Raw genomic sequence first — 144,179 nt, forward strand, 5'->3', positions numbered from 1 at the left:
CAAGATATTCCCAGCCCCACAGCTGGATCATTGACATACGGCGGATAGAATCTACGGAATTCTATAAGCGTAAGCGGAGTGGGCAGAGCCGGCATACGCCATTCAGGGGCACAACTAGAGCCAAATTTCAGGGGAGGCTGATACAAATTTTTTTGGGGGGGGTGCTAATTCTTCCACTCATAGGCAGAGTGGAGATGCAGGGGCTCTAAGAAGAGGTGAAATCACCACAATTAAAGACCTGTGAATTACTTGGGTGCCGCGCCGCCCTTCCCTTGTCCCCTTCTGGCCCCGTGGACCCCATCCCCCGGGGCCTGGCCTCTTCGTTGGGGACCACGGGGGGGCCCTAATGCCCCCATGGTCCCAGCTGGCCCCCGCCTCCTGTGGGAGCCGTCATTGCTTTTGGGCAAGAGGAGCTGCTAACATACAGCTCCCCTTGCCCAAAAGCAATCGCGCAATATAATTATAGGATTGCACCTGGAACATAGCCCACCCGGGGGCTCATTTAAATGAAGTGGGGGAGCCCCCGCCTCATTTAAAAAAAAAAAGTCTGGATTCGCGCACCTAGCGCGAATGCTGACGTTTAAAAAAATATATATTGTGCCTGGGGGTCATTCTGGGACCCCCTGAGCAGGCCTAGGGGGTCAGGGTATATCTACCCTGCCCCCTTTTCTTCTTTTTTAATCTTTTTTCAACTGTTTTCTTGTGACTCGGAGTCACAAGATGGCTGCCAACACTTCCTGGTTTGGAGTGTTGGCAGCCAATCACAGTGAAGCTCGTGGTCATGGCAGCCAATCACAGTGAAGCACGTGGTCGGTAGGGTGCGCGAACCCACCGCTGCCCCAGATAACTAAACTTTTATTTTTGGAATTTCTCAGCAACTACTAAACGGATTTACACCATTTTTAAAAAAAAAGTCTCTCTCTGAATCAAGCTCTACCTTTTTGCCAAATTTGGTGAAATTCTGTTCAGCAGTTCGGGCTGTAACCTTGGCTAAAGTTTCCTATGGGAAATTGATTTTTTACTTTTATTTTTTGAATTTTTCAGCAACTACCGAACAGATTTACACCATTTAAAAAAAGGTCGCTTTCTGAACCAAGCTCTACCTTTTTGCCAAATTTGGTGTAATTCCGTTCAGCAGTTCAGGCTGTAGCCCTTTTTTCTCAGCCCCCACTTGACGAATCATCCCCAAACTTTCAGAATAGGAGCTGACTTGGATCGACCTTTTTTGGGAGAATTTCGCAAACATTCGTCAAACGACGCCAAAGTTATTAGCAAATCAAAAAACTAGGTTCTTACTCTAACTACTATAATAGATATATATATAAATATATATATAAATATATATATATATATATATATATATATATATATATATATATATATATATATATATATATATATATATATATATATTACCTACTGGCGGTCGCCAGTAGGTAGTTATAGTTAGGACCACGTTTCCATAGGAAATCCGCAACATTCTATTTTGAATAACTTTGGCACCGGTCGACGAATCCTCGCGAATTTTTCAAAATAGGTGGTGCGCTACGCTCCGCTCCTACCCTGAAAGTCTCGGGGGGATTCGTCAAGCGGGGGCTGAGATAAAAGGGGGGTCCCAAAACGCGTTTTTCCCATGCATTTTTCCATAGGACCTTTAGACACAGCTACAGCCCGAACGGCTGAACAGAATTACTAGAAATTTGGCAGAGAGGTAGTCCTCAGGTCAAGGAAGTGCCTTTTGTAGGTTTGGTGTAAATCTGTTCAGTAGATTCTGAGAAAATAGCCTTTAAATCAATATATATATCTGAGCCAGCTTACGGTGCGCTTACGGTACGCTTACCGTACGCGTACGGTGGCGTGCGCGAGCGCGATTCTGATTGGCTCTTAGATCTTAGTAAACATTCGAATCGGCCGAAACCAGGAAGCGGCGGCCGCCATTTTCTCTCTCGCACTGAGAGTGTGGATTAAAATACAAAGCACAAAAACATGTAAAGGGGCTGTTTGGACAGCTCCAAAACACCTAGCCATGTTGAGGGAGTCCCCAAAGATCCCCCAAGGCCAAAAACGGAATTTTAATTTTTTCGCTAATTTCGCCGATTACGCTTACCGTACGCGTACGGTAAAAAAATATTTAAAAAAAAAAATTATCCACACTCTCCCCACCCCGTGTGCAAATGGTGCCCGAAGGACACCATTTGTGCATTGCTGATAACAGGTGTGAAAAATTAAAATATTACCTTTCAAAACGAAGTGCATCATATGTCCTCCATGTGCGCACGGTGCGCGAAGCGCATCGTGCGTACATGGCCCATCTAGCGTAACGTGGGCACGCGGTGCGCGTAGCGCACCGCGTGCCCACCGTGCGTGCACGGCACTAACTGCGTAAAGTGGGCGCGCGGTGCGCGAAGCGCACCGCGTGCTCACTGTGTGCGCACGGTGCGCGAAGCGCACCATGCGCGCACGGAACGAACTGCGTTAAGTGGGCGCGCACGACACGAATGGCGTAAAGTAACTTAGCATTTAAAAAACCGTACAAATTCACTGAAAAAACCATAGGTTTCACACACGTTATAGTTAGGAATTAGCATTTAAAAAACCTTGCAAATTCACTGAAAAAACCATAGGTTTCACACATGTTATAGTTAGCGGAAATTTTACTGATAAAAAACCAATGAAATTCCCCCGTTATAGTTAGTGCAGGCAACTATAACTCACGCGACCGCAATCTTCTGCTGATGACATATGTGTCTTTATGAAAAAAAAATATTTGTAATATATGTATAGCTAAAAATTTATGGAAGAAGACATGGGCAAATAAGTGTCTAAATACAGTATTAGCATCAGCAGAGGATTGCGGTCCCGTGAGTTATAGTTGCCTGCACTAACTATAACGGGGGAATTTCATTGGTTTTTTATCAGTAAAATTTCCGCTAACTATAACATGTGTGAAACCTATGGTTTTTTCAGTGAATATATATATAGGTAGATATATAGATATAGATGTAGATATAGATACACACATACATATATATATATACTTTTTTCACTGAAAAAACCATAGGTTTAAGGGACTGTTAGACCTGGCATTTCTTGGCGTGATTACCCCAGACTTTTTGCCTCTACCTCCTCTATTTTTGGTGCTGTGATAGATTTTGTTTTGCCAACTTAGATGCTTTGGACACTTTGCCACTGCTACACAGTGTCAAAGTGTAAGTGCTCCCTGTATAAAGTGTAATGGTAATTGGTTGTCCATGTTTGGTATGTTTGCTTTGCTAGTAAAGTCCCTAGTAAAGTGCACTATGTGTGCCAGGGCTGGTAATGCAAATGCTACTAGTGGGCCTGCAGCACTCATTGGGCCACCCACATGAGTAGCCTTATTAAGGGAACTCAGGCCTGCCACTGCCGTGCCTGCTCGCAGTTTGTTAAACTGCCATGTCATTCTGACAAGTGCACTCACTTGCCAGACCTTATCCTTCCCTTTCTATGCACATCAGACACCCCTATGGTAGGTCTAGGGTACCCCCTGGGAAGGGTGCAGTGCATGTGAAAGGTAGTACATGTACTAATATGTGTGCCATGTCCTGAAAGTGAAATAATCTCAATTAAGTTTTTTACTGTTGAAAGGCCATCTTGCCCATAGGACAGAATGGGAAGGCTGTGTAATATGTTTTTATTTCTTTTTGCATATTTATATAGCGCGAACTCGACCCGAAGGTATTGGAGCGCTTTACATGAGCACTGTATTTACATTACACATTCAGGCATGGGGAGATTAAGTGATTTGCCCAGAACCACAGGATGTGGACGTGACCTCGAGGCTCGAACCCTGGTTTTCCTGCACCAAAGTCGGCAGTTTAAGCCGACGGACCACATCCTCTCTTCCAGCCTATCTTCCCAAAGTCTTAAGATGGAAAGGTGAAGTTTAGTATGCCTGGACTCACATTGTAATAACACATCTTTTTATGAAGGTGGTTTTTGCATTGTGTGTTTAGAAGCCACTCTTTTAGAAGTGGCTGAGTTTTTGTGCTCTAACATTTCTGTGTGTCTCTGCCTGGCTGTGGATTGACTGTCTGGATTTGAAATTGATAGGATCTGGGGAATGTCTTGACCCAGGGGAGGAGGTGAGACAGCAACAGGCTGACCTGCATCTGTAGTGTAGGGGGAGGAGTAGCCCCTAGAGGTGAAGAGGCCTGGGATGCTGCTATAAAACAATTGTCCCATCTCCTGCTGAGTAATTGAGAATCCAGACCCCCACTAATCAAAGGAAGAAGGTGTCACTGGCAGGGAGGCACCCAGATCTGGTTTGAACAGGTGTCAGTGCCCCCTGAACACAAAGGCTTCAAAGCCATTGAGGGGAATATCTATGGGAGCAGAAGCCCCTGAACTTTGGAGAATGGTTTGATCAAGTGTGAACAAGACTGGAGCTACTTCGTGGTCAAGAGGACCTTTGCCAAGGAAGAAACAACTGAAGAGACTGAAGGATAGGACTGACCCTTGCTGTGTGTTCTGGGGCTGGCCTGCAGTTTGCTGTTTTAATCAAGGAAAGGCTAAAGGGACTTTGCTGAGTGCTGTGTCCCCCTGCTTGAAGGGACTTTGCTGTGTGCTGTGTCCTGAAGTAACTTATCCCCAATGGCCCCAGGTGAGCTGGCTCCCTGTTGCAGAAACACAGGAACACAAAAGTTTCCAGGAGAGTCTCATCGGCACTGTGTGTGCGTGCTTGTTGCAGCCTGAGACCCTCGTAAGGTGTGCCCTGTTATCATGGGCACCTGGAGTCCAAGCGAGGATCAGCGACGCTGTGTGCGTGTGCTTTGTGCAGCCTGAACCTTTTGTGAGGATTGTCCAGTTATCATGTGCACCAGAATCCAAGTAAGTATCATCGACTCTGTGTGCATGTGCATTGTGCACCGTGAGACCTTTGTGAGGATTTGCCTTGTTATCGTGTGCACTGTAATCCAAGTGAGTCTCATCAACGCTGTGTGAGTGTGCATTGTGTACCGTGAGACCTTCGTGAGGATTTGCCGTGTTATTGTGTGCACCAGAATACAAGTGAGTCTCATCTACGCTGTGTGTGGGTGCATTGTGCACCCTGAGACCTTGTGAGGATTTGCCTTGTTATTGTGTGCACCGAAGTTAAAGTGACTCTTGTGCAGCCTGAGACCTTCGTGTGGAGTGCCCAGTGATCATGCACATAAGCTCAAGGAAGTCTCAACGACGCTGTGTGCCGTGTGGCAGTCTGAGATCTTCTTAACGAATATATGACGTTACATCGCGGTGTTTACACTGCGATGCCTTTACAACGAAGGCATTACAACGCAAGTCGTTACAACGACTTGCGCTGGAGGGTGCTGGACTTAGGAATAGTATGATTTACCATTCCAACTCCAGTCTAAGTACAGTAGGGAAGGTGTTGGAATAGTAAATCATACTATTCCTTAGGTTAGAGCTCCATCCAGCGCAAGTCATTGTAATGACTTGCATTGTAATACCCGGGTTGTAAAGGTATTGTGGAGGAAACACCGTGATGTAAATGATGTTTCCCCTTCGTAACTGTAGCGGCCCGGACCGGCAGCCACGGAGGAGCTGAGCCTCCGGCCCGAGCCTGCCGTTGCCAATTCACAATGATTGCATTGGAGGCCCAGTCGCTGGACGAGGGGAGGAGAGTGAGTTTGCGCCCCCAAGGTAATGTGTGTCTACTCCTGGGCCCAGGTGCAGGCTTGGAGGGAGACGCTCTCAATCTCCCCCTCGTTCCGGCAGCGCGAGCCTCTGCTTCGGCTCATATCACGGCCTGTATTGCCAAGGGAGTGGCAGTACAGGGGCTGGAGTGCGGAGCTGCACTTTTTGATTACACTGTACCCGTGTTGGGGGCAACTGTTGAGAGGCTGACTGCAAGTCAGAAGGAGGGGCGGAGAGACCACCTAAGACACAGTGATCAGGGCCTGCTTGTATTACGTATTATTCCATTTCTGCATAACGGAGTACCTGACTGTCGTATTTCCCATTGCATCATTTCTGCATAACGGGGTACCTGATTAGAGTATTACGCATTGCATTATTCCTGCATAACAAACTACCTGATTAGCGTATTGTGCATTGCATTATTCCTGCATAACGAATTACCTGATTAGTGTATTATGCATTGCCTTATTTCTTCATAAGGATGTACCTGGTGGTTGTATTACGCATTGCATTATTTTTACCTTGCAAAGTGCCTGATTGTTGCTATACGCATTGCATTCTTTTTAAATTGCAGAGTGTCTGATTTCTGCGTTACGCCTTACTCTATTTTTACTTTGCAAAAGTGCCTAATTCTAGCATTACAAACTGTATAACATGATATTAGGATAACAGGAGAATGTTTAGAGGTGGTCATTAATACCGTCAGAACTTACAAGGGCTGGCTGGCCTAACAACCGGCCAGGAGAAATATTACACAAACTCATATGTTGGATTTATATTGTGTGGTCTTATCGTATATCACACTCATCCATGGAGCCACTCTCACAATCACTGACTCTCACGTATAGTCATTTATATACTCTAACTCTCACATACATTGCCTTTTACATATGTAGTAACTTGGACATGTACCACTGAGACATCCATTCACTCACCAACACACCCAAACACACACTCACCCACCCATACAGCTGTTTCCACACGCACTCTTGAACCCATATACCCAGTGAGTCAACCACTCAAACATCTATGCACAGACTCACACACTTTCCACTCACCCAAACATACACTCAGACACTCATACAAATTCTCAGGCAATAAATCCATAACCCATATAGACACTCATGAAGCTACTCACCAACCCATGCAGCAGCTTACACAACAACAGACAGACTGATACAGACATTCACACAGTTTAGTCACTAACCCTTGCATTCAGTAAGACACATTTAATCACTCACTTATACAGTCAGTCACACACCTACTAAATTCTCCATCCAGACACTTATACACCCACTCCTTCTTCAATACACCTTGGCATATATATATAAAACACATTTAAACTTTATAGAAACACATAGTCACTGGTGTCATCAGTGATGTCATTTGATTTGTCATCAGTGATGTCATCAGTGATGTCACTGACCATGTCATGAATGATGTAATATGTGACGTCATCAGCAGCGCATTGCGGGGGCGGGAGTTATAGTTAGCTGAACTAACTATAACGGTGGAATTTCTCTGGTTTTGTATGAGTGAAACATCCAACTAACTATAACGTCCCTGAAACCCATGTTTTTTTCAGTGAATTTCTAAGGTTTTTTAAATGCTAATTTCTAACTATAACGTGCCTGAAACCTATGGTCTTTTCAGTGAATTTCAAAGGTTTTTTAAAATGCTAATTTCTAACTATAACGTCCCTGGAACCTATGTTTTTTTCAGTGAATTTCAAAGGTTTTTTAAATGCTAATTTCTAACTCTAACATAGCAGTTGCGTTTTCAGAGTGGTGGAGAAAGGTGAGCGTGGCCTCCAAACACCTTTTAGCAATCCCACTGTGTGGGATTTACTGGAGGTAACAGGAGGGGTAGTTAGCCCCCAACATCATCCTTGGGTGCCAACTACCTCTTTTATTATCTCCAGTAAGTCCCACAAAGCAGGATTGCTAACTTGTTATATCAGGCCCGCCCCCTCCCTGCACCACTGTGCAAACGCGCCCTCTGGCTCGTTGTAAGAGCCAGGCTTAAGTCCCCTTGAATCCTGAGGGTCCCTGGGGCCACCCCCAGGCCCAGGAGAGGCAGAAGGCCCTGTTAGGGCCCCCTTAGTTGCCTCTCTGACACACTTTTTATGGTGGGCTCACTGACATGAAAGGGGCGGTGGACAGGCAACTCTTAATATGGCAGCGGGGCAACAGCGGCACGTCAGAATATTGCTGTCCCATTCTGTTGCGTGACCACTGCGGGATCCTGGATCCCAGGTGGCTGCAGCAGTCCTGTGGTGGTCCGGCCGCTACATTCTGAATACTGCGGGTGGACCTGAAGTGGTGGCGGTGGTCCTCTTGAACGTCGTACATGTAATAAAGCACAAGGCATCCTACTGGACTCAAGCAGTCACCTCAGATCTACATTTGGGGACTACATTAGCAGCAAAGCTTTTTAGTTATTTTGAGATCCAGAATGAAAAAATTACAATACACCAACGCACAAGGGCTAGTCCATGACAGATTTCATACAATTCACATTCAAATTCATACAATATCATATTTGTTTCTTTGGTATTTAAAACATTCTATGTATTATACTTCAAAAATGCACTACTTTATTAATATGAAGCATAACAAACGACCTACTTACCCTCATCTTAGCCAGGTGTTTCCACCATAAATTGACCACAGAATTTTTGAATCTTACAATCCCTCCACATCGAGAACCATACAATAACTCTTTTGGTCTTACCTGTTTCATCTTCCCCACCCATTCACTAAAGGAGGGAATTAACTTTGTTTTTCATCTTTGAAGCAGCAAGGATCTGGCCACCAACATCGAGATATTGAGCAACTTTTGATATCTAGAAATTGTTGTCAAGGCAGAGTCATGACCTAACAACATCAACCAGGCACTACGTACCAAATCTGTCGTCCACACTAGCTCCAGCTACTGAAATATCCCTTTCCATAAATCTTGAAGAGCTGCACACTTCTAAATAAGGTGGGACCAATTAGCAACTATATTGGATTCACATCTAAAACAGCAACCAGGACAGTGGTGGATTAATCTCACCAAGAAATTGCGGGGTTTTATAAAGAAGCAATTTCCCATAAAAGTGCATTCTGTGCCAACTGGCACCTCTCAACACCGTAAAGTTGAACTTATTCATTTTACCACACATTTCCCTTGTCAATAAAAGTACTTCATATTTCTTCCACATACTAATAGCTTACTGACATGTATCAATCCCCTAACACAATGCAAGGTGTTTTTTTCCATACACCTGGTTGCTTTAGTTCTATGGTCTCAATCAGGTCCCTGACCAAATTTTGACTGCTGAATATTCGACTAATATCAATGGTCTTGAATTGCTTTGTGCAAACAGTGGATTAACTTTGGATAGGAATGGGACAAAATTAGGGCTCCCGGTTTTATGGTATTTATTTCCAAATGTATTTATCCATATTTCTTTTTTGCAAATTTTATCTGTATTTATCCATATTTATTTTGGGTTTTGTGGAAAAATTAAGCTGAAATTAGTATATTTCCACATTTATTTAACCAATAAATATGCACTCATACTTGAATGTCTTCCAGGTTTCAGTTCTATGAACACCCACAGAAGATAAATTAGTGCACTTATTTGAAAATATGCACATTTCAATATCAACCTTGTGCATATCTACTGATGTTAAAACCTCTTTACTAAAATTCCTTTCTTTTTTAACCGCCTTATCTATCAATCCACACATCTATTGGCCTGACAGTCATGGTAGACAGTATTTAGAATTACTCATAAAGCAATCCAATTTCCATATTTATCCACATTTAAAAATAAATACAGATAAGAAAATGAATGTTTTCTGTCTGTATTTATATGTAAAAATCAGTAAAAACGGAAAAAAGGGAGCCTTAGACATAATTAAGCTCAAACAGGTCTTCTATTTTCAATGTATATCTACTACCCAGGAACCACTTCGGTTTCTCATTCACAAAAGTTGCAATATCTGGGAGCAAGATTTCGGACACGCAATTATATAAGATAACTTCAGTTTTGATATTATTAAATCTATACCTCCAAAATTCCTGGTACATAGAAAAAATCTCAAATACTACTTCTTGCATACTCTTCCTGGCGTCAAGTAGTAACATTATGTCATCTGCATAAATAAAGCTTTATTTTATCCATCCGTGGTATCGGAGGGCAGATTTCCTCATCTTTCTGTATTGCATTCACCAATGGCTCAATAAAAAAACATAATTTTCTTTTTATTTCGGCCTCTGCTGCACTAATAATAATCTTTGCCTCTGCTCCTTCATACATCTTATAGATCACACTCGTGATCTGGGGAGGTATATTAAATTTCTTCAGAATACCAAAAATAGTCTCCCAGACCACGAGGTCTTCTCAGCATTCAACAGAAGGATTGCAGCCGGAATTTGATTAATTGAAAGATAATCCAGCCGCCCCCTAAATAATGCGGTTGGGTTCTTGGCGATAATGCCATTCTGATGATGACGTATAAGTTTAACAGCTATCCCATTAAATTTGTTTGCCAGGAATTTCATAATTATCTGATAGTCTGAATTCAGTGATGTTATCAGGCGATATTAGTTTGAATCTTCCCCATCTTTTCCATTTTTCAAAAAGTTGACCACATTCCCTGAACTAAGAGATGATGGGATGGCATAGAGTTAGCAATCAACAGCAGATACTCCATTAAAACATTCCAAAATTCTTTATAAAATTCTGATGGAAAACCATTGGGTCACAGGCCTTGCAATTCAGCAAACTGCTTTCTACTTTAGTCATCTCCTCTATCGAAAAAGGGCGGAACACTTTTTGCCTATCTTCCTCTGAAAGTGTGGGCATATCTAGCCCCTCCAAGATTGTCTCCAATACCCCCTTGTCAACTACCTGAGTATGGCTGTAAGTTTGCTTATAGTGCTCAAGAAAAAGTTCATTCATCTTTTCTAAGCCTGGGCAAAGCACTACGCTACGCTCGCATCGTTTGCGAAGTATGCGCTACTTCGCACTACGCGAATTGCACGTAGCACAGTGCAAACAATCGTGGCGTAGCGTTGTGCAGCGGTCATTTTTTGCTGGCTCGCAGTCAACGTCAAGTTGGCGACCGCGAGCAAGCAAAATGACATCCCGGCGAGACTTTTTCCTCGTTCGCGATCAGCAACATCAAGTTGCCGATCGCGAGCGTGGAAAATAAACCTCCCGGTGAGATTCTCAACGCGGGGAGGTCAGGTTTCTCATTGCGAGTGGTCGCGTATGCTCGCGACCGCTCGCGATGAGAAACTACCAGTCCGCTTTGAGAAAGCTGCCGCTCGAGTAAAAATCTACTCGAGCGGCAGAAAACTACAGCTCGCACTGTGCAAGATGCCATTTTCAATGATTGCACAGTGCGGGATGCTTGTCCGCACTGTGCAAGCATTGAAAACGGCATCTTGCACAGTGAGAACAGGGTACTACGCAGTTCGCGAAGTGCTACGCGTAGCTCGCGTAGTGCAAAGTGCACTTTGCGTAGCTATGCGTAGCGCTACTTCGCGTACTACGCCCAGGGTTAATCTTTTCCTGTTCCTTACTGCACACCCCCATTGCTGGGCACTTCATCCATGAATAGTATTTTTGGCTACTTGCTTGTGAATCTGCCAAGCCAAGAACCTCTCAGCTTAATTTCTATCCTCATAAACCTTCTGCCTATAAGCCATATTGGATGCATACCACTTGGCATAATATTAATCACTCCGCGCCCGTTTAGCCTTCTTGAACTCCCAAATCTGCAAAAGACAATACCATATCCTCAAATCTTCTGCAGACATTAAAGTGCATAAGCATCAGCTGTACCTAGGGCCAGCTTTAGTGCTGGTGGCGCCCAGTGCGACAATGTTTGTTGGCGCCCCAATGAACACCACTGATTCCCCCAATACCACCCTTTCACAGTGCCCCTCAAGTCGCCATAACCACTCTCAATCAGATGCATTTCATTAATTTTATAGCACCACTCATACCAGAGTGGGATGTCAGAGCACTTTACATCACACACACATTACACAGAAACAATCAATCATACGTGTGTAAATCAGTGTACAGGAAATATGACATAAGACAGAGAACTACAATGTTTCGCAGTCACATGTCATCCATACTGGTAGGCAACATAGTTAAAGAGTGCCTTGTCTGGAGAAGCACAAAGTCAGAATTTAAAACATAACACTATGGTTGGGGGGTTCTCTTTAATAAGAATTGATTTATATCCAAATGAACCCTTTTTGCAACATTAGGATAATGAAAGACTGAGGAAAAAATCATAACCGCTAATCTATACCTTGCAGTTTGCATGCAGCTCTTTTAGGACAGTTAACAGCTCACTGCTCTATTATATGATTTTAACTTATAAACTGCAAGTAACAAAAGGATCTCTCTGACAAAAGCAGAATCCCACTGACCTATCAACATTATATGCACTTTGTGATCAGCATTGTATACGTTCTTTGCAGCAAACATATTAACTCTCTGAGCTACCTTACGACGAGTCAAAAATTCCACTAGACAAAACTCAGATCTCTCTCCTGGAAGAACAGTAATCACTGGAGTTATCTAGATATTTTTATTGTTGCCTGAAAATTGATGGAGACAAGAAACGTGGCAGCAAGTGATTTTAAAACCTTAATATACTTGAAAACAGGTGCCCCACCTGAAGTCAGCGCCCGGTGCAGTGGCACTGGTCATGCTGCCCTAGAGCCGGCCCTGGCTGTACCATCCCATCCTAGGTGGCCTCCCGGGTACAGACCTATCTTGCCATTTTCCTGCCCAATGATGTATCATCTCTGATTTAAGTATGCTGTATCTCATTTTATACGGATCCCCAGCACCCCCTCAGCACCCTTCCCCATCTCCTTCCCTCTATGCCCTGGTTGGAGCCCCACACACTCCCTCACTACTTGCATCCTCCTCACCCTCAAGGATATTGGAACCATGTCAGAGTGCCATACTCCCTTGATTTTTCCCTTTGGCCCCTCCACTTATCCATGATTCCTCAATCTAAGTTTTTCTCACTAACTCATTGTTTTCAGAAACATAGCAGCTTCTCTGTCAGTGCAAACTATTTTAAATGTGCCTTCGAACAATAATTTGAGTTTACAGAGTAGTATTATCAAGGCCTGCTCCCAGCTGCTTGCAACCTTGGAATCATACTCTTAAATTCTTTAAGCCTCTGAGCTGATTCTAATGTCATATCTGTGAAAACTCGAAACACAAAGTTGTCTGCTGTCTTAAATAGATTCTCCTTAATCGCCTTGGCCAGTACCCTTTCCTTAATTCTGTAGACCGCAAAGTTCACCAGCACAGTCCTGGGATACTTGGCCGACAACCTGAGCTAGGAATCTGAGTCTTCATGATTGTTAAGCCCTGATTATGATCTGGAATCACAAGAGTCTTAATCAGACTTTCCACCAAAGGTATACATCATCCAGCGTCGTTCTCTCTGTGTTCTGGAATTCCCGTTATCCGTAAGTTATACCTCCTAGCATGATTCTCAATTTGCTCCTGTTTCTTCTTGAGTCATGATCCCTCCTTTTCCAGATGTTCATTGTCTTCTTCAAGGAAGTAGATTATATCCTCACACTCAGGCACTGTTTGCTCCATCTTGTGTAGCCTAGTAGAGAGGTTGCCCAATTGTACACACACTGAGTCTAGCTGTTCTTTTAATTCATCTGCCATCTTTGCTTGTGTAGTCTTGTCCACTTTAACCTCTCTTAATACCTCCTCTATAAACCAGAGGCATCAACTTCTGCCCCCAGTAGTCTAGCGAAAGTGGCTCCCCTACATCTTGTGGGCCCCAGCTGCTCTTCTTGCATTGCAATTGTCAAGCCCTGAGTGTCAGGAACATCATCAGGGGCATCATACGTTCGGGCATTTCTCTTCTTCAAACGTTCAGTTTTCAGCCCTAGGCCTTGAAGAGCTTCACTCTGGCTTCTCCCCATGGTGTTAACTCTGCTCTTGGCGCTGCTCTTGCTGGCCCAAAATAAGGGACACATGCCTCCTCCAACAGTGTTGTCAATAAATAAGCCCCCCTCTTGCCTGCTTTCCTAAGAGACATTACGCAAGATTTCTTGAACTACCTCTGCTCCCTCAGAAGCCTGCTTCCGTGGCGCTTGCCGCTTTGTTTGTGCTTGTGGTGTCTGTATTTCTTCCACTACACAGGGAGGATGATGCTACCGCCTGAGAGCATCCTCTAATCCCTGCCTTCTGGATCCGTCCCTTATCCTGTGATTTCCGAATGCGGCAGCTAGAGATGGCAGCCATGAGTCATTGCCCAGCCTGATATTACAGCTTTCATTGCGGTTTAACAGCAGTACCTTCTGCATCTGTTGGCAGTTGCAGCACCTTCCTTGTGGCTTCCTAGCAGCTCGGACGACTCAACAGCCCCCATTAGGCTTTGGAATGAGCAATGCAGGGCCGGCCGGCATGGCTGGCGGGTGGGCAGGCAGTCGTGGGGGGGGGACTTGGGCTGCTTAAAAAAAGAAAAACGTACCCTGCCGCCGCCGGGTCCCACATCTTCACTCCTGCTCGCCTGTGTCTGACTCCAGGTAGGAACAGGAAGCAGGCAGCCAGGCTCTCACCCCAAAGCCAATCATAACGCTGCAATACAGCGTTGCGATTGGTCTTAGCGCTGTAACACGGCACTCAGCCAGGGGCTGTAGGGGTTGGCGTGTTATCCATGCAGGCTGTAATGCAGCATGCATGGAGAACAGGGGAGTGCGCATGACTGTTTTGGGTGGTCTGAGAGGGCCGACCGAACAGCCAATATGCACAGGAATGTTCTACCACTCCTCTCCTGCAGCTCCCCCCATGCACTGCCACAGCAGGAGGAAAAAATAACATGATAACAACATTCCGTTATTATCATTTTATTTTTTCCTTTCTTTGCTCCTCTGCCTTAGCGGAGGGGCCACCACTGGAACAATGACTGATGTAGAAGGTTTTACCCAGAGGGCATGCTGAAACTTAGGAAGCCGGGTGCGATGTACGGAGTCATTTCTTGAGTGGATTGAGGGAGCGAAGACCCTTGGGGCACTCTACAGCTCCTCACAGTGATGCCAGGTAGAGTGCTGGTTTTCTCCCCCACCACAGAAGTTTTGGAATGCTGTTCAATTATTTACTGTTCCCTGTTGCCTGCAGTATACTCTCTCTCGCCTTGAACTTCTGCTCCTGGCTTTTGCACTGTGCCTTCCTTGGTGACTTTTACTGAATTGTTTCGATCTAGAGAATAGAGGGTCACTTTCCTGCTCCCTCTAAGTGGCTAGTTTACCCATGACATTAGTGAATAAGAGGCCTCTAGATAGTGACAACCAAATTAGCTAAATCACTGAAGACATTAAAGCACTCTAACAAGAAGAAGAAAACATCTCTGAGCGAACTAATGAGTGCACAGAAAAACACTGTGGGTTACACTGAGGCTATAGCCACTGCATGTGCAGCCCATATTGCGATGGAAGAAGATAAGGAAATACTATGTTAAGTGATACATCTGCTTTGGGTAAAGAGGCTGTGGGGGCCCACGACAATAGAGAATGAGTTGGAGGCAGGGTCCAAGATAACTGGAGACACCCAAGGTATATTAGCAGGAAATCTTTTTTGATAAGAGAGACGATTTGGCTGGCAAAGAATGGGGGTTTTAGGGACACTGGAGCAGTTCAGCGACTGCCATTTTGTGTATTGGGCTATGTTAGCCCAAAATAGCCCATGCTTATATTGGCGAGGTAATAGGGCTCCAGGTCACCTGTACTTAAAATGGTGGCAGGGAGATTTTTGATGTTTTTCTGGTATTTAGATTGATGGACATTTGCATAGTTATGAGTCATACCACTTCTTGCGATAAAGGATGCAGTAAGAAAGGTCACGCTGTGGAAAAAGGGGTAGTGCCCGGGCCGCTCTGTGTCTCAGAGAGCTGCCCTTTGTGGGGCTGGGAAGAAAGGGGAGTTGTCAGTGCTGTGAAGCTGCCCGAATTGAGGTGGGTGGAGCCTGCGGGGGAGGGGCCAGCAGTGAGTACAGCTTACGGGATTACCCGAGCGTCTTTACCTCTGAGGGTTTGTGTGGGGCAACCTGGCTCGGCGGACTGGCAGAAGAGGCTGGGTAGCTTCCAGGAGCTCATGGATGACCTTGGGTACCACTGGGACCAGAGAAAACAGTGGGCCTGTGTGCGGTCTTATCCTTTTTCAGAAGTGAAATGGAATCACAGAGAAGAAGGGGAGATGGCGGCAGGACAACAAAGAGACAATACATACATTGTGGGATGGCATGCTGGCAAGGGACAAGGTGAAGGCTTAGGATTTTCAGGTGTTGTTGGGACACTTACATTTTGCCTGCATGGTGGGATAGACAGTTTGTAGGAAATTGAATTTTGAGCTTTTACGTCTCTCACTGCACTATCAGCCAGTGAGGCTGTTTGAGGAATTAACAAAGAACTTCAGATGTGGTGTTTTCTTTCTGGGCTCCTTCAATGTTTTTCCATTAGCACAGCAAGAAGACATCGATTGGCAGGCTGGAATATTCTGCGAAGCAGCGGGGGGATGGGTATAGCCTATACTAGTAAGGGTGGTGGTGTGCAGAGAAATTGTCAGCACAATGGAAGGTCAGAGATAGGAACATTGTTTTCTTAGAGTTGTTCCCATTGGTGGTGGTCACCAAGCTGTGGGGAGTAGAGTTGGCTCATAGAAAGGTGTGTGTGAAAGTCAACAATATATTGGTAGTATAGGTGGTGAATGAGTAGTCGTCTAGAGACACACAGGTATTGAAGTATGTTGGGTTGCTTGAAGCACAACCTCTTTTGGAGCGGAGCACGTCCTGGGTGTGGACAGTGACATTGTGGATGCCCTGTCTCAACCATAGTGAGGGAGAATCCGTGGGCTGGACGAGGACGCAGAGTGATATAAGATGCCTATGCCAGAGGGGAGAGGACCGGGGGAGAGTGCTGGGGAGGAGGTCACATGAAGGGAGGACAGGTTAGAGGTCTGGTTGAGCAGCTCTAAGTCGGATCAACACTTGCAGGGCAGAAGCGTGTAAATGCATCCTTTACACTTGCTGGGGAATTTGCCTGGTGACATGGGGGTGACCTTTGGGCAGCATGCTGCTGCTTGCTTAGCGCAAGGTTTTCAGGCCACAGGCATGCAAGAGGGTTGGTGCATTTCAGTTATTACCTTTTTGTTGCAGGGCACTCTGGTGGCAGGAGTTCCTTCAGTAGAGTATGTCACGTATTCTTTCCGCATTGGTGTTGCATTGGAAGTGAGAAACAGGGGCCAGGTGCTCGTATATTTTATGTGTTTGCGGTGCTGATCCTGAGGTTGCTACGGTCAATATGTTCGAGCCAGCTGAAATGAGGGTATCACGAAAAGTAATGTGATGTGAACTTTTACTGCTGTTTTTGTCTGTAGAAGGTTCAGTAGCAGGCCCGGTGGCACAGGAAGTGGCATTTTGGGAGGTTGGCCACCCATTCGTCAAGTGGGCAAAGAGACACGCAGGTCAGAGGGACTACGGGACTGCCCAGGGTTTTACTGGCGCAGGTCCCCCATTACAGGGAAGGGAAATAGGGTCATGTGTGGGAAGGAATTGAAGTAGCTTCATTTTATAAGCCACTAGGCACCTGGACGTGTTGGAATACCACTTGGGTGACAATAATTTAGTGAAGGAATAAGATGTGGGGCTGTTGAGGGAAATGAAGCATGATTTTCTGCAGATTAAGACCCATTGGGCTTGGGTGCTTCATCTCTCTGGCGGCTTTCCTGCTCTAGGAGGATTTGGAGGGGGTCCAGCACTCCATCAGCTATAGACGGGGCACATAGATAACTCATCAGGGAAATGTCTCGAGAGCATGGAGTTTTCGAGGTTGATGGCGTCTTCTTGTACCGTATCGAGATGGAGTTGCATTTGATGAAATTGAGGGAAGTGTTGTTCAGGATGTTGAGCATCAGGAGATGAAGTAGACAGAGGTTAGGAGCAGAGGGGTGAGGGGCCAGAAAACGTTAATTGGCTACCTTTTTTGTGGTGGCGGAGGCCTGTAAAGTTTGGCATGAGTTTACGGAAGTTTGGTTGGCATTGCCAGTTGGTGAACAATGTGGAAAGGTAGGGTAGGCAGGAAGTTCAAGGTTAAGTATAGAAGGTTTGGTTGCTTAGAAGTTGATACATGCGGTCATAGGCTGCAAGGGAAAGTTAAAGTTAAAAAATGTTGAAATGCACTATAATGTAAATGAGATCATTGCAGGGTGAGGTTTGTGGGGGACAGTAGGTGTGGGGATAGGAGATTGGATAGTTCATTTGATGTATAGCGAGGCTTTAGTTTTGTAAGGCAGATTGCCCATGTAAAGTCTGTGATGTGCACGTGTTTCAATAAAGCGCCCTTTTTCACACAACACAAGTGTGCTTCTCCCCTCTCTCCCAAACTGAATTTGTTCCTGATGGCTTCAACAGTTATTGTATTTTGCATATTTGCTTGCCATTGGAAGACGATAGGGTGCTGTTGGTCAATTTACCTTCAGAAGGGATAGCAGGCAATCTACACCTGCCTCTGCCTAGAATACCGAATTAATTCCTCATTTAGACTTTCTGTGCTTTTATCATCGCTACTGTAGAAAATGTTTCAAACATAACAGCTGTCCAAATTATGATTCAAGTTTGAGACATTTTCTAAAAAAGAAAAATCACATTTCTGATGTCAAATATGTATTCTTCAGCTGCCTCACTTCTGATTTTCATTGTATTTCTTACAACACCAGGTGGCATATGGCGCGAACACAGGCTGTTGAGTTGGAAAGAAAAGAAACAGCAAAAACATGCTTTTAATGTCACTTATCTAAGAGCAGACCGCACAGAAATAAAGAATTGGATTATGCCACCCACTGGCTAGAGTAACACGCCAGAGTTGTCACAATCACCTGAAGAAATATTACATTTTGCTTAGAAGAATTTTGGCATTTCCACTTACTGCCTAGGTATGGGTGCCTACTCAGCACTATAATCTTTGCCACATTAGGCTGATCTTTGCCACATTCGAGCTCCCCACCAATCTGTGAGATCTCAGTTTCACTCATTTTGATTTGGCATTCTAGTACTCGAAAAAGGATGGATGAGGAAAGGCTGATTTTGCACGTTTGCCCCCTTATGTACATGTATGCAGCCGATTTAAAATATGAAACTGGGGAAAGGTAAAACAGGCAGGGAACGACAGGCCTAGAGTTATGAAGCTGCTCCAATTCCTACCACAGATCTCTTACTGGTAAAATACCCAACAGAACTAATGTTTAGGAAAATCGAATTTCTAAGGCATATAGTACTCACATTTGGAGTGGGCAGGTAGCAATGTATGTGTTTAGTTCTTTTACATGGCACACTATCATCATTGAGAATTTAGTTGTTTTACATTTACCCAGAACATATATAGAGCAATAGCATTGGCTGTTGGGTGTTCAGATAAGGATACTTATGCACTTTTGGGGGTTAAACCTGGTGTGTTCGATGTGTAGTTTGTGCCATGTGTCAGTGTTTGTGTTTTGTGTATGTAAGTGTGTTTCTCCATGTGTTGCTTATTGATGTCACAAGAGATATAAGATTTGTATTAATTTTTACACATTTCACAGTTGGATATATGTTGGGTGCACATCTTATCAATTTTTTGTGTATTAGTGTGTGCAGTGTTTTTTCCCTCAATTGTTTTCATTTGTTTTTCTGGTGGTATTTCTATCTATAATGGTTTCTGTTTGGTTCCATTGTAGTACTTGAGAGTGGTTTTATGTGGTGTGTGACTCACTTCAAAGATGATCTTGAGTACATTTTAGTCTGGTTGACCAGTTTAACTATTTGTGTAGATGAGTGCATTAATTTTATGATTTGTGCCTAGCATACACTTTTTTAGATTTGTTTTGTTGTTTTCATGGCCCTCCCTCTGCTTCTCTTTGAATTTTGCGTTTCCCCTGCTATTCTTGAGGAGTTATTCCTCAATTATTAGCCACTCCCCCTTGCCACTCACGCATTAAGTCCTCACTTGCAGGTTTAGCTATGCAGAGCAATTTGCACTTAGTTAGGCAAAAAAGTGATAAGGGATATGCGTCTTCAAAGTTTAGATTTCTGTACATACCATAGAGAAATCCCATTTAGCAGTGCATATAGTAAGATTTCTCATGCCCATGAAGGGTTTTGTGAAAAGGGCACTTAATTATCACATTCTGCACATGTATCAGTGTAAACTAGTATTGTGTGGATGGTACCTTCAATACTAGTTAATTTATTGAAGGACCCAGGCATTTACCTTGATGGAAACTTAACTCTAAACCTGTTTATGAAACAGTGTTCATTGCACATGTTAAGATTTACGTAAGTGGTCAGAATATATGCTATTCTTTTGTGCATATTACCATCTTCACACTCACCCTGAGAAATGTATGTATAAAGAACATCAAAGGGGGTCGGAGCTTGCTCGCGACCAAGATGGCCGCTTGTGCTGAGAGCTCCGTAACACCATCGCACAATCCATCAACTATCCGGCAACTACGCTACTTGAGAGACACTGGAAGGCGGCTCCCAGTTTCCAGAGGTCTTCAATTCTGACTTGGTCCGATTCTGACCTCCGTGCTGCCTGTATACGGATGGAGATAAGAGATCCCGTCATTTATGTGCTGGACAGGCCTCAATCCCCAGACTAAAGTTAGGACGGGGGGAGGTTCACTGCCGTGAGGGGGCCGGAGGCGCACACGTTGTGCCGCAACAACAAGACTGAGACTACCCCTGGGCTCGCCAGGCCATGTGGAGCCTCACACCGATGAGCCCCTGAAGATCTGCCCTTTCTCTGGCTGCTGCGTTGCTCTGTAGGGGACTTTGCTGCTCGAGCCGGCCCCGACTCGGAGGTCTGTGGCTGATGGGGGGTGCAGCTCGCAGACTCGTGTCCTCAGGACTGCGCTGCCCCTTCTGGCTTCTTGGGCAACCGCTGGCGCTGCCGGGCACGTGCCTGCTGCGGCGCCTTTATTAACGACATGCTGTAAGGTGATGGGAAGCTCTGGAAGACCGGGCCGATTGGAGCTGCCATTTTGGGACCTGCGTAGCACCGATGCTCCTCGCTGTAACCTGGGAGGTAGGAGGCCTCCTTCGATGATGATCGTCAAGCCCTTGAGGACTGCTCTGCCGGGGGCGTGTGGAGTGTTGGGAGTGGTGCCTGCTGGCCGGACGCCGTGGGCCTGGCGCTGGTTCATATTACTCACTCGTGACTGCCCTTAGACGAAACAGCTCCCTAACGGGAGTCCTGCCTATGGGGAGATAGGTGGTATTGACAGGCTCCTTCTGCTGGGGTTGCCTTGTTGCACAATCCGCGACCTGCTGCCAGCCCTTGAACCCCCTTTTGGTGCCTGATAGGGAGCGAGATCCACTGAACGCGAAGACACGATCCCTGTCCACGGGGCGAATTAATTGGCCTGGCTGGGTGCACGAGGCCACTTCTACCCGAGGTCAATACCACAGAGGTGTCCGCCAAGACGGGTGGTATAGGCGACATCGCGCTGATCTGTGGTCCTGACAGCCAGTGCTGGGGGCCTGTATCTGCACTGGCGAGAGAGTGAACTGTGTGGTTCTGGTCGTGGCTGCCCCCGGCCTGGAGGGGTGCATGTGTCACTCCTTCAAGACAACCCTTGTACTTACCGGGCTGACACGGCAATTGTTGTGCTGACCTTCCTGGGCGGTGGAGTTTTGACCGTCTGCAATCTGAGAGCCACTGGAGGCCAGGATGGGCAGAATGGATAGAGTGCAACTGAAGCTATAGTTTGAACAGAAGAGGTCCCGAGATGCTTCCACCGAAGACGCTGCCAGAATGCAGGAGCAGCCTGTCGAGGAGTCGCACCAGGATAACCGAGGTATGCTGGTGGCAATGGAAAAGAGCCTACAGAGTGGTATCTTGGCCCTCGGCACCAAGATGGACGCACTATCCTATAGAATGGACCGTATGGCCGAGAGACTTGACAAACACGCTGAGAGGCTGGACATGTCTGAGTGCAAGCTGACGAAAGCGGAGGAAGCGCAGACCACCTTGGACACTGAACATAAACAGCTTGGCAAGGTTCTGAGGGTTTTGCAGGAAAAAACTGAGGACTTAGAAGCGCGCTCTCGGCGCTGTAACCTCAGGATTACGGGACTGCCGGAGACTAGCCATACTGGCAATATGGAGCACTTCACAGAGAAGCTTCTGAAAAATCTGCTAGGCGAAGACTCATTCTCCGCTACGTTTGTGGTGGAAAGGGCGCACCGCTCTCTGGGGCCACGACCGCCGCCGGGAGCGGCTCCTCGACAGATCATTGCAAAATTACTTAACTATCAGGACCGTGATGTTGCGTTGAAGCTGGCTAGGGAGAAACAGCCTTTGAGATTTTGAGCAGCAACTGCTTGACGAGGCGACGGGAGGGCAGTTGAAGGAACAGGACTGATCATTGGCTGGTGCCTCTGTGTGATAATTATGACCTGGGGACTATGGTATGGGTGGGAGTGCTAGCCGGTGGGGTCCTTGGGGGTGGGTTATGGTAACTCAGACATTCTTCTTGCATCTCACAATGGATGGGGCCCCACCCCAGTTATCTCTACTACACCAGCGTGATAAAGTGGAAATCATGCAGGGAAGGTGCAGCCGGGGGGAGAAGCGGAGTTTGCGCTCAGTACCAGAATAGTGATTTCATCTTGTGGGGTCTGATCCCGGACTCGTGTGACTTGCCTGGTAGAGTTTCTGAAACAGCATGTCCCGGAAATGTGGCCACACTTACCGAACTGAGTTTTGTGTTGCTGAGGGGGTTTGGGGATTCAACAAGATTTGTAGTTGCATTTTATGACTACGATGGTGCCAGGAGTGCGGCCTCACTTAGGTCTGATAATTCTCCTTGTCTGACGAGCAACATCCGCCCATGCGTGAATTACACTTGGAAGTGTTCCTTGTTTCTGTGGGGGGTAGTTCTAGCAGTTTATGGGGAAGCACCACGACCAAGTTGGGGAAGGTCTGACGTGGGTAGGGGGTTGGCAGGTTTTGAGAAACTCATTGTTGTTTTTTAAGGTTGATGCTTTTTGCCAGTCTCCACATGATGTGAGAGACAAATATTTGCTGCACAGGTCAAATTATAGGTTCAGGTATGACACGTACAATGGTGGGACCTAGCTACACCAGAGAGAACACGACTGTTGATGCTCTCCGTGCGCTTACGTGGAACGTTAGGGGACTTAATTATCATAGGAAACTCCGCAAAGTATTAAATTACCTGCTAAACCATGATATTGACGTTGCCTTATTACAGAAGATGCACCTTCCACTTAATAGCCACTACTACACAGCAGAGGTCTTCAGGATAACATACACGCCTCAGGTTTTACCACACATGGCAGAGTGGTGATTACATGGGTTAACCCCAAATATCCCTATTCTTTAGTACCACTTGACACGGACAGAGACGGCAGATATGTGATATCTAGGTGCCAGGGGAAGGGCATAGACCTAGCAATAGTGAACATTTATGGCCCAAATTACGATTGCCCTGAATTCTTTGACGCATTAGCGTTAGCTGGCAACAAATACAGGGAGGGACAACTCCTTTGGGGTGGTGATCTAAATTTGGTCAGAAGTCCGAACGCAGATCGTTCGGGGAGCCCTCAGAGATGTCCCTCAGCTGCAGCCAGGGTGTTGGAGAGTGTTATAATTCGACTGGACCTGTGCGATGTATGGCGCACGCGATATCTGCACACAGGGGGCTACACACACTACTTAGCTTATTATAACTTACATACCAGGATTGACTATTGGTTAACGTCCCTGCCTCTTTACGATAACGTCAGAGAGTGTAAGGTTCTCCCACGTACTTTGTCTGATCATCCCCTCCTTCTGCTAGTGTTAGCCACCCCTAGGAAGATTATACCACCATTCACTTGGAGATTCCCTCCCTATTCGCTGCTAGACTCGGCCTTCAAGGCCGAACTGGCGGAAGCAATTGAGACTTTCTTCGCCACTAATGTGGGATCCGTTGATAGTTTTCAAGTGATCAGGGAGACTTTCAAGGTTTACATTTGTGGTATCGCTATGTCTAAGCATTTGGGGGTCCTTCGAGCTATTCAACAACGTCTGGTGGACTTAGAAAAGAAACTGGGAGTCTTAGAACAGCAACAGCTAGTGCACGCGGACGAAGCAATATCATTGGAAATGAGGGCACTAATGGAGGAATATCAAGAAGCGGCGGATGCCGAACTTAAACACTTAGGTAAATATGCTACTGCGCGGGTATATGGTGAAGGAGAACGACCGGGTGCTGTTTTAGCTCAGCTACTTAAGAGAATGCGCAGTAAAACACAGGTCACTGAACTCAAAATGGCAGAAGGCGAGGTGCTGACTGAGGAGGCAGATATAGCGGAACGTTTTAAAAAATATTATGCAGAATTATATTCTACACGCTCTACCGGAACGGACGACGAAATATTAGACCACCTCTCCTATATCAAACTCCCCTTCCTCACAAATACGCATCGTGAGTTCTTGATGAGGCCCATAGAAAAAGACTCTGACTCTGACGGGTATGAAGTCAGGTAGTGCCCCTGAAGTGGACGGCCTCACGGTGGCTTTTTATAGGGCGTTTCTCGATATCTTAATGCCGCATCTGTCTGCGCTCTTCGACGACATGTGCGAAACAAGCTCTATGCCGCCTACGATGAGAGAGGCTGTCATAGTCGCTATACTCAAACCGGATAAGCCATCTGAGGAGTGCGGATCATACCGCCCACTTTCCTTGCTCAACGTTGACACCAAAATATTTGATAAAATCCTTGCTAATCAGTTTGTTCCTCTCGCTCAGACACTTGTAGCCCCTGAACAAGCTGGGTTCATCCCGGACAGGAACCTCACCTACAATTTACGCACAGTTTTCGGGGCCTTACAGCACATCCGGCAAGACTCAAAGGCATTGAGAAGGCCTTTGATTCTGTTGAGTGGCCCTTCATGCACCACGTCTTGAGTAGGATGGGTCTAGGACTGGTTTTTCTCCAGTTGATTGGAGTGCTTTACAACCATCCCTCCGCCAGAGTCAAAATAGGCAATCTGGTGACAGATCCCATCGCCATTACTAGAGGAATGAGACAGGGATGCCCACTGTCTCCCATATTATATGCTTTAGTGGCTGAACCACTGGCCTGTGCATTACGAGAATACCACAGTCACAAGGTTATTAGATTCCCGAAGTACGAGATAATAGTGTCTACCTACGCTGACGACACATTATAATACGTCCACGAAACGGAAAGTAACCTCTCTTCAGTCTTACGAGAGGTAGTGCACTTCGGCGCCCTCTCGGGACTGCGGGTTAATTGGTCCAAGTCAATAGTCGTTCCACTCACGCCCAACACGCCACCTTTTGAACCAGACTATCCACTACAGTGGTCCATGGACGCGATCAGGTACCTGGGTATACAGGTACACCCTGATTCGGAGGTGGTTGTTAGGGAAAACTATGGCACTGCTGTCAGTAGATTGGAAGACGACGTAGATAACTGGATTAGGCTGCCTCTGTCCCAGCTAGGCAGAATTTCAATTATGAAAATGGTGGTGTTACCACGGTTTCTGTTCCTATTCACGAATATCTCTATGCTATTGCCCAGCTCCTTTTTCAGTCAGATCACAGCATTAATGATAAAATTAGCCTGGGCGGGCAAACAAGCAAGGGTTAAATGGAAGACGCTAACCTTGCCGTATCATATGGGGGGGCCGAGTGCCCCGGATTTAAACTTATATTATAGAGCAGCGCAGTGGGTGCACGCATATAATTGGATTCATAGCCCGCCAGACGCCCCGCACCTTCGCATAGAGACGATCAATGCGGACCCGCTGCCACTCCCAGCCTTGATATTTGACGACACAGACCAAAGAACAGGCATACTTGATTCCATCAACGCGACACGCCACGCCTGGCATTATCTACTACAGCTTCTGGCTGGAGTTATACTGCACTCCCCAGTCATGCCACTTGATTGGGCCCGTTGGCTGCCCCCATGCAGAGACAGAGGTGTGACACGTCCATGGGCTTGCTGAACATTCTGACTGCCGGCGATCTTTTTCTTAATGGCGTAGTAAAAAAGTGGTAGGAGTTAGAAAACCAAGATACCTCTCGTACCCTGCTGCAACAGTTCCAATTCCACAGGACGTGACATGCATTACACAACATATTAGTGGAGGACATTCAGGCACCCCCAGAGTTCATGGAATTGACTTATACCATTAAAGCTAAGCCACCCTGCAAGATAGTTTCCAATATTTACAAGCTGTCCATGTCCCACAGGGCAAACCAGTACTCCAAAGCCAGGCTGGACTGGCAGCGGGACTTGCAGCAGCTGCAAGATGACTCTATGTGGACTTATTGTTGCACTAGTAAACGTCGTATCTCCCTAAACGGCAGGCACAGGCTGATCCATTTAAAATATTTAAACAGAGTATATTACACACCGGAGAGGCTACACAGATACGGGTTGAGGGATAATCCAGCCTGTGAAAGATGTAACGAACAGACTGCAGACTTTTTACATTTAGCCTGGTCCTGCCCGAGGGTTCACAAATTTTGGGAATCGGTTTTCAGCGAACTGGGGAAAATAACTGATTTTACACTTCTCCCTGACCCTGCATTAGCCCTGCTGGGATATTCCAAATGGATCCCTAGAGGAGGGTGTAGGCTCGTAGACATGGGACTTCTCCTAGCGAAGCGTAGAGTGGTGATTAATTGGCTCTGCGGCCCCACACCCACTATGGCGCAGTGGTCGCACAACATGCTATTTCTCAGCACGCAGACTGAAAACCTCAGCGACCTCCTCCCTCCCCGGAGTCGCCCGAAGAACTTTTGGGGGCTTTATACCACATACCTGTCCACCAGAGAGACTGACTCGAATGAGACAGATCATGACACGTGGGAACGCACTACTCCTACACCAGCTAATTAGTTCCCCTGGTGATACTACTATGCAGTGGCACAGATCGTTGTGTCGAGCCATGCCTGAGCCTACATTTCTAATGTGACGCTCTGGCGTATCCGGGAGGGAATGCATCACAGTCACCAGTATGGAATATGGTGTTTGATAACAGTGACATGTTAATTTACATCTGATCTGTATATATTATATTTCCATGTAATCAGCTGATCACCATGTGCACAATCTACTGCTATCAGGATGTAGCATCTTGCTTCTGGATTGTTATGTATAAGTTTAATAAATAAACAAATAAAAAAATGTTTTAAAAAAAGAACATCAAAACCACGTGAAGGACCCTGAGGTGGTGGAAAAGACGGATGCCACTATTGTGCCTGTGCTGTGACAGGAACCCCGGTGATGACTCAAAGCCCCGCTCTGACTTACGGGCTCCCCTGGACGGGGTGCTTGGACTTCCACGGTCGGTGGCAGCAGGAGGTTGTTGATTTTCTGCCTGCGATGTGTGTGTCATCTCTGGTCGGCCTCTCCGCTTGGGGCCAGGCAGTTGCCTTCTCTGGTCCTGCTGCCTTAGCATGGCTGTCCTATCGGTCCATCTTTCTGGGCTAGCGATGGCAGGGGTTTGAGAGGATTCGCAGGAATCACTCGGGGCATTTGTAAACACAACATGCAGGGCTCTGCCTGAAACTGTTAAATTTAATCCAGATTTTCAATTATTTTCTTGAGCACATTCATTCATGGAATAATTACATACAATTTATGTTCTTAAATCAAATTGAAGATGGCGCTTAAACTTCCTGTTGGAAACTTCCTGTTTGTGCCTCCTGTCTAGCCCTTTATGAAGAGGATTTTGCAGCTCCTCTCTGTTTCACAATTTGATTCCCACCCCCCACCCCCTGTTCGCTATTTATGCCCAATTTGTTTTTCTCCTGGATTTAGTCTGAATCCTTCTTCTAGCTGCTCCCGAGCTCTGTGCTGTCAGCTAGGCCTCACATCTTTTCTGATGGTGTCTATCATACGACATCCTCTTCAGCCGTCGGATTTGATTGCCCGCAAGGTTTTTTTATGCTGTACCGCTCTTTCCACATGGTCAGTGACTGGCTACCGCCCTCCCCCTATGTCCACACCACCCCCGGACACAGCACCCTGGACGTGGTATCTTTGGAAGGCGGGAGGTCGAGAGACCCCCCGGCCGTATTTATTAAGTACAAAAACAATAAATTTTAAATTTGCATGATAAACAATTATACAAAAATTCAGCAGGACATTAGATACATTATTGTCAACAGGTGTGAGTGACTATCCTTAACAAAGACTCTAATACAGATTGTTTCCTAACCGAGTCTAACATCCTCCTCTGCATTTTTGTATACTAACATTTCTGGGCCATATGGCAAGGTCGCTAACCGGTGTCAGGTCCTACTAGCTGCGCCTCCCCTACAGGTGTGCGCATGCGCAGCCGGGCCCGGTAATTACCCGGTCCACGCCGTGAACTCCATTTACCCACTGAAGGAGGGCCCTTACTCTGCGCCATCCGGTGACGTCATGAGTATGCGCGCGGGGTGGCTACCAGCCTAAGGAAAGCGTGACTCCCCAACCCGCGCCCCTTTGAAGCACCAGTTACCTTGCCCCTGAAGTTCTAGGAGGAGCCAATGGCCCCTCCCCCTGGGCGGGCACCTCCGTAGGATGATGCCCGCCCCCTCAGACCTTCAAATAGTTGCTCACCGGTCATGACCTTACCGCATGCCCCCATACCTAATAAATACGACGACCTATGGGAGAAAATTCTAAAGGACAACTACACTGACTAAAATCACACGTCATGTATAACACCATAAAGCTACAAGGGAAAGAAAAGGCCTAAACACGACTGCATCAGTTACACATAATACAGTATCATTCACTACCTTGGGAGAACAAGGCCTACAAGAAAGCATAGTCAAAACATAACTGCACAATACCATATTGATCACTACAATGGGAGAAAAAGTCCTAAAAGAAAACCTCATCAGAAACTAACATCTCATAACAGTTTCACGCGCCCAATGCCCGCTAGTTGGACTAGCAACGCATCAACCACGTACTCCAGGGATGGTGGGTGGGGAAAATTTACCGCCCTGCGCGCCAGGGCACGTCCGATGTGGGGGAGCGTCCAGGGAACAAGGGGGTCACCTGGGCGCTCCCCGCCGCTTTAACCCCCCAGAGGCCCCCCCCCCCTCCCCTCCGACCCGGATGTCGATTAACGTCATCCGGGTCACGTAGGTAGCCAATCGGTGGTAGGGCGCGCCCCCAGTGAACACGCCCCACCACCGAGAAGTCCGGGGGAGGTCGCCGCACTGCCATGCAGGCGGAGGGGCCAAGGGCCCCCCCTTTCCACATGGTCAGTGACTGGCTACCGCCCTCCCCCTATGTCCACACCACCCCCGGACACAGCACCCTGGACGTGGTATCTTTGGAAGGCGGGAGGTCGAGAGACCCCCCGGCCGTATTTATTAAGTACAAAAACAATAAATTTTAAATTTGCATGATAAACAATTATACAAAAATTCAGCAGGACATTAGATACATTATTGTCAACAGGTGTGAGTGACTATCCTTAACAAAGACTCTAATACAGATTGTTTCCTAACCGAGTCTAACATCCTCCTCTGCATTTTTGTATACTAACATTTCTGGGCCATATGGCAAGGTCGCTAACCGGTGTCAGGTCCTACTAGCTGCGCCTCCCCTACAGGTGTGCGCATGCGCAGCCGGGCCCGGTAATTACCCGGTCCACGCCGTGAACTCCATTTACCCACTGAAGGAGGGCCCTTACTCTGCGCCATCCGGTGACGTCATGAGTATGCGCGCGCGGGGTGGCTACCAGCCTAAGGAAAGCGTGACTCCCCAACCCGCGCCCCTTTGAAGCACCAGTTACCTTGCCCCTGAAGTTCTAGGAGGAGCCAATGGCCCCTCCCCCTGGGCGGGCACCTCCGTAGGATGATGCCCGCCCCCTCAGACCTTCAAATAGTTGCTCACCAGTCATGACCTTACCGCCACAGGCCAGTATTGTTAACCGACGATCTGGCCTCCCCCCAATCCTACAACTCAGAAAGGTCATGCCCCTGCCTCAATTCCCTGACCACACCTATGAAATTTCTCAACACTATGTCATCACCCACCCTAGTCGAGTGAACCACGACTTCTATAAAGCACAATTCGCCCTGACACCCCCTGTGACCAGACTATGCTGCAGCCCTGTTACCCCTGTGCTAACCGGCCAACCTCGAAGATTACCTCCTCCCGCAAGACCCTTCTGCCTAGTGGTAACAAGCCATTCCTCTACTAACTCTAGGAACTATTGCGGCGAAGGACTGTATCTCCTCAGAATATCAGTCCTAAAGAAAACCCCGAAACTGACTGAGGCCAAGGACCTATACTTGAAAAAACCACCCTGTTCTCAGCTCTGTCTGCCTAGTCTGCCGGTGTAAAAACGCTAGCCAGCCTCCTCCCTACTGGAATCGCTGCACTCCATGCCGAAGTGTACCTCGGCATAGTCATGTCGCATTCCCAACCCCATGCGAAGTATTCCCCCCGTTCTACCCAGTGGGTAGAGTACGCAACCCCCCACCCAGTGTGGGGCAACACAAAAAATCCCAGAGCTGACTGAATCTGACAAACACGACATACCGTCAAGGAGCCTCAAAAATGGTCTTGATTGACGCATCGTGATGTACCACGTTGGAACCCAAACCCCTAGTATTATTAGCACCCTGCTCAAAACCTACACAGTTGACCAGCCACTCACATAACCCGGTACTCATTCCCAATGTAATTGTACAATTTGTGATACAACCCAGAATAGTGCCCCCAGGGTCCCAGATAATTCCCATGAGCATCCCCCAGGGCCTCATGTACTGCTGAAACTGAACCAATATGCTCTAAGCTATGTTCTGTGTTGGCTGCTGCCCCTACTCCGGAGCCTCCCAAGCCACCCAGTGACTAATGTAATTACAAGGTGCGTTGAGGAATAATTCCACACCCGGGCACTCCCATTAGCAGGACAATAATGCTACGGTGCTGGATTCATCATAGGGAGTGAACCTCCCATTTAGGACCCCCTAAACCGTGAACTATCTGCATCCAAGCCCAAGGTTCTGGGATAGGCCCCGTGCCTGCCTATCCCCCTACACGGAGCATCCAGACTCTACTCCATGTCCGCATCGATAGGCGCCCGCGTGCGTGCGCCGTAATGGCAGTTAACCGTTCCATGACACAGGAGTTGTGTCACCTCTGCCCCTGATACTCGTGTTTTTTTTACCATTGGTAAAGGTATATACTTACAGAGCGGCGCCCTGCCGTCAGAACTCGTGTGGCAAGATTAAATGGTGACAACCATACCCTCTCACTAGAATGCATCAGCAGATCTGCAGGTATAACCTGCCAGGCAGACGTACTGCCGACTTACCACTGATGGTAACCACAAACGCATGACAGCTATACAGTCCATTATGAAGCACCATCCAGGCTGGCACCACTTGACCACTGGGTTGATCACCCATCCAACTTGACGGCGCCGCTTGCCCCTCACATTCCGGATCCACCAGTCCCCTTGATTGTCCACTTTTGCAGTCATAGCGGCAAAGGTGTGTGTGTGTGAAAGTCAACAATATATTGGTAGTATAGGTGGTGAATGAGTAGTCGTCTAGAGACACACAGGTATTGAAGTATGTTGGGTTGCTTGAAGCACAACCTCTTTTGGAGCGGAGCACGTCCTGGGTGTGGACAGTGACATTGTGGATGCCCTGTCTCAACCATAGTGAGGGAGAATCCGTGGGCTGGACGAGGACGCAGAGTGATATAAGATGCCTATGCCAGAGGGGAGAGGACCGGGGGAGAGTGCTGGGGAGGAGGTCACATGAAGGGAGGACAGGTTAGAGGTCTGGTTGAGCAGCTCTAAGTCGGATCAACACTTGCAGGGCAGAAGCGTGTAAATGCATCCTTTACACTTGCTGGGGAATTTGCCTGGTGACATGGGGGTGACCTTTGGGCAGCATGCTGCTGCTTGCTTAGCGCAAGGTTTTCAGGCCACAGGCATGCAAGAGGGTTGGTGCATTTCAGTTATTACCTTTTTGTTGCAGGGCACTCTGGTGGCAGGAGTTCCTTCAGTAGAGTATGTCACGTATTCTTTCCGCATTGGTGTTGCATTGGAAGTGAGAAACAGGGGCCAGGTGCTCGTATATTTTATGTGTTTGCGGTGCTGATCCTGAGGTTGCTACGGTCAATATGTTCGAGCCAGCTGAAATGAGGGTATCACGAAAAGTAATGTGATGTGAACTTTTACTGCTGTTTTTGTCTGTAGAAGGTTCAGTAGCAGGCCCGGTGGCACAGGAAGTGGCATTTTGGGAGGTTGGCCACCCATTCGTCAAGTGGGCAAAGAGACACGCAGTTCAGAGGGACTACGGGACTGCCCAGGGTTTTACTGGCGCAGGTCCCCCATTACAGGGAAGGGAAATAGGGTCATGTGTGGGAAGGAATTGAAGTAGCTTCATTTTATAAGCCACTAGGCACCTGGACGTGTTGGAATACCACTTGGGTGACAATAATTTAGTGAAGGAATAAGATGTGGGGCTGTTGAGGGAAATGAAGCATGATTTTCTGCAGATTAAGACCCATTGGGCTTGGGTGCTTCATCTCTCTGGCGGATTTCCTGCTCTAGGAGGATTTGGAGGGGGTCCAGCACTCCATCAGTTATAGACGGGGCACATAGATAACTCATCAGGGAAATGTCTCGAGAGCATGGAGTTTTCGAGGTTGATGGCGTCTTCTTGTACCGTATCGAGATGGAGTTGCATTTGATGAAATTGAGGGAAGTGTTGTTCAGGATGTTGAGCATCAGGAGATGAAGTAGACAGAGGTTAGGAGCAGAGGGGTGAGGGGCCAGAAAACGTTAATTGGCTACCTTTTTTGTGGTGGCGGAGGCCTGTAAAGTTTGGCATGAGTTTACGGAAGTTTGGTTGGCATTGCCAGTTGGTGAACAATGTGGAAAGGTAGGGTAGGCAGGAAGTTCAAGGTTAAGTATAGAAGGTTTGGTTGCTTAGAAGTTGATACATGCGGTCATAGGCTGCAAGGGAAAGTTAAAGTTAAAAAATGTTGAAATGCACTATAATGTAAATGAGATCATTGCAGGGTGAGGTTTGTGGGGGACAGTAGGTGTGGGGATAGGAGATTGGATAGTTCATTTGATGTATAGCGAGGCTTTAGTTTTGTAAGGCAGATTGCCCATGTAAAGTCTGTGATGTGCACGTGTTTCAATAAAGCGCCCTTTTTCACACAACACAAGTGTGCTTCTCCCCTCTCTCCCAAACTGAATTTGTTCCTAATGGCTTCAAAAGTTATTGTATTTTGCATATTTGCTTGCCATTGGAAGACAATAGGGTGCTGTTGGTCAATTTACCTTCAGAAGGGATAGCAGGCAATCTACACCTGCCTCTGCCTAGAATACCGAATAAATTCCTCATTTAGACTTTCTGTGCTTTTATCATCGCTACTGTAGAAAATGTTTCAAACATAACAGCTGTCCAAATTATGATTCAAGTTTGAGACATTTTCTGAAAAAAGAAAAATCGCATTTCTGATGTCAAATATATATTCTTCAGCTGCCTCACTTCTGATTTTCATTGTATTTCTTACAACACCAGGTGGCATATGGCGCGAACACAGGCTGTTGAGTTGGAAAGAAAAGAAACAGCAAAAACGTGCTTTTAATGTCACTTATCTAAGAGCAGACCTCACAGAAATAAAGAATTGGATTATGCCACCCACTGGCTAGAGTAACACGCCAGAGTTGTCACAATCTCCTGAAGAAATATTACATTTTGCTTAGAAGAATTTTGGCATTTCCACTTACTGCCTAGGTATGGGTGCCTACTCAGCACTATAATCTTTGCCACATTAGGCTGATCTTTGCCACATTCGAGCTCCCCACCAATCTGTGAGATCTCAGTTTCACTCATTTTGATTTGGCATTCTAGTACTCGAAAAAGGATGGATGAGGAAAGGCTGATTTTGCACGTTTGCCCCCTTATGTACATGTATGCAGCTGATTTAAAATATGAAACTGGGGAAAGGTAAAACAGGCAGGGAACGACAGGCCTAGAGTTATGAAGCTGCTCCAATTCCTACCACAGATCTCTTACTGGTAAAATAACCCAACAGAACTAATGTTTAGGAAAATTGAATTTCTAAGGCATATAGTACTCACATTTGTAGTGGGCAGATAGCAATGTATGTGTTTAGTTCTTTTACATGGCACACTATCATCATTGAGAATTTAGTTGTTTTACATTTACCCAGAACATATATAGAGCAATAGCATTGGCTGTTGGGTGTTCAGATAAGGATACTTATGCACTTTTGGGGGTTAAACCTGGTGTGTTCGATGTGTAGTTTGTGCCATGTGTCAGTGTTTGTGTTTTGTGTATGTAAGTGTGTTTCTCCATGTGTTGCTGATTGATGTCACAAGAGATATATGATTTGTATTAATTTTTACACTTTTCACAGTTGGATATATGTTGGGTGCACATCTTATCAATTTGTTGTGTATTAGTGTGTGCAGTGTTTTTTCCTCAATTGTTTTCATTTGTTTTTCTGGTGGTATTTCTATCTATAATGGTTTCTGTTTGGTTCCATTGTAGTACTTGAGAGTGGTTTTATGTGGTGTGTGACTCACTTCAAAGATGGTCTTGAGTACATTTTAGTCTGGTTGACCAGTTGAACTATTTGTGTAGATGAGTGCATTAATTTTATGATTTGTGCCTAGCATACACTTTTTTAGATTTGTTTTGTTGTTTTCATGGCCCTCCCTCTGCTTCTCTTTGAATTTTGTGTTTCCCCTGCTATTCTTGAGGAGTTATTCCTCAATTATTAGCCACTCCCCCTTGCCACTCACGCATTAAGTCCTCACTTGCAGGTTTAGCTCTGCAGAGCAATTTGCACTTAGTTAGGCAAAAAAGTGATAAGGGATATGCGTCTTCAAAGTTTAGATTTCTGTACACACCATAGAGAAATCCCATTTATTAGTGCATATAGTAAGATTTCTCATGCCCATGAAGGGTTTTGTGAAAAGGGCACTTAATTATCACATTCTGCACATGTATCAGTGTAAACAAGTATTGTGTGGATGGTACCTTCAATACTAGTTAATTTATTGAAGGACCTAGGCATTTACCTTGATGGAAACTTAACTCTAAACCTGTTTATGACACAGTGTTCATTGCACATGTTAAGATTTACGTAAGTGGTCAGAATATATGCTATTCTTTTGTGCATATTACCATCTTCACACTCACCCTGAGAAATGTATGTATAAAGAACATCAAAGGGGGTCGGAGCTTGCTCGCGACCAAGATGGCCGCTTGTGCTGAGAGCTCCGTAACACCATCGCACAATCCATCAACTATCAACACTGGAAGGCGGCTCCCAGTCTCCAGAGGTCTTCAATTCTGACTTGGTCCGATTCCGACCTCCGTGCTGCCTGTACGGATGGAGATAAGAGATCCCGTCATTTATGTGCTGGACAGGCCTCAATCCCCAGACTAAAGTTAGGACGGGGGGAGGTTCACTGCCGTGAGGGGGCCGGAGGCGCACACGTTGTGCCGCAACAACAAGACTGAGACTACCCCTGGGCTCGCCAGGCCATGTGGAGCCTCACACCGATGAGCCCCTGAAGATCTGCCCTTTCTCTGGCTGCTGCGTTGCTCTGCAGGGGACTTTGCTGCTCGAGCCGGCCCGACTCGGAGGTCTGTGGCTGATGGGGGGTGCAGCTCACAGACTGGTGTCCTCAGGACTGCGCTGCCCCTTCTGGCTTCTTGAGCAACCGCTGGCGCTGCCGGGCACGTGCCTGCTGTGGCACCTTTATTAACGACATGCTGTAAGGTCCCAGGGAGCTCTGGAAGACCGGGCCGATTGGAGCTGCCATTTTGGGACCTGCGTGGCACCGATGCTCCTCGCTGTAACCTGGGAGGTAGGAGGCCTCCTTCGATGACGATTGTCGCGCCATTAAGGACTGCTCTACCGGGGGCGTGTGGAGTGTTGGGAGTGGTGCCTGCTGGCTGGACGCCGTGGGCCTGGCGCTGGTTCATATTACTCACCCGTGACTGCCCTTAGACAAAACAGCTCCCTAACGGGATTCCTGCCTATGGGGAGATAGGTGGTATTGACAGGCTCCTTCTACTGGGGTTGCCTTGTTGCACGATCCGCGACCTGCTGCCAGCCCTTGAACCCCCTTTTGGTGCCTGATAGGGAGCGAGATCCACTGAACGCGAAGACACGATCCCTGTCCACGGGGCGAATTAATTGGCCTGGCTGGGCGGACGAGGCCACTTCTACCCGAGGTCAATACCACAGAGGTGTCCGCCTAGACGGGTGGTATAGGCGACATCGCGCTGATCTGTGGTCCTGACGGCCAGTGCCGGGGGCATGTATCTGCACTGGCGAGAGAGTGAACTGTGTGGTTCTGGTCGTGGCTGCCCCCGGCCTGGAGGGGTGCATGTGTCACTACTTCAAGACAACCCTTGTACTTACCGGGCTGACACAGCAATTGTTGTGCTGACCTCCCTGGGCGGTGGAGTTTTCACTGTCTGCAATCTGAGAGCCACTGGAGGCCAGGATGGGCAGAATGGATAGAGTGCAACTGAAGCTATAGTTTGAACAGAAGAGGTCCCGAGATGCTTCCACCGAAGACGCTGCCAGAATGCAGGAGCAGCCTGTTGAGGAGTCGCACCAGGATAACCGAGGTGTGCTGGTGGCAATGGAAAAGAGCCTACAGAGTGGTATCTTGGCCCTCGGCACCAAGATGGATGCACTACCCTATAGAATGGACCGTATGGCCGAGAGACTTGACAAACACGCTGAGAGGCTGGACATGTCTGAGTGCAGGCTGACAAAAGCGGAGGAAGCGCAGACCACCTTGGACACTGAACATAAACAGCTTGGCAAGGTTCTGAGGGTTTTGCAGGAAAAAACTGAGGACTTAGAAGCGCGCTCTCGGCGCTGTAACCTCAGGATTACGGGACTGCCGGAGACTACCCATACTGGCAATATGGAGCACTTCACAGAGAAGCTTCTGAAAACTCTGCTAGGCGAAGACTCATCCTCCGCTATGTTTGTGGTGGAAAGGGCGCACCGCTCTCTGGGGCCACGACCGCTGCCAGGAGCGGCTCCTCGACCGATCATTGCAAAATTACTTAACTATCAGGACCGTGATGTTGTGTTGAAGCTGGCTAGGGAGAAACAGCCTTTGAGATTTGAAGGATCCACAATCTCTCTGTTCCCGGACTTTACGATCCGAGTTCAAGAAGCACGCCGACAGTTCGCTCCAACGAAAAAGCAGCTCCACGATCTTGGTGTGGATTATGCCATGTTATATCCAGCGAAACTGCGTGCTAACAGACAAGGTCGATCCCACATCTTTACCGACCCGAAGGCCCTACAGAAGGCACTGAAAGACTGGTCGAAAGAACAGCGTCACAGTCCGGAGCAGCAACTGCTTGATGAGGCGACGGGAGGGCAGTTGAAGGAACAGGACTGATCATTGGCTGGTGCCTCTGTGTGATAATTATGACCTGGGGACTGTGGTATGGGTGGGAGTGCTAGCAGGTGGGGTCCTTGGGGGTGGGTTATGGTAACTCAGACATTCTTCTTGCATCTCACAATGGATGGGGCCCCACCCCAGTTATCTCTACTACCCCAGCGTGATAAAGTGGGAATCATGCAGGGAAGGTGCAGCCGGTGGGAGAAGCGGAGTTTGTGCTCAGTACCAGAATAGTGATTTCATCTTGTGGGGTCTGATCCCGGACTCGTGTGACTTGCCTGGTAGAGTTTCTGAAACAGCATGTCCCGGAAATGTGGCCACACTTACCGAACTGAGTTTTGTGTTGCTGAGGGGGTTTGGGGATTCAACAAGATTTGTAGTTGAATTTTATGACTACGATGGTGCCAGGAGTGCGGCCTCACTTAGGTCTGATAATTCTCCTTGTCTGACGAGCAACATCCGCCCATGCGTGAATTACACTTGGGAGTGTTCCTTGTTTCTGTGGGGGGTAGTTCTAGTAGTTTATGGGGAAGCACCACGACCAAGTTGGGGAAGGTCTGACGTGGGTAGGGGGTTGGCAGGTTTTGAGAAACTCATTGTTGTTTTTTAAGGTTGATGCTTTTTGCCAGTCTCCACATGATGTGAGAGACAAATATTTGCTGCACAGGTCAAATTATAGGTTCAGGTCTGACACGTACAATGGTGGGACCTAGCTACACCAGAGAGAACACGACTGTTGATGCTCTCCGTGCGCTTACGTGGAACGTTAGGGGACTTAATGATCATAGGAAACTCCGCAAAGTATTAAATTACCTGCTAAACCATGATATTGATGTTGCCTTATTACAGGAGATGCACCTTCCACTTAATAGCCACTACTACACAGCAGAGGTCTTCAGGATAACATACACGCCTCAGGTTTTACCACACATGCCAGAGTGGTATTACATGGGTTAACCCCAAATATCCCTATTCTATAGTACCACTTGATACGGACAGAGACGGCAGATATGTGATATCTAGGTGCCAGGGGAAGGGCATAGACCTAGCAATAGTGAACATTTATGGCCCAAATTACAATTGCCCTGAATTCTTTGACGCATTAGCGTTAGCTGGCAACAAATACAGGGAGGGACAACTCCTTTGGGGTGGTGATCTAAATTTGGTCAGAAGTCCGAACGCAGATCGGTCGGGGAGCCCTCAGAGATGCCCCTCAGCTGCAGCCCGGGTGTTGGAGAGTGTTATAATTCGACTGGACCTGTGCGATGTATGGCGCACTCGATATCCGCACACAGGGGGCTACACACACTACTTAGCTTATTATAACTTACATACCAGGATTGACTATTGGTTAACGTCCCTGCCTCTTTACGATAACGTCAGAGAGTGTAAGGTTCTCCCACGTACTTTGTCTGATCATCCCCTCCTTCAGCTAGTCTTAGCCACCCCTAGGAAGATTATACCACCATTCACTTGGAGATTCCCTCCCTCTTCGCTGCTAGACTCGGCCTGCAAGGCCGAACTGGCGGAAGCAATTGAGACTTTCTTCGCCACTAACGTGGGATCCGTTGATAGTTTTCAAGTGATCTGGGAGACTTTCAAGGTTTGAATACAGAGGATTCTCACAAAGTGTGAAAGTGGGGGAGGGTCCGAGGGACAGTTTAAAGACCAGCTACAGTATAAATCCCCTAATCCATATATACTTTACAACAAATACTGAGGGTCTAATGTACCGTATACACACAACTCTAACAGACTAGACAAATGAGACCTCCAAAACAATTACAGTGAATGAGATAACAAAAGTATAATTCCCATCACCCACCAAAGGTGGCTTATCATCATCTGGGAATTTTGGGCTGAGCTGAAAGGACCAACCACTCTGATGGTAATGGTGGTCATTCAGTTATCCCAGTAGTGAGAAAAACGGTAGGGTGATGGTTGCAGTGCAAAAATTAAACAAAAGAGTGCTATTAAAAATGGCTATCCAGATGCTATAAGTTTTATTCTGGCGCTATCGTGATGCCATTGATAAAACCTGTGCGTAAACAGCTTAACAGATAACTGTTGGATCGATGGTCGACATGTTTCGGCTACTGGACTTTAAGTCCAAGCTCTCATCAGGACCCAAATACGCTACTGCAAAAAGTGATAAAAAACAAGAAAATAAAGATTTCCACCAGTAAGATATACCATACAACCTGGTCTGCTCTGTATGTCCCAATGGAACTGTTACAGGCAGGAAACCTAAATGTGAATCAAATGGAAGGAGGTTCAGCTAAGTGTTAGTGGCAATACAGAACATATGTATAAAAACACAGTGTGTATTTTTCATTTGTCATAATCATAGTGTATACATGACTTGAAGTAAAGTAATACTTAAATCGTGCACTTACCCAGAAAATTATGGGCATGCACCTCACCTCGCCTGGCATCTGCTCAGGATATTGAGGCACCGCTCTACAAAAGGGAATTTAAGGTAGACTCATTAAGGATAAACCCCAGTGGACATGATATATTCAGAACACCAGAACTACCAGAAATAGTCTTTGGAGCGTTTAAGCTAGACAAGTGTAAAAACAAGGCAGAGTGTTGGTCTTAAAAACAGAGCGAGTGGAGCACCTCTCTGTCCGATCTTCCGTGAAGAACAATAATCGCATCTTAATGACAGAAACAGCAGTATACATCCGTGTGTATATGATAAGACACTGCTGTACATCTTAGAGAAAGGGGAACTGTCTTACATCATGCAAAGCCAAACATACAATTGCCGTTTATAAAGCTACGTTAAGCTTAGATGTAACAAAGCTTCCTCCAATCTTATGACACCTGGATTGAGTGATGGAGTGAATACTTAGCGCAAAGTGTTACAAAAACATCTACTGATATTGACACGCTGAAGCGCGAACATTCTGATGTAGATTTTCTGTTTGTCAAGCTTCGTGAGGCATAGATCTAACAGAGCCTCCTCCGATCTTCTGACAACTCAAATAAAGATACCGGAGTAAATATTAAGTACAAGCAGTTACCAAAACATGCTGGTAATGACACGTGCAACGTTCCGATGTTTTAATTGCTCAAAAATTTAAATTGGAGGAATACAACACTCACCTGTCCGTCGGTACCCCGCTCTGTCATCTGAGCTTGAAGGGGAGGTACTCGACGGACAGAGCTCGCGCCGTAATAACGCGTGAAGCTGCGTCAAAACGTCACGGCGTTAGGAGCACTTCCGGATCAGTGTACTGACACGTGGGTGAGGCAAACCGGCATGATGCCGGAAGTGACTGGGAATTGTAGTTCCGGGCGGCCAAAATGTAGTTTGGACATGACTCGAGCATTTAGAGACACCAGTGATGAGTGTTTAAAACCTGGGCTAACATACAGGACGATATTAGTAGTTACAGGCGGCCAAAGTATAATTAAAATGGTTTTGGTTTTGAGCCTTGCTCTGTTTCAGGGCCGTCTAGATCATATGGATGCTGTACTGTCTACCATGTCTATTTTGTCGGACAAACATGAGGGTTTGCAACTCATTGGGGAAGGGGCAGGTGCGGGTCTAGATACACCAGCTGCACCTTATGTTCCTAGTAATCGTCTTATTTTGGCTGCTCTAGACAAAGTGATGACTAAGCTTAGTGTCATTGAGGATACCCTAAGGTTGGGACAGGGAATAACTTCAACTAACTCCGCAATAAACCCCTCACATAATCATCTAAACCTTGTGTGGGAAATTGGAAAGATAACTCCTCCTAGGCAAATTACAGACATGCATATGGCACATAAACCACTAGAAGGCCATAAGAGAGCCAATACTGTTTCCTATACAGGGCCTCTGGGTCTCCTTAATTTAAATCACACACAATCCCAGCCTCAACCCCCGCTTATCCCACGTGTGCCCCACTTGGTACTGAAGGAGGACAGATTAAATCTGCCCCCAGAAGCTACCCCATATACCATTGTACTAGCAAAAGCCCCACGGCTAACTCCTATGATCAAGGAAACATTGGAGGGTCTGCAAAATAAGTCCCTTTCCTGGTTGGGGATAAAAACCGGGCTCTCAGGGGTTCTTTTTGACGAATTTAAAATGGTAAGACGAGTCGGCTAGGTGGGGAAAATGGAGGAAAAACTCCCAGGTGATTGTATTGTACTTACCTTTAGGTCACGGAGGTTGGTACAGGAGGTTCTATGGAGACTTGGCAGCGATCTTGTAAATAGAAATGGTATAAACGTATTGCCCCTTGGCTTTTTTTACCCCCCAACGAATAATTCTAACTACTCCATAAAGCAGAGATCTACTAACCCTAGTACTAATTTTAGTACACAAGATTGCTGCAGGTTGCCAATGTATAACAGATTTGAAATTTTTCAAGATCTAGAGGACATTGATTGACTCGCCCCCACGTTGACCACTGTAGTGCAACAATGGCCAACTCGATCTACCCTCTCTTGTGTAGGTAACAAAACCATAACTCCTGTAGCCGGGGAATCTAATAACGACGCCCCTAGCATTAGGGCTAGCCATAGCTGCCTGGGAAAATTGAATGACATACTACTTGCTAGGGATGTGAATACATCTGACAATAGAATGAATGGGTCACAAACTGTAACTGAAAGCACCCTGTTTTCACCCTTAGCAGCAGACAATTATGATTTATGTAACAATGAGGGAATTAGTAATGACTCCGTAAACTACCCAGTATATCATCGTGTTGAGCATTACAACAATGGCGGGCTTGTATTTGCAACCTCGAATGTGTATGGGCTTCCTGGTAAGGTTCTTATACCTGATTGGGCCAAGTTCATTCATAGTAACAATGTTATATGTCTTCAGGAGACCTGGTCTACTAGCCCGTCCATGTTGAAGGATATTCATCACATTTTGTAGTAGCTACTAGATCACATTTTGGACGGGCAAAGGGGGGCCTGCAAATTCTTCTTTCAAATAAAACTGCCACCGTCGTCAGAAAGGTTTTAACCATAGGCCCATATGCGCAATTTCTATGGCTAAGCAAAAAGGGGGAGAAAGATCTGATAATTGTACATTTTTACAATAATGTTTTTGATAGTTCACGCGATAATGTGATAATAGAAATTGATCAGGGCCTGGAAACATTTTTATCTGGGATTAATGTTGAGTACGCTATTATCTGGGCAGGGGATTTCAACCTACAGGCCTGTGTAGCACCTAATACTAAGCCATGTGGCCTTATAAATATAGAGGAGGAATCGGATCATTTCTGCTACACGACCTATGGGGAAGCACTTAACCTGATGATGGCTAAATATGATCTTGTCCTCCTTAGAGGAACTGGGGGTGTAAATGAGACCCCCGATCCAACCTTGATAGGTAGAAACTCTTGCTCTATAATTGATCATGTCCTGGTTTCCGCCCATGTAAGCCATTTTTGTGGTAATCTCACTGTGGTTCCCTCCGTGCTTAGTGATCATAACCTCTTAAGACTACCCTTCCTGTTTCGGGGGAAGAACATGGATGTCCTTAACTTAATCACACATATAAAACCGGTTGGAACTAATGGGGTTACCATTAAATGGACTGGTATTGACCCCATACTAACAATGAAGAAAATTGTAATTGCTAATAAAAGTGAAATATCATATTGCCTCCAGGAGGAAATTACCCCATTGGTATTAATTGAGAACTTTTTTAACATTACTAAATCGATCAACTCCATTTTAGCAAAGATCCCTGGGCCATTTGGTAATAAGAAGAAGGGGTGGTTTGATGGCGCCTGCACCAAAGCACTTAGGTGTTTAAAATGTGCCCTGTCCCAATCCCCACGTGACCTATCTATTATTCAATCTTTAAGGTTCGAATATAAATCTGCTATAACATCCCGTAAAAGGATTCTTAAGGAAGAGGCATGGGAAAATCTGGCCATTGCTGCTAAAACTAGAAACAATAAACTTTTCTGGGAGAAGGTAAATGCCCCATTTCTGAAGAACGATAGTGTCCCAGAAATGTGTTCTTTTGTACCAGCAGATAAATGGGTGGAACATTTTTCCAAATTTTTCTAAGTAATAGGGAGCCGGATACAGGGTAGGATGAACACCCGGCCAGTGGAATTAACCTCTCCCTGAACATTACAAACGAAGAAGTGATTCAAGCTATTAATACTAGTGCAGGGAGACGGACCCCAGGGCTGGATGGTATCCCGGTTGATGTCTTCATAACAGCGCCTACTCTATGGGGACCCATTCTAACTAGGGGTTTTAACACAGCTGCTACTGATATAATTCCCAAGACATGGTATGAATCGATAATTATACCTATATTCAAAAAGGAGAATAAAGAAGACCCTAGAAATTACCGTCCAATATCACTCATAGATACATCTATGAAAGTAATGAGTAGGGTTCGCCTTAAAAGATTGGAGGAATGGGCGACTGAATATTCTGTTCTGTCACCTGTCCAATATGGGTTTAGGAAACGTTTAGGGGCTATCGAACAATGTACTAACCTAGTATTGATTATTGGGAAATATACTAGGGCAAAATCAGAATCCCTTTACCTTTGCTTTGCTGATCTAAGCAGCGCATTCAATTTAGTTGATCACCATTTGTTGTGGTCAACTTTATCAGAGATGGGTGCCCCTAGGGCCATTATTGGATTCCTTTCCCACATCTACGAAAAACTTACTACCCGGGTCCGTTATGGCCCTCAGGAAGAATGTACAGCGAACTTTAATGTGGGACGGGTGATTCGGCAAGGGTGTGTTCTAGCACCAATTTTATTTTCATTATTTTTAAACAGTATTGATAATCACTTACAGGCAATTCATGCGACGTCCCTGTGGTGGCAGGTCGCCCAACACCAATTTTATTATATGCGGACGATGCCCTTCTTATTGCAAGAACCCCAATTGGTTTACAGAGATTGATGGATGCATTCTCTGATTTTATGCTACAGACGAAAATGATTATAAATAAATCTAAAACTTACACCATGCAATGTGGGCTTAAACCTAAATCCTCTAAAACCTTTTATATTGAAAATACCATTATCAAGACTGTGAATTCCTTTTGTTATCTAGGTATTATTTTCACGGATAATGGTTCATGGTCCCAACATACTGCATACACGAAAGCAAAAATGAGTAAGGCATCCCAAGGGATTTAAACATTTTCCTCTAAATTGGGGGCCGGCCAATTATGGTAATGGTAGACTTATTTAAAGCAAAAGGTATAAGTATAGCCATGTATGGGACAGGGCTATGGGGTTTCTCTAACAGCAAAGATTTGCAACTTCAAGAAAATATGTTCCTGAAACGCTCATTATACCTACCACCATCTGCATCTAATTTTATTGCTCACCATGAGGTGGGCCTTAGGTTTCTAGAAGATTCCCTACTGGCTCGACCTATATTATTGTGGGACTCAATTTGGAAAAGAGAGGAAACAGGTTTTACTAAATCAATTATTTTAGACTGTCTCAAATTGCAAAAGGCACTTAACATTTCGTGGCTGCTATATCTTAATACGGTTTTAGAAAAGGCGTATAAAACATCAGTATGGTCAGAAATGTCCAAAACCTTGGCACACACTAAGAAAGAAATAAGAGACACCTTTTTAGAAAATAGGATGGATTCAAGGGTATTGATTGAAAAGAACAAATCAACTGTCTCCCAATATATGTCAAATAGCACTGATACGCTTACTAGTAATTACCTTTCGCAGGTTGCCTTTGGACAACATCGATACGTTCTAACGAGGTTTAGATGTGGCATCATACATTTTCTTGTAGCCTTTCCTACTATGCGGTTACACCCGCCTGCAGATTATGTATGTCCTTGTGACAGTCTAAATAAGCAGAGCACGTTGCACTTTATGTTGCTGTGTACATTTTATAAGAATCTAAGGCGGTTTTATTTAAAGCAATTATTTATTACCCATAATATTAGGTCATGTAAGGAGACTATGATTTTTATGATGGGATTAGGAGACCCCTTGAGTAGCTATAGTGTTGCACTGTACACTCTGAAAGCAATTGATGAGAGGAAACTAATAAGACTATAGGAGTAATGAATTTGAATATCCGGTCTTAATAATGATCATTTTGTGTGGGATTATCATATTTTGTTTTAAATTGTTATGGTTAACATATATATATGTGTTTTAATGTATTAGCATGATGTAATGGTCCTTTTAACGATTGTGCTTTTATGGCTATTGGTTGATAGTCAAGTAAAGATAATGAAAAAAATATATATATACTTTCTCAAACTTGTTTTTTTTTTAGCTGTAACCATTGTGGACAGCATCCGTGATGGCTAAAAACTATTTACAAAACCAATAGGTAACAAAGGTGAGACCTATTGGCTTTGCTAATGCTTGTTTACAAATACGACAAGCAATATTTTGAGTGTATGCATTTATGTTTTGCTAGTATTCATAGCTTCATATTTGTGCCTGTCTCATCACCAAATTATTGACTTTTTTGTTCCTCTTCTGCTACGGTCAGGATTTTTCTACTGGGGGACCTATGTTAGTGAAAAAAAGCTTTGTGATGTTCATAAATATATTAAGCTCTGCATAAAACTATGTGATTCTTCATCCCACATTTTCCCCCACAACGTTTCTACAGTATTGATTTCCCACTGTCTGCATTTACATAATCTCGGTGAACTTGCACACTCTCCTCTTTCAAATCCAGAACTCTTGATTTATTGGCAGAAGTATTTCAGGAAGTGATAGAAGTATCATCACTAGATCATAGTCTCATTTGACTATGGTGTCTTTCAGTTTGTATTGAATCAGCAGTGCGACTAAGGGAACCTTACTTGACCTGAATAATCATTATATCACACTTATAGAGACTAAATATACTAGACAGAAGTGTCACAGCTGAAACGTATGATTTGATGAAGTCTCCCAATATCTTGGACTCTCTTTGGATGGACAATACACCTTAAAAAGGTACAGACTTAATGTTTGTTGCATCACTGGAAAACCCAAGGGTGACTACGAATGACTATGGATGACAGCAGTGTGTTTTCTTTCATAGAAGTAGACCTTTCACCAGTATTTCACATCACTGGCCATTCCATCTTAATAAAACTCCTTGAGAAAATCGGCTGTTGTGTCTGTTTCAGACTTGAAAGCACTTTTGCTCGTTGAGCAGACACAAAGAGTTTGTATTCAAGTATTTTTATGTCAGGGACAGTCAATAAACTATTGGATTCTCCATTGCTCAGTCTATTTAACATTTATGTTCAACCTCTAGTTGTCCATGTTTAGCTGTGGCTGGATATCCCTGAACGGGTTCACCTTATTGTTTTCAAAATTTTCCTTGGGTGTCCTCACACACAAATGTACCCATACACTAATTTTCACTGTTTCTCACACACAAACGCACCTGCATACACTCACACTTTCACAATCACTGAACCTCATTCATAACTATTGGTGTACAGGGGCTTTGATTTGAACTCTTGGGGTTCCGTTGTTCTGCTTTCAATAGTACAGCAGATGCAGTTGTACCATTGGTACAGGCACCACAGACTAAATCCCACTTCCTCTCACAATCTCCCCCTCACTCACTCATTCTAAGTCACACTGCTTTACTCAACTCCCTCGCTTTCCATTATTCATACTCACTCACTGATTGATTCTTACTCCTTCATGCTCATTGGCACTCTCAAACAAATTAAACTAACATACACTCACTCAATCTCACCCTCTCGCAATCATTCACAAATACAATTTCACTCACACATGCAGAGAAACGAAACATTTTTTACTTACCTTTCTTCCTTTTCTGGCAATTCAGAGGCTCCATTGTAGCAGCAGCTACCATACAATGGAGTGGGACATTAGAACCAGCAAGTCATGATTCCTAAAGAGGAGTCAGACAGAGTGGCAGGGCCAGGTTTCAGAGCAAGACCCACATCTAACCCTTTCCCAGCTTTATGATTTGAATGGGAGCATAGCCCTATCAGAAGCTGGTACAGGGTTAGGGGTCCTGCCTCTGCTGTTTTGTGTGGTTCCTCATTGGCCTCAGGAATGCACTGATGTGCAGCCTGACAGCCCCAATTTAGCAGATATACTGTGCTGCCCAAGACATGCTGAGTAAAAAGGATTGTGCAGGTGTTAGGGGATCATTGTTCAACTACTCCTCTCACATGTGAAATCCAGATATTCATCTATAGAGTGCTGTGTTTTTAAACAATACTATACAGCTGGAATATTGCTCAGCATCCTCATCCTCTTCCTCCTGTCATCAGGAGCTTGTGGAGGGACCAAGAGGGCTTACATGTGCACTGCAGTGTTCATGTAAACAAAAGAAATTGTGTTTGCATGAACACTGCTAAATACATTTTTTACTATTGTAATAACTTAATTTGGCAGTGGCTTTATGGGCTCACAGGTGGCAGAGTTACACCATGGGGCCCCTGATGAGAAGCCACCCCTATTGATGTTGCAAATCTTTACTTTTTGTAAATTGCTAATGACAGTCACGTAATTCCCAGTCTGTGTATGGACTTGTGTGCCATGGCTCACTATTTTCAAATGTGCCTCAGGGAAATCTGTTACTGACTGGGAAACCAGTTGCATAAACTAAACTCTTTTAAAATGGAATTGCTGGTGGTCTTTGGCACATAGGTACTTTGACTCCTTTTCTTCTTCCCAGAAATAAAATGGTATTCTGTTTTACTCTCAAAGGATCACTACATACATTTTGGTTCAGATGTCACACACACCTTTTTATAATAATTATTATGGGTTCTGTAGAGTGCATAGCTGCCCAAAGGCTTCCCAGCACTAGGGTACCTATACCAGACAGAGGATAGAGGAAGATTATTAGCACTGATAGAACAGCAAGATTTTGATTGATTGCCGGAAGGTTGCTTCTGTTTCTAGAAATCTTGGGAGAGAATTCCACAGCTTGGGTGCCAGATGTACAGAGGAAATGCCTCCCCATCTGGCTCTCCTAATTCTGGTGGTTTTAAGTAGCCATTCAGAACAGGACCCGAGGCTTCTGTTTGGGACATACAGGGTCATCAGTGCTTTGATTTTACTGGTGCCCTTGTTATGTAAGGCTCTGTGTATCATACAGAGTGCCTTGAACTTGATTATAGCCTCAAACGGGAGCCAGTGTACAGCTTTTAGATGCTTTCCAGCTGATTCCTGTATTGGGACCTTACAAAGCAGTCTTGCTAACGCATTCTGGACCACTTGGAGTCTTTTGATATATTTTGGAGACCCCAGGAAGAGAGAGTTTCCATAGTCCAAGCGGGATGTGGCCAGGGAATGGATTATGGCTTTCTGAGCTTTAGGGGAATACACTTGAGGACTTTGCTGAGCATTCTGAGTAGTCCGAAACATGTGCCTGCCAGTTTCTTGTCTTGGATCTCCATTGTTAGATCCAAGCCAAAAGCCAAGATTTTTGATAGTCGCGTTCGGAGTTGGTTGGCTGCCCAGGCAGTTAGGCCAGCTGATCAAAGGCCTGGGAACCACATTGTTTCCGAGGATCATCAGCTCAGTTTTATCCCCGTTCAGCTTTAGGCAGTTATTTGTCATCCATTCCACAACCCTTTCCATGCAGGGTGTTAAACTGTCAGAATCACCATTGGATCTGGGGTCTAGGGCGACCACCGGTTGTGTGTCATCTGCATAAGATATCATAGAGACATCAAACTCTTGGGCTATCCATGCTAGTGGTCCCATGTAGACGTTGAACAATGTGGAACTGAGCAAGGAGCTCTGAGGCCCCCCGTAAGTCAGTGGCATTGTCTTAGAAAAAAGGTCAGCTTCCATAACTTGAAATGTTCTTCCCTCCAGAAAAGATGACAGCCACTCTAGGGCTTTGTCTTGGATGCTGACGTCCAGCATTCTATTTCGCAGAGTATGGTGGTCCACGGTGTCAAATGCTGTGCTAAGGTCAAGAAGTAGTATAGCAGCTGACCTTCATTGGTCCAGCATAATTTTTAATTCTTCTCCCACTGCTAGAAGTGCTGATTCCGTGCTGTGCTGAGCGCGGAATCCCATCTGAGTGGGATGGAGACATTGATTTGTTTCCAGAAACTCTGTCAGCACTCCATTCACATGTTTCTCTAGCAGTTTGCCAACAAATGGCAGAAGTGAGATGGGACGATAGTTTCTTAGTTGGGCTGGGTCTAAGTTGGATTTTTTTAGGAGTGGTCAGTTTATTGCGTGTTTCCATGCGACTGGTACTTCGCCCAACTCTAATGAGAGGTTCATGACTTTAGCTAGTGTCGGAAGCAGAACCTCTGTGACCTTAACAAGAACATGACGTAGGGCAGGGTCTGATCTCACCTTATCCATCAGTAGTCTCACATCATTTGTGTTAACTGGTGGAAAGCGGGTGAGGGCGGGCGTAGAAAGGGTCTGCACCTGGTCTCTTTCCTGACTCGTAGATGTTTTATTCCCCTTCATGAAGGAGCTATAAATGTCCGTAACATTTTTGAGGAAGAAAGTGGCTAAATCGTGTATCTTTTCTCTATCACCTCAGCAGTATGGTTGTTATGTGTGAGGGAAGTTAATGATTTGACCACTGAAAAGAGTTCCTTCGAAGAATTCTGAGCCTGTTTCAACTTTAGCTCAAAGAATTTTGCCTGGGCCTCTTTAATACTTTTGTGGTAAAATCTGATAGCCGCTTTATACCTAGCTTTAAGTTGAATTTCATATGAAGTCCTCCATTCCCTTTACATTTTTTGCAGTTTTTCTTTTGAGACATTAATTGTGAGTTAAACCATGGTGCCTTTTTTGGCGTGGATTTTGGTTTACTGGATGTTTTAGGGGCCATTTTGTCCAGTGATAGTTAATCCAACTTTCCCAGTTGGAATATGCTTCTTCAGCCTTGCCCTGTGTCTTGGGAACCAATGAGGTTAAGAGATCCCCCATATATCTGCGTTCAGCTCAGTTTCTTGACTTCGTAACTACCGAAGGTTGGTACTTTTTCTGTCCAACTTCCCTGTTGCTAAGTACAAACCGGATAAGGTAGTGGTCTGACCAGGGTTCTGGTGTTGGAGGGGAAACTGAGATATTAGGGTTGTTTGAGATTAATGGATCAAGTATATAACCCTTGATATGTGTGGCAGACGTTATCAGTTGAGATAGTTGTAGTCCCTCGATATCTAGCAACAGCCTCTTGGCACTAGGGAGATTCTGGTCCTCAAGGTGAAGATTTAAATCTCCTAAAATGGTGATATGGGCTTTTTTCACCAAAAAGCTGGCTAAAGTGTTGATCAAGCTATCTAAGAACTCCCCATAGGAGTATGAGGGCCTGTATATTAGTAGCCCTGAGAAGGTGTATGTTGCCGAAAAGGTAATGGTGAATTAGCAACTTTCACAGCCGAGGAGGGAGAGGGGGTTAATGATGCATTTAAATTCATTTTTTATCAAGATGGCCAGTCCACCCCCCACCTGCCCTATGCGGTCCAATTTTAAGATTTGAAATCCTGGAGGGACGGCCATTAGAATGTCTGGGGTGGAGCTGTTGTTGAGCCAACTTTCAGTTATCAATCAATCAATCAAAGCATTTGTATAGCGCACTACTCACCCGGAGGGTCTCAAGGCGCTTGGGGAGGGGGGTCCGCTACTGCTTGAACAGCCAGGTCTTGAGCTGCTTCCTGAAGGCGAGGTGGTCTTGGGTCTGGCGGAGGTGGGTCGGGAGGGCGTTCCAGGTCTTGGCGGCCAGGTAGGAGAAGGACCTTCCTCCTGTGGTGGCTCTTCGGATGCGGGGGACGGCGGCGAGGGCGTGGCTGGTCGATCGGAGCTGGCGTGTTGGAGTGTAGAAGTTGAGGCGGCTGTTGAGGTATCTTGGGCCTAGGTCGTGTAGGGCTTTGTGTGCGTGGGTGAGGAGACGGAAGGTGATTCTCTTGTTGACTGGGAGCCAGTGAAGGTCTCTCAGGTGACCGGAGATGTGGCTGTGTCGGGGGATGTCGAGGAGGAGTCTTACTGAGGCGTTCTGGATACGCTGGAGTCTTTTCTGGAGTTTGGCAGTGGTTCCGGCGTAGAGGGAGTTGCCGTAGTCCAATCGGCTGGTGACGAGGGCCTGGGTAACCGTCTTCCTGGTCGCGATGGGGATCCACCGGAAGATCTTACGTAGCATGCACAGGATGTTGAAGCACGACGAGGAGACGGCATTGACTTGTCTGGTCATGGAGAGGGAGGAGTCCAGGATGAAGCCCAGGTTGCGTGCGTGGTCTGTTGGTTTGGGTGCGCTGCCCAGACGGAGGGCGTGGAGCCCAGGTTGAGGACCTCCGTCTTGTCCGAGTTCAGCTTCGGGCGGCTATTCATCATCCACTGGGCTACGTCTGTCATCCCTTCGTGTAGGTTGGATCTGGCGGTGGCGGGGTCGTTGGTGAGGGAGAGGATCAGCTGGGTGTCGTCGGCGTAGGAGATGATGTTGAGGTTGTGTTGGCGTGCGATGGCTGCAAGGGGGCTCATGTAGACATTGAAGAGGGTGGGGCTGAGTGAGGAGCCTTGAGGAACGCCGCAGATTACTTCGGTGGCTTCTGATCTGATCTGAGTTATGAACAAGGCGTCTAGTTTTGCTTCCTCTAATAACAGGCAGATTTCGGTCTTGTGTTTGGGAATGGATCGGCTGTTGAAAGGCCTAACTTCCAGGACCTCAACTCCCTGGGTGGACTGTGAGCGTCCATCATAGGCTCGATAGTCATTTTTATCTCAAAATTACAATGCCTGCATACCTGGTCACCCTCTAGCCCACTATCGAATTGCCATCCCTTCTCACAACCTCGTTCATAAGGATGTCTAAGGCTGTGTAGCTGGTTACTGGTGAAGATGGCCCGTGGCAGCTGGATTAGGGCAGTGTCCTGGCCCCTTGTCTTGTTCGGGGGCGGACGGGCACAGACGGTCTTGCCCTTGGCGCACCTTCGTCTGCTGCCCAGCCTTCATTTTAAAGCATCAGAGGTCTACAAACTAGACTGCTGACCTCTGACGCCGAGTGCACTCTATGGTAGAGAGGAGTAACTCTACCGATATATCGCACTCTATGGTACCTGCCGGAAAAGAGAAGCACTCGCTCTTACTGCCGGTAAGTGTATCACTGAAATGCTACTGCAATCAAATAGTTTTCAATGCTAGTGCAATTAAGACTTTTAAAAACAGTTAAAACACCTAAAAATGGTTTTAATAAATTCTTGGATACAAAAGCGCTCGAGGTACGCTATGGGACACCTCTTGTTGCTGTGATTAGTCTCCGCTGTGATTACTCACCTGAACTTGGAAGCACAGGTGATTGTCTGTATGCCCCTTTTATCTCAGTAGTCTTTGGGGAATTATCTCTGCTCTCCCTGATGATGTCACAATCTGTGCAGTCACAGCCGTTATTGTTTTGAATCTAGTTTGTGGTAACTAGCTACACTGGTCTTTCACAAAGTAACTACTAAACACATTGCAAAATCTGGTACCAATGTTGCACTGTGTCTCATTGTTTCCAGAAGCAAGTAGTTACGAGTACAGCAGTGGTTAACTTTACAAGTTCTAAGCATAGGTTATAGATGAATTTTTGGACATTTGGACTTTTTTGGACCCTTTCCTCAGTTTTATTATGTCATGTAAAAATAAAATATAAATAAGTTAACAAAAAATGCACTAGAATGTGAAAATTAAGTGCATATGAAATTCAATGTCTTTCACAATAATGTCATCAGATAAGGTAATCCTTGAACCAAACTGGCATACGTCCAAAACCTTTCCATCCGAGGTATGCTTCACACTAGAGAATACTGTAACAACATAAACAGGAGCTGAAATCTGAACCAACCATTAACAACATGATCAGGTTTCTGAATTCTGACCCAACTATCCACAGCTACACCCCATAGATCTACTCTCTTGAATCCACCCTAATATATTCTCTCTGTATGTTTTCTCTGACATCAACCACACCAGACACACATGTGACATCAATATTGTGCCATTCGATCCACTCTCTAGTGAATTTAGACCCTGGAACACAACTGTGTAGTAAAACAAAAGGTGACATCCCACTAGAGGCATTAGGAGTAGTCCATATACCATAACATATCGTCCACCACAATCTTCCAATTAAAATTTTTAACCATCACCAGCTGCAACTGATCTTTCAATGTGAAATTAAAACATTCCACTAACCCATTACTTCTAGGATGGGACAAAGAGGTCTTAATATGTCTGATGCCATGGGCATTCAAGAACGACTCCATCTCTTCTGCCACGGTCCCATTGTGAGTCATAATTTTAACAGGATATCCTTCCCTCACAAACACTTTGTGTAAATATTGAGTGATTGATGCAGTGCCAATAGTATTGACAAAACCAACTTTCTGCTACTTGGACATGTAATCAACCAGGACAATGTCAAATTTAGAACCATTACCCAGCACTTTTATGGGACCAGCAATGGCAAATATAATTATGCCCACGGTACCAAATGTGACTCCACAGGTTTAATTGGGGATGGTTGTGTTACCCGAGTCTAGTCACTCTTAATGCGGGGACCACAATCTCTCACAAAGCATCCAACAGCCTTATCTGTACCAAGTCACCAAAAATCTTCAAGTAACCTATGCTTCATTGCTCTTATCGCAACATGACCTCCACATGCTAATTCTAAACCTGTTGATCTCAAACTGGCAGGTACAACCAGTTACCCTACCCTTTGTAAAAGTCAATTATCATAAGTCAACTACGTGGCAACAGAGGTTGCAGACCTGTCACTAAATCCTTGGAATTAAGCCATCCTTGCACAACCCACAACATGACTTTGGTCAGTACTATGTCCTTTTTTAACTCCTTTCTCCATTCACGCTCTTCCAGGGCCCTATTCAACCCATTGTTGATAAGATTTGCCAAACAAACATTCTCATTATCCTAAACAATCTCCTCATCAGAACTGTCCAGAGGCATTCTTCACAAAAAAACTGCTATCACATTCCTTTTGCCGGAACATATTAAACTGTGTACTTGAATTCTTGTAGACAATACTGCCACATTGCAATTCTAGGCTTACCCCTGGGACTGCCCTTGGTACTAAATAGGTCAACCAAAGGTTTATGATCTGTCCTCAAAACAAAATGAACCCCCATACATATGTGTGGAAATACTGAGTACAATGCCATAATGCCAGAGCTCCTTCTCATTCATTGAATAGGTATGCTCTGCCCCCAGAGAGCTCGGAACACAAAATCAACCGCCTCTGCACTCTAATTACTTCTTTTTTGCATGAGGACAGTGCCCAATCCCAAATTGCTGGCATCAGTCACAATAATACTCTTATCCTTGGTTTCAAATAACTTTAGAAAACCAGCAGAAATAATGTCAGATTGTACCATATCCAACTTGCCATTCCTTTCTTCACACAAACAACACTCCCTTTCTCGGAAAGTTCCTGAAGGGACCAGTTTAATCAGCAAAATGAGGCACACACTTAGAGTAAAATTCCACTAGCACCAAAATAGATCTTAACCGATCCTTGTTTACAAGAATGGGAGCTTCCTCAATAGCCATGAACAATTTTATTTTAGGACTGATCCCACTTCTCTATATTTGATGACCTAAAAAGACCACCCCAACTCTTCAAACTGACACTGATCACTGCGAAGTTTTAGCCCCTTGTCTTGCAGGATGTGCAAAACTCTTTCTAGACATGTATTGTGGGTTTTTTTTTATACAAACTTTATTGTCTTTTGCATATCATTCTGGAATTTCGCTGATTGCGGTATAAGGAATTGCATAACATTTTTATTTTCAGGATATCACATTATAGGCATGCTCCTGCCTGTATGAGTCTGAGTTCCATCTGTCTCATCCTTTGTCCGGTAAGGAGTCTTCTATGCAGCTCTCAGTGTCCCCCCACCCTTCCCCCACCCCAACACAATAACTAACCCCCACCCCCTCCCCCTCCTGTCCCGCACTGCTGTCTCCTAACTGCACCTCTTTAGTTCAGAAAGTCGCCTCCCCTGTACCTTGCGGTGTGTGTTGGCCTTTTGCAGGCGCCTCATTTCTAGGTCCCTGCACTCCCATGTGTAAAGACGTTATACGGCTCCATCCCTCGGCATCTGCAGTAGCACCGCATCCTGACCTGGCCCCTGGGGGTTGTCCTGCTCTGGCAGTCTCTCAGGAGTGGAGGCTTCAGATGCCCGACCATCTCTCTTCAAGTCTTCCATCAGCACCTCCCACGCCCTAGCTCTTTCCATCCTGCCTACCCCCGTCTCGCATTTCTAAGCAGGACCCTGCCCTCGCATCCAGCCCATTTCACCAGCTCTCGCTTCCATCTGTGTACATTGGGGCCGCCCGGATTCTTCCATCTGCTAGTGATTTCTCGCTTCGCGAGTATGAAGGCGAGATCTTGGAACCTGTCTGTGGTCCTAGTTTTGGCAGTGTGTGGGAACAGGCTAAGCAATACATGCTCTGGTGTGCATGAGATTAATAAGGATGTACAGCTCCATATCATGTGAATAAAAGTAATCTCCTGTGTATTACATCTCGGGCACCTGGCATCCTCCCTATCGAAGTATCGATTAATACGTTCTTTACGCTCGGTGAAGAATATAAAAGCCAATCATTTTGAGTAGGGAGATGCGGTCCATCACTGAGAGGGGAAGCTTTCCTCAGAATTACATGTTGTTGTTGAGCGAGCGCAGTGCCCTCCCTATGTTACCTTCTTGTACATCCTCAATGATGTGGAAGATACGCACTCCCAGATAGCGGAAACATCGGGGCTCCCAACGCAGGTCGCCCAAGTTCTCAGGTGGCAGCATGTCTTCCACTAGAGGGAATAATATGGACTTCTGACAGTTTACCCGAAGGCCCGGCAGTGATCCGAACTCTTCCATAATGGTCTTTGCCCCTGGCAGGTCCTCCCCCACATGTTGTAGAAATAGTAATAGGTCGTCCGTGTATAACGCTATGTGGTGCCTCTGCTCCCCCAACTGGAGCCCACTGTAATCCCTGGCCGATCTTGCCATGCATGCTAGTGGTCCCCTGTCCAGGGCAAACAGTAGTGGGGAGAAGGGACATCCCTGGCGCGTACCCCTCTCCACTCGGTACTGTTCCGAGATCGTGCACCCAGTGTGGACTCTCGTCACCGGATTGGTATATAACAGCTGCACCCAGCGCAGGAACCCCGGTCCAAGGCCCATTTTGGTTAAGACTGCATACAGGAACCCCATTCAAGGCTATCAAATGCCTTTTCCATTTCAATGGGGAACACCGCCCCTGCACGGTCTTCCGCCGCTCCGAGCTCGATAATGGACTACAGGAGGCATATATTCAGAATCGTATTCCTGCGGGAATGAAGCCTGCCTGATCCTGGTGCACCAGGGATTTCATATATGGGAGCAACTGTGTTGCCAGTAGTTTACTTAAAATAGTAAAGTCGAGATTCAGCATCGACAGGGGTCTATATGCCATGCACTCCAGGGGGACTTGTCGGGCTTCAGCTGCAGAATTACCACCGCCTTTCTAGTGGTGCCTGGCAAGTGCCTCATCTCCCCTGCCTCTGCATACATCTCCGCTAGTTTGGGGGCTAATTCTTCTACGTATGTGGCATAGAATTCCTTGGGGAGCCCGTCCGTGCCCGGGGTAATCCCTCTCGCTAGTTCCTTAATGGCCACCCTGATTTCGGGTTCGGATATTTCCGCTCCCAATCGGTCTGCGTCCTCCTCTGTCAGAGTATGTAGAGGAAGATCTGCCAAATATTCCTCTATTTCCCCTTCCCTCCGGGTCCCAGAGTTCCTGTAGAGCTGTTCGTAGTAGCTGTGGAACCTATTGTTGATGCCATCCTGTCTGTATAGGGATTGCCCCTCTGAGTCCGCTAGCTCTATGATTGTGTTTCCCCTGCGGGTGGGGTTAGCCAGCCATGCCAGCAACCTGCCCGCCCTGTCCCGCTCGGCTGTGTCTTGTCCATATAGGCTTGAAAGTCAAAACACCGTAATCTTTCTTCCGGCACGGCCACCTCTTCCTTTGCCTCCAGCATCTCCTGGCGGAGTTCGGGGTGGTTCGGGCATTGGAGTTCCACCTCCCTCAGCACTCGGTCAGCCCGTTTCACGTCTGTAAAAAGTGTTCGCCATACCCCTATTGATAACATCATGTATCGCCCCCTAATTACAGGCTTAAAGACTTCCCACTCTGTCACCCTGGAGTCTGTGGACTGTGCATTGTCAGCAGAATATGTGTTGAAATGGCCCCTGATCTCATGTAAAAACACTTGATCCTCAAGGGCCTCAGGCTTAAGGCGTCACGTGGGGATGGGCTGCAGTTGGGCCCCCCAATGCAGTCGAGTCAGTATCGGGTTGTGGTCCGACACTGTTCAAGTGAGGTATTCAATGCCGTGAAGCGGTGTGTGCATGTCCGGGGAGCATAGGAGGGTGTCTAGGCGGACATGCAAATCATGTACGTGGGAGAGATGAGAATATTCTCTGTCTAGTGGGTGCGCGCATCTCCACGTGTCCAACAACCACCAGTGAGACTGCCAGTCCCTGAACATCCTAGCTGTCCTGTGCCCCGGGGCATCATGGACTGGTGGAAGGGACCGGTCAGCCAGATCAGCAATACAATTAAAATCCCCCCCTCATGATGATCGACCCCATCATGTATGGTGCCAAGGTCCCAGACAGTTGTTCCAAGAATGCTCCTTGATGCGCATTCGAGCCATAAATATTTATCAGTGTGACATCCTGTCTGTCTAGTTGCCCTGTGACCACTACGTAATGGCCCTTTGGGTCTACTTTGTGTCTGGTGTGCTGGTAGGGGATACCTGCCCTGACCCATATCAGGACCCCCCAGGCAAATGCCAAAAATGAAGTAAAGTATGCCTGACCTCTCCATCTACGGTGTAGTGCCTCTCCCTCAGAGGCCAATGTGTGCGTTTCCTGCAACATTGCTATATGGATCCCTCGCCTGTTCAGGTTGAAGAAAAGTTTGTAGCGTTTGTGCATAGAGTGCATCCCCTGGACATTCCAGGAGAGGAGGTTATATACCTTCTGATTTGGCATTACAGATCAACCTCTCCACCTCCGTCTGGCTCCCCCGCCCCCGCTTGGCTTCCGGCGACATATTCTGGGTAAGGGTAACCTTCTTGCTGTAGCTCATGTCCCCGTGTAGGTATAGACAGCAGTGCCCCCAAATTAAAAGAAGAGAACTACCCCAACTCCCCCTCCCCAGGACAAGTGAGAAACACTCCCCCATCCAAACTGTGCTCTGGCTTAAAAACAAACAAGTGTCCCACAATAGGGTGGTGGCTAGGCTAATGCTTGCCTGGAGTAAAGCCTTCCACACCACCCCCCGGGTTCCCCCTCCAGGAAGTTGGACCTCATAGCGCCCATCCAGGGCCCTTTCTGCACTCATTTTCGTCCCAAATCATGGCGCCTTACCCTCCCAACTCAAGTGTCCAGCGGGTACTTGCGTGTCGTGTGTCAATTAAATCAAGTCGTCTGCCATTCTATGAGTCACTTCTGGCAGGATCTGGCTGGCATACCCCACTGTGCTCGAGCTTGTGTCAGAGTCTGAGTCTCTCTGTTCCTCTCCTGAAAGGGTGGGGGTGCCCCGTGGGCCTGTTGCGCTCAAGGATGCTATTGCCGCTACCTAACTCTCCCTGTCTCGGCGATCTTCCTCCAGTGTTGGGTGGCACTTGGGTTTCCCCACTTTTCCAGGGGACCTCATGGGTTCCTTCGCTGGCTGGTCTGTGCCTTCGTGCCTCCGGTCTCGCGGACCCTGCTCTTCGATCCAGTCCCACATGTCCTGAGGTGTGGTAAAGAAATTGGGGGCATATGTATCAAGTTCCGTTTTTGCAATTCTCAAATAGCGATTTTTAGGGAATCGCTATTTGAGAATTGCAAAACGGGATGCAATAAAAAATTTGCAAATGTTTTGCGATTCCTTGGCATGTCTTAATTGCGATTAGCAAATTGCTAATCACAATTAAGGAAAACCTTCCCATTCATTCCTATGGGCTAGGAGGCTCAGAGGAATGAATGGGTAGACATTCTCATTTTGCGATTCGCAATTTGAGAATCGCAAAATGAGAATGCAATTCCAAGGGTGCTAGGGTGTCAAAAGGACACCCTGTTGCACCCCTGAAATATGTATGTATGCACATGTGGCGCCCATACATGCCCTAAGGGCATGTCTGTGCGTCACATGGCACTTTGAAAAATGCCAAAAAGTGCACTTTTCAATGAAATCGCAAATTAACACCAACTTGAAGTTGGTGGTAATTTGCGATTTCTTACGGCCAAATTGCAATTTTTGTAGGCTTCATACATTGCATTTAAGGAATCGCAATTTGCGATTCCTTAAATGCAATCGCAAAATAGAGAATCACAAATTTTGCGATTCTCTAATTTGCGATGCCCTTTTGGGATGATACATCCCAAAAGGCCTTTTCCCGTTCGCAAATGGGCTGATTCTGAGAATCGGCTCGTTTGCAAACGGGAAAAGGGTTTGATACATATGCCCCCTGGTCTCCTCGGCGTGCACTATCCAAAGCTTAGCTCTGAACACCATAGAGTATGACATCCCATTTGTCACAGTTTCCGTTTGGCCGTGACGAAGGAATCTCACTGTCTCTGCACGTCCCGCAATTGGGAAATTAAGGAGGGAGGGGGGGGGGGGCAAGCCGACACCAGACCACTTTCTTGTGTGTGAAAAAGGCTGCTTTATTGAAACAGGTGCATATCACAATTTAATTCCTTGGCCACTGCCTTACAAAACTAAACCTCACTATACACGAATTTCCTGACACCTTGTTTCTTCCCCCACCCCTACGATCCCCACATCAGTTCCCCCATCCCCCAAAATACAACATAACATTCCATAACCAACATATAACCCAATCCTACACCAAGTATCCTTTCTAACTCCTAAACTCCCCTGACCGTAACCCCTACCTGCCTTTGTGCAACTGTAACTCGGGTCGGGAAAAGTCTCCGACACGTCCCCGGACATTTTTACGTACAAATGGGAAAACTGAAGTCCCAATGCGCAATTACGATCCGTCCCATCCGTCCGATTGTACAACTGTATGGAAAAAAGACCGTCCGGAGCGAACTCCCATAGCAACCATGGAGATGTCCAAACAAGTGCCTGGTATGCGCCGTACCCCCCCCGCCCCCCGTATGTTCGCGCCGTACCCCCAGCCCCCCCAGCGGATGGGCGCGCCGTACCCCCCAGCCCCCCGTATGTACGGAGCGTACCCCCACCCCCATATGTACGGAGCGTACCCCCCAGCCCCCCGTATGTACGGAGCGTACCCCCGTACCCCCCAGCCCCCCGTATGTACGGAGCGTACCCCCACCCCCATATGTACGGAGCGTACCCCCCAGCCCCCCGTATGTATGGAGCTTACCCCCATACCCCCCAGCCCCCCGTATGTACGGAGCGTACCCCCACCCCCATATGTACGGAGCGTACCCCCCAGCCCCCCGTATGTATGGAGCGTACCCCCGTACCCCCCAGCCCCCCATATGTACGGAGCGTACCCCCACCCCCATATGTACGGTGCAGACCCCCAGCGCGTAGCGCTGGGGGTCTGCACCGTACATACGGGGGTGGGGGTACGCTCCGTACATACGGGGGGCTGGGGGGTACGGGGGTACGCTCCGTACATATGGGGGGCTGGGGGGTACGCTCCGTACATACGGGGGCTGGGGGGTACGGGGGTACGCTCCGTACATACGGGGGTGGGGGTATGCTCCGTACATACGGGGGGCTGGGGGTTACGGGGGTACGCTCCGTACATACGGGGGTGGGGGTATGCTCCGTACATACAGGGGGCTGGGGGGTACGGGGGTACGCTCCGTACATACGGGGGGCGGGGGGGGTACAGCGCGTACCGGGCCCCCTAATCAGCTCGCATCGCTGCGTACTTAGCTTTTCCGGCACTTTTTAGGTGCCGTAAAAATTTTCCCATCCGGACTGCAGTCGGTGCGAATCGTAATTGCTGGTAAAAACATGCCTAACTCCGTCCGGACGTCACGTCCGCGGTGTCCCAGATCACATTTGTATGTATTTTTCTGTCGGTTGGTCTTTTTTCCAAATCGTACGGGAATGGTGTTTCCGAACGAATCGTAATTGCATGTTTGTAAAGTTTTACAACCCGGTACGAGTCGGACGGAGAAAAAGCTCCGACCCACGGTTTGTACCGGGTTTTTCCAGGATCGTAATCGGCCCCATCATCTTGTACAATGTCTACGACAGAAGAAACAATATTATCTAATGTATAAATTCTAGAAGACAAAGTATTAATACTATTATCTATCACAGCCAATACTTTGTCCATATTGGCCTGGTCAATAGCACGCAGTCTAGAAGCAGCTTCAATTTGCGACAATTTCCAAATTTCATTGTAAATAGCATAAGCCCATCGTTTAGACCTGCCATTTGCAGGACCCTTAATAAAATCATTCAAATCTATTTTGTCATTTAATCGTGATAAATGAAGCTTAACTGAAGTTAACGTGGAATGTTGCAGCCATGACTGACATAATTTACCTACAGAGTAGGTAGTCACTGTGTGTGAAGATGTGAAACGAGGGTCAACCCTAAGTTGTGTATACCCTGGAGCCAAATTCAGAAACCGTCGTTGACAGGAATCTGAGCTTGTTTGCCATACCAACCAACCCTCAGGATTCAATGTTGAAATATTGAAGGTGCCATTGGAAACAAGGGACTGCAACATAGTAAGGGACAGATCTGAGTGATTTTCCCAACCAGGATAAGCACCCAGATCAGGGATCGAGGGGGAAATTAATTTTTTTGATATAGCCAATCCAAAACAGGTGGTCTGAAAAATAGACGAATTTAAAAATAAGATATGGTTTGGGATAAGACAGGCACGATGCAAAGCTTCTGTTCCTTGTACCTGCCACGGTTTAGTTCCCCAAACCGATTTAAGATCGATAGTAGCTTTCCATACATCATAACCTCCAATAGCCAATTCATCCATAAAGGATTTGGAATATAATAATTTTTTGTGTGTCAGTCTGACCTTAGAAGTGGGTTCTACCGCCACCTTAAAATAGAAAGAAGCAGGGTCTGACACACTAAAATCTGAAAAATATGTGAATTTGTTCAATAAAGTAGTAGAGCTGCCAGTCATAGGGACAGGACAATGTTCCCATTGAGTGAAGTTAACAAAATTACGAAAAGTATTTGCTCTGTGTAAGAAATGTGTGCCATAATGTTGAAAACAAAATTGTTCATCGTAGTTTGCAGTATTTAAATACAGATCTTCAGCATCAAATGCAGCATAATATTTTAAATCAGAAAACAGTGCTTCTATTGCTTGTACATCCCAATCATCTGAGCGGATGTTTTGTTTAACTACATCACCCATAGAAACACGAAAAACAGTTGGCACATTAATAACTTCGGTGGGACCATGAATTTGAAAGTTCACTGCATCCCAAGCAATCCCATCACGTACAGGCCAGGCGGTGATGTTCACAAACGTCTGGTCTCTTTTCCTGATGTGTGATGAGGAATGGGGGGCTAAAGTTCCATCAATTAATTGAATTGTAGAACGCTCATTCAGGTAGTGTCCATTGATAAGTCTAAAAAACACTACCACAAAGCCAATTGTCATGAATAAAAAAATACAATTCAGCACCAACCAGATGTAAGTCCAAGGTGCAATCAAAAAATGTCTCTTGAACCAGGCAAAAAATATAGAAATTTTGGAAGGGGCAGTGGAAGTCAATGATTCTGTTTCAAAGGAAGAATGGGACTGGGTAAGCGCTGTTGTATGTAATAGGGGCAAAGCGACTTCTGCAGGATAAGCATACTCAGGATCATCAGGCAAACCACCAGCAGTAGGTGGCACAGGCTGATCAGAAACTGTAAGCATCTCAATGGAAACTTCAGGCACGATGATAGAGGGTGGCATCACAACAGAGTTTCTCAGCATCGAAGGGCAGGAAACCGAAGGTGTCATACTATGGAGAATCGGCCACCCTGTGTAGCTTGACATTTTCAATTGAAATGTACCTGTTACCCTTGCGACCAGGAAGTGGGGGTAAAACAACTGTACGAGTACCCAATACTCCAAGCACCGGGACTGGTGCATGATAAGAGGGGCCAAACTCCTTCTTGCTCTCCACCTTCTCACGGACCAGGTCACCAACTCGAGGCAGCCAGTCGACTACCGGAATCAGGAGTGCTTCTTCAGATGTAGAGGGCACGTGTTCCTTCGCCAGAGTGTCTCTTGCTTCTTGTAGATTCTGCAATACAGCACAGTGGTCATCTAGGTCAAAAGGCGCGGCAGCCGCCGCCATGTCTAGACCATCAAGGTCCGGAACAAACATTCTCACTCCAAAGAGCATCATGTACGGGGTCCGCCCACCCAGAGACCTTCTAGGGAGGTTATTAAGTGCACGTTGGACGTCATACAAGTGGGCAAGCCAGTTCTGGCCTGTACCTAACACCTTGGCTGTCAAAGATTGCTTTAGGTCACGGTTCATCCGTTCCACAACACTATTGCCCTCAGGCCGGTATGGAGACGAAAATTTGACTTGGACCCCCAAACTTCTCATTGCTTCTTTGTACGCCTTAGAGGCGAACGCCGGGCCCTGATCAGAGTGAAGGGTACCACACGCAAAACTCCCTATAAAGACACGCAATGCTTTGATGACAGTCCTGGCATCAGCACTCCTTTGTGGCCACACCCACAGAAAACGTGTGCACGAATCCACTGCAACCAAGATGTACTTGTACGCAGTATCAGAGGTAAAAGGACAGCAGTGATCTAAATAAACACACGCAAGTGGTTGATTAGATATATGCAGCTGCGTTGGAGGTGGACGCGCAACAGAAGAAGGTTTAATCTGCTGGCAAATGTCACAACTAAGTAGATAAGCCCGCGATTGTTTATACAAACCGTACCACCAGTAACGTTGCTGTAAAAGAGACACAGTTGCTGACACTCCAGCATGCGCAGACGCAACACCTTCGTGGGCAGCCGTTATCAAATTTGGTCTGCAGTCCGCGTTGGGAATCAATCTATCACCAACGTCGTTAATCCTCACTAACAGGACGTAATCAGGACTTAAGTGATAATGGTATCGAGAAGGGAAACCTCTAGGGAAGTTCGTCCCTGTCTCAGAAGCAGCAATAGCTGCTAAGATGTCATCATCTATCTTAGATTTTGACCTTGTAACTGCTGCTACTAAATAGGTCGCCACAGCTGTTTTAGCTGCCTCGTCAGCCAAATTGTTACCGACAGCATGGACACCAACTCGTTGGTGACCAAGAGTGTGAATTACATTCACAAGTGGCAGACTCCCTTTAAGTTCTGCCACTCGAGCCCAAAGCGTTTTATGCTTTACTGTGCCACCTTTGGAATCACGAAAACCATTCATAATCCAAAAAAGCAAATTGTCGTTGTAAGATTGAACACAATAGTAAGAATCACTCACTATAAGAGTAGTGACCCTGTGATCAGCAAACTCAAGTGCAAGCACTAGAGCACGAAGCTCCGCCAATTGCGCGGTACAATCACCCAATCAATCAATCAATCAATCAAGGCATTTATATCGTGCACTACTCACCCGGAGGGGTCTCAAGGCGCTTGGGGAAGGGGGTCTGCTACTGCTCGAACAGCCAGGTCTTGAGCTGTTTCCTGAAGGCGAGGTGGTCCTGGGTCAGCCGAAGGTGGATGGGCAGAGAGTTCCATGTCTTAGCCGCCAGGTAGGAGAAGGATCTTCCTCCGGAGGTGGCTCTCTGGATGTGAGGGACGGCGGCGAGGGCGAGGCGCGTGGATCGTAGCTGGCGAGTGGGGGCGTAGAAGGCGAGGCGGTTGTTGAGGTATCTTGGGCCCAGGTCGTGGAGAGATTTGTGTGCATGGGTGAGGAGTCTGAAGGTGATTCTCTTGTTGACAGGGAACCAGTGTAGGTCTCTCCGGTGGCTCGAGATGTGGCTGCGTCGGGGGACGTCTAGGATGAGTCGGGCGGAGGCGTTCTGGATGCGCTGAAGTCTTTTCTGAAGCTTGGCTATTGTTCCGGTGTAGAGGGTGTTTCCGTAGTCTAGTCTGCTGGTGACAAGGGCCTGGGTGACCGTCTTCCTGGTCTCGGTCGGGATCCATCGGAAGATCTTGCGGAGCATGCGGAGGGTGTGGAAGCAGGATGAGGAGACGGCGTTGACTTGTCTGGTCATTGATAGGGAAGAGTCCAGGATGAAGCCCAGGTTGCGTGCGTGGTCCGTTGGCTTTGGTGCGGTGCCTAGGGCTGGGGGCCACCAGGAGTCGTCCCATGCGGAGGGTGATGGTCCAAGGATGAGGACTTCTGTCTTGTCCGTGTTCAGCTTCAGGCGGCTCGTGTTCATCCACTCGGCGACGTCTTTCATCCCTTCGTGCAGGTTATTCCTGGCACTGTCGGGGTCTCTGGTGAGGGAGAGGATCAGCTGGGTGTCATCGGCGTAGGAGATGATGTTGAGGTTGTGTTGGCGTGCGATGGCCGCGAGGGGTTTCATGTAGACGTTGAAGAGGGTGGGGCTGAGCGACGATCCTTGCGGGACGCCGCAGATGACTCCGGTGGCCTCAGATCGGAACGGAGGGAGGCGTACTCTCTGTGTTCTGCCGGCGAGGTATGAGGTGATCCATTCCAGAGCCTTCCCTTGGATACCGGTGTTGTTGAGGCGTTGGACTAGGGTGCGGTTGCAGACAGTGTCAAATGCTGCGGAGAGGTCCAGGAGGATGAGGGCCGTAGTTTCCCCGTTGTCGAGTAGGGCCCGGATGTCGTCGGTGGCTGCGATGAGGGCGGTCTCAGTGCTGTGGTTGGCTTTGAAGCCGGATTGCGATGGGTCGAGGGATCCGTTCGTCTCGAGGAAGGCGGACAGTTGCTTGTTGATGATCTTCTCGGCGACTTTGGCAGGGAAAGGAAGGAGCAGGATTGGGCGGAAATTCTTGAGGTCGGTCGCGTCCGCAGTTGATTTCTTCAGTAGTGCGCTGAGCTCGGCGTGCTTCCAGCTTTCCGGGAAGGTGGCTGTGTCGAAGGAGATGTTGATGATGTCTCTGAGGTGGGGTGCGATGATAGGGGCTGCTTTGTTGAAGACATGGTGGGGGCACGGGTCCGTTGGAGATCCGGAGTGGATGGTGTTCATCATGCGGGCCGTGTCCTCGGGAGTCACCTTGGTCCAAGTCTGGAGAGTGACGGTGGTGTGCGAAGGTTCCACCGATGCGTGCGGGGTTGGAGTCCCAAAACTCTCGTGGATATCGGCAATCTTGCGGTGGAAGTACGAGGCGAGGGAGTCGCAGAGGTCCTGTGAAGGGGCGATGTCGTTCCTTCCGGTGCTGGAGTTGGAGAACTCCTTGACGATGATGAAGAGCTCCTTGCTGTCATGGGCGTTGTTGTCCAGTCGTTCCTTCAGGGATTTCTTCTTGGTGGTGCGGATGAGCTGGTGATGTCTGCGAGTTGCGAGTTTGAGGGCGGTCATGTTGTCGGCGGTCTTGTCGAGGAGCCAGGCCTTCTCGAGTGTGCGTCAGGCCTTCTTGGAGTCCTTGAGTTCGTCGGTGAACCAGGGGGCCTTCTTTCTTCTGGGCTTGGTGGGTGGGTTCTTCAGTGGGGCGAGGTCGTCGGCACAGGTGGTCAGCCACTGCGAGAAGTTGCGGGCTGCTGTGTTGGGGTCCGTTGTGCTGACAGGTGGGTTCTGGCTGAGGGAGGAGGTAAGCTGGTCGGCCGTGATCTTGCTCCAGTTTCTGTGGGGGACCTGCTCCGGGTGGTGGTGGATCGTGTTCTTCCTGAAGCTGAAGTGGACGCAGCTGTGGTCGGTCCAGTGAAGTCCGGTGGAGTGGCTGAAGGAGATGTGTGTGCTGGACGAGAAGATCGGGTCGAGCGTGTCGCCGGCGTAGTGCGTGGGGGTGTTGACCAGTTGCTTCAGTCCGAGGTTGGCGAGGTTGTCCAGCAAGGCAGTGGTGTTGCGGTCGCTGTTGTTCTAGAGGTGGAAGTTGAGGTCTCCGAGGAGGATGTAGTCGGTGGAGGGGAGGGCGTGTGGGCTGATGAAGTCCGTGATGTCATCGCAGAACTGTGTGCGCGGTCCCGGGGGTCTGTAGATGAGGGTGCCTCTGAGGTGGTCTGGAAGTGCAGGTACTCGGCGGCGTTGAATGCGTCGATGGAGTCAGTCGAGATGCGAATGGTGTCTTTGTGTACGATAGCGATCCCTCCTCCGGTCTGGTTGACGCGATCCCTCCTGATGATCTTGTAGCCGTCCGGGATGGCTATGGCAATGTCGGGGGCTGAGGAGGCGTTCATCTAGGTTTCCGTTAGGAAGGCGACGTCAGGAGCAGCGGTGTCGATGAGGTTCCAGAGTTCCACGGCGTATCGGTGGACGGAGCGGGTGTTGATCAGGATGCACTTGAGGTGGTCGCTGTTGTCCGTCTTGAAGGGCGCGGTGCAGGTTCGGAGGCAGGAGAAGTTGCAGGCTCGGCAGATGAAGGGTCCATGGGTGCGTCGCGGTGATGCTCGGTAGCATTCGGCCGGTGTTGAGTGCGATGAGTGTTGCGGCAGCGTAGGTTCTGCGGGGGGGGGTGGCGGACGCGGGGGCCAGGGGGTCTGGCGCTGGGCGAGGTCCAGGCGCGGACGGGCGCAGACGGGCTTACCTTTGGCGCACCTTCGGCGCTCAATCGGCGCTCCCGCTGCGTGCGTCTGCTGCGCGGTCGCAGAGGGGGCGTCATAAGTAAGGAGCCGGGAGGGAGGGAGGGTCAGCCGGGAGGCGGGAGGCGGGAGGCGGGGGGACCAATGGGCTGCAAGGTGAGGCGGGCCTGGGGTCAGCGTCGGCGGGAAGGAGGAGCGGACCAGGGGCAGCGGCAGAAAATGGCGCGAAAAAGAGGTGGCGGCGGCACCTACCAGGAGCGAGGGCAGCGGTGGAGAGGCGGAAGGTGAGGGCAGCAAGCGTCAGGCGTCAGGAGGCAGCAGGAGGCAGTGGAGGAAGCAGGAGGCCGCAGGCAGCGGCGGCAGCAGGAGGCGTCCAGGAGCGACAGGCAGCAGGGGTGAGGAACGACCGGCTGTGGGGGCACAGGGGGTCACCAATGACTAATGACCAATGACTGCGTATGCACTGCATCAGATTGGAACTCTCCATTTACGAAAGTACCGACTACAATTGCGCAAGCTGCTGAATAAGCGTGCCTTGATCCAGTTGCGGGTTGCGCCGACCCGTCAGTGTATATGACACAATGGTATTCCTCGATGGGGCGCAATGACAGAGGAGCAGGATGAACGAATTCATACTCCAAACTCTCCTGAGTCTGCAACGCTGCGTCAAAGATGTATTCGACGTCAGGCGAAGCTAAGGAGGTCGCCCATTGTATCCACCTTGGATGCAAAGCCTTAGAATTTGGTACACTAGCTTTAGTGACTGCTTCGAGAGCAGGAAACGGTGTTACCACCAGCATGCGCTTTCCCTGTGACAGCGCTCGTTCTTTCAGGATCGCCATCTGAACTGCTGTTAAGACTTTTTCAACAGTGGAAAATCGCAGCTCAGCCGAAGTGTACAGATGAGATTTGTAAGCAATGGGGACTGTGTCGCCCTCATTGAACGTTAAGTACGTGAAACCTTCCGCGCCTGGAACAATTCTAATGACCAGGTTGGTGTGGTTGTCACGAGTCTTTAGGTATTTAGCTGTTAGAAGATCAGTTTGCAAAGTATACAATGCCAGTGAGTGCTCAGGCAGCCAGCAAGATCTGGTAAAAGTAGGTTGTATCAAGGCATAAAGCGTCTTGATACGCTGGGCATAATCAGGAATGTAGGATCGACCGAAATTCAGAAAACCCAGCAGGGATTGTAGTTTTTTCAGTGTCGTAGGGATACGAAGGCGTGCGCATTTCTCAAGGAATTGCGGTGCCAAGCCTCGACCCTCATTATTGAGTTCGTACCCCAAGAACCACACTGTAAACTCGGCAATGTGGGACTTCTTAAAGTTAAACTTGTAACCGAAGTCTGCAAACATAGTCACTATGTTATCCACACGAGCAAGGTGTGGAAGCAATTCGTCGTCTGTCAGATAGATGTCATCAACATACGAGTATGCCTCCGGGTCTACCATCTCCAAGAGAGAGACCACGCGAGCGGCAAAAACTCCAGGGCTATTTTTATAGCCCATCGGGAGCCGTTTGAACAATTTTTGTTTGCCACCCGAGGTGAATGCTGTCCACTCATAACTAAGAGGGGCCAGGTTATGGCAATAAAAGCCATTTGATAAGTCGAGCGTAGTTTTGAAACGTTTTCTCACAAGACTATCGATGAGAGCCGAACTATGAGTATTTTGTACCGCACACGTCCGGCAATGCGAGTTTAAATGCCGGTAATCCAAAACTAGGCGGTGCGACCCGTCAGGCTTCGTCACAGTGAATAAAGGATTATTCATGGGTGACACACATGTCTCAATCACTCCATGATATTCCAATTGTTCAAGGATAGACGTGACGTGAGATCTTGCCTCGCGACGCATGGGATATTGGGGTTGAGGCTGGGGATCGGATCGCAATGGAATCTCGTGATTGGGAGAACATTTATCCCAGCCAACCTGATTACGATATAACGCAGGTGCAAGCACCTGTGCCCACTCCCCGGCTAACTTAGTAGACGGATGTATGTCGTTACAATGCACACTTTTACAACGCATGCACTTACAACGCAACATCCACTACAACGCATTCCATTACATAGCATGACACTACAACGCATTTTTAAAAACTACCTTTACAACGCATTTCATTACATCGCATACTACCTTTACAACGCATACCATTACAACGCATAATATTAAATTGCATTTAAGGTAAGTGTAGGATAGTATAGGGGTAAAAATTACTATTCTAACTCCAGGGGGTGCAACAGTAGGGAAAGTGTTGGATAGTATAGGGGTAAAAATTACCATTCTAACTCCAGGGGGTGCAACAGTAGGGTAAGTGTTGGATAGTATAGGGGTAAAAATTACTATTCTAACTCCAGGGGGTGCAACAGTAGGGTAAGTGTTGGATAGTATGGGGGTAAAAATTACTATTCTAACTCCAGGGGGTGCAACAGTAGGGTAAGTGTTGGATAGTATAGGGGTAAAAATTACTATTCTAACTCCAGGGGGTGCAACAGTAGGGTAAGTGTTGGATAGTATAGGGGTAAAAATTACTATTCTAACTCCAGGGGGTGCAACAGTAGGGTAAGTGTTGGATAGTATAGGGGTAAAAATTACTATTCTAACTCCAGGGGGTGCAACAGTAGGGCAAGTGTTGGATAGTGTAGTGTAATATTATGCGTTGTAATGGTATGCGTTGTAAAGGTAGTATGCGATGTAATGGAATGCGTTGTAAAGGTTGTTTTTAAAAATGTGTTTTAGTGTAATGCTATGTAATGGAATGCGTTGTAGTGGATGTTGCGTTGTAAAAAATGCGTTGTAAGTGTAGTGCGTTGTAAAAGTTGCATTGTAAACGTTGTTCCCCCTAGTAGACTCATCCGTGGGCACTGCGTGCCCAAAGGAAGGAAGTATAACTTCCTCTCCCCTTGGAGCGTCCAAAATGAAAGCCGGAGGCCAATCTTTTTCCGCCAAAAGAATATCATAGGTGGTGGTAAGATTATCCCAAAAAAACACTTTAATTTTGCGTTGTATGTCACCTTCAATATTAAGGACTATTTCAAATAATCTCTTTGGGGGAGCTACGCGAGTATCAGCAGTTTCAACTGTCACATAAATGTCAGTTGCTGTCGCCTCCAGAAATGGACGCAATGCTTCCCGCACTACTGTAACCTCCGCCGCGCTGTCTAGCAGCGTTAGTACCCATATCAGGTTCCGAAGCTGTGTCCTGACCATCTGAGGCATATCTCGCTGAGATAGCAGCAACTTTCTTTTTCTGAAACGGTGGACGTGGTCTGGCAGTGTCTTCCTGCTTGCCCTTGCCGTCCGACTGGCGGGGCTGGTCTCGACCTTGAGCACCCCGTCCTCTCCCACGCTCTCCACCACCAGTGTGCGAAGTCGATGTGTCCTGTGAAGAACGAGGAAAGCGTTGTTCAGAAACCTGAAATCTATCAGGTGACTTAATACGAGTACGATCACGCAAATCATAAGTGCGTTCACTATACGACTGTACGGGTGAGGCAGGACGAGAAACCTGTTTCTGTTGCTGCTTCTCTTGTTTTTTGGCTCACCAACTTTGTTTAGGAAAGTTGGGCTTTTCGTCTTTTGTAGACGAACTCACCTTAGTTTGCTGCACTATATCAGGAATTTTGATGGTGGGTTTCACGCCTAAGGCACTACGTCCAACCATCCTATAGGCTTTCGCAATAATTTTTGCGAACTCCCTTGGTTTATCGGCATCAGCCACAAGTTCCAGCATATTACCAACTTGGAACTGTATGGCATCTCCTTTGAGGTTGCCCATTACCATGGAACAAACCACATCGAAACTGTCGACAAGCCTTAATCCTAACTCTATTGCTGCCTCCGCACCATGACTTTCTTGGACTTTCTTGATGACAGAGGGTAGTACAGACATAGACGGAGTGCCGTAGCACTTCGAATAGGTCGCAGCAAAGACCTTGCCCCAATTGTCACAATCAACAAGTTCAGGGACCAGGTCCTTCGGCAAAGTAATGGTGAGTATCCTGTGTTTATCCACAGGTGTAGTGTTTGGAAACACGGCTTCTAATTGATCAAATTTTTCCGCAAGCCAGTAAGGAAATTCATCCTTACTGAGGGGACGCTTGCCGACAACCGCATTAACCATAACAGGGCTAATCCCCACCGCGTGATGGTGATCCGTCCCGTGCCCAGCAACCGCAGGTGATCCCACCTGAACTGTGCGTGACACATACTGCACTAAAGCCCTATGGACCGTAATCAGGGCTGTGTGTAGCATTCGTAAATCACCCACTCCCACCGTCAGGTAGCGTGGGTGTGGAGTATATCCGGCCAGTACCGGGCAAGTGGCCCCTGCAATTGACAACGGGCCCATTCTCGCCGATACGACCTCATGGGGGAGGGCGCCATTAAACCAAATTGTATGCTGCCAGGCAGAAATAGGAATTTCCAGTGTCCTATATGGGGCATAAACCGCAGGCACAGGCGTGGCTGTATATTCGTGGAACAAATTATCGTCCGTATCCACCTCCTCAAAGGTCACCCATGAGTAAAACAACTCATAAGGGTAGGTGGCATCAGCACTGACCACAAAGACCACGGCCATCCCGTCATCAGGTACCCCATAAGCCCTCAAATGAGCGCGCAGAGGAACCCTATTATGAGCGGGAATATTAACCGCCATACGGACACCCTAAAGAGTAACAACGATATTTACAGTAGCACTTGGGCTCAAAAATTGTAACCTTTTTAATTTTCAAGCTTGATAGAACCTTTAGTCAAAACCTAGGTAGGTCAAACCGTCACTCTTGCTTTCCGGAAACGAGAGTGAGGGTAGTTGTGGACTAAACGCAAGTACTACTAAAGCGTCTCAGATCTTAAGACCAAACGTTAGGTGCGCCATGTTGCAGGGATTCTGCTTTTGCACAGAACTATGCGCAGGAGACCAGGACCTCAGAGAATTGTGGTGTACCAGAAAATTCCCCTCAGAACCCAGAACCCCTTATCCGACTAGCTTAGTATCCCATTCGTTAGCCTAGATCTAGCTAGGCGGTCCCAATGTATAGACAAACCAGAACAATCGACTTAGATATTTCTCAGGAGTGGTGGGAATCCGAAATACCTGTTCGTATCTATTTGTTAGTCCACAACATAATAATACAGACACGGTAAAGTTTAAAGAGTTTATTTTATAAACCTCGCGTCCTAAGATGCAGTACTTTGGCTAACACTAGCAGACTAACAGTACAGATCAGAACCATAAGCATTATTACAATACCATACAAAATGAAAGGAGCAATCATACTAATAATGACAGTGGTATACAGCCACACTCCTTTCACTAGAATCTAATACATTATTATTATTATTAGACTATTAGAAGGTCTCTTAGGCTATTAGGGGGGACCCCATACCGTATAGATCAGCTTAGTAGAATCACATCAAAGGATCAGCTCTCTCATGCATCAGCTCTTCTGTTCGAATGAATGTAAAACCAAACTGTTCTGCAATATTAAAGACGCTTGTCCTTCAGATATTGGCAGCTGTATGCATGATATGTCTAACAAGTGGTACGATTAATCTAAACACAACACTCTGTACCTTCTAGTGACCCAGACGCGTTCTTTGCATGATGTACAGACCAAGGGCACATTTCACGGTTAAGAATGTGAAACAACAGTTTGTCATCCTGTAAGGCAAAGTCGAGTCAGTATTTCTAAAATGAATAACACATAACAACAGTGTCGTGCGCAGCGCAGCAGAAACGACAAGCTTGCTTGCTAACAATGATCTCGTTTATGCTAACTTAGTGTTTTAAATAGGGCGTGGCTTAATCCATCCTACAGCAATTCCTGCCAGCTTGCCCACAATCGTTATTTTCGTAAGACCTTTTTCCACCAGATCCAATATGAACTGGACCACGTCCTCCTGCCGGGCCACCCCGGAAGCCCGCCACCGTGCGCCCGAGCGTACAAACTCCTCCCAAGCCGCTCTGTATGCCGACCGCGTGGACTGGGCCAATGAACATAAAACCAATTGTAGCATCCTGTGTTGCCTACTTCCCATAGCTGGTGCGGCATTCTGGTCGGAGTCACGTCCGCGTCCTTGGCGAGCCCACGGAATCTCCCCCACTGTGAACGAGACAAGGCATCCGCAATGTCATTGTCCACACCTGGCACATGTACCGCGCGAAAAGCCATATCATGCCGCAGACACCCCAACACAAAGACTCTCAACAACTTGAGCACCTGCTCGTCCCGTGCCGACTGCCGATTGACCACCTGCACCACTGCCATATTGTCAATCCTGAACGTGACTTTCTTGTGGGCTAACAGAACCCCCCACAGCGTGACCGCCACCACCAAGGGAAAGAATTCCAAGAAGGCACTACTCCTGCCCCCCCAACAATTCTGCGGGCCAGGGTTCTGCGCACCACCTCCCCTGCCAGTACAGCCCAAATCCCTTGCTCCCCGCTGCATCCGAGAAAATCTGCACATCCCACACCATGTCCACTTCCCTCATCAAAGGCACCCCGTTGAACTGATGCAAGAAAAACTGCCACATCCTCAAGTCCTCCCTCACCCCAGCTGACAGACGAACATGATGGTGTGGGGGCCTCTGCCCCTCCAATGCTCGCCCCAGTCGCCTACAGAACGTCTGACCACCCTACAGGCAAAATTAAGATGGCCCAGCAATACTTGGATGTCTCTGACCGTCACTTTCTGTCTTGTCAACACACTTGCCAGCAGTACCAACATATTCTGTTTCTTATCCGCCGGCAGGCGTGCCTCCATCAAACCTGAATCCAATTCAATGCCTAAAAAGGCCAATGCCGTGCTGGGCCCATTTGTTTTCTCTGGGGCCAGCGGCACGCCCATTTCCCTCATGATCGCATTGAAACTGTCCAGAGCCTTCTGGCAGTCCGTGGAGTCTGAGGTGCCAACAAAAAAGAAGTCATCCAGGTAGTGCATCACTCCTTGGTGACCCGTCCGTTCCGTAAACAACCATTGTAGGAACGTACTGAAACATTCAAAAAGTGCGCAAGACATAGAGCAGCCCATCGGCAATGCTTTGTCCACGTACCAGTGACCGGCGAATTGTATGCCCAACAGATCCCAGTCATCTGGATGAACTGGCAGCAGCTGGAAAGCTGACTTTACGTCGCACTTTGCCATCTGCGCTGTTGCGCCCGCGGTCACCACCAGTGACATAGCCACGTCAACAGAAGAATAAGATACGGTGGCCGCACTTTCCTCAATTAAGTCATTGACCGACCCTCCTTCTGGCCAAGACCAATGCTGTATGAGGCGAAACTGCCCCTGCTCTTTTTTCGGCACCACACCCATGGGTGACACAATCAAATTAGGCAACGGCTAATCCTGAAAGGGGTCCGCCATGCGGCCCTCCTGCACTTCTTTATCCAATTTTGCTTGCACCACCTGCGGGTGCTCCCGCGCTGATCTCAAATTGTCTGCCCATCGCTGCACTCTTGGGCCCTCGTACCCCAGCCTGAAACCCTCCAGAAACTCCAACCTTAAACGCTCCGCTGCCTCCCTCTCCGGATACCCCTGCAAGGCCCTCAACAAATTCTCCACGTTAACCGGAGTATGAGCCCTTTGGCCCAGGCCCCTTAGCCCCCCTCCCGACTACTGTGCCTGCTGCTGGCCCCCTGCCTTAAAGGCGCCGGACTGCCACTGCTGACCTGACTGCCACTGCTGGCCTCCTTGCGCCTGGCCCTGGGCCCCCCAACACTTGACCAAAGCATCGCGCTTACCGCATCCTGAGCATTCATGCCGAAAACGGCAGTACTCTCTTGTACACATTCCTTTATTATAGTCTCAGCACGCACCTTTCTCACCTGCCGTACCCCTGCCTGCTCCCCCCACCCCCCGCAGGTGGGGCCCCCTCGAAAGGGCTGATACACGAGCAGCCGTAAAAATTGTCTTCCCAGACCCCGCTAAACCCATCGTATGCTGCCACAAGTCTGTATCCAACTCCCCCCACTTGGCCTCCGTATCCCAAGCCATGCGTGCCCTGAATTCTTCGTCATATTGGGCCCACGCGTAACCACCCCCGGTAAGTTGCGCTTTCCGTATAACATCCATGTACTTAAACATGGCCACGGACCTCTCTGGGAACTTTTCACAATAAACACTGGTGTATATGAGAAAAGCCGCCGTCCAATTTTCAATCGTTAACGGCACCTTAGGCCGCTTTGCCAGCTCAAATTCCTCCTCCTTAGACTCTTCCTTCGCCCGCACTTCCCTGTGCAGGAGTTTGAGCATCTCCACATATTCCCCTTTCCAGATCCGCTCTTTCGTCGCCAGCATTAAATGCGCCCCAAGGGCTTTGTTACCCCCATATAAGGTAAACGTTTTATCTTCAGCTCCTTGCTTTCCAACCTAGTCTCCCCGTCCCCCGCCTTTGCGTCAACTGACCCCTTCGTGTCCGTCACACTCTTTGCGCCCATCAAAACTCTCTCCCTCTTCTTTACCTGTACCGTCTGTACCCACGGCCACATCTATGACATATGCCCCCTTGCATAGCCTCCCCCCAACCCTCCCTGCTCGCTCCAACTCCCCCACCCCCACCGATACCATCAGTGGAGTGGGCGCCCGAGCAAATGCTTATTACCTGGTGCCAATGACTCCGTCTGACGCTCCTCACGGCGTCCTGTCCGCGTGGCCGAGCTGGACTCCCACCTTGATATCTGACCCGTGGGCCTCGCCGGGCGTCGTGACACCTGTAACAAACTAGCCACAGCATTACTCGGCCCCCCCTGCCTGTCATCCTCCACATCACGCATCTCTCCTTCCTCCATGCTCTCCTCCTCATAATCCAGCTCCTCCTGCTCTACACCCCCAGCGCTCCCCGCTGGTGGCGCCTGCTGCCTGCGTGCAAAATAAACATCCTGCGCTGCGTTGTTCCTTCTGCGTTGTCCCCCGGGGCGCTGTGACCCCGTGGGTGTTGGGGCAGGTGGGCCCGTACCGGGCCTACTTGTGCCAGCCGCGCCGTGATCCCTCGCCGGTACAGGATACGCCACCCGAGGCTCCGCCCTCCCTTCTCCTTGGTGTCTTCGAGCCGCTCCCAGCCCTACCAAGTCTGGCACCCCGCGACGGTCAAATTGTCGAGCCACCTCCTGCAAAGAAAAGGAACGGTCTGGTGTGCTGGGCCGACCTCCTTTCTGCCTGCCATCCCATCCCCGCTTGCCTGCCCCCAACGTACGCGCCACCCACGCCCTCCCCACCACGCTCAAATCCACCACCTCTCCCTCCTCACCGTCCCCGTCCTCCCCGTCGCTCCATTCACACGCGCCCGTCCCCCCATCCCCTGACCGCTCGGCCCTTCCCCCTCATCTCCCCCGCCTGTCCCTCGGACCCCCCCGCCGCCCCTCCACTCGCCGTGCCAACCGACACCCGGGCCCCTTCCGTCCCCGTACCCCCAAGCCCCTCTGCCGCATCCCGCGTCCCGGGCGCCCCACCTATCTCCTCCGCTCAGGACGGAAATATGTCCAGGCCTTCCCAATCCCGCTCGCTCCCTTCCGATTCAAACAGCACTGGGGATTCCCCCGTGCTGCTCCACCGTCTCCTGTCCCGCCAGCGTTGCCCCCACTCCCACCACCGTCCACACTGTTTTGGGCCGGTAACTCCCTGCCAAACGTCGCCTGAACCCACTCCCCCGAGCTGAACCCCACCCCCGGCCGCACTCAGAAGTCCCCGCTGGCGCTGCTGGTCTAACTCGGTCCTACTCCCCGTTCCTTTATCCTCATAGTGGCCCCTTTCGCCCGCGCTCTGGTCCCACGACCTATGTGCCCCTCACCTTTTTGCCGCCCCCGTCTCCATACCCATGGTCGGTCTACCCCGTGCCCCTACGCATTCCCCCTGGTCTCTCGTCGCCAGGGCAGCGCTCCTCTTCTCCGCGCTGCCCTGTGAAATTCCTGCCGCCGGCTCCTCATGCGCTGCCACACCCCCATCATCCCCGCCTTCCCCGGACCTCCCACGCATCGTAAATACCTCCAGGGCCGCTCCCCTGACATACGAGCGGCCCTGCCATGATTGCACACGTGTGCTCGCGCCCTCCCGCTTCTTGGCCGCTCCCTTTACAGCGGAGCGGCCCTCTTCAGATTGCGCCCGCATCGGGGTGACACCCGGCGCCCTCCCCCGCCGAGACGCTCTGCCCCGTCCCACCACCTGACCCGATACCACCCCGCCCGCGCCGACGCTCCCCTCTTCCATACACACAGGGGCCCCCGCCACTCACCATAATACCGCCAACGCTCCTGGGGGGCGAACATGCCGCGACGGCGGCCGCCACCCCAGCGGACGTGCGCCTCACGGGCCGCATGTTCGTCGGAGCCCCTGCCACGAGCAAGTCCATCCTCCCTGCCTCGCTCAGAATCCGGATCGCTTCCAGCACTCGGTAATCTCCGCTCGCCATCCTAAGAGCAAAATTCCCAAAATCGCTACCTGCCTACCCTAACAAAAATGTTCTATCTCTATTAGCGCTCCCAGCCACCAGGTCACCAAACCTAAAATGGTGGCTGGGAAAGCGCGAAAATGGCATTTATACCCCTTGGGCTATATCCCGAAATGTAGCCCAAATGCTCCAAAATGGCCGCTCCGGCCACTCCTCCCCTCCCCCCTCCCAATCTGCCCGGGAGGCAGACCTCGCTATGCTCGGCTGCCCCCCAAGCTCCCACTCTCCAGTATCCTCTCCTGCTGACTCCTGTTGCTCCACATCTCGCCTTTTGCTGACTCTCCCCATGTTGGATTCAGTGCGGGAGCAGTCTGGGTAGTGAGGGTGTCAAGTGGCTCTAATGACGGTCACGCAGTGGGCCATCCTGGGTGCTAAGACTGCTGTGGTCGAACGCTTGGTGTGCGGGTTCTCGCGGCGAGTCACAGAGGCAGTGTAGTGAAGATACAGCAGGTGGCACAGGCGATAAGAAGGTCCAAAGTGGTGACGGGGATGGTGTGTACGTATGCCCCTTCTCGCAATCAGGCGTAATCTAGGCTAGCCTGAGGCTGCATCAACTTCCCCTGTCGTATCTAGCCCTCCGTGATACTCCTGCATCTCGGGGGCCTCCTGTGCAGCGCGTCGTAGCCCCTACCAGCTCTCAGCTCCGTGCAATTGCTGTGCTCTCAGGAATTAAGCGCTGTTCGCCTGTGGCGACGGGCCCTTTGTACTGTGCGTAAGTCCCTATGTAAGTTTGCAGGAGTTGCGTAAGGCTCCCACGAAATGCCTTCTGTGAATACCGAAAGTCTTAAAGTTAGGATTTTTCTCAGTTTAGATGTAGTAAAGTCAGGACTCCTAACTTTGCTACTCCTAAACTGAGAAAAATCCTAACTTTAAGACTTTCGGGATTCACAGAAGGCCTTTAGGAGTCCTATAGTTAGGAGTCCAAACGTTACTACTCCTAAACTGAGAAAAATCCTAACTTTAAGACTTTCGGTATTCACAGAAGGCATTTAGGAGTCCTAAAGTTAGGACTCCTAACTTCTGTGAATACCGAAATGAGTAAGTGCCTTCTGTGAATACCAAAATGAGTAAGTGCCTTCTGTGAATACCAAAATGGTAGTAAGTTTAGGATTTTGTCTTAAGTTAGTTCTGTGAAGCGGGCCCTCTATTTATAACAACCCCACCAGCATGATGTTGTCTGAATCTTAGGTCTATATTTCACACATGTCATCACAAAAGTTTTTTTTAAATTTAACTGTAAGCTTTTATCGGTCATAAAAGACACAACATTTACAATTAGATGTTGCAGCCCATTTGCTGTCCTAGAAATTAGGACAGCATCGTCAGCATATAAGAGGACTGGCGTGGAGCGCGTGCCATCTTTTGGGGCATCTGCTGGTAGTGATTGTAAGAAAGAATCTACACTATTTATGTAAAGAGAGAATAAAAAAGGTGCTAAAACGCAACCCTGTCTTATGCCACGTGTAACTCTAAAGGCTGATGTGCATTCTTCTCTTTTTCCAAAACGTACCTTGGAAGTTAAAAAGTTATAAATATGGGACAGGTTGTTAATAATTTCAAAGGAGCGCCTTGCCCTTTTAATGTTTGCCATAGTGTTTGATGATTAACTAGGTCAAAGGCACTAGTTAAATCTACAAAACATAAGTGTAACGCCCCTTCCTTTACTAGGGTGTATTTCCCTATCAGTAAATCTAAATACCTCTTCTGAATCCGTATTGGGCGCCCGAGAAGATGTTACCCTCGGTTGCACAGTTTTCAAGCCTTTCTAGCAAAATGGTTAAGGTGTCACCATCAACGGCATCCAATATGCCTCAAATGTCTACTTCCACTGTGTCCAGTTCACGGAAGACACTCCAGGTGCTGTCAGAACAGCAGGAGGTGCACTGATAATTTCCATTGGCTCAAGGCTGTGCAATGATAGGATGTATGATGTAACAACGCGTACCATTACAACGCGGTATGTTACATCGCGGTTCTAACAACGCAAGTCGTTACATCGACTTGTGTTGGAGGGCGCTGGACATAGGAATAGTGTGAATTACTATTCCAACTCCAGTCTACGTACAGTAGGGAAGGTGTTGGAAAGTAATTCACACTATTCCTTATCCTACAGCGCCCTCCAGTGCAAGTCGGTGTAACGACTTGCGTTGTTAAAACCACGATGTAACCATACCGCGTTGTAATGGTTGCGTGGTAAAGGATGTTTCCCCAATGATATATCAATGAAATGCTTTAACACTGCTTTGAATGCACTAAAAAATGCTGAATGTGGAATTTTATGAATACTGAATAACAACTTAGACAGTGTCGTAGGGAAAATTGTTCACTGTAAGCAATAACCATAGGGCAAATTTTTATAATTTGTGCAGTACTTCGGGCGGTTTACCTGTTCTAAAATGGCACCCATTATCCAAAATGAGGTGGGCAGGCTTTGCCCAATATAAAATGGCCAATGCGACGAGCCACGAGAGATAAGCTTGAAAGCGTCGTTCAGGACAGTCTCTAAGGGTGCCTCTGCCCACAATGCGCTAGCCATGAAGTTGCCCAAATTAAGAAGACGGACGCGACGAGGCAAACGAGATAAGCTCATACACATCGCTCAGGCCACCCTTCCTGGATGTTTCCGCCCAAAATGCTCTCATAGCGAAGATTGAAGGGAAAGCCCAGACAATGTCCCGTGCCAAAGCTGCAGGAAGCTGAGTTTGTAAATAACACCAGCACATCACACCACAACCACTATGTTCTGTCTCCAACCACCTACCACCGAACCTCCCTCACAGAATTCTCCCACTCTCCACAATCCACATTCTAATCCCAAGCATTCCTTAAAATGAAATCCCACATCCAATGGCCAGCAAAAACGAGATCAACAAAAATGGAGGAGGAAGGCAAAGAGTATGGGGGAAGGCCATCTTAAGGCTGACAGGTCTAACTCTCAGTATCAAATGCATACATTCTTTCTTCTAGGGCAGGTAAAGTTTCTTTGGTAAATTACACCTAAATGGTCATTGCTATCCCTATTAAAATTGTTTACGGAAGAATAAGCCAATCTTTATTTCAACCTGACCTCTGTAATTGATTGGAAACACAAAAGCCACTTTGTATTACACTTAATTTCAATGTGATATGGCTCCAGAGCGCATTGCGTCGACTGATGTTATTTTAGTTTATTACCCTATCCGGCTTAATACAATATGGGTTATCTTTACAGATCGTCAAGTCTGACATACATTTCTTTAACATTGTACATATCATTTCTCATCTTTTCCTCCCATTATTTACTGTTTCACAAATTAAGGTCTCATATGATAATGCATAGTGCTGCTCCTCCTTTAGGGTCCTTATCTGCATGCAGCTACCTAATAGCACAGGTGACTTGAAAGTGGAGCGATCCTTGGTTCTGGCCTAACCTCTTAGGCATGTTTGATGAGTTTTGAATAGAGAGGCCCATGATAATCAACAACACTAAATCAAAGGCTAGGGACCTTAAACACCATGGATCATTCACATCAAATATTACTCTTGACCAGGCTATCCTCAAAACATTATGTGAATTTGATTTTAACTGGGAATTAGTGTGAAAGACACAGCTAACAGGCCAAAAGCATCAAAACACTCTCACACAGCTTGATCGGCGAACATATTTGTAGTGATAGTTAGTAGAAAAACGACCTTTTCAACATTGAAAGTATTGAATGCTCAACTTGCACCATCAGTGAACTACCGCGCTGAACTCTGGTGAAATAACAAATGCTCAAATCATGATGTCTGTGAAATTTGTTGCCAAAAATGACCAGTCAGGGTAGGGAAAAGAAACAGTTTCCTTTGGCCTGACCTGCATCATTAACAATCATCAACAATGCACATTCTAGAATGTTGCTTTGTTTCATGATGTCAGCTGGAGTTCTGAGGATATTGTTACGTCAGTTCGCTGCATGATCCCTTTACATTTCCCCAAAACTGCGCCTCTGATACCTGAATATTAAAAAATGATTCAGAAACATATAATCAAGAAGACTGGTTTCAAGCAAACAACCTTCTGGTTTAAGATTTGTCTGTACAAAAGAAACAAAAATACAACAGATCTTTAAGAAAACAGGAGGACACCGTAGCATTACACTTGTTTCGGCTAAGTTGAATGCTGACATTATTGTTGTGAACTGATCTGAAGAGCTCTAGCAGGTCTTAAAGAGGAATTCCACTGGGTGTTAGATGCCAACAACTTTGGAAACAGGAAAGTATTTTAGTGACCTAATTGTGGATTAAGGGTAACTAGATTCCTGAACTCTACCTAATCTGATTGGGCTCTCATAAGAGCAGGTAAACTTCTTCACAATATTTAACTTGTAGAATCATGGAACAATAATTGGAATGGCAAATTTAGCACTGGTGTTTGCAGCACATGTTCTAATTCTGAAAATCAGAACCAGAGTTTTTTCTGTTACACAATCCTCATCGGTCTCCTGCAGGCCACAGCTGGAACCTTTGATGAAACCAGCAACCCTCACCAGATTTACACAGAGGAGCCCGCGATGTGAGCTGCACCCTCAATGATGTCAATGATTTTTAGAGCGTGCTAGTGCCAAAAGGCGACTTGGTACTATTGTCAGTTGTACCATTGTAGAATACAGTATGAAGGCAAGGGTGCACAATTAACCTGGGATTCAGGGAATGAGAAATATTTTGATAAACTAGGAAGGATTTTTAGGTCAGGGAGCTAAAGAGCCAAGTCTTCAGTCCCTTCCTGAACTTAAAGAGGTTAGGGTGAGTTAGGTAGTTGGGCAAAGAGTTTCACAATTTGGAGGCAGAGTACGAAGAATTCTTCCTCCCCAATTGGCTTTTTTTATTCTAGGAACAAGGACTTTCCTGGCATTGCTGGATCGTAGAGCAGGAGAAGGAGAGTACTGTTTACACGTTTCTTGTAGGAAACGAGGGCCATCCTGGTGCAGGACCATATGGACCAAACATAAGGCCTCAAACTTTATTCATGCCCTAAGTGGTTTTGTAACAGGCCTGGAAGAGGGAGCTGTCCCTCTATGTTTGAAAATTACAGCATATTAAACTTTAATCTGCCGTGACTTTTGCAAATAGAGGGACAGCTCCCTCTTCCAGCCCTATTTAAAAACCGCCCCTGAGCCACCTTAAATGCTTAGGGGCAGATTTACAAGCCCCTTGCGCCACTTTTGCATCACTTTTAACATGGGAAAAGCATCCATGGCATATGACTGGAATACCTTGGAATTCAAAGTAGTCTGTCCATATGAGGCATTTGTACATGGGAGTACATGATGATAACGACAAGCTGATGTTTTGAGACTGTGCATTTCTCAAAAACTGAAAACTGATATTTTAAAGGCAGTTTTAGTTTTCAAAAATGGGGTTTCTTCTGGAAAATTGAGTTTTTTTGCCCACAGTGGAAAGTAGTATTAGATAGAAAAATGTGCATTTTCCAAAACTGGTGAATGATAATTCAAGCTGAGCTGGGGAGATTTACTGCTGTGCTTATGTCCTTTGTGCCACTGGGCATGTCAAGATTTGAATGTTACTTCATAAGTCAAGGGGAGGCATTTAATATTGAAGAACTTTTTCCCAGCATTTATGCTGGTAACCGCACTTGGTATACTTGGGTGGTAACTACTGAAAATCTTGCTTTGGGTGGTCATAGTGTAGTCACTATTTTACAGTTATAACATTTTCTAGTAGCTCGGGAAGACTTTCCTTGAGCAGAAGTAGCTCTCACTACAGAAAAGGTTGGAGACCCTTGAAATGGAGCATCCTCTCTATTGACAACTGTGTATTGAACAACCAGTGTTCATATTTAAATGTAAGAACGCACTTACTACTTTCTCAGACATCTCCTTATGGGGACAGGCATGCATAGTAAGCTGTACACAGAGACAGACCTCTGTGCTGAAACTTCTCTTCAAAGTGCCAAGCACATATACTGAGATGTGCAAAACAACTGCGCTCTCCAGCAGCTGACAGCAGTGAGTAGTACACTATGAGAATGCATTCACCTCTGTGCCAAAACCTGTCTTTTCTATAAAAATCTTTATACTACAGTGGGAAGAAGCCCTAATCTCTCTATAGTACATTAAACATACATATACAAATACATGAAGTGGCACAGTTACAGTTCTCAAAGATTGATCTGCCATTTCAAGTCAACCCTGCAAGACTGTAATATTATTGAAATCTTCAAAAGCTATCACGGAAAGAAATCTGCAGTAACTAAGCATTTTATTACACTAGAAACAACAACTACACTAACAAACTACAATAACAACTGAATACAATTCAAAATAACAAACTTTACCCATTGTTTAAATGTTGTTGTTTCCTTTACTAGGCAGTAACACCTCCTACCCTTTTGCTTCATTTGCCTATTGGATTATGATGTACATAGATCTCCTTGTCCTTTAACTCAGCCACCCTAGCCTGCCAAACAATATCTCCTTTAATAGTTTTTTTTCTGGCGAGCTAGGTGGCAAAAGAATCTGTTCAAATGAAATAAAATTTGCAAAATGGAGTTGAACCGGGAAATTTGAAACTACCCGTGTGTTACATCGGATACAGGAATGTAGAAGTATTGTATGGAGATGCAGTCATTCTGTAAGGATAGGTAAGCCACACTACACAGTTCTTCAGCTGCCTACACCTTTTTCAACTGGCAGATACAACCTCTCCCCAGGCATTTACTACTCAAGTAGATAACAACACTCCTTGTATAAATAATGTTTTTTTGCTGTTTAAGTAAACAAATCATTTTGTCAAGTACAGCTACAGAGAACAAGCTTTACCAAGCATACAAATGTCACCATAGGCAGCCAGAATACATCAGTTGTGCAATTACATTTTTTTTCCTGACTTTCCACACAGTTGCTGTTCCTTCTTTCTCCCAAATTTAACAACTTTTGATTTCCTCCTTCGTATATTGTGTGGCATGGTACAGCTGTTTTTCAGAGCTTCTGGTTTCCATTTTGCTCCTAAAAAAGACAAAATAACAAAATACATAGTGATCAATAGCTGATCACATTAATACATCACTATATTCACTAAAGATTTCAAGATTATTTTACCCAAAATCACATATTTATATGTGCTGTACCACTAAATTCATATTTGTGTCTCTTAAAACATTGCACATCCTCAAACACTGCATTTTTTATCCACAATTTAAGTATAACATGCCTTCAAACTTGGCTCCATAACAATTGGTAAAGTAATACATTACTCTTTACACACCTTTTTTAACAGTGACCACAGTATTTTACTCTACAAATAGCGATATCGCCACTCAAACATCTCATAGGGTTAAAATATGTGTACAATAAGGTTAATAAAAACACTATGTTTTGTATTAGCAGATTGCAGTAACTTTATTTTATAATTTCAGAAACACTGCCTTTTTTAAACTTACAATTACATACAGATTGAACATTCGATTTTTCAACACATTGTCCAATACTTGTTGATATCTCTCTACATTCTATATTATTCCTCTCAAAACCTATATTAAGAACCTATATCTCTACAAACAGCTTTTGACTCATTAAACCGTGTATAGAATATGTTTATTAGCACTAGTGCACTTACTGACACTTCTCATCAAAGTTCATAAAGTATATTTGTAATTACCTAGAGTTAGAGCAATTTCATATATGCAGCGGAAGACACCAGTCGGTCTCAGTTCCAAATTCAAACACTTCTGTTGGGCACAACTCCAACAGACTTCCGTCTCCTCAAATCACCAAGAACAATGTGAACTATCTCTGATTTTGCACCCAATCACATCACAGCATTTCTTCAACTGTGTAATAAAAATGGTAACTATTGGTGAGCCATGGCCCTTTTTTTCTACTTCGTCCCTATTACGATCTCTCAAAACTCTTGCAGGATCGGAAAACCCCTTGTGACAGGCTCAGTAATTCTCCCGCAGGTCTCGCAAGCCTCTTGCGTGACCACACATGTCCATGCAGCAAGCTTAACTGCATGAAGCTTGTGACCTACTTATGTGAGAGTCTCCCGGGATCGCAACAAAATTGCAGGGAATTAGTAGTATGTGGGACAGAATATCCTCTCCACTGAGACCCATCTCTTACATGACCGGTGTGGGGAGAGACTGGCCTCTCCACACAAACCTCTCTCTCAGATGGCAGGTATACCTAGTAGTGTGAGTGGAGGGACAGGCTTCCCCACTGAGACACCTCTCTTGGGTGATGGGTGTGCATTGTAGGATGTGTGGAGGGACTGGCCCCTCTGCTAAGACCTCTCTCTTTGATTACAAGTGTACATACTAGAGTTTGGGGAGGGACTAGTGTAGGGAGGGCCTGGACTCTACAGTCAAACCTCTCTCTTGCATGACGGGTGTGCATACTATATTTGTAGAGGGAGTGAACTTTCCACAAAGACCTCTCTCTTGAATGACAGGTGTATAGAGTAGAGTATCAAGAGTAACTGGCCTGTCTGCTGAGGCCCCCTCTTGGATGATCGTTGTGCGTAGTAGGATGTGAGGAGAGACTGGCCTCTTCCCTCAGACTTCTCTATTACATGAAAGGTGTGTGTAGAAGGGTGTCTTTATTGACAGGCCTCTCTTTCCACACTTCATCTCAGATGACGGGTCTGAGTAATGGGGTGTATGTCGAGAGACTGGCATCTCTACTAAGTCCTCTATCTCAGTTGATGGGTGTACGTATAAGGGTGTGAACACCGACTGGTCTCTTCTGTCAGACCTCTGTCTCAGATGATAGATGTGCATAGTAGGGTGTGTACATGGACTAGCCTTTCCTGTCAGACTTCTATCTCAAATGATGGGTGTGCATTTTAGGGTGTATATATAGAGTGGCCTCTCCTATCAGACCTCTTTCTCAGAGGATTTGTGTTCGTAGTAGGTTATGTACATGGACTGGCCTCCTCTGTCAGACTGCTTTCTCAGATGACGGATGTGCACAGTACGCTGTGTGGAGAGAGAATGGTCTCTCAACTGAGACCTCTCTCCTGGATTACATTTGTGTATAATATGCTCTGTCCAGGGACTGTCCTCCCTGCTAACATCTCTCTCTGATAAAGGGTATGCATATTAGAGTGTGGAAAGAGACTATACTCTACTCACAACTCTTACAAAGTCAATGGACGTAAATAATAGAGTCTAATAAACACAATCTCCAGTAAGACTCCTTCTTACAGTAACAAGTGTGCATACTAGATTGTATTCAAAGATCACCTACTTTTTCCTAATTTTCATGATCCCGCAAGAGTGTCGCTGGATCGTAACTTGGTTTTAAAAATAAGAATTTACCATCTACTCATCACAGTACTTTTCTCCTATACACTTCCTCTCAAAATGATTACAATATGCATTCTTACTAATAGAGTGTATGGAAAACTCATCTACTCCTTTTTACTATTCACTATCCGCAAGATCGTAAAACTTATTGAAAAGCAATATACATTTCTTTTCTTCACCATAGTTATCCCTTAGACATCTCCTCAAAACTTATTGGGACAGAATTCTTTTCTACTGCTCCCATACATAGCTTTTATTTAATTTCCACAAAAACTCACATTTTTCACTGTAAACAATAATGGCGTCCATTTAATTTCCGACATTCCAACAGCCAGCCAATCATAGCGCTGGCTCTCATGGGACTTGCGGGAGCCACTCACTTCTGCAAGAGCGTTAAGACTCATGGGAAAAACAGGCCTCTCCAGCAATTACAGCACTTCTTTTTTGATTTTGTGCTATCGCAGGACTCTTTCTAGCCCAGCTGCCAAAATATGAAATTATTTTTTACTCTTAATTTCTCAAAAATGAATGAATGAATTTACACCACATAACAAAAAGCAGAATTTGTGGAGCAATATCTGGCTTCCTGCCAAATTCAGCTGTAATTCTGTTCAGCAGTTTTTGATGTAGCAATGTCTGAAGAAATCTATGAATAATGCATGGGGATTTTGTGTTTTGGGACCCCCTCTTTTCTCGTGACATGTTCTATGACATCATTTATGAGATCACTAATGACATCACTGATGACACCATCCAAGCTTCTTTTGCACATAGTGCTCTATAAGCTAGTATGACATTAGAGGCTTGAAGTACAAAAAAGCTCATAATAATATGGAGAATCATTAATGCCATCACAGATACAATTCCCTTGGGTGTAGAAATCATGGGTTATGTGCAACATTGATCCTATACCATACCATTCAAAGCTGCCCTAGTTCACATTAACAATCAACCACAGATATATGAGAAACCCTCATTGCACAGTGTTCAAGCTGTATACAACTGTAAGCCAAGTTGCTAAAGATACTCAATGTCTGTTAAAAACATGAATGCAATAGGGCAGTACAACTTTTATCTGTATCAAACCCCTCACAGTCGCCAAACCTAAATTGAGAACATAAGTTGAAAAGCGTAGAAAAGTGGGTACTGTAAACTGTGTTTACTCTATCAAGAGAGATTACTCTGTACTACACTGTTTGCAGACAGTGAAACTCTTATGAGAAATACACCAAAGTATGAAAATGTATCTACTAAGGACAGTATACACTCTATGCAATAGCAACACATGTCAGGAAAGTCACTATTCACGTAAAATAACTATGTCTGAAGGTGCTAAAGATTATACTACATGCAGCCTTCATTCTATGGGGAAACCTTTACAGCCCATTTTCTGAAGTGCAAGAAGGACATTTACATAGGTTACTACTTGGCGCTCGCAGTCTTCTACGTTGTGTAGAATTGTCATGCCTAGACAATTCTGTCTACTAACTCAAGTCTGCTTACAATACTTTGCATCTACTACGTAGAATTTTTGCCCTGTTTTTCTGCAGAACCAAAAAGCATGTGTGGAAAATATTGGACACAAGTCATCAACTGTCATCTGCACACCAAGTTACTCTTCAGTGCAAAGATTTATAAAGTGTTCATTTCCTGTACACCACTATGATGCATTAGCAGCACAGGTGTTTTGTAAACACGTACACCCATTAGCTGGACAAGGGCAGTACAAAATGAGGTAGAGAAGTAATATGGAAGTTACCCACCACTATGTAAACCATAAAACAAACAAGCACATAATGATATCATCAGTGATGTCATAAATGATGTAATAGAACAGGTCATGAGTGATGTAATATGTAAGGTCTTAAGCAGTGCATGGCGGGGGCACAAGTTATAGTTAAAACAAAATAAACGTTAATAATATGTTATTGTAAGGTGAAAATGCTTGTTACAACATACTGTTTTATATCTGTAAAACCACTGAAATTCACCAGTTATAGTTACTGCAAGTAACTATAGCTTGTACCCTAAAGTAAATATAATCGCTCCTCTGCCATGACAGTGCGTTATCAATAATGTAAATTCCAATATTGCAGTAATGTTATCGATGGTGTCATAGAACAGTGAATGATGTAATATTGGAGGTAATGAGCATTGCATGGTAAGGTTACGGGTTTTAGTTACTTTGAGATACACGTTATAGTTACTTGAACTAACTCTAACAGATGAATTTCAGAGGTTTTTTAAATTTAAAATGGTATATTTTAACTGACATTTTCACTGAAAAATAAACTCTCTTTAACTTTTGTTTCTTTTAGTTAATTTCTAAGGTTTCTTAAAATGCAAAGTAAGATATTATTACCATATATAATGCCAATCATCAGCTGGCGCATAGCCGTTGGTCGTGCGCGGCTTGGGGTTGGCCGCAGGGCTTGGCCTCCATGATGTTACAATAAAACGGGTGTCCCCACAGAACACATTGGACTTTATGATGATCTGCGACCATTATAAGGAACCCGGACAATCTTTTATAGTCCCTATAATCCAAGAAAGATGCGTTAAACAAGTTTGCCCTGCACTTGTTTATATGCTGATGTTGTTAAGTGTATTTGTTGTTGCAAATGTTGCCTGATTTTTAAGTGCCGCAGTTTCTGTACGTTGCATACAGGATGACTAATCATGTCTTATTACATTTTGAGCTTTTATTTCATGAATGTAATGTTTTATATATTAGTTTTTTGGAGTGTTCATGCTTTGTATTCATATACTGCTGTTATTAGTCTAGGCTGAAATACAAATTGGCAACTGTGCACACAGATCAAAAATATTTATAATAATAAAAAGGGTGTACATTTTAGTAGGGCAGACATACTGACTTTGTCAAAGGGTCAGAACACCAAAATACTAAAAGTGAGCCTACTGGCTTTATGAAGGGGTCAGCATATCAACATTTATAAAGCAGACCTAATGTAAAATAAATCAGCAATAATCATAATCAAATGTATATTTGATTAATTCACAGAGCAATGTTTAATAAACAAATGTTTTAAGAAAGTTTAATAAAGTTCAAAATGTTTTTGAGTCTTTCTTTAAATAGTTTTCAGCCCTGAAAGCTTAGCAATAAAAACGACCACTAAAGGGCCCTACACGCCAGCTGAAGCGCATAGAGCTTCAGCTAGGAGTGCTTTAAAAATATGGTAAGCTCTCCAGGGGTCATGGATTTAATGACCCAGGAGTGTTACTGGATTTTTTTTAATGCTGCTGATGGGCTGATACAATTCCCACAGCCCCGCACAATGTTAAAAAGAATGCTTGATGGTTTGCCTGACCCTTCTACTGGCAACAAAAGCTCATTAAAAACCTCACAGGCATTATGTGGTGTTTCTTGATTGCAGCAGTGAATAATAACTAAGCTGCTCTTGCCCTAATATTTTTTTTATTTTGGGGTGCCCCAGTGCCAACTCGGAACACTCACACCCATTTTTGTTGGGGAGCACGGAAGGACCCCCAGGACCCCCACAGACCTGCTGTCTTCCTGCAAGTGTCTCCATAGACTAATTTGTTTAATATACTGGGGTGCCATGGAGCCCACCCAGAGCATCCCCAGATAATTTTTATTGTTGAGGCTGCCGGGCCCCCATGGCCCTGCAGGCTCCCTGCAAGTACAGGGGTTGGCATCTTTAATTTCTAGAGCTCCTGAGGCCTGAGCCGGGAGCATAACCCTGAGATTTGTGAGCGTTCTGCTTATTTGCACAATTTACCTGCACTATACATTTTACCTGATTCTTTGCTGCTACTGTTTTTAAACCTGTTGTGGTTTTTAAAACTTTGTTGGGGGCACGTCTGAAACAAGAGGCGGACCTCCCGATTGTAGCCGCCATCTTAGATGTACGCAGGTCAGCGGGCTAGTCCCCCTGACTGCGTATAAAGAGATGTCCTGGCGCGAGCGCGCAGCGTCTAGAGCTCCTGAGGCCTGAGCCGGGGGCATAACCCTGAGATTTGTGAGCGTTCTGCTTATTTGCACAATTTACCTGCACTATACATTTTACCTAATTCTTTGCTGCTACTGTTTTTAAACCTGTTGTGGTAACCTGTTGTGGTTTTTAAAACTTTGTTGGGGGCACGTCTGAAACAAGAGGCGGACCTCCCGATTGTAGCCGCCATCTTAGATGTACGCAGGTCAGCGGGCTAGTCCCCCTGACTGCGTATAAAGAGACATCCTGGCGCGAGCGCGCCATTGGCGCGCCGAAGGCGCGCCTAAGGCAAGCCCGTCTGCGCCCGTCCGTGCCAGCTCAGCGCCCAGCGCCAGGAACTCTGTCAATGTCGACCTGGCTGTTGAGCCAATCCTTAGATATGACTCCCGCACCTTGCTGGACCTGAAAAAGGGTACTACCTCAACCTGTCATTGTTTGGCACCGAAGGAGCTGCCCTTATCTCCTCCTAATTACTGTTCAGGTTGTGCCACTCGTATTCCAAAGATTCTCAACACTCCCATCCACATTAAAAATGGGAAGATGGGAGAGGCCGAGACTAAGAAGGATTGCTCTTTAGCGTGCATTTTGTTAAACGCTAGGTCACTAGTCAAGCACAGTATTGAGTGTGCTAGACTTCTGGAGGAACTGGAGATTAAAGTAGCCTTCATAACGGAATCAGGGACCGATCCATCTGCAGGCCCTAACATGGTGAAGGCCACCCCTCCGGACTTCCTCTCCTACAATATGGATAGGCCTTTAAGGAGAGGTGGAGGTTTGGCAGTGATATATCACCATTCCATCAAAGCATCCTTCCAACCCATTCCTATGGATACGTGCAAAGCACTATTCTTTAATCTTACGCTTACCCATCACCAATCTTTTAAGGGTTGCCTGGTGTACAGACCACCGGGGATCCGGAACTCTTTCCTGGCCTCCGTTGGAACGTTACTGGAGGAGGGGTTGCTCTCCCGGGCCTTCACAGTTCTGGGAGATTTTAATTTCCACCTTGAAGCAAGAGAAGATGGGGACACCATTGCTTTGCACGACCTTATGATGTCAGCAGATCTCAGGCAACGGGTTGAAGGACCTACGCACAGGGGAGGGCATACCCTGGATGGGATTTTTTCCAACCTTAGTAATCTTTTTTTCCAGGGCCTTCTCCCACTGGCCTGGTCCGATCACGCTGCAGTTCAGTTTGAGATACGGCTAGACATTCTTGGTAAGGAAATCGATAGTCGAAAGAATAATATAAAAATCAGAGCCTGGAATAAGGTGGAGGAAGTCTCCCTTAACAAGATGCTATCTACTCCAGCAGACTGTATGCTGGATGACGTGGAAAGCGCTTGCCAACATTATACGGGCTGGCTGCAACAGGCCTGTAACAGTCTAGCTCCGACCAAAGTACTACGGCCTAAGAGAGCACAGCCATCGCCCCAAGGTACTCGCAGGAACTTAGAACCCAGAAGCTCAACTGTAAGAAACTTGAACACGATTGGAGGAGCAATTACAATGAGGCAGAGCGAAAAGCGTATAAAATCAGCTTACAAACTTATAAACACGTAATTGCGTCAGCAAAACAAACATATTTTGCAGCTCAGATTTCAGAATCCAAAAATAAAGCAAAAGAATTGTTCAAGACAGTAGCGATGTTGCTTCGCCAAAGCCAAGTCCGGTTCAACCAAGCCAACAACTTTGTGAAGACCTGGCCAAATCTTTTTGGCTAAGGTGGAATGCATTTTTGAGGTCTTTAGTGAGGGATGTACTGGCTCTCTGGATGTTTGGAAGGAAGGCCCAAGGCCAGAGGATGCCATTGGCCCAACCTTTGACAAATTCCGGACAATCTCTATTTTAGACACACAAAAAGGCCTGATGGAAATTAACTCAGGCTCCCCTTTTGGTCCCTGTCCCAGCAGGGTGGCTAAACTGGCTTCGGGCCCGATAGGAACAAGGCTTACGAGCATATTTAATCTTATGTTCGAAACCGGCCTTTTTCCTAGGCAGTGGAAACTTGCTTCGATTTTACCACTTCTAAAAAAATCCAACCTGCCAACAAATGATCCTAACAGCTTTCGCCCGATTGCTAGACTTCCCCTTCCGGCTAAGCTGGTCGAAAAATTCATGAATAAGCAACTTAGTCTCTTCTTGGTAGATACCCAAGCATTTGACCCCACGCAATATGGTTTTAGGCCAGGTCATAGTACGGAGTCTGCCTTGATTAAAGCTACGGAAAAAATCAGAGAGGCAGTGGATCAGGGAGGGAAGGCGGCGCTGATCCTGCTCGACCTGTCTGCAGCATTTGATACGGTCCACCACTCTATACTTCTGAAACGCCTAAAAATGTGTGGTATTGGCGGAAAAGCCTGGGACCTCATTAGATCCTTTCTCACAGACAGAAAACAAGTGGTGACCCTGGGGGAATTCCAGTCTAAACCTTTCTCCACACCTTGTGGTGTCCCTCAGGGGTCATCACTTAGCCCCACCCTTTTTAATATTTATGTGAGCGCACTGGCACCTGTTATCAGCGCATATGGATTTGGTATCACTTCTTATGCAGACGATACTCAAATCGTGGTCTCTCTGACTCCAGGGGGGGAGATTGACACGGAAGAGCGTCTGCGGGAGTGTATGTTAGCAGTAGGGAGCTGGATGGCTAAGAACTGCCTTAAATTGAATTCACATTAAAAATGGGAAGATGGGAGAGGCCGAGACTAAGAAGGATTGCTCTTTAGCGTGCATTTTGTTAAACGCTAGGTCACTAGTCAAGCACAGTATTGAGTGTGCTAGACTTCTGGAGGAACTGGAGATTAAAGTAGCCTTCATAACGGAATCAGGGACCGATCCATCTGCAGGCCCTGACATGGTGAAGGCCACCCCTCCGGACTTCCTCTCCTACAATATGGATAGGCCTTTAAGGCACTTCTTATGCAGACGATACTCAAATCGTGGTCTCTCTGACTCCAGGGGGGGAGATTGACACGGAAGAGCGTCTGCGGGAGTGTATGTTAGCAGTAGGGAGCTGGATGGCTAAGAACTGCCTTAAATTGAATTCAGACAAAACAGAGGTCATTCTGTTCGGAAATACCTCTAATTTCTGGACCCCGGCCTGCTGGCCTGATTCTGTGGGCACGCTTCCAGTTCCGGTTGTAAAAGCCAAAAACCTCGGCATAATCCTGGATGATAGATTGACCTTAGATCATCACATCAAGGAGTTGACATCCAAAACCATGTACACCATTAGGATGCTGAGGAAAGTACTACCCCTGCTGCCCCAAGATACCAGACACATGGTGGTCAGGGGGTTGGTACTTGCTAGATTGGATTACTGCAATGGACTGTTTTTAAACTCACAATGCAGAGCACTGAGTAAACTTCAGATTCTGCAGAATGCTGCAGTCCGTCTTCTTACGGGCACTTCTAGATTTGCTTCGGCGTCCTTGGGAAGAAAAGCCTTGCACTGGCTTCCTGCTTATAGCCGAATACGGTTCAAGGCTTTGAACATGACCTTCAAGGCACTGCACGGCTTAGGCCCAGAATTTCTAAAGGACAGAATACATTGGTATGTGCCTGGTAGAAGCCTACGATCAAAAGAAGCAAATCTGGCTCAGGTCCCACGCATTAGGAAAGCTCGTTGGGGAGGCAGGAGCTTTATCTACGGAGCTTGGAATGACCTTCCTCCTTATCTTAGGACCGAGACGGATCTTCTGTCATTCAGAAGGGAACTTAAGACCTGGCTGTTCCGTAATGAATAATCCCGGTCATACTTCCAACTATTGCCCCTTGTTTGAGGACCCTCAGGATTTTCTAGACAACGCCAGGACACCTCCGGGTAACTGCCGCGCTATACAAATTTCAATAACATAACATAACTACACACACCAGGTATAGGATCCGGTGCTAATCTCAGAGATCCCTGTGCTCACGTAGTGGCGGAAGGCGTAGATGTTATGTTATATTTTTATTTTATGAAGTTTTATATAGCGCAAACTTGACCGGAATCGGGTATCAGAGCGCTTTACATAGCACCAGTTGCGTTACATGAGGACACATTAATTTTTTTGTTAGGCACGGGGAGATTAAGTGATTTGCCCAGAATCACAGGATGTTCAGCGTCGTTGCCCAGACTCGAACCCAGTTCCCCAGATTCGAGGACAACCGCCCTAGCCGTTAAGCCAACTCCTTTCTCCTCCTTATTAGATTGTATTTGTAGCGCGCCAATCACCAAAGGTCTCTAGGCACTTGCAGCGTGGACCAAGAGCCAGGAATCCCTGAGTCCCGAGGATACTAAGTGCACAGTAGGTGGGTTTATCCAAATGCCTCAGTAAACAAGACGGTTTTGAGTTTCCTCCTAAATGGTTTCCCTGCGCATATTGTCCGGGAGCTTGTTCCAGATCTGGGGAATCACAATGTAGCTCTGTTAAAGTGCGGGCAGGCCAGCAAGCTAGCCTCAGATGACCGGAGGTAACATCCAGACACATAGGGTGATCCTTGATATATTTGGGTGCTACTCCATACTGTGCTTTATGCGCAATGCACAGACCCTTGAACCTGACCCTTCGCTTGATAGGGAGCCAGTGTAACTGTTGTAGCAGGGGGGGTGGCATGTGCTCTTCTTGGCAGTTTAAAGATCAGCCTTGCCGCATCATTTAAAACCACCTGAATTTTCCCCAGGAGTTTGTCAGGAAGCCCTGTGTATACTGCGTTACCATAGTCCAGTCGTGACAGGATTAGGGCCATCACGACGGTACGCATGGTGGAAAATGACAACAGGGCCCGAGCTTCTGGAGTTGCCGAATCAGGCCTGTGCAGCTCCCCACTACGGCAGACACCTGATTGTTTAGGGTTAGCTTGGTGTCCAGCTTGATGCTCAGACTCTTCACGGCTGGCACTGGTATCGGGGTGGTGCTAAACTCTTGGGGCCAGAAGAGGCTTGACCAGGGTGAGGCCCCTGTAGTGAGAACAAGCACCTCTGTCTTATCCGTGTTTACCTTGAGTGAATTGGAGGTCATCCAGTTCATGGTGAGCCAGAGGATATTCTGGACATTGAGCTTTGCCTGGGGACAGTTATCAACTTGTACAATTAACTGGGTGTCGTCAGTGTAGTTGAACACCTGACAATCTAATTTTGCCAGTGCTTCTACCAGCGGCTGGAGGTAAATATTAAATAGCAGGGTGTACAACACAGAGCCCTGTGGAACCCCCCAGCGCAAGACACCCTGCCTGGACCTACATTCTCCCAGTTGGACCTTTTGAGACCGATTCTCCTGGAATTAGGTAATCCATTGGAGGACCGTCCCGGTGACTCCCAGCCATCGGATACAGGCCAGCAGCTGCGAGTGGTTCACCATGTCACACGCAGCTGAGAGATCTAATACGATCAGTGCCGAGGGATTCTTATTATCAGCTGCTAGCCTCAATTCATCCAGCACCAAGAGCATTACCAACTCAGTGCTGTTATGAGCCCTGAATCCTGCTTGCCGTGTGTGTAACAGCTGATGCTCTTCCAAGAAGGACGAGAGAACTCTTAGCACATGTTGCTTGAGAACTTTGGCTAGGAAAGGAACCCGGGAATTTTGTCAAAAATGTTTCAAATTGTTGATGTCTGCCCCAGCTTTTTTCGGCAGTAGGATCACCATGGCTTCCTTAAATTTGTGAGGTACCTTCCCTATAGTCAAAGAGAGATTTAGTAGAGACAACACTTCTGGCTCTACTGCCGGAATGACCCTTTTAAACACCAAAGGAGGGCAGGGATCTTCTGGTGACCCAGATTTTACTTTGGCCACAATATGTGCAAGACGGATTGAGTCAAGTGCCAGGAAGGTTGATAGAGAGCCACCCAGAAACTCCGGTGAGTCCACCACTGATAAAGGACAGGGTGTAATACGAGTATTGCCTATTTCAGTAATGATATTTTTAACCTTGGCTAGAAAGAAGTCCTGTACCTTTTCACAGTCAGCTTGTTTAGTGTTCGTCCTTTGTTCTTTCGTGTGACTCCTTGAGTACGTTAAAGGTCTCTCTCTGAATGTATGTAGCCTCCCTAATCCTCCCTTCATAGTACACAGATCTGGATCTGATGATTGATTTTTTGTAGAGGGCTAGTTTTGCCTTATTCTTCTCCTGGGATTCTAGGTCGTATGATTTCCGCCAGTATCTTTCGCATTGACGGGGAGCCTGTTTTTCTCCTCTTAGTTCTTGCGTGTACCAGGGGGCACCCCTCATACTGTTAGTTACCCTTTCCCTTTGCGTAGGAGCCACCATATCGAAAGATGTCCTTAACCCGGAAGTGAGTCTCTCGTACACCAGGTCCGGATCCCCGAACTGCGCACCTGAGTGTACTGTCTCATTTAGTGCTTCCCTCAGCTTGGCGTCCTCTATCTTGTGCCAATTCCGTGCTGCCCTCCAAACTGGGGGTAGGTGTGTAGGGCGGCTGCCCACAGGAAGTTCGAAGCTGATCAGATAGTGATCTGACCAGCTACATGGTCTGCAATCTGTATGTAACTTAACTGATGTTGTGGTCCATATAAGGTCTAGAGTATGACCCTTCTCATGAGTGGGGGACTCCACAATTTGCTGCATCCCCAACATAGGCATAGCCTCTCCGAACCTACTCGACACACAATTCCTAGGTATCAGATCCCAATGATAGTAAAAATCCCCTAATACCAGAATCTGTTGATATCTTAAAAACAGATTGCTAACCACTTCATGGAACAGGTCATTAAATAGCGGGGTTGGCCAAGGGGGCGGTATACCACTACCACTGTCAGGCAGGATGATTTGAGCCTGATCTTAATCCCCAGTACTTCTGCCCCATCTAGGCTCCCCTCAACTATTTTCTCGGTGGTAAGTGACCTGTGGCTGAATAATGCAACTCCACCTCCTCTTTTGTTCCCATGTCGATCATACGTTAAGACGTCATAGTCTGGAGGGAGGGAGGCCACTACATCGGGACCAGAGGTCTCCTCCAACCAGGTCTCTGTTAGTGCGAGGAGGTCGAGCTCCTTTTCCTGGAGTAGCTTAAAAATCTCTAAGTTGTTCTTTTGGAGGGACCGGGTGTTCAGTAAAGCTCCCTTTAGGCCAAAGGGCACCTTTTACCCGTGTCCATAGCCCTATCAACCAACACACAGCTCTTCAATGGGTCTCCGGTGTCCACTAGCAAGTTGTTTGAACGGAGATTTTCTACTAGACAATCCAAGAAGGCCGGCGTGTTTGGTGTACATTTTAATTTCAAGAGTTCTTCCATCGAATAAACCTATTTTTGGCCAAGGTTCCTGGCCCCTGGGCCCAGTCGAGCGCGGACGGGTGCGGACGGGCTTGCCTTATGAGCGCCTTTTTAAGATTTTTAAGATAACTACATTTATATGAATGTGGATATGCAAAAAATATGGCATGGATTCGGCCCTACAGGACCGACTTTGGGGAACCCTGCTGTACAGTACACAATTGTTGCTACAATAGGTGTATCTTACAAATATGTACTCAAAGGAGTCTCCCAACTACAAAAATGACCAGAAGTATATTGGATCAAGAGCTATAAAACCTATGGTCAATGGTCAGATGAATTCCACTTCTTGGTGGAGGAGAGTTACAGGAGTCTGATGCATCAGGACATGAATACACTTGTTTTACAACTGTGAGAGAAAGGTAATTAGTAGATTTACTGTTTCTTTTTTTCCAACATGTTAGTGGTTTGCATATTGTATTTCCTGAAGATGACTACAGCGAGAAACGTATCAGGCAAGGATCAACAATATATTACATAATGTAAATCGATTAATTTGTGTTAGAGAACAAGAGGAAACATCTCTGGCTCCGACATCGGGAATCTTGCTGCATTTGCAACAAAATGTTAAGGAAATCCACTAAATCCAATTCTTTGAATTGTACACTTAAAATTGCATTTCTTTTCTGAGAAAAGTATAAAATTTAAAAAAAATGTAAACTTTCCATGTTGAAGTTCACGGGGTGGAAATTAACCGTATTACCGATGTAGCCTGGAAATGATTTGTTAACACCATAAAACAGGTTTTGGTAGGGTCTAAAATGTTACCGTAAAGTACGATTCCATTCACCTGAGCAATCTTTTGAGTAAAATTGAGCACGCCCCTGGTATTATGACTTCAGTCAAATTGAAATCAAACTACTAGTCCACAGCTTTCCTTTAACAAACTATTGCATTCTTGGACCTATGCATTTTACAGTGGTTTGTGAAATGAGATCGCGAATTTAGGGCTTAGGTGCCAAGTTGCATATAATTGTATTCCAATATAAAATACGCCTGGCATATCATTTAGTTGCGACATGTGATCATGTCCTTACGGCTGTGATTCATAAACACTTCCTGTCCCACCATGGCAAATTGTGGATGTGTTCATGGAAATATACCTGTGCCCAGAAATAACTTGGCTTGGTTGCAAGTCAAAAGCAAGGACTTTCTTATGGAAAAGGCGCATGTGAAAAAAAGTATTGTATTTTTCCTTGAAGGTGCAGATCTTTATAATAGTGGAGGATTGATTCTCTGTCGGGAAATAAAAACACGCATTGGCAAAGTGAGATATTGGCCTTGTCAATGTTATTTTAGCCATTTTGTAAAGCAGGGCAACAGAGATGAGGGTGGGGGTAAGTCAACAAGGACAATGGAAGGGAGGGTTATGGCTAGCTAACACAGACAATGGGAAGGAGGATGATGGCAAGCCACCACGCACAATGGGTATGGAGGACATGGTAAGGTACAAGGACAATGGGAGGGCAGGTGGGAGCAAGCCTGCATGGAAAATGGGAGGGTGGTGGCAAGCCAACATGGGCAATAGGAGGGAGGGTAGGGGCAAGCCAACATGGACAATAGGTGGGGAGGGCGCGGTAAGCCATCATGGACAATGGGAGGGCAGGTTGGAACAAGCCTACATGGACAAAGGGAGGGTGGCGGCAAGCCAATAAAGACAATAGGAAGGAGGGTGGGGCCAAGCCAACACAGACAATTGGTAGGGAGTGTGGGGGCAAACGAAAACAGACAATGGGATGCAGAGTCGGACTAGCCTATACGGCAATCAGGCAGTGCCTAATGGGCTGATCTGACAGATCAGTGTGTAGGATGGTTTTTAGCAGTTGTGGGCTGATTTTATGACCTGTTGAGCTGGTTTTACTGTTCATATTACCACTTTTTCAGCTATCTGTTTTGCTAATAGGGTCCACTTTTATTTTAGTGCCCGGGCCAGTTTGACCCTGATGGGAAGAAGGGTCAGTACAAGCCAACATGGACAACTGCGAGCCAAGACGGTAATGGAAGGGAATATTAGAGCAGGGGTCTCCAACCTTTTCTGTAATGAGAGCTACTTCTGTTCAATGAAAATCACTGCTAGCTACTAATATTAGTCATGTAAGAGTAGCCATCCCATCCAAATTTGTCAGCTTTGATTGCATCAGTGCATTAGGCAGGGTTCGAGCAGTAAAGTAAAAAAGGCTTTGACAAATTGAATCAAAATATTACACAGGCAATACATAAGAGCCATAGCTGCAATCCACCTGGCATCAAGAAAAAATATAGGTAAGAAATGTCTCCAACTCAAATAATATCTTTAAATATATTTTTTTAAATTGAATGATTATATTCCAATCATCAGTTTACAACTTCTAAAAAGACACACATTTTCGTCTTGAACGCATTCTTTTTAATTTTGGTATATATATATATATATAATAATTAAACTTAGCAAAAGCTTCTATATTAGTGGGCTGGTCTGCACAAAGGAGAGCTACTCACGGGTAGCTGAAGAGCTACTGGTAGCTCATGAGCTACTCGGAGACACCTGGATTAGAGCAATCCAGCACAGATATCCACACAAAATGGCCACTGGGAGGGAGTATGGTTCAAGCCAACACAGATAACTGGAGGCAGGGTGGGGTCAAGCCAACACAAACAAGGGTGTGGGTAAGCCAGCATGGACATGGGTGGAGGGAAGCCAACTGGAGAGAGTGTGAGGGCAAGCAAACACGGATAATGGGAGGAAGGTGGGGACAATCCAACACGATCAACAGTAGGACAATCCAAAATGGATAACCTCTATCCAACATGGAAAACGGACGGAGGGTGGGGCAAGCCAACATGGACAATGGAAGAGAAGGTGTAAGGAAGTGAGAGTGACAATAAAGCCAACTAATGGTGAGCAATGGGCAGTCTCTAAACCCACTGCTAGAAAACAAAAGGTCTCGAAGAGACATCACAATGGCTTGCCATGTGTCCAGTTTCAAAGCTGGACTGTCATCATGGAAAGGGACAATCATTGTATTCATTTTTACAATCCACCAACATCCCTCTTGTGTTGTGTGGTATCTTGTATTTGTTGCCATGCATCTTTCCTGCTTCCCTGCCTTGCTGCTCAGCCAGAGTGCATGTGTTCTGTGTGGATGTGTTGTAGAATGCTGGTGCATGTGATGTAATGGAATGTTGGGGATGCCTGGTGGATGAGTGTCAGTTGGAAGGATGGGCTGAGCAGCAAGGGAGCTGCTCCTGGTGGGGTTCATATATGCTGATCTTACCATCTACAATCTTAATCAATAAACCATCTTCATTTGATTTACATCTCGGCATGAATGGACTTATTTATATTATAACATTTGGCGACGATCTGGGATCACCTACATGTACCTGATGGATTACAAAAATTGAATTCTGAAGAAGTTACAAGGCAAATTCAAGAACCTTTTGAAATTTCAAGCCAACTGCAAGTATCCCTTGAAACTACAAAAAACGATTTCCAAGACAAGGTAAAGGACATTTCAAAATTTTCCTGAAACATTTATTTTAGCATACTGGCACCCCTGAGAGCCCCACCAGTGACCTCTTCACCGGTCGCCCATTTCCTAAGAGTGCCAGTCCCTGCTGTAATTTCATTCTCCTGCTGCCTGCTTTTACGCTGCTGCCAACTACCTGCCTGTAAGCTTGCCTCTCTTGCCGTGATTATCTACTTCTAAGTTCCGTGGTACACCGAGAGCCCACTTCCCTGGTGTGCCAGTCCCTGCTATAATTAACTTTCTTCCTGTTTAGCTGCTGCCTCCCTGTTTCAGCTATCTAACTGCAATTAATCTTGCCTCTCCTGCTGCGTTAAAAGATGCCGCTGCTGTTGACTTTGAGATCTCTGTGTTCCTCTCAGCTGCGATTTTCTTTGTCAAGTGCCACAGCGCATAGAGAGTTTCTTTAATCTTATCGTCCTTGTGGTGGACTGAAGACATTTTTGTGTTATTAAGAGGAACGAGTGCGAGGCATAGTAGCCTGGGAGAAGTAGGATTTAGACGGCATGGATCTACTGTGATCTTCTTGTACGATCAGCATTTGGAGCACCGTAAAATTATCCATTTGTTTTTCGATGTTACACACCTTTTGTCAATTTTTAATGTTCTTATGTTGGTTAGCCCATTCATCGTTACGCCATTCATTTAAAACTAAACCGTCACTTACCTACATCGTTTTATGGAGCCAGCGCGAGCTTTCTACTTCTCGCGCAATCTTCTTCAGTTCGTGAGGCCTCCTGTGACGCTCCCAGTTTGCTTACGTCTAAGGCATGCTTTTCAGCTTTGGCGTGCCGAGAGCCTCTCGGCACTGCGGAAGATACGTGCCGCCATTTTGAGGTTGCTCTGCATTCATCTTCAAGCTGAGCCGGTGCCACTGATCAAGTTTTTACATCTTCGTGGAGCATGCTGACGGTTCTTGGTGTCATTCGGAACAGTGCCACTGGTCGGACAACCAATTTAAAAGGCAGTACTGTGCTTTTCCTTTTATGTGCTTTAAAGCTATCGAGCTTTTGTTATCAAGTTTTTTTTAAAGGCAGCAATGTATTTTGGGACTTTACAATCTTCAGTTCTTCTTGAGACTTTGTTGGCGTCTCACACAAGTTTTTCATTGGAACTTGTTTGTCCCGATTTACAGTACTTTGTGTTTCCTTCACCACTTCTTCCTGCCACTGTCCTGGACTTCGGGTGAGAAATCGCTCACCGGAGTGAATCATCATTTATTTTAAATGTTTTGCTAATGTTTAATTCCTTTCTCTATTGTACAATGCCTTACTGTGTTTTTACTTATCATTCTAATTGATCTTTCTACTTTATTATTTTTATAATGATTAGTCATTATGTGACTTTCCATTTTCTGCTTAAATATTTTGTGGATTAGTCACCTACTACATGTTAATTTATGTTTTACTAGCCTTTTATGGTTATGTTTGGGAATTCTTCCCTTTAAAGTGTTAATGATAGTCGTTTGACTATGTGACTATGTGACTTCATATGTCACCTACTTTCACATGAATGTTATTTACATTAATGTACTTTGTGTTTATTAAGTGATTTCTTTGCTGTTTGAAGTGTGATTTATGATAGTCTATTCGACTATGTGACTCTCAGTGTCACCACGATACGTTATGTTACAGCATGTTTTCACAAGCTTAGTTACATGAATTTTTGCTTTTTGAGGTACGCTTTATATAGCCCTGGCTATGTGACTTTCCACCTGTTGCAATTTATTTTTGCGTGGAATTATTACTTAGGTTACCTACATGATGCTTGTATTGAATTTTAAACTTTGTTTTGCTAGCAAATTTTTCTTTAGGGGTTCCCCTTTTCTATGTGTTTTGTTTGTGATTATAGCATTTGCTATGTGACTTTGCTTTCTCTTCAAATGATTTTTGATGCATTAGTCACCTATTTCTAGTTTTCTTTGTTGGGAATTTACCTCTGGCAGAGGTGTGTGATGCGATATCTCTGTAGCTATGTGACTTTTGTCGCATTTTTCCTTGTGCGCATTTTTCCTTGTTTAGTGCATCTTATTCTTCTTTATAGTATTTGATGGATTTGTCTTAGTTTTGGGATTTTTCCAAGGTTTGGTACATTCTCGATTATTTTAGGCACTTTTGAGGTGTGTGTATTTTTTCACTATTAATTTTGCTGTGTGTTCAGCAGTGTCCTTTTTGGTTTCTGTTCTTGGAAGTATTTTTTTGCCTTGTTGGATGCTGCACTTCATTTTTTTTCATTTGTTGGCGTTCGTTGATTATTCCCTTACTTACTGGTCTGGCCAACTGGTATGTACTGGTGTTTTCTGGACGTTTTGTCTTTTGTTATCTCTTCAGTGTTTAGTTTACTGTGTTGGTGAGAATTTTGCTGCATTTTCAGTCTCTGTTTCTTTTAGTGTTCTCTCCAGCTTTCAATTCTATTATTTGTATTCTCTCATTGAAACCAGGGTTTACATCCTGTATTTTCTTATTATTTTTTCCGTTAAAGGGGAAGAGATGTGTTATGTCATTATTGATTCATTATTGATTTATTGTTTCACTCTTTTATCTTTCTTTATTGTGATCTGTTATACAACTTCATTCCATTGTTTAATTGATTCTTCCCTTTACATGCTCTTTGCTGTTCTGCTTATGATATTGTTGAGCAGCATGTATTTCTTGTTGTGATTTGTAAAGAGGGAAGATGTGTGGTATCTTGTATTTGTTGCCATGCATCTTTCCTGCTTCCCTGCCTTGCTGCTCAGCCAGAGTGCATGTGTTCTGTGTGGATGTGTTGTAGAATGCTGGTGCATGTGATGTAATGGAATGTTGGGGATGCCTGGTGGATGAGTGTCAGTTGGAAGGATGGGCTGAGCAGCAAGGGAGCTGCTCCTGGTGGGGTTCATATATGCTGATCTTACCATCTACAATCTTAATCAATAAACCATCTTCATTTGATTTACATCTCGGCATGAATGGACTTATTTATATTATAACATGTTGTTATACCATGTGGGTGTAAAACTCATTGCCTTTTCCCATTGTTAGATATTGTAGGTAGATATGCTTTTGCAGATGCAAATAAGTTGATTTGTCTCCAACAATCATTTTTTCCAGCCTCTTCCTTTCTTAGCACTCGCAATTGGACTATGCTTACATTGCACACAGGCAGCATAAGTTACACATGTGCAGCACCCGTTCTTAGCGATTTAACTCAAACTTTTTTACTGCATACGTTCACATTTTCTGCACATTTTTATGAGGATAAAAGTATTGTTTAATTATCACTATAAAGGTGTTTCAACAAAGAATCATGAGCTTGGCCAGAAGAGACAATTCACTAAGAGTGAGCAGATAATGCAGTGGTAAAAAACATTTCCTCGATGGGAGACCTCCTGTTGCCAAGCTTGGTTGCTTTAACAGCGAGTGGGACTTTATCTGAGAGAATCAAACGCAAGATTATTTTGTAAGTAGGGGGGGGCGTTTTTATATTTAAAATGAAGTGCAGTTTATGGGCCTCATCCTTCAAATTAGATTTTCAAGGTTTCTCTGTTGATAGAGGGCTGCAACTTGCAAGGTGTTCTTTTTATGCAATTTGGTATTAATGCCTTTTTGTGCAATTTGGAGATTACTGTCGTTCACAAAGTGCTCGTGTTATTGTCTCCTCTTATAAGGATATATTTTAGAATCCAAAGCATATATACTCCCAGCATAAATGTATGGAGAAAAGTATAGGATTTAGACGTTTGTCGAACATTAGATGTCACCTCCAGCAGCTTTAGCAATCGAATGTATGGGTTGTGCATAACGTTCCATGCTGGGCTGATGAAATGCGGTTAAGTTAGTATACTGGTAGATCTATCTAGGGCAGTTCCAATCAATTTCCAATTTTAGTTCATTCGCAATAATTGGGTACCCTTCGTGTACCTCAATTCAATCATTGGCCGATGCAAGAGCAGACATTTATCCAATTGCAAAATACAATCTTTTCACAATTCCACTGAGAATGGGATATTGATTCTCGCTGCTTGCAGTAACCGTGTAAGAGCTGCTAAAAAAAGAAACTCTGAGCAGTTTCTTCATGTCACGCAAACTACATGCATCTAGAGGTGTATATATATATATATCCGCACAGAGGCCGGGGCTGCATTTGAAAGTAAAGTGAATGATCTACTGAAAAACACAAGATTTGTAATCATGTATCAGGGATCATTTCTAGAGTGCCTGCAATCCACCGCACTTCAGAGTTTACAGTAAATCTATAGGTTTTACTGGTTGAAGGAAGGTTCATATAGAACAGTAGAAAATATGGTCTAGTACTTGAGCTGTTGTGTGTGTGAACAGAAGTCTTGAGCTCAGTAAGTGGATGTATCACCGCACACAAGTACGGACTCCTGGCAGGCCTGTTATCTCTGTGCTCCAGGTACCTTTCTCCTAAGCCAGAAGCTTGTTGTATGAAACATGACCATTTACTGTCTCTTTTGTAATGTGGTATACAGAAACAATACATTGTTGTGAGTGTCACGGGTCTAAAGGAGAGAAGAGAAAATGGAACTGTAGATGAGTGCCTCAGGCAGGGGCATGACTATCTTTGTATTGTATTGTAATTGCATTTTGATAGCGCTTACTACCCCTGACGAGGCGTTGAAGCGCTTTTTCGATGAGTAGCACACGACTCCGGAACCTATAAAGAATTAGTGGTGAATTGGTATAGTGAAAAAAATTAATAAAAGTAATTGAGTGGTGGATATGTTAGTCGACTATTTGGATTGAGAAGGACAGTATAGGGATTGAAGAGGAAAAAAGGTTTGCATTTATATAGCGCTTGTTACCCTTGATGTGGTGTTGAATTGCTTTTTCAGCGAGTAGCACGCTACTCCGGAACCCATAAAAATTAGTGGTAAATTGGTATATGGGAATATGAAAGTAATTCAGTGGTGGGTATGTTAGTCAGATTATTTGGAATGAGAAGGATAGTGAAAGGATAGAGAAGGGAAAAATGCTTTGCATTTATATAGCGCTTGCTACCCCTGATGAGGGGGTTGAAGTGTTTTTTCGGGAAGTAGCACGCTAATCTGGAACCCATACAGTGTTAGTGATGAATTACTATAGTGAAATATGAAAGTAATTTTGGTGGTGGATATGTTAGACAGTTATTTGGATGAGAAGGATAGTGGAGGTTAGTGCAGTACTTAAACGACCCAGGGGTCTCAGAGATCCACTGCAATCTAATAATGGGTGTCTGTTACTACCCAGCCTGTAGACATGGAAAACCATCTTCTGTTGTGAGACATATTGTTGCTTACTAAGGGGCATATTATCAAGCATGACGTTAAAATTATCGCTGCTTTAGCATCAGAAAACTGCCGCTAAAGCGGCGATAATGGGCTTGATAATATGCCCTTGTGAATTCATATAGAAGCCCAGGTTCCGGTGTGAACATGGGCTTCTATGGGAATTCTCCAGGGCATATTATCAAGCCCATTATCGCCGCTTTAGCGGCAATTTTCTGCCACTAAAGCGGCGATAATTTTAACGCCATGCTTGATAATATGCCCCCAAGAACATAAAGGAGTTGGAGCCCACCCACTGCTTACCATTGGTTGGCTTTCCTGTCTCTCTTATTTGCTTGTTTTTTGATTGTGTCCCAGCTTGACAACCTTGTGTTTGTCCCTCTCCTGGAGCATTGCCTCTTTACTAGGCCTGGGCGAAAATTTCGTTCCGTTCGCGGAAATTGCGATAATTTGACATTTTCACGTTCCGCGGAAAGCGCGAAAATGTCAAAATTTCCGCATTCCGCAGCTTGGCGATAATTTGTTTCTTGCTCACACTGTAAAATAATACATTCTCGCGCGCACGCGATCGCCTTACCTGAATCCCTGCGTTCGCCGACAAGTTTTCTTGATCCGGTCGCGTTCTCCATGAGATGTTGTATTGTTTTTAGCCATTTGCGCTGTCTCGCGACAGTTCGCGCCCGCAGTGACGTCATACTTCGCGCGATCACGTCTTCCTTCTCGCGATCATGCACCGCGAGACAACTGAAAACAAGATGGCCGCGCCCGCGAGCAACCACATGGGTAAGTTGGCGAGCCGCAACCATGCAGAAAATCTCGCGAACATGCGGGAAAAAAACTTCCGCATCTTCGCGATATTTCCGCGTGTTTGCGATAATTTTTAACATTTTCGCGATAATGGATTTCGCAAATTCCGCCCACCCCTACTCTTTACCATGTCGTTGATTGACTAGCATCTCTGCTTCCACTGTCTGAATTTCAAACACTACTGGTAAGTACTCCATGAGACTGCGTGTGTTTTCAAACTGTCTGCCTTGTGTACTTCTCTCCTCCTGCCTTCTGTGTTGCTATCCCGCAACATACCTGTTGTTTCGTCCCTTCCCCGGTCCTGCATCAATGCCCCAGCTCTCCCCCATCTTGCATACATGTGTCTTGTGTGTTCGGCACCCTCCGCCCTCTCCTGTGTTGCTTCGGCGTCCTGTGTTGATTTGGCTTCTTCTCGCCCCTCTCCCCATGTTGCTTCTGCTCTTGTTGCTTCCACTCCCCCTACCCACTTGTAAAAACTCAAAAAACATTTTTGCATGTTTTATTTTCCTTTAAGTTACTGATCTAAGTCGGCGGACACATCGAAGGCTTTGTTTTAACCACATGCTCCCCAGCATCAGCGATGCTGTGCATCGTGGTTATACCACCGGCAACACCAATAGGTTGCAAAGGCGAGAACTATTGGCTTTGCCAAGGCTTGTTAGCATTAAAGCCAATGTTCTCCCCCTTCTTGAAATGACATGGACATTCCTGACGTTTGCTTAATACAATCATTTCTAGAGACAACAGCGATTTCCAGAAACCCAAGATTCAAGCTTACTGAGAGCCCGCTGAGTTATTCCTAAATATTGAGGACAGACGGAGATGTTGCCACTTCATCTGCACACAATAAATCGATCTTAATCACTTAGCGCCTAGTAGCATGCAAAGGTTCACACTGTAGCGATGATATTTGGTTGCTGTTTTGTGGGTGGGGATGCAGATGAGGTAAGAATTAAAAGATTTGACGGCTGCTGCCCTCTCGCGGCTCAATAGGAGAACTAAATCAGGTGTATCCTTTTATCTTTTTGGAAGTTATTTTACTTCAATGAATCGTTCCCAAAAAGAGAGACTGTCAGTCAGAGATATAGCAGGAGCGCTAACTAGCACCAGCGATCTAGGGGGCATATTATCAAGACAGGTGATAAAATTATCGCCGCTGTAGCGGCAGAAAACTGCCGCTAAAACGGCGATAATGGGCTTGATAATATGCTCTATGGAATTCCAATTGAAGCCCATGTGAGATGTGAAGGACATCTAACATGGGCTTCAATTGGAATTCCATAGAGCATATTATCAAGCCCATTATCACTGTTTTAGTGGCAGTTTTCTGCCGCTAAAGCGGCGATAATTTTATCGCCTGTCTTGATAATATGCCCCTCAATATTTAAAGAAAATATCACATTTCAAACGGAAATTTCCGAAAGAAATCTGCATTTTCTTCTGAAATTCGAGGCTTGTCTTGGAATATGCAATGGAAATTGCTATTTAGAGTGGAATCTGTAAACCTGGAACTATGCAGGCATTTAGGAGCATATTAACAATGCGGCGATAACAAATTATCGCCGCTTTTGCGGCCGTTTTCGGCCGAAAAGCGGCGATAATTTTATCGCCTTATCAGCAAAGACACGCTATTGCGTGTTTTGCTGATTTTGCTCCCGTTTCCAGCACGCCTAACTTTGCATCGCTAATGAGATGCAAATAGGCGTGTCTGGGGAAACAACATGGGTAAATATCACGAAGGCAGCTTCGCGATATTTACAATGCGGGGAAGCAATTATTTAAATTGCGCTAAGTATACCTTAACGCAGGAATTTAATGTCTGTTAAATTCCTGACTAAGGCATACTTAACATGGGGGGTGGATTGTGTGGCTAAGACCACAGGCCCCTATAATCAAGGGTAGCGCCGTTTTCCATGGAACATCGCTGGAAAACCAGCGATGTTCCATGGAAAACATTGCTATTGCTAGGATAATTATCGCCATTGCGCTGAGCGTTGTTAATACAGCGCTAGCATGGCGATAGTTATCTGCGATAGCCGGCGTTAAACATTTTAACGCTAAGAGCGGCCAGCGATAATTATCGCTGGCCGTTGATGATATGCACCTTCGATCTCCGGCTGAAGGTACTTGTAAACTTTTAGGCATTCTCCTACGTTCTCAGTGGTTCGCCTGGAATGTGAAAATTACCCTGCCTCCAATGTTCCCAGAACTGAATTTCTACAGAGCACAGATTTCTGCACCGGCGATAATATTAGGCCTGGGCGAAGCACTACGCTACGCTCGCGTAGTTTGCGAAGTTCGCGCTACTTCGCACTACGCGAACTGCACGTAGCACAGTGCGAACACGCGTAGCGTAGTGTTGCGTAGTGCTGCGGTCATTTTTTGCTTGCTCGCGGTCCTCAACGTCAAGTTGGCGACCGCGAGCAAGCAAAATGACATCCTGGCGAGACTTTTTCCTTGTTCGCGATCGCGAGCATGGAAAATAAACCTCCCGGCGAGATTCACAACGCGAGAAGGTCAGGTTTCTCATTGCGAGGGGTCGCGTATGCTCGCGACCGCTCGCGATGAGAAACTACCAGTTCGCGTTGAGAAAGCTGCAGCTCGAGGAAAAATCTACTCGAGCAGCAGAAAACTACAGCTCGCACTGTGCAAGATGCCATTTTCAATGATTGCACAGTGCCGGTTGCTTGTCCGCACTGTGCAATCATTGAAAACAACATCTTGCACAGTGCGAACATGTTACTTCGCAGTTCGCGAAGTGCTACGCGTAGCTCGCGTAGTGCGAACTTCACTTTGCGTAGCTTCGCGAAGTGCTACTTCGCGAACTACGCCCACCCTTAGATAATATGCCCCGTAGTCTCCTAGGCAGAGCACTTTTTTCGCATGGAAAACATTTTTCAGTATGGCGAAAGCTCTTCCACATACCCCATACAGATAAGCGGTGAAAGCTGAACCCAGGAAATTGAGTCAGGTGTTTCTGCACCTTGTAATTTCAGTTCCAGAAACATTGAAATACTTACAGATAGTATTGCAGAGTGGTATCCCGTCTCCTCCGTCATAATCGTCAGTACCTCTTTCAGAAGGCCCTGGAGCCAGCAGGAGTTACAGGGCCCAACTGTGGAGGTTTAGGCCTTTTATGCATGATGTCCCAGGGCCCGTCATCAGGGCACAAGTCGGGGGTACAGGCACATAGACAGCGTTCTCCCACTATTTTCATAGGGTATTTTCAGAGGGTGGATGGCGTCCACCTTGCCAAGATGTGCCGAACTCATCTTGATGTAATTTCCAAACACCGGGACACATTCAGAAGCGCCTGAACGTTGTCTGCTTTCAATCCACAGCAATGTGCAGGCAGGGAGGGGGCTTTCTTATTTCGGACTCCATCTAGGCCCATTACAATGGCTGATTTTGAGGGGTCATCAGATCTCCTTTTGTTCGATTATCCTGTAAGCCTGGGCAAAGCACTACGCTACGCTCGCGTAGTTTGCGAAGTTCGCGCTACTTCGCACTACGCGAATTGCACGTAGAACAGTGCGAACACGCGTAGCGTAGTGTTGCGTAGTGCTGCGGTCATTTTTTGCTTGCTCGCGGTCCTCAACGTCAAGTTGGCGACCGCGAGCAAGCAAAATGACATCCCGGCGAGACTTTTTCCTTGTTCGCGATCAGCAACATCAAGTTGGCGATCGCGAGCATGGAAAATAAACCTCCCGGCGAGATTCCCATTGCGAGGAGGTCAGGTTTCTCATTGCGTGTGGTCGCGTATTCTCGCGACCGCTCGCGATGAGAAACTACCAGTTCGCATTGAGAAAGCTGCCGCTCGAGTAAAAATCTACTCGAGCAGCAGAAAACTACAGCTCGCACTGTGCAAGATGCCATTTTCAATGATTGCACAGTGCCGGTTGCTTGTCTGCACTGTGCAATCATTGAAAACGACATCTGGCACAGTGCGAACAAGGTACTACGCAGTTCGTGAAGTGCTACGCGTAGCTCGCGTAGTGCGAAGTGCACTTTGCGTAGCTTCGCGAAGGGCTACTTCGCGAACTACGCCCAGGGTTAGTCTCCTGCCTGAGAGCAGTCAGGAGCCTCACACCTAGCAAATGCGGCTGAGGGGAAACAAAGGCTCACACCTTGTTAGCACTTCACACATACTTAAGAGTGGCAGATTTTCACTTTGTTCAGTCCTTTTTTCCAAGATATGCATGCACTGTAAGAATGTCAGATGTGTTGGTCTTTCCCAGTATTTACACAAAATGAATTGAATTTATATAGGGCTAACTACCCCTAAGGAGGCGTTGAAATAATCTAAGTACCACTATTTATTCGTAAAGCGCTACTCATCCCAATGATGACTTTGAGTCAAAGTGCCTCCGCGCTGTAGTGTGTCAGTCAGAGCAAGCCCAGTATTGGTTACCCTGTATTCAGTTTTACCCGCTTTTGCTGGAGTGGAAGGTCAGAGTGCCCTGTCACAGATCTGTGGCCTGGTGGTGAGAAGACGACTGGATGCTATGGTAGAGGCAGCAGGTGTTAACACACTCCTCCATCTATGTGGTAAGCCTCCCTGAATACGGCGGCAGGTCTTGGCAGACCCTCCAGGATCTCGCGATTTCACGATTTTGCGGTTTGCAGCGAAATTGGCACTTTTGTAAAAATGCCGCGATTTTTACAAAAGTGCCCGTAAAGTCAGCACTTTTGTAAAAATGCCATGATTTTTACTAAAGTGCCAGCGAAATTGAAGGAATGCATGGAAAAGGTTGTTACATTTCTATGGTAAAACAACTCTGAAAAGTGAAGACAACAAAAATACATCAGAACACTGTCGATGTAAAATGCATGCACTGGTCATTTGGAATGTTTTTCAATAAATCTATTTGTATGCTGGTATTAAAAAAAAACTCTTAATTTTTCAACGATAGTCTGTGTTTAGGCTGTTCCGAATCAAACTATTTTTATGCATGCTGTTTTGAAACAAATGGGGTCGCTGAATTCAAGAAACCAAAACTACATTATTCCTGTTTGGAATAGTGAGTTCAAATCAGCATTGGGTTGTTACAAAGTGCAGCTCTTCCTGTCCGCAGTACGGGAAGAGCAGCTGCACTGCTTCAGCACACACTGGGCAATGTCAAGCAAAGGTTCCAATCCACTAAAGGTCACGTGATGAACTTTCTACTATGTGAAAGGACACAGCATCAGGCGGTTAACAGGAGCAATACGCTACAGCCCGATATTTAAAGGGAAAAAAAAGGCCACTTTACAAGGACAGGTCTGTATGCCAATACATAAAACATTACACAAACCCCACCTCACTAATACATCAAATGTACCTAACACCCTCTAGGCTTACATCTCCCATATAGCCCAAACAACTTACCAAGCAAGCCAGTGTAACCCCTCAACAAACGCACTGTCCACTCCAAAACACTTTCTGGTGCTCCCCTGTATCATGGTTCCTTGTCCTTGCACATCACCACTTTCTTTCTCAAAGCACACCATTATCCCATCCTCTGGCCATTCCTGACCTTGATTTACCGCTCGCTCCGTATGAATTCAAGCCTTGCAATATCATCAATCATACACCAACTACTTTCTCACAGCCTATTTTATAGCGGCAACAGTTTACATTTGTTTTAGACCTGTGCCATCAAATAGCCCTCGTTCATTTAGAAAGAGAACGTGGCAACATTTTATTAGAGAAGCTTGGTCTTTTGTGGCCACCAATTCTCTTACACATGACCAGAAGGTGTTGCCTTTCAATATAAGCAAATCAGCACTCTCCAGCAAAGGGGGGAGAGGGGGCGAAGTTACGTTCCTTTTGAGGTCGATTATGAGCCACAGCCTAGGTCATACTGGAACCTCAACAAGCAGAGCTCTCATGTGACTGCGGCTTCTCTCTTTCTAGACTACCGGTATGTGATGTAAAGGCCAGAGCTGGCGACTGTGGAGCTGCGGAGGCAGGTTTGAGTCTCGACGTCGGCTCGTCATCCTGTGATTCTGGGCAAGTCACTTAATCTCCAGATGTCTAGAAACAATGCATGTATTTGTGTTGTAATTGTATAGTGTGACTGGTGCGCATGTGAAGCGCTTCAATACCTTTGGGTCAAGTTAGAGCTATAATTTCAAAAACTACAGAAGAATGCGCTAGGAGGTTAAAACTAAAAACAAAGTCCATATTTACAGTTAAATGCTTTGCCCCACAATATTTGCTAAATGCATCTAACTTCCGCTGCAGGCCCAACTCTGTCTGGTCCAAAATTACTAGGTCATTGGCATAAAGTAAACAGGATACTTGATTTCCATTCATTTTAGGGCTTGCACTTCTGTCTACTTCCAAAATAATTGGCAAATCTGCCAAGAAAATAGTGAAGAGTAGGGGGGCCAATACACAGCCCTGTCTTAGGCCATTATTGATCGCTTTTTTCGGCGTGAAGGATCCCACCATATCCTTAATAACGTGGGCCCAGTTCTGAGTGTGTAACTCCTGGATTACCACCAGGAGCCCTTCTGGGATGTCATATTTTTTCAAGGTCTCCCAAAGACAACTCCTGTCAATCATGTCAAACACAGCACGGAAGTCTACAAAGCAGCAATACAGCTTCCCTCTTTGCTCCATATACTTCCGCGCCAACGCCCATAGAGCAAAACAATGGTCAATCGCTGAGTGTCCTTCCTTAAAACCTCCTTGTTCCACCAGCAAGATGGACCGCTGTTCCACCCCATCCTTCAAGCTACCCAGGATTATTTTGGCAAAGATCTTCTCACCGATATACAACAAGTTAATCAGTCTATAGTTCTTTGGGGCTTTCTTGTCCCCCTTCTTGTGTATTGGTCTAATTACGGACCCCCTCCAGTTTTTAGGGATATGACCAGAGTCTAATATGGCTAAAACATATGAGATAGAAATTCTACCCGCCTATTTAGCTGGGTCTTTATTATAAATACAGGGAGGTTATGGGGACCTGCTGCCCTGGATAATGTTAACTTTCTTATAGCATCCTTTACGTTTGCTACTGTAAAGAGAATTTTCAAATTGTCGACCTCCCCCCCCAATGTATTTGTTTACCTGCTGCGGACACTGTTTTTGTCCCATACAGTTCGCCTAAGTACTCTTCCCATGCTGCTCCCTGCAGTACACAACTCAAGGCCCCGGGTGTCTGTCCAGTGGCTTCCCGTATTAGCCTCCAAAACTGTGGTACATTTTTTGTTTCAATTGTTTCCAGTAGGTTCTCCCAGCATTTTCTTTGTAAATCCTCTTCTGGTTCCTAACCAACATTTTATATTCCTTTTCCAGTTCAAACAAATTTAACTGCCTGCTCTGATCAAACCTTATTCTTAAGCTTCTCTCTTCTCTTCTTATTAACCTTTTCTTATTCAGAAATTCTACATTGAACCACCCAGATCGTCTTCTGTGTGTTATTTGTTTGTCAATATGGCGATTTTACTTGTTTTTTAGCTCTACTCTGAGGCATTCTACGACATGTTCTATTGTTTCTTTAAACCATGACACATTCTGCCCCCTTACATTTTCCATGTTTAATGCCTGTTGGAAGTTAGCCAATTTTTATACATAGTCAGGCGTTTGGGGTACTCCAATTGTTGTAGAAGTTCTATTTCATGGTGACTCATAGGCCCCCTAAATCATTTAAAATGCAGGATGATATGGTCACTGCCTTCTCTTTGGGATACTTGAAAGCCTATTACTGTTGCAAAGTTCCATGCTTTAATAAGCACGTAGTCAATGGGGCAGTACTGCATGCCTATCTTAAAGGTTTGCTTTGCAGGGAGATCAGTTTTCAACCTGTCGTTTAGACTAAACAACCCCTTTGACCCCAAGTACTTCCCTGATGTTAAATCTTGTCTAGCAGAAGTGCAATTGAGAAAATCCGCTGGCTCTATATTGTATGCACCCAATATTTCTTTAAACCATGGATCTAATTTTTTGGGATTCAATTTGTGATTGAAATCACCCATTACAATGATCAAATCGTTACCATGCTTTTCGGACAATGCGTCCACATCTTCCTTGAAGTGTCCCTTCTCTGACCCATACTCCTCCTGGGAACCTCATTGTATGTATACATTCACAAGCACCAGGTTTTCATACTGTCTATCTGTAACCAATAGTGATTCCTTGCAAACAAGCAGCCATTTGCATGTTTACATTTAATGACGTCACCTTTTTTGTAATCCTTGTTGATAAAAGTGTCATAATACCACCCCTCCCGACGGACGACCAAACATTTTTTTAATGGATGGCCTATGCTGTTGGGTGAAGCCAGTGCTTAATTTGTGCCGGTGCTTAGCACCGGCACTTTATTATCAGGGCCGGGTCTACGCATCTGCTGCGCTCGTCACATATTTATGTTTTTTAAAATTTACTGTGTCTGTACTTGGTGCGTGCAGCGCAGCCGCAGCGTGTTCGCTGTGAGTCACGGCAGTTAACAGTGACTAGTTGCGGCTGTGTGAGACTCTTTAATATCTTAGCCTGCCCTGAGGCTGAGCCCAAGTCCAAGAGAAGATTCATAAATTAAGAAATATATGTTCATCATGGCAGCCGCGGCCCTCAATTCACAGTGCAGTGTTGACTGTTGCAGACAGTGTTGCCACTTGCTGGTGGGCGTGCCGCGGGACACAAACACTGATTTATTCAGGCGGACTCGATGTTAGTTCTGATGGGGGGTAGGGGCTGTGCACGCAGCGCGCGCAGATTTTTTCACAAGGCCACGCCCCACCATAACCACTGCAGCTCACCTTGTCCGTCCAGGAGTCATCATCGTCGTTGAAGTCAGCCGCTGCCCGACCCGACAGATGACGGCATTGTGCCTGGGCACTGTGGGCTGGGCAGCCTGTGCAGTCATCGATCAGCCAGTAGTACAGTACAGACCAGTACTGTCTGGTAACAAGCAGCACCAGGCCGCCTAATCGTACAATCAGTTAGCAGTGCAGCCAGTGTGTGTCCCTGCCGACCGGCCCACCAGTAACGGTAAGACGTTAAACAGTAAACTAGCTAAGCTAAGCCGACTAACTACTGGCGATGCAATTCTAATACTGTGCCAAAACCAACGCTGTGTTTTTTTTGGTTAGGTGGTGGCGTGATGGACTGTCCGGTTGTAAGATCACCTGCGTGGTGGGAGGCAGCTTGCTTCCGGTGGCCATGTAAGATACGATTATTAGGATGCATCTATGTTATTCATCCATTCAGATTCACTAGTATTAGCCCGCCGCCACGCCCGTAGCAGTACACAATGTACACTTTTGATATCTGGATAGGGCCTGCCGGCGCCGCAGTAATGGCCTGCGGGTTCAAGTAAGTTAAAAAGAAAAAGGCCAAGGCCCTACCCGCCGAGCCCCTGGCTCGCTGACTCCTGTGCGCTAAATCGACAAATGCATGAAGAGAATAAAAACAAAAAATATAAAGCCAAATTTGTAGTGTGGATTATGCCGGGCGAAAAGCCTGCTTCTTTGAAGTATAATTTCCCACGACAAACAATCCTTCTGAATGCCCAGGTGAGACAAATCAATAGCACGAGATAGGATTTAACTAGGTGTTGTTTTGGCAGCCTTTGCTGAACGTGGACAGAAGAACAATTTCCATGTGTTTATCTAGTCGGGCTTATAAAATTATGGAAATACCTCAGAAAGGTTGTTTAATAGTGAAACGCATTGTGATTGAAAATTGCCTATTCGTCTTTCAGACTTCTGTGTAAACAGCTTTAACTCCAAACATGCTGGCTGGTGCGCAGCCGCGCACTAATTAGTTTCCAGACGACAAAACACAGTTTGGTTTCACTTTCCCAGGCCTTCCCTAAAAGATAGGCATAGGCAGGCAGCAGCATTCGTTCCCTCTTCCTTCTGTCACAGGTTCTGAACTAATTAAGGAACAAACTACTGGTGTGTTCCAGAGTGTGAGATATGTTAAGTAAAAGTGTTGCTGTTTGACTAAAATTTAATTAAGGGGCAAGGGCACTTGGAGAGAGCAGAAAGTACCCAGGGGGTCGTGGGTCACTGTCAGTGGGCCGGCCAAGAGACCAGGGTCCGTGGCATTAGCCACAAAGGTGAGAAAAAAATGTCCATGTTGTGTGTCACGTCACCATAGGCATCGGCGTGTTAGCAAGGTTGTTCTTCCGGACTGTTATTTAGGAAGAGACGGCCGGCTAAAGCAGCTGTCAATAAGAACAAGTCTACTTTTTTTTCCTTCACTGTTGTCTTAGAACAGAGCCGAACTTCATCGCCTCTGTGCCAGAGTAGGTGTTTGACAACATGCACAGCGACGAAGAAAAAAGGTGTACAGTAAGTTAGAAATTTCACGAGCTGTTATCAACAAACCGAAAATGCTCCTTGAATAAAACCAAAATATGTTTCCACCTCCTAGTTTTTTTCGCCCGGGTTTCTTTCAGAGACTAAAACTGATTCAGCTCACCAAACAATAGGGCGGGTAGTGGGTACGTACGAGGTAAGGATGGGCGTCCTACATTGGGTGCTGAAGCGTATCCTTGTTCATGCCCATTGACCACATAGCAGACCCGTGGTACCCCCCCAAGCAACAGAGAGCCCTGTACACAGAGGTGGCTTCACCAAAACGCCCGGGGTAGTGAAAGCGGCATCGCCCTCAAGTCTGGTTAGGCTCATCGAGTTTAACCTGTGCGCTCACATGCAGACTGGCCCTGAATTTGTTACCACAAGAATCTTCTTTTCAACTCCAATACGGTCTGTTGTGGCTTCCATCACTGTTATTGAGGTTAAAATGACTTGTGCAAATACTTCATTGAGAATTTTTAACGGAAGTTTCTCATGATGTACAGGTAATTTTTTCAGCCCAATGTACTTAGTGCATTTTACACCGCCTGGGTACTGCTTCAGGACTCAGGAGTATTTATGTGGTATGTGTCCCTTTTAGTGAGTTTCTTGTGGCTGTAACATCCCATTCGAAGCGCTGTATTATCTGAACGTCGTGCTTATCTAACCTGCCCGCAGCCAGGCAATAATGTTTTAAGCCAGACTGCATGTGCCATTTGAGGCCGATGAAATATTGAGCGCCAGGTGTCCGGCACTAGCCTGGATGTACCTAGAACACCTTTGGAATGCTGGGCTAGTTAGACCTTCACAATATTTAGACAACCAGGAAACCCCGATTGGATGTTTTCCTGCCCCACCACATTATAAAATCACCCAACATTACTGATCCTTCTAGCACCACAGGTTCTTCCCCTAGATGCATACCACTTTTTCTCTTAAATTCAGCAGATAGATACACTTATTTGCCATCAAAGACAAATGCACACCGTCCGAACGATACAAGAGAATTCCTCTACTATAATGTTGCTGTGTGCAATTCAGTACTCTGAGACCATGCTATCCCCAAAAGACCATCACCTCTCTGTTTAAGGTATTTCTCGCTGTGCCTGAGGCGCATACTTACTGGTCCCTTTCCACACTCTTCTCATGACTGACCACGTGTTTCATTTGTATCAAATTACCTTCATCATTTTTAGTAGCGCCAGTTGAAGATGTGGGTGGAGCTAATAGAGTAAGTGGGTGGAGCCAGTGGAGGGAGTGGGTGGAGCCAGAGAAATGTAGGTGTGGCCTCCGACTAACATTTTAGCACCTGTACTTCATATTTTACAAATTAAGCACTGGGTGAAGCCAAACATTTCAGGGGTTTTGTCGCATAGCCAAGTTTCCTGTACACATATAATCTCTGCACACTGGGCTACTAATTTTCCAATCACGAAATGTTGAAGAGCTGTTTTCCTCAATAGGAAGACAAGCTGCGGTTTTTTTTTGTAGCTCTGGATATTCTAGAGGACTGGATATGGCTGTGTTAAATTTTGCCAAGTTGCTATCCTGCCTAGGTATGGGAGGTTTTCTATTTTGCCCTTCTCGCACCTAGCTACTGCAGCAATGTTACAAAGTTTGCAATGTACTGTATTAAAACACAATAACACGGGGGAGCGCGTGGCGGCGGCATCAAGATGGCCGCGCCCTGAAGAGCTCCGGAGCACCGAGGTGCGTTGTTTTATTAAAGGGACCTCTGCCCCGAACCGCCGGCACCTGTCAAGCGGTATGTGGATGTCGGAAGTGGCCGGGACTGTGCACGCCATCTTCTGATGGGAATTTTGCTGGTTTAGACCCCTAAATCTTCATTTTATTCATCGCCTCAGCGCATCTGAATATCGCGGCCGCCATTTTGTGTGCTCTAAACCATCGCGCAACACTCGGCATGAACTTTTTTCACAGCAATTCACCTGCCTCTCATATTTGGATTGCTTTACCAATAATGCATGAATTTAGTGACGGAATGGTTTAAATGAAGGCTCTGTCAGTATTTTCACTTTTCTCCTCAAGCTCACCTTCTGGATTATTTTAGTATTGCCCGCGACAGTTGCGATATGTCTGCTCTGCTTTACTTTGTGCTCTGCTGAAGTTTTTTGACTAGTTTACTCAGGGACCTCAGTACTTTTTCTGACTGCATCTATTTTTTGTATTTCACTGCGCAGAGCAGATATTGTCTGTAGCCAGTGGTCTTTCACATACCAGCTGTTTACTTTGTGCTTACGCTGATTCTGCACCTCGCTGATCATTTTCACTGTCGTTTTGCTGGTCCACTTCTTCTCCTTATAAGTGTGCGACTGTGTATTATCCTCCTTTTCAACATGGATCACTCGCAACCTAGCCAGCAACATGGGACCACAGGTTCGTCTTCAGGAGGCCGCAAGGACTCTGCAACAACTACTAGTAAGCGTCTTAAGAAAGATTCTTCTCCAACTAAATCCCCTCTCCCCCTCACGCTAGAGGATGTCATGGATGAATTGCGCCTCCTTCGCCCCTTTATGTCTGACACCTCAGCCACACTCCAAAGAATTGAAGAGAAATGGTCTGGCTTAGACTCGAGGCTCTCTGATGTCGAACAAAAGATAAGTGACGCTCAGGATGTTATTGCCAAGGTCGATAGTCTCGCCAAAGAAGTTATCCAACTCAAGAAACCTGCTGAGGATTTAGAAAATCGTAATCGGTGTAACAATCTGCGCGTCTATGGTATTCCAGAAGGTTCCGAAGGGTCAGACATGATCTCCTTTCTGAAGACTCAAGTTCTGCAGATTGTTGGTCTCCCAAAATCAACGGAGTTTAATATCCAAAGAGCGCATCGTCTTGGTCCTCAAAGTGCTTCCTCTTCCGCCAAACCAAGAGGTATTATTGTTTATTTTTTGCTGTATTCAGATCTCATGGCAATTCTTGGCGCCGCCAAACAATCTAAACAGTTGATCTGGTCTGGTCATCGGATTTTCTTCAGTCAAGACGTATCTAAACCAACTGCCAGCCCACGCAAAGAATTCCTTGATCTCAGACCTGCTTTGAAATCCATGAACGCTCGCTACGGTCTTCTACATCCCTGCTTTTTCAAGGTGACTTACAAAGACAGAACATTTTCCTTTGAAGACCCCACTGACCTTCGGAAGTTCATTCAAGCGCATCGGGGAGAGCTTATGGAGCTTAGCAAACCTTAACTGTTTTGTTATGTGTTAACTCTTTCTTCTTTTTTAGGATGTGACATTTTATCGCTTTTAATTCTAATTGCATCCTGTTTGTACTTTCTTCCTTTCATATAGATTTTCACTGTGCTGTTGTCGAAGACCCCTGTTCACACCATTCGTTTGTTCATATTGTTTGGTCCATCTTGTTGTTATCCAATATAGTGTCTGGTAAGTTCCTTTCCTTCCTCGTCTTATATATTTATTATTCTTTCTATGAAATCCTCTTTTTTTTTCTTTTTCGTCCCTTTAAGTAATATTGTATATTTCTTCTGGGTGCCTCCTCTGTGTGCTGGCTGTCTTGGCTTTTGCCGTCCCCCCTCCCACATTAATGTTCTTTCTCTTCTGGTTTGATATGGCTGAAGCTTTTTGGCTTTTTGTCATCTCTCTTTTCCTACCTTTTTCAGGACGGTTATGTTCCTTCCCCTTCCCGCTATATCCTCTCTCTCCCCTGTCTTCCTTCTATCTTTGGCAATGTTTCTCTTTTCCACCTCCTTTTAACGCTTCCTTCCCTTATTTTCATTGCAGGGTGTTTTATTGTTCCCTTTGTCCCTCACTATGGTGGACTTATGATATTTTTTCATCCCTCTCTGATGTTCATTATCATTTCAACCTTTTTATCCTTCCTCTACTCTTGCTTTTTCTTCTCTGCCCCTTTTCTAACTTGTCTTTACTTTTAAGCTTATCCTTACTTAACTTTTGCGGATGAGTGGTCTTCGAGTTATCTCATGGAATGTTAAAGGTATCCGCAATCCTGTCAAAAACGTGTTTTATCTCACCTGGCTAGATTGAAATGTCAAGTTGCCTTACTGCAAGAAACGCATCTTAAGCTGCAAGACTTGTCCTCATTGCATAAACAATGGGTAGGAGAAGTTTTTTGCTCCCCAGCAGCTAATAACAAAAATGATGTTGTTATTTTATTTCATAAGTCGTTAAGTGTTCAGTTACAAAATGAGTTTCATGATAATAATGGCAGATGGTTGTTTTTACATACTATTGTTAATAACACACAACTGTCCTTTTGTAATGTTTATGGACCAAATGCTATTGATCCTACTTTTTGGAATTAATTTTTCTCCCTTCTTTCCTCGCATGCGACTAAGGATTTGATTGTGGGTGGTGACTGTAATCAGCTCATGGATCCCTTTTTGGACCAAAAATCGCAGACTAGATATGTCCCCAATAAAATGCAGAAAACCTTTTTCAAAGCTATATCCTCTAGAGGACTCATAGACACTTGGAGAATCTCTCACCCGGACACATTGGAATTCTCCTTCTTTTCCCCCGCTCATGCATCTCATTCCCGTATTGATTACATTTTCCTCACTCCACATGTCTTACAATTCATGACAATTCATGACCAATTCGGAAATAGGTTCTATCTTAATTTCAGATCACGCTCCCATTATTTTAGACATAGATTACCCTTCTCCTTCCCCCCTTCTCGTCGTTGGCGTTTTAATAATTCTCTTCTTTTAGATCCTCAGTTTGTTGAGCTTTTTACTCCTTTCATGGAGGAATTCTTTCTAAATAACCTTCACTCCACTTCTCAATTTATTTGGGATGCTTTCAAAGCAATTGCTAGAGGCTTTATTATTGACTTTGTACCTCGGAAAAAGAAAAAGGCTCTCTCACAATCCTCTCTCATCCTCAAACAAATTAAAGACCTCAAGCATCAATATTTTACTACCAACTCCACGGACACATTGTCCTCTCTTATCAAGGCGAAAATGCTATACAACAAACAATCTTGGGATTCCGCATCTAATAATTTCCTCAAATTCAGTGCTAAAATGTATGGGGGCGGAACAAAGCAGGTAAATCCCTTGCTAATTATATTAAAATCAAAAGACAGAAATCCAAGATTGTAACTATTACCGATGATCGAGGAGTTCCTCATTCCACGGATGACAAAATTCTTGACTGCTTTGTCCAATACTATACCTCCTTATGCACTCCAGAATCTAATCCTTCTCCAGAACAAATCGATTCTTTCTTTCAAACTATTCCCAAACCCCCTGATAAACATACGGATCTTTCCTCTCTTGACGTTCCTATCTCTGAAAAAGAAATAATCAATGCCATTACTCTTCTCCCCAAAGATAAAACACCCGGTCCGGATGGCTTTACTGTTCGTTTTTATCTTTTTTTTAAACATATTTTAACTCCTCATTTACTCTCTCTGATCAACTTTTTTCTTATTAATGGTGAATCCAAAGGCTCCTTTACCCAGGCAATGTTATGCTTAATTCCCAAAAAGGATAAGGACCCCTCCCTCTGCAAAAATTATAGGCCTATCTCTTTAATAAATGCTGATTGCAAAATGTATGCAAAAATTTTTGCTAGCCGAATTAACAAAGTTATCCCTGGCCTCATCAACATCTATCAATCCGGCTTTGTCAAAGGCCGATCTATTACAGATAATTCGAGAACACTCCTTAACATTATTCATCTTGCCTCAAAAATGGACTCCCCAGTTGCTGCTATCACATTGGACGCTGAAAAAGCATTTGACAGAGTAAGCTGGGATTTTATGTTTGGTGCATTGCGTTGGCATGGCTTTAGCTCCCCGACTATCCATCTCATTCAGTTACTCTATTCCGCCCCCTCTACTTCTATTTGGGTTAACGGTTCTCAATCTAAATACTTCTCTCTGCACCAGACAAGGTTGCCCCCTCTCCCCCCTTCTTTTCATTCTTGCTTTAGAGCCTTTCCTAGAACAAATTCAACGTTCACCATCTTATACTGGCCTGAAATTACATGATATTGATATCAAAACCACTGCCTACGCAGATGATATCCTTCTAAATATCTCTAATCCATCAACTTCTTTACCTTCTCTTTTCTCTTTATTAACAGAATACGCTTCAGTCTCCGGATACAAGTTAAACATTGACAAGTCTGAAGTTCTACCTTTAAATAAATTTTGCCTTTCCCATATGTTTTGTGGCTCCGGCTTTGATTGGAATCCTAGGTATATTAAGTGCTTAGGAATTCTCTATGCTAATACTATTAGAGAAACCATTAAAATCAACCATACCGAAATGCTTAAAAAGCTTTCCACACTCACTGAGGTTTGGTCCCCCCTTTTCTTATCCTGGTGGGGGAGATTAGCAACTATCAAAATGATGCTCCTTCCCATCGTTAATTTCTATCTCTCCATGCTCCCCATCTCTTTTCCTGCTCCTTTCTTTAAAACTATATGCAGTCTTTTAACAAAATTTCTATGGAATAATCGCAAGGCCAGGCTTTCCCTTTCCCGTCTCCAGCAACCCAAAGAGCTTGGCGGAGTTAATTTTCCCAACCTTACTCGGTATCACTCTGCTTTCAGATTAAAACAAATTTAGCAGACTCCTTGTGCCCTTCTTCAACTGCATGGAGCTCCCTTGAGCTTGCGCAATGTTCACCCTTTTCATTTCTCACATCTACTCGTCTTACCCAGCCTCCGAAGCGTTTTCTCACCCCTATTTTTAAACATTCCAAAGCTCTTGCCCTCTCACTGTCTCGTTCCTTTCTTTCGCAAGCTGAATTTCATTCCCAAACTCCGATTTGGTATAATAAATTCTTAAAGATTAATAACAGAGCATTATTTTGGAAGGAATGGATTGACAAGGGTATCATTACCTATAGTCACCTACTTAGAGATAACTCCCAGAAAGATTTCTCAGAAGTTCGTGACTCTTTTAATATATCTAACACATACTGTTCCCTTTTCCCCTTGCTAAAAATCAATCTAGCCTCTATTACTACCCAAAATAACTCATTATCTACTACTACTCCTACCCTCTCTTCTATACCTGACTTTTCTATTCCTCTTAAAGCTGCAGTCATTTACAAATTACTCTCCCACCCTTTTGTTGACAGACCCAAATCTAAATTAGAACTTTTATGGGAAAAGGAACTTGCCCAGAATTTTTCCCTACAGATCTGGAACTCCATCTGGTCTAAAATACACACTGTCTCCCGCTCAGCTAGCACTACACAAACTCTATATTTTTTTTATAATAGGCTATTTTTCACCCCCTCTGAGCTCCATAGATTTAGATTACTTGAATCCAATAAATGCTGGTCCTGTTCACATACTGAGAGTGATTTCCTTCACATGTTCTTTCACTGTCCACAGATCAAATCCCTCTGGTCTCGCATCTGGTCGAAACTAAATGACATTTTAGACACAGACTTTCCTTTTGAAATTGTGCATATTTTTTTGGGCGGCTTATCGCCTATATGGAATGTTCAATGTAATGTACGCAAATTTATAGATCTTTATATAGCCATTTCCATTCAGATTATCACTACAAACTGGAAAGATACCACAAAAGTTTCGTACAATGCTTGGTGGAATTTATTATGTCATCATCATAGACTTGACCGTGCTTTCGCCACCACAGTACCTTTGTTAATCAAAAAGGATTTGTTATGGTCTCCTTTAACCAATTTTCTTTCTAAACATACTCCCTGACTTTCCTCCCCTTTATTTATTTTTTATGTATTTATCTTCTTATTGACCTATACTTCACTTTTACTTATCTACGGAACACCTATCAATGAATTTGCATTTTACATTGCCCTTTCTCTCCCACCTCCCCCCTTTTCTCTTCTTTCCTTTTCTCTTTTTTTTCCCTCCCACAAAAAATACCTTTAAAAAGCTTTTCTCATATGTATTGTTTATTAATCCCTCTTTTGGGATCGAATTGTATTTTTGCTTAATTTACTGTTCTTCCATTATCTTTTTGCAATGTTTTTTTTCTGTACTGATGTCTTACTATGCTTAACTTACCCAATAAAGCTTTCTAAACTAAAAAAAAAAACACAATAACACGGGTGAGCTTTGTTTTTATGATGCTCTTAGGTTTGGGAGACTGATGTAATTCAGAGTTATTCTATCGATGAAATTAAAGATCATGTGTTCTTACCTAGGACTGGCTACTTCAGGATGAGGTAACAGTGAATAGGTGAGCCCACAGGTCAGTGCCATTGTAAACAAGTAGGCCGTTTATGGTGCACCATGTTGGCCGTGTAAGATGTCTAGAGTATGCTGAGGTCTTAATAGCGAGCATAGTCAAGTGTAGATTTGATTAATGCTGATAGTTAGTGATGACTCTCGCTGTTCCTACATCTCCCCACTTGGGTAGGTTTTCTATGCAAACTAGTAATATTTCCTTCAGAAGGCCAATATTTTCTTGAAAGTGCTAGTTGGGACTGGAATTTTAGGTGCCTTTTTCTTGTGTTACCTTTGTCACCATTTCCTTTTTATCATTGGACACTGTGCAGCTTACACTTATTTTGACTAGGAGCTGATACCTCTTACTTTTAAATTTATGGTCCATTTTTTGTGTGTGCATTCTGGTACTACTGATTCCAGGGTGAGCTGTCAGGTTGCACTCGTAAATGTGAGGGTGGTGTAGATATATGTTCAACAATAGGAACATGAGCGATGTCTGCTGCTAAATGTGGTGATGACATTTTGGGGGCCAATGTGTAATTTGTGAAAACATAAAGGCAGAGCCCAAAACCTATTGCTGAATGCCAAGATTGCCATAACATTTTTCTTTTACTACCCTAAAATTGCTAATACTTGCAGGTTCTTTTTTCATCTCCTTTTCCGCATTCATCATTGTTTTCTTATCTCTCTCCTTTCTTTGGGTAATGGTCTGCTGACAAAATATGAGCCCCAATCTCCTAAGATGAGTGCAGGTGGGTAAGGCTGAATAAGAATACTTCGCATAGGCGAGTGATCTCACCTCTAGAGAGCGCAGGCAGCTAAAGCAATAACATCTACATGGAAATGTGCTGCATATAAAATAATATGCCTTGTTGAGTAGGCTGGTGGTAAAGTTAGTTTGTTCAATCCTTGGTAAAGGAAGCTTACGCTGATAACAGGCAACATTGTTTTATGTGTAGCTTACAAAAGTGTGAATCTTCTGCGTAAACCAGGAGGGTTTGCATGTATACTAAATATATGTTCCAATGTACTTGTGATAGACTTGCTAAACATATATTTGAGGGCTTAAGATCTGATGTCACTTCTTGTGATGCCACTTCCTGTGATGTAAATTCCTGTGATGCCCACATGTGATGTCATGCACCGTGATGTCATGCGCCGTGATGTCTCCCGTCATGATGTCACTTGCATACTGCCTAACTAGGTTAGTCCCCCTCACTTCTTTCTTTAGCACTTGTGCCCTGGGTTTTCTAAATAAATCTTTTCCGAGATAGCCCCTATGCATCTTGACGCATGCATTGTGAAACAAGCATGCACCATAATGCAGTTCGACCGGTTTTAATTTGCCATTCTAGCATGGCAAGTACCGGATGGAGTACACACAGGGAGTGGGACGGGAGTGTGGCAGGAAACAATTGGAAACTGTAGAGAGGAGCAACAAAAATAAAGTGCATGGATGGAAATAAAGCGGAGAGTGCAAGGAAAAAATACTAAAAAGGGAAGCAGGAATGGGGTGGGATGGGAATGTGGAATGCGGAGAAGCGGGAGCAGTGAGAGCAAAATAGAGGGCGCTGGGGGCAGTGTAGGAGAGAAAGGAAGCACACACACCCATAGAACACTCCAAATGAATCAATACAAGTATTAGGCACATTAAAATGCCAATGAAAAGCTGAAACCTGCCGTGCCTCAGGCCTCTTCTAGAGGTCCCTCTACTTTAACATAAATGTTTGCTGTAATCAGGCCTCAGAACCTTACCCGTTACTAGAGGTCCCTGGGATCAGACACATGTCCATGATGTGATATTATTAAAGGCCATGTTCTAAATGTTAACATGTTTCTAAGAATGTCAGTGACCTATTAGCATAAAGCCTGTCAGTGTTTGAGTGAGGTGGATGGCTACAAATACCACAGACTTTGAATTCCAAAGACAAGGGCACACATTTTCTTTGGGTACTTTGATTGGCCACAGGCAACAAGCATCATGAGCAACTACAGCCTCGATGAATGATATGAATGCCCCAATTTTAATGAGCTAGAGGCTCATTTACGCTCACCCACATCACCATAAGAAGACGCAAATGTTACCGATCGTCTGTTCAGGTCTTTCGTGCTTCAGAGTACACATTAGGCAGTATATGTCGTGGCCGGCATGGCTCGCAGCTGCAGGAGGTCATGCAGGGAGGGGTGTAGCCGGGGGGGGGGGGGGAGGCACGGGAGAGGTTAGGGGGTCATATTTTTTTTTTAAAAAACTATTTTAGGAGGAGGAGCCAAGATGGCGACCGGGACGGCAGCGTAGACTCCCGGCTCCGTGAACCTCCGTATCCCGCACGGATATCCTGAATTAGATCCTCAGCCTGCGCTATGCGCCCGTGTTTGTGAATGAGAGCGGCAACCGATCGAGTGACTCCGAAGTTTCTGGCGGTTGTACCGCCGGAGAAACGGGTATTTGCAATTTGCGGCCTGTGCGGCCCTGGAGCCGGGACCTTGAGTGGACATCTTGGCCGGGTGGCAGTTTCACAACAGCGGCCTTTGGTGACTGGGTGGAGTCGGACTGCCGGATCGGTGCGACTATCGGCCTACATTTCGCCGTGGTCGCTTCCTACCATTAAGCGGAGCGGAACAAGTGCATGCCCGGGGTGGCAGTTCCACGACTCTCCGGTGATTGCCTCTGCCTTCGACGGTGAGCTGCCCGAACGCCGCCCGTAACTCGCCCTGATTCCTGCGGGCGGCTCCCGGATTTTCGCGGGCGCTGGTCCGTGGTGGGGACGACTGTTGCCCGTGACTACATAACGGATACATTTTTGGTCTGCCTCCGGAACCCTGTTCGCCAGCGACATGGACCTTGATGCGCTTGCCCCTGGGTCCCGGTCCCACTACGGGTTGGACCTACCCGGCGGCCATCTTGTCACGATGAAGTCTACCATCCTGTCCACCAGGTCACAGCAGGATCGGGAGTGTGCGACTCTGGGGAGCGTAGCGGAGCGATCGCAGAGAGCTGTGCTGGGGTACCGGGACCTTCTCGAGGCTCTCGGTGCCCTTCATTCCACCTTGCTTCATGGCGTTTGGGTATTGGGGAGTAGGCTTGATGGTGTGGCATCAGCGTTGGGACAGTTGCGGCCTGCCTGTCCTCCGATACACAGGGACTTCCTGCACTGCACTCAGGACGACAACGTCGGGGCCACCCCTGTGCCTAGTGACCAGCTGGAAACTCCGGACAGTCTACTATTGTGTGATCGGCTGGCTGTGGATCTGATCTGTCCCGGAGGTATTGGACCTGAGTGGGGGGGGGTGGCCTTGTCCGGTGTGCGGCCTCCGGCGACCCTGGGAAAACTCAAGCAACGGTTGTCTACTCTGGCTTATTCCGCCTTCCTGGACCTTGTGTGCAGTGCAGATCCTGGGGCAGCACTGGGAAAGACGTTCCTCCATACTGCTGACTGGGTTGGTACTCAGAGACTTCCACCCCACCGGGGTGCGTCGCTTCCTGGTCGTTTTTGGACGCTCCTTTACCGTGTAGCATTGGACATGGCGCCGGGTCGAGGGGTATGCATGGGCGGATTTGCCAAGAGTGGCCAAGGATAAGAATGCTCTTTCAGTGGTGGTCGGCTAATAGGCGGGCGGGCTCGGGGTTGCGTGCTCTCATGGTATAACTGTCGGTATAGTAGGTGCAAAATGCTCCCCATCTTTCCTTGACATGGTCGATTTTGTGTTGTTTACTGTTTGCTTTGGGGGAAACATAATGTGCGGGAGGGAGACGCCGGGGCATGTTTTGAAGGCCCTCCTCCAGTTTATTAATACTCTCTCTACCCCCCCTTCTGGTGGTGTTCTTTTCTTACTCCTTTTTCCCTGTTTCTTCTATATTTCGGGTCTGGTTCCAGGGCGACAGGCACACTGCTGGGGGGGGGGGGCGTACTCATCTGCAGAGGTGCAGGGTGGGGGGTTGGGGGAGGGGATTCTTTTAGTCTTTAATCTCTTTTTTCTATGGCCTCCTTTTTCTTCTCTGATTCTTCTTGTTTTCTCTTTTCTGGGATCAGCGTGGTACATCTCCTTTGTTGTGAATCGTTGCCTTTTCATGTGTGCCACAATTTCCGGGGTGTTCTCTGGGCTTTAGGGCAGGGGACTGCAGGCGCAGCTGGGCATGATATTCTTCCCTATCCTGAATTTTCTGTGTCTGCGCCATTGATTCAATAGATTGCTGTTTATTGCTTACGTTTATCATTCTGCCTGCCTCTTATCGCTGTTGGGAAATTGTTCGGCACCTGATCCTTCTGTTTTTTTTTCCATTATAAAATGAAAACCCTTTTTATCCTGGTGTCCTACCTGCGCTCTTCACTGGCCAGACTATATTAGCATGAAGATTCTGCTCCCCGAGGTGCTGCCTGTGTTAACATTTGATCTCTGTTGTTCTGACTGCTTAGCGGCCGGCCCCGGGGGGTTGTAGGCCCATACTTGTTATTGATTGAAATGTCAATAAAGGTTTTTCCAAAAAAAAAAAAAAAAAAACTATTTTAAACTTACCTTGAGGCTGGGTCCTGCATCTTCTCGGCTCCTGCTCTCATGCCTCCAACAGGAAGCAGGCAGCCAGGCTCCCTCCCCTGCAAGCAGCGTTGTGATTTGTCTCGTGCGGCGGTGGAGGGCGCACTTATTGGGTGGGCATGTTCTCCATGCAGGCTGCAATGAAGCCTGCATGGAGAATGGAAAAGTGTGCATGACTGGTTTATGCACCACCTTAAATTATTTTATAATTCAGAAGATGCTCCCAAATATTGACTACACTCTTGACTTCTGTACCTGCATTTACAATATTACAGTAGGCGCCAGGGCTCAGGCATCAATCACCCCTGCAGAGCCACGCATGCAGAATAACAGTGAAAACTATAATTGACTGAAGTATTAGGAGAAACGTAAGGCCGGTACAACTGTCTTTGGCAGTATACTCCTGAATGAGCTTTTATGACATGGCATTACACAGCACTTTATGATTAATGTTATATAGCAAATGAAATATGTTTTGTTCCATCTGTTTGGCAGAAGGTTATTTGCTTCAATATTGTCTGTTTTCCTGTGTTGTTTATCTTGTTGTGTCGTTTGTGGTTTTATGAAGCCGAATAAAGAAATTTTGAATGACTGACTAACAGTTTTGATATTCTAAACGTTCAGCAGTAGGAAACCGCTTCGTGCAGAGCGAGGTTTCACGGACGCCTCCAAACCTGGCTAGTCTAGCAGCAAAGAAGTAAACATTCACTAGGACAGCACCCATAGAACTAAAGAATTACCCAGAACATTGCTGAACACACAGTTTTCAAAGCAAAACCACAAATGAAATGCAGCCACAGCGTGATGGCGTTTATTCCCGTTCTCTTAAACCTCGTAAATATTGATGTCCTGTGCTCTTAAACATCACTGTTTGCATCTGTTTCAGAATTCATGTCCCAGAGGCTTGGTAATGCTGTTCCCTCATATCAGGCAGTGGATAAAAGCCCTGCTAGTGGGATGCTGAATTACACAGCTCACATGATTACGAATAATTGCTAGTAATTTTACAGAAATTAGGCTACAGAGAATTGCAGGAAAGTGCCCTTTTTGTGTGGTCACCTCCACACTTTTGTTTCCAGTACTGATGGTTTTGACTCTGAAAGTGCATAACCAGGCTCAAGTGCCAGTGCTCTGTCTCTAAAATATGATGCATATGAATTGGTAATCCCTATTGGCCAGGTCTTTAACCCCCTTATATGTCCCTGGTTAGTGATACCAGTGGTACCCAGGGCATGGGAACTAAAGGGGTCATCAGGACCTAAACTACTGACTGTGCCACCACCCTGAGTGACCCAGTTAAAAATATGACAGCAGTCCTGCCATTGCAGACAGCATGAGCAGTGCAAACTGCTGCTCAAACTCAACTTTGCCCTTACCTTGAGTGGCAAGGCCACGTCACTATTTTTAATATATGTTGGTCACCCTAAGGTAAGCCTCATGAGCCCATTAAAGGTGTGGACATATCAGTGCACGCTTATATGTTCCTATAGTAGCCTTCTTACATTAGGTACTCCTATAAGTGTTCAGGCGGGCCATAGGATAACAGGGGCTGGCACCCAGGCATTCCCAGGTTTCCAGCTCCATTATGGTCCCACTGAAAAGTGTCATGTATGGTATCAAACAACTTGTCTCATCAAACCCGGTGTTTTCCTAAAGTCAGGTTGGATGTGGCATGCACCCAGGCTGCTACCTTAGAGCAGTTGCCCATCTGGTTGCCCCAGCTTTTCCTGTTACCTAGCTGGCAGCCAACAGCTGCTGCAGCCAAGCCAGTAATCTGACCTCCTGCCAGGGGATGTGAACTCTCCGAGGAGTCAGAAACAAAGGCCTGCCTGGGCTGGAGGTGCCGCCTCCCTCCCTCACAGGATGGCTAGTAAAGTGGCATGTCAAGGCGGTGGGCTTCAAAGCACTCACCATCTCAGAGGAGGAAATAGCCAACCCCCTGCCCCAGGCATATATGCAGCTTGGGCAGACGGGAACATTAGATCGTCAGGAGGTGTATACCCCCAGAATACTATCCACACCCCTAGGATGGACTACCTAGTCTGCAGAGCCAAAGAAGGTTTCTGCTATTTTTTTAAAAACTGGCAGAATAAAGGTTTCTGGGTAGATAAGGTAACACACTCATCTGGAAGTGGTAATTTCAAGTGCGGATTAGCTGCTGGGGCTAATAGTCATTGGCTCCCACACCCCATAACACCCCTAATCCTAGGATTTAAGGGGCTCTCCTGGCACCAGGACCTCAGATCTGATCTGCTTGCACCAAAGGACAAAGAAGAGACCCAAGCCTGCAACTTCAGGACTTGCACAAAGAAAAGGCACCAAAGACTGCACCTGTGGCAACCACCAACTGCATGACTACGATTTGTCCCGGACCAGAAACCGGTTCCAAGGAAAGAGGAACCCTCTGCAAGCCAATGTCAACTCCATAACTCCCTTGGATTAGAAGTACTAGCCCCCTGCAGCCTGCAGTAAGGAACAGCACTCCAAGATTGAAAGAATACCCGGGCCATTGGGCCCACCAAGGAAATCACTGAAAAGTAAATGGTCTAGTGTGTTGTGGGAAATGTAGCCCTGACCTCCAGCAAGTTTCAGGTGGCTGCCATTTTCCCCCCACAACCTAGGACGTCAAACTGACCAAAGGATGAGCTTGCCACTGCCAAGGCTTGATGGTGGCCTACTGGGCTACCACTATCTTCATTCAACGCCATGCCTCAAGGGAACCCCGCAGCATCTTCAACCTGATGACCCCCTGCCCCTGTTGTTGAGAGTTTAGATACCCTTCCTCACCAGCATCGTTTAAGCAACAAAGTCAGCACCCACTGCTCCTTACTAGGTACCAAGGACAGCCAGGACTAACCTGCACCCAGGCCCTACTTGCCAGGTAAAAATCAACTGACCCTCCGAGCCTGGTTCTTTGACTCATCTCACCTTGACACCCAGTGGTTTCCACTGAACTCGACCTGCAAGTGACCATTTGTCACTAGTCCATTTTCCCATGGACCTCAATGTTTAAGTTTGGCCGGAGTGAAATGCACTGATTTATTTTTCCACTAAAAATCCAAAACTCCGGGTACACTCATCTGATTGTATTTGTTTTGTTGTCTAAATTTCTATACAAATCAGCTTTTTATTCTAAATTGGTGTCTGGTTTCTTTTGAGTCGCGTCAATTACTCATCATCCCTGTTGGTACTCTGAAATGCTTACTTAACACATGTTTCTCCAGTAAAGCCTGACTGCTCTGTGCCATACCACCAGGACTAAGCTAGGTATTTATTAATGCGAATCCAAAGGACCTATTTGGGGTAACATGAGATTATTGTATATTGAAGCCTAACCAGCCTCACTGCAAAATAATCCACTTTCCTACAAGACTCATCCCAGTTACAGCTACCCCTAATAATTTTCTGCTGCTGTCACTGCTTATGAGAGACAGCAGTAAGCAAAAATAGCGGTGTTTGTCTTCAGAGTCTCCTCAGGCAAAGATACCAGTAGTGATTTTCAGGGAAGAGATAAACCGCCAGGGACATCAAGCAAGTGAATCTTTTATGAGTGAAGTGAGAGGGGGAAGAGTTGAGGAAAATAACTGCAATGGAGACCGAAGGACCCATGGGTGTAATTTTAACGGAACAGAATAAATTGAGAAGAAAGAGCATTGGAGAAAGGAGGAGCATCAGGCTCAGGGATCAGTGAAAAAGGAGGCAAGCAGCTTGGGAGAGAAAGGCAGTGAGGATTATTTGAAACCCTGCCATTTAATCAAAAATGAATGGGAATAGCAATGTGAAAACTATTGGGGAAAGTAAAGGAGCAATGTACCATTTAACTAAATGTCATGGGCTTGAAGGACAGCCCATCTGGTCAATGGTAATTCTTTAAAATCACATAAGAGACAATGGTTGTGGGTGACTAACCCAATGCCCACTCACGCGCTGTAACATGCCTAAGTGAATACTGTTTTGCATGGGCAACATGTAAGACCTAAAGACGTCCCCTCTAGCATGCAATAGAAGTATGTAATGCATCCAATCAGAAATCTTTGAGGCCAAAATGCTCATGGGCATGACAAGCACAGAAATAGGGAGGAAGGCCACTGAATCAAGAGCAGGGAAGTGAGACAGACATAGCCATCCAATCATGAGAACGGGGCTAATCTAAAGCCCACTCTTTATACAAAATACTGGACACAATAGGCCATCAGACAGCTAAATCTGCCTGTATCTGAGACCTAAAAATGCACCTCAAGTAGCGACGATGTGCAGGATAAAGGTGGACAGTGATGCTGGATCATGGAGAAAGAAAGAAGCATAGATTAGAATACACAAATTGGATAGATCATAACTTTGTAATAATCTAATATAACAACTTTGATCATGCAACCAAAAGCCTACCTGGAAATGATCTCTTCCACCAGTATAAATTTATTTTGGGTTCTGACAGTCAGTTACACAGAATTGACCAAGCAGACGGATGACAGCTGGCTGATGCATTCTAAGCATACAAGCACATAACTGAAATATACATAAAGAGAAGAGTGAGGGGGAATGCCCCATATCATTTATGTCTAAGCAGCCAATTAGAGACATGTGACCAAAGATCAGGTATTCAGCATTGTAGGAGAGGTAATCAGTAAGCTGTCTACAAGAAGCCATACTGACTGCCCTGCCCCCGCTTCCCCCAAATCAACTATAATGATCACAAGGTAACCAAGAGTATCCTGGCAGCCACTTTGCTGCCAGGACTGGTCCAAGAGGGAAAGCAGGCCCGTCCGGGCCAGATTAGCACAAAAGAAAAGAGACCCTGATTTTTGGTGTTTCACAAGGACATTGTGTTGCCGGCCAATGATCCCCTTGGACCTAGAATATAAAGATATTTCATAGGTGAATACTATAATAGCTAATACAATGTATTTTGAGTACAGATTTTGGAATCAGTTGTTGGCGCACCTTTTTAACAACATGGGAGATAATACTCATGGGAATACTTAAAGAAGTGTTTGGTGAAGATTTCAACAGGGATAAAGTAAGATTCAGGAGCTATGGAAATAAAAACACATTTTAATGAAGATAAATCAACAGAGCTATGATTCTGCAGATCACCATAAAAAGGGAAGGCTTTGGTTCCCCCCATTGGAATGTTCTTGTATTGGAGGCAGGAAATAAATCTTGAAACCAGTGGAGGTTGGATAGCTCGTTGCAAAGATGACCTGAATTGCAAGATATGTATTAATATTACAAATGTGGGTGCATCGAGGAAGGCTTCACAAGGGGATTGATGCCAGTTACCAATTCTGTAAGCAATGGAAGATATTGTCATCTCTCTATAGAATTGTTGAAGTATAATTGCAGTTATAGGGATATCTGTTTTTACAAGTACATTAGCTGATATTTTCCAGAATTGATGAAGCATTTCTAACAATTGAAGTGCAACTGTAAATTTTACCTATTATAACTCCAGCGAGTTTCCTGAGGTTCACTGTCACTTACTTACTGAGTGTAAAAAGTAATGAGTAGCATTGTGAGGTCTAATAAATATATACCAAGCTTTCTCTTTTCGACAACTATCAATGCACCTGATGAAATGCAATCAACAGATATATTTTGATTGTAAAGGTGTGCAGTCATATTGTTTTCAATCAAGGTATCTGTGACTCTGGCACCTTTTTGTTGTTGTTTTTGTTTTCCTCTTTCCATCGTGGATTGCACCACGCACTATATGAGTACTTTGCCTATTTTCTGGGTTTGATCATGACCCTTAATCGCTTATGTAGCCCTTAGTACTTTTACCCAGTCCAGTGGAACGCCACATATGTTATCTTTATTTCGGTGCACCATTATGTGCGTCTCTATGTCAGAGCACCAGACATTTATTGAGATCTAAGAGCTATGCATGCCAGGTCACAGCATTCATGAACAATGGCCAGCTCGGTAAAGTCTCCCTCCACCCTTCCTATTCATTAGGCCACTGCTGTCCACTCATGGACTCCATTTAGATATTGGAGATCTATGGAGAAGCATGTTGCACCTCATCAAACCCTAATTGTACATTTTTTATCGTTTGAGTTACATTTTTATTAGCCACCTGATCGACCCAAAGTAAGTGCCATATTTTACCCATGACCACTAATGTGGCCACTTTACATACTGTTTTAAAAAAAAACATTATTCTATCTACAGCTTTCTGTAAACCCTACAGTTGTGTGGCTTAAAACTCATAGTTCAGGTAAGTATCACATGTGAATGTATTCCATATTTTTAACAGATATTTAATATGGTTGAAAATATGTGCCATTAGTCTCTTTGGAGTTCATTTAATTTTCTCAATCTTTATACCATACAGTCATAATTTACAAGTTCTATTTGGGGTGAAAAATGAGGTATTCTCCATTCAACCTAATGTATATTCATTCACTGAGCAATCAATCATTTCTAAATGATATCTTGCTTCAGCATATTTCCGTGAGAGATTATTTTGATATTTCCTCTTTAAAGGTACTACCACAATTGTCAATTCACATTTATTTTACTGATCTAGACCCTTACATTACACAACAGATCGAAACATTTACACAAAGTAATCTGGACTACCTTTTCACCGGTGACTAACAATTATTGGCCCCTGACCAATGTCACTGAAATAATTTATTGTACAATCAGATTCTGCCATTTGACACCTTTTCACTTTGTACTATTGTACCTCCTATTCATCACATCACTGTTGAGCTCTGTGCAATTACCTTACTTGAGTACGTTTCGATCAGTCACATTTAATCTGGCATGTTATGTTACGTTATATTATGTGAATCATTGAGTAGGACAGGCCTGATGTGTGTGGAGGAGACCATGCCTGTTTTGTCTGGTAAGCCTTGTCTTGAGGTTCCTTCAGAAGTTCATGAGGGAGAGGGACGTTCTGAGGTGTTTGGGAGGTTGTTCCAGGTCTTGGCTGTGAGGTATGAGAAGGAGGGTCATCTGCTTCTGACCTTCTTAATGCTAGGGTGTGCCCTTGCCTGGGACACAGATTAAAGGTGTCTGGTGGGTCGGTAGAAGTTGAGGTGGTGGTTGCGGTAAGCTCGACCGGTGTTGTGGAGAGCTTTGTAGATGTGAGTGAGTAACTTAAACTTACATCTCTCCTGGACTGGGAGCCAGTTGGGATTTTTGAGATGTGGAGAGATGTGGTTATTTTGCGGAATGTTCAGGATGAGTCTATCTGTGGCATTCTGTGTGGTTTGGAGTCAGCATTGGACATGGCCTGGGATTCTGATGTAGAGAGCTTCTCCATAATCAAGTCTGCTTGTGATAAAAGCCTGGTTGACCACTCCACTGGTGTTCAGTGGGATCCACTCGAAAATCATGTGCAGCATTCATAGGATGTGGAAGCATGATGAGGAGACAGCGTTGATCTGTCTGCTCATGGAGAGGTTGGTGTCCAGGATGATTCCTAGGTGCTTGGCATGGACTCACGGTGGGGCCCAAGTTCAGAGGGTCACCTAGAGGTGTCCCAGGGGGAGTGGTTGTTGCTGAAGAATACGACTTCAGTTTTGTCTGTGTTGAGCTGGAGGCAGTTAGTTTTCATCCAAGCAGCGACGTTTCTCAGCAATTGGCGAAGCTTGCTTTGGTAAGGCTGATTGGTAAGGGTGAGGATGGGTTGAGTGTTGTTAGAATAGGATGCTATGTTGATGCATAATAATGAGTGTTCAAAGTAATAAAACAGTAAGGCAAACCTCTAGAAGTAAGGGATCCATATTCTGGAAGCCTAACATCGGGAGAGAGTCAAACTATATGCAATTCATAATAGTTCTGAAAATGAACTGTTGATGCTGACATTCAATTAAGTGCAAAAAGAATAATTGATGGACAGAATGCAGAACAATGTCATACATTCACCTCAGTACAGAGATCTGGGCCTAAAGCCATCGTTTTTGTGCTCCCCATGCCATTCCAGTTTGAACCCATCCGTAAGCAAATCATTCTTGACCCTGCGCTCAATGGGTACAGTCCAGCCTGAACTGCCAGGCCGGGTCCTTCCTGGACTGGAAACAAGCATCCTAGAACTGGTTTGGGGTTTCATCTTTCATCAGCCTGGATAGCTGGACTCCAGTGGCATGGAGAGCATGCGACCCACGTCTGGGCATACCCGTTCCACGCAGGGTGACAAGCTCAAAAAGAACAATTGATGGACAGAATGCAGAACAATGTCATACATTTACCCCAGTGCAGAGAACTTGGCCTAAATCCATCGTTCTTTGCTCCCCATGCCATTCCAGTTTGCACCCAGCCATATGCAAATCAGTCTTGACCCTGTGCCTAATGGGAACAGTCCAGCCCAAACTGCCAGGCCAGGTCCTCTCTGTACTGGAAACAAGCATTCTAGGACTGGTTTCGGGGTTTCACCCCTCATCAGCCACGACAGCTTGACTCCAGTGGCATCGAGAGTACGGGACCCACATCTGGGCATACCCGTCCCACTCAGGGTGACAAATGCAAAAAGAACAATTGATGGACAGAATGCAGAACAATGTCATACATTCACCACAGTGCAGAGATCTGGGCCTAAATAAATTGTTTTTTTGCTCCCCATGCCATTCCGGTTTGAATCAAGCTGTATGCAAATCAGTCTTGACCCTGCGCCCAATGGGAACAATCCAGTCCGAACTACTGAGCCAGGTCCTCCATGCACTGGAAACAAGCATCCCAGGTCCGGTTTCGGGGTTTCACCCCTCATTAGCCAGGATAGCTTGACTCCAGTGGCATAGAGAGCACAAGACCCACATCTGGGCATACCCATCCCAACTCAGGGTGGCAAATGCAAAAAGAACAATTGATGGACAGAATGCAGAACAATGTCATACATTCACCCCAGTACTGAAATCTGGGCCTAAATCCATAGGTTTTTTGCTCCCCATGCCATTCCAGTTTGAGCCCAGCCGTATGCAAATCAGTCTTGACTCTGCACCCAATGGGAACAGTCCAGCCCGAACTGCCAGGCCAAATCCTCCATGGACTGGAAACAAGCATCCTAGGACTTTTTTCGGGGTTTCACCCCTCATCAGCCAGGATAGCTTGACTTCAGTGGCATGGAGAGCATGGGACCCACGGCTTGGGATGCCTTTCCCACTCAGGGTGGCAAATGCAAAAAGAACAATTGATGGACAGAATGCAGAACAATGTCACACATTCACCCCAGTACAGAGATCTGGGCCTAAATCCATCATTTTTTTGCTCCCCATGCCATTCTGGTTTGAACACAGCCGTATGGTAATCAGTCTTGACTTTGCACCCAATGGGAACAGTCCAGCCCGAACTGCCAGGCCAGGCCCTCCCTGGACTGGAAACAAGCATCTTAGGACTGGTTTTGGGGTTTCACCCCTCATCAGCCAGGATAGCTTGCCTACAGTGGCATGGAGAGCAGGGGACCCACGTCTGGGCATACCCGTTCCACTCAAAGTGACAAATGCAAACAGAACAGTTGATGGACAGAATACAGAACAATGTCATACATTCACCACAGTACAGAAATCTGGGCCTAAATCCATTGTTTGTTTTGCTCCAGATGCCATTCCAGTTTGAACCCAGCCGTATGCAAATCAGTCTTGACCATGCGCCCAATGGGAACAATCTAGCCCGAACTGCCAGGCCAGGTCCTCCCTGGACTGGAAACAAGCATCCCAGGACCAGTTTCGGGGTTTCACTCCTCATCAGCCAGGATAGTTTGACTCCAGTGGCATGGAGAGCATAGGACCCATGTCTGGGCATACCAGTCCCACTCGGGGTGACAAATGCGAAAAGAACAATTGATAGACAGAATGCAGAACACTGTCATAAATTCACCCTAGTACAGAGATCTTGGCCTAAATCCATCATGAGCCAGGGCCTCACTCTGCGACTGGATTCAAGCTATCCTGGCTAATGAGGGGTGAAACCCCAAAACCGGTCCTAGGATGCTTGTTTCCGGGCCAGGGAGGACCTGGCTTGGAGGTTCGGGCTGGACCTTTCCCATGAGGCACAGGGTCAAGACTGATTTGCATATGGCCAGGTCTAAACTGGGGTGACATGGTCAGCAAACAAATGATGGATTTAACCCAGATCTCTTGACTGGGGGTGAATGCTTAGATTTCTTCTGCATTTCCTCCATCAGTTGTGTGTCTTTTTCTTTCTCGCCCTAAGTGCGCCAGGTATGCCCAGACGTGGGTCCCGGGCTCACTGTACCACTGGATTCAAGCTATCCTGGCTGATGAGGGGTGAAACCCTGAAACCGGTCCTAGGATGCTTGCTGCCGGTCCAGGGAGGACCTGGCTTGGCAATAATGCGGGCTGGACTGTTCCCATGAGGCACAGGTCAATACTAATTTGCATATGGCCAGGTTTAAACTGTGGTGGCATGGTAAGCAAAAGAATGATGGATTTAACCCAGATCCCTTGACTGGGGGCACATGCTTTGATTTGTTCTGCATTCTGTCCATCAATTGTGTGTCTTTTGACATTCAATTAAGATCCTGCTCTGATCGGGCTAAAGTATAGTGGATACAGGGTCACTCCTCATGCATGGCCATCATGTAATTATTTTGCTCCAGCTTCCACAAACCAGCCATTTGAAAAGCACTCCATAGTGAGTGGAAGGAATCACTGCTACCCTAAATTAAAATTTAAAAACATCTCAGCAAAATGGACTACAGAGACAGTTGTCACATGTAATGTGAAGTGTGTCTCTACCTGTAAAACATGTCAAGCCGTATTAATGGATACTATGCCTAATTTCAGAAAATTGGTCTTTTTATTTCTGCGGATGCACTGGTGATTGAAGCATTTATTGAAACACAAAAATATAGAATTATGGATTCTCAGAGGTGAGATAATAATATCTTTCAAACTAATTTACACAAAATCAAATCAGTGTCACTAGAGTTATTTTTTAATATTAACCTAATTCAATACTGCAAATTCTAATAAAAATTATACATTGATGTATGAGCCATCAAACGTCCAGCTCTCACTATGTGATAAAGTGTCTCTTTTTACGTAGTTAGCTTTTTTAACTTCCTATAACGCCACAGTATATGGCTCAGAAATTCCCCCATGACATGGAAAGTTAAACGTCACCTATGGACTGCAGCACTTATTGTACCATCCACAAATATGACAAGGCAAACATGACTTCAGGCCTACCACTGAAGCCTGACTGTAGCAGTTTAAACCTGAACCCTCACTCTGTCAAACTAACCATTTTGACAGTGGAAAAACCTTCCTTTTAAATATTAATAAGCTACCCCTATGTAGACCGTGAAGCCCACAGGCTAGGGTGCATGATATTATAAGACATGGTCTTGCAATGGTACACCAAACTGCAACCGGCAACGTATTTAGGTCAGATGTACTCCCCATATTTAAAAACAAAGTTTCTAGCACTACATCTTGGCTCAATACCATCAAACGCTGACCAACCCAGCTGGCAATACAATGGCCCAAAATCATGCAGCCTTTGTGGAGCACTGAAGCAGGACTTCATTCACCTAATTTGCATCTGTCCAATCTTAAAACCATACCGTCTTTTGTTACTGGAAAAACATTTCAACATAAGGGGCATTCACGCCTGTGGATTGGCAATACTAAAATGTCTCGATCTAAATGATTCACAGCTCAACTGTAACCTAGTAAAATTTTTAACTTTGTAGGAAAAATCTGTAAATTTTGGCCTGAGGGGAGATACATAATGGCACTTTAGAGTTCATGTCTCACACAATGGACCATTTCCGGCCCGCATCAACTTTATTGTATCATATCAACATCTAATAAGTACAATTAACTGCGGTGTAAAGCCCAATAGTTCCCTCTAAGACTGCTTCTCAAAAAACATACTACTCATTTCTCCAATCCTATCCTATCATATCATTGTTACTTTCAATATGTTTAAGTGAATTGCGTAACTATTGCACTGTCGACATTCGATGTTTAAAACGTGTACATGTTTCTTTTAAAATAAGTATATTTAATTTTACAAGCATATTGTTATGGTTTTAACTAACTAAAACAATAAACAATATTTGATTTGATTTGATTTGATTTGAAGTAGAAATATAAGTTTAGTGTGTTCCTGCAGTGACTAGCAACTAAAAGCTGTTTTCACTGTAGAAGGCACTGGTTAGCCCATGGAGAAACACTGGGAAGCAATATTATAATTTAATTCTGCTATCTCAGGTTTGGGACAAGCTAGAAAAATAGTTCAACCACTATTCTTAACACTTATTAAAGTCCCAATTCAATTGTGAGATTGGAGTTACAATTAAAAAATAGGAAAAGTAACTTTTAGAAAGTTACCTTTTCCCTGCCTGAAGCTCGTAGAGTCTAATTTGCATTAGCTCTCCAACAACTGCCCAGCCAAAACTTGACAATAATGAGGTGTAAAAACTGCTCCCGGAGCAGAGACAATGGTCTGGTTGTGGGGAGATGTTTTTCTTCCCCATTGCAGTAAGACCAGTTAGGGTGGAACAAGGATCTTAACTACCTTGTAAAGGAGCCTCCCCTTTCACGGGTAAATGTAAGGTGAGACTTGGAGAAGGTAAACCTTTGTTCCCCCAGCTAGGCAGTCTCTACACCCAGTGGGAGGGAAGCTGCCTCCAGAACCAGTTTTGAATGGCCGCTAAGGAAGGGGATACTCATTTCCTTTCTGGGCGACAGTCAGACTCTACACATGGAAGAAAGGGTTTCTCCATCTTGGACTTTGGAAATATGGTGCACTGTGGAATTCTTTCCAGTAGTGCAAACAGAACCTGCTGCAAAGGTTGATAGGGTTTCCCCCGAGGACTCTTATTCCAATGGCTAGTTAAGAGTCAGGA

This window comes from Triturus cristatus, chromosome 4_1, assembly GCF_964204655.1.
Source record: "Triturus cristatus chromosome 4_1, aTriCri1.1, whole genome shotgun sequence".
NCBI lineage: Eukaryota > Metazoa > Chordata > Amphibia > Caudata > Salamandridae > Triturus > Triturus cristatus.